A 144,179-nucleotide genomic window follows, 5' to 3' on the forward strand; every position below is an offset into this window, starting at 1 on the left:
CAATTGTTTAACTCGTAACATCCCTGTGTAGTAATATGGACACAATAAAATGCTGAGTATTTACACACTAGTGTGGTGCTCTCACTTTAAACCTCCTCGGACTTCAGGGAATATAAAAAAGTCAATTAGGCGTAGTAGTCCAGCCGTTTTCGAGATTATCACTTATCAACACAATTGGAAATTCATTTCTATTTATAAGATATAAAAGAAAATATTGAAATTACACTTACGGATTTTAGTAGCATTTAATGTTGAGTGTAAATTGATTGTGAGTGATGGGAAAGAAAAATACCAAATTAACACATCTAAAAATACAGCTGTATTTTTAATTAGTTTTTGAGGAAAGATTTCCTAATTTGTTCGTATTTAGGGGGATTTTTTTTTATCTCGAAACGTAGTGTTACTGATTTTTTGTATCGCTGAATGATGGCAAATGTTCGGAAAAATCCTTTTTCCAGCCGTACATGTCAGTAATACTGAATTATTTAAATAATAATTGTTTGCTAAAAATATAATTGAAAATTTGGGAGGGGGGTTTGGACCCCTATGCTGGCTACGTCCTTGATGAGAAGTAAAGGGTTGATAGGATTTTTTGTTATTACCTAAGCTAAGAAATTTTCCTGGTATTTTTACATATCATAGTAAAATGTTCAATAAAAAAAATATTAATTTCATGAATATGTATGTGTTAATAAAGTCTATTGAGATTTTTCTAACTACCTTCTAGGATTTTCTCAAATCTTTTCATATTTCATTGGTTGTTTATTTAGGATGCATGTAAACAAACACCTACATGGATTGTACTACAGCCTACCGTATTTTTAAAAATTTTGTGCCCACAAAGACAATGTTAAATTTATAAAATTTCATATTGATTTATTTTAAATCAATTACACTAAAGAAAATGTTTTTAAATTAAATGTCATAATTTATATTTATTACTATAGTTAAATATTCTTTCATTTTTATCTAAAAAAAACTTCATGAGGTTTATTTCTGAGTGATTAATGCTGACATTATTCAGAAAATGAAATTCCAAATAAATATTTCAGCAACAATCAAACAATTTTATTACTATAGTAATACACATTTAAAAATTCATTCTAAATTCAAAAATTGAGGCTATGAACACCACTACATTTTGTGTTCTCCTTTAAGCTGAAATTAGGAAAACCAGCCAAGCTTTATTGTTTTACACATTGTATGGAAGGATGGTCAGCTACAGAAGACAGTATAGACGAGCAGAACAGTTTTTCCCCACCTGTTGGCTTAGAAGATTTGCCACCTCTAGTTCCTAGTGAGCAGAAGCGATATTATGGTACCTTGATTGAAGAACGAGTATAATGATGGTATAATAATGCCGGTTGGAAATAATGCAAAATAAATGGTCACCATACATCATAATTTTAACAGCAAGGTAAGAAATACATCCAAAATCTTGATAATTATGTCTGGACACCTTGAAAACCCAGCCGAGGTTCAGTATGTGTCACACATTGTATGGAAGGATGGTCAGCTACAGAGACGGTATAGACGAGAGGAACAGTTTTTCCCCACCTGTGGGCTTAGAAGATTTGCCACCTCTACTTCCTAGTGAGCAGAAGCGATATTATGGTACCTTGATTGAAGAACGAGTATAATGATGGTATAATAATGCCGGCTAGAAATAATGCAAAATCAATGGTCACCATAAATCACAATTCCTTGCACATCAAGCAAAAAAAAACACCCAGTCTTAAAATTCATGTCTAGACACCTTGAAAACCCAGCCGAGGTTCAATATATGTTACACATTGTATGGAAGGATAGTCAGCTACAGAGACGGTATAGATGAGAACAGTTTTTTCCCTACCTGTGGGCTTAGAAGATTTGCCACCTCTAGTTCCTTGTGAGCAGAGGTGATATTATGGTACCATGTTTGAAGAACGAGTTTAATGATGGTATAATAATTCCGGCTGGAAATAATACAAAATCATGGGTCACCATAAATCACATTCCTTGCACATCAAGCAAAGAAATACACCCAGTCTTAAAATTCATGTCTAGACACCTTGAAAAACCAGCCAAGCCTTATTTTGTTACACTTTGAATGGAATGATGGACAGTAACAGAGAAGATATAGACAAGTTGAAAAGTTTTTCCCCACCTATGTGCTTAGAAGATTTGCCATCTCTAGTTCCTAGTGAGCAGAGGTGATATTATGGTACCTTGCTTGAAGAGCGAGTATAATGATGGTATAATAATGCCAGCTGGAATACTCATATACTCAACCTCCAAAAGTCTCCATTTAATTATGATTTAATGTACGGCTAGCTGCTTCAAAATTATCAGTCTACAAGCTGTCTCTATCTTGCATGTGACACAATACTGAGGGGTGGTGGGGTGTTCATTTTCTTCTTTACATTGTAAAACTATGTATGTATTGTAATACATGAGTAATAAAACGAATAGTATTTTTGTAATTGTTATGTTCTCAAACTAGGATCATTAATCTTAAAAACTTTGTTAAATTTACAGTATTGGTTTATTTGGGACCAAATATTTTTAATGAATTGAACAGAAAGACCCTTTAAACTATGCTTGATTTTGTTTTGTTACAGGAATAACTCATAGATTTGTATTAAACATTTTTCACAAGATATTCAGTATAAGACAACACTAAACAAACTGATTAAAAGTTATTAGTTCTCGTACAAGTATCATAGTTCATAAAGTATATTTGTGTTTCGTACATTGTATTAGAGGGTCATAATTCTGAAAAAGGGAATAACAAAGAGGACTTTCAAACAAAAAACAGCACAAAAATCTAGAACCTACATTTTTGCTGATACCCCATAATCAAAGTACACTTCAATCAGTTCCGAAAAGGACCTTTCCTGCATAGTTTCATTGCAACATCCCCCACCCCCCCTTTATTGCAATCCCTGTAACCTTATTCTCTGTTTCAGGCAATGGTTGCATATTTAAGATGACTGGACTAGGATCTAATTAGAGCAGTGGATGAGAAAATTAAATAGAAGAGACGATTCACAATGTCAATAATTTGAGATGATTTTCTTCGTTTCGAAGGCAATGTTCATGAGCTTGTAACTGCAGACATTCGAGAGATACTAATCAAAATACTCCTAGTTTTTGATAGCATGAATTGAGAGTATTCAGTTCAAAAGGTATACTCATAGTCTTTTTTTGAGGAATTAGAATGCACTCTCTATTTTTGACAGGCTTAAATTTGCCACAATATTAGCAAACACACTGGTCTAGTATTAATGTTAAACACAAATAAGAAACATTAACTCTTGTGTCAGTGTTAGTAGAAGTGTTATTTATTTGAGAAAGTAAATACTTGAGTTGTGTTTTCCACTGAGATTGTCAATGTGTAGGACACAAGAGAGGTTGTTATCTTCTGCAATGCCGAGACACTTACTTTATTTCACTGTCTTAAGGGCAAGTCCCCGACCTCCATAAGAACATAATGTTAACTTGGGAACCTATAACTCTGTAATGGTTATAGATAGAGTCCTGATTTTTTATTTTACTTATTAAATAGCTTATAATCTAGGTCTTATCATGAGGTTTTTTAAATTTGAAAAAAAAATTAAAAAGTTATAATTTTTTTATAATTTATTGTTTTTAACTAACTTTTTTATAAGTAAAAATGTTTACTGTGCCTCATTGACAAGAGATATTTATAAATTCCCATGAGGGGAACTAGGCAATAGTAAGTAGAATACTGTATATAAAAATTTGACTGGGGTAGGCCTAGTAGTTTTTGAGTTATAGGGCCCCAAAGTTAAAAAATAACAAGTTTTTTTCGGCAAATCAAGAAAAAGCAAGAAGGTAGCATATTTTGGACTCATACCTTGGTTTAATGATGGCCTGCACTGTAGGAAGGGTTTGTCTGGCGATCCTCTGCTTCTTGATACAGATCCTCCAGCTTCCATTTTGGCTAAAGTCCTTTGATTGCCTGATTTTTTTTTTAATGTCGGTAGCCCGCTTTATCTGCTTTGCGAATCCGCTGGGTGTCGAGACGTTTTAAAGCTAACCGCATATTCAGTCCTGGTTCTAGCCCAATGTGCTCTAAAACTTTCACTTTGGAGCTGTACCCATCATTGAATGATAGGACTGCCTCATAGACACCTAGCCTAAGAGCACCTAGTGTAACAAAGGTGCGTTTAGGGAGCCGAGCCCAAATGACATTATTCATAGACTCATTAGGATTTTGAGATTTTCCTTTGAGACATTTTCTGAGTAGTTCTAGGCTGCACAAAGATTTAAAAATAGGTTTGATTGCTTTCATTAGAACAGGTGAGAGGTGAAAATGCTGGCTGTGGTCATATTTAGTTTTTTCTTTGGCGGCTTTGTTATACTTACACCATGTTCTTCGGTGTCTGGGCATAAAATATGTAAAGGCGTATCGTTAGGTAGACTGAACATGACAGTACAACGCCCAAACCTGCTCGCCTCATGGCTTCCACGCTGTGTGGTATTCCTACGGATGGCTAGTCCATAGTAATATTTGGATTTGTGGATCGCCTTCCCTGTTTAGCCTACCTTTCCCAGAAAGAGATTTCCGTCAGAAAAGCTTCAAGCCTTTATTTTTCATGATAAAGTCCCTTATTCTTATCTTGTCCCCATCCTCTTCTGGACGTGTCCTACACATTCCAACTTCTGAATGGACAACATCTGGGCCATATGGTGCTTCTGCCACAACTGCTGCATAGCCATTGGAGTCACCATCTCCAAGGTACTCCACATAGCGAACACCGTATTTAGTCTCGGATCTTTTGAACATTGCAGTCGCACCTTCAGCTTCCATACCTCCACTGCTACCTACATAATTTGCCTTGCAATATTTCTAAAGTGTTGGTTTGCTTGTTCTCTGAGGGCAGTTTACAGTATTTTGACATTGAATAAATATCTATTACTTTACCCGTATCTGCTGAAGTAATTGGTGACAACGCCATTTAGCGAGGTGTGGGCCCCTCGCTTTTTGCCAGCTTCCGTCAACCGCAACACATAAGTCATTAGAATTCCATTTTCAATAACTGCTTCTGTCACTGCTCTCTTCATAGAGTTTTCACATCACACTTTCTACATGGCTGGACAAAAACTGTTCATGTTGATTGAACTTGCTGGGCGGAGCGGGTAAATTCATCATGCCGCAAAGAGTTTTGGGCAGCAGTATAGCCCTTTCCTATTACACGCAAGCCGTATACTAACCTTAGGTTTCAAGTCATAGTAGCATTGTGAACTTTTGCTTGGTGCCTCAATAGGCCTAGGCCCTAATATCTGTTGCTTTGGGACAGTTGTCAAAAGCTTTTGTCATGCCACAGCTACAGGAGAACGGAAATTTTGTACTGCGAGCCCTGCTAATGGTTTTCGACTAAATGATAGGTTGCCATGACAAAACCCTACACACTGCAACATCTTTCAAAACTGATTCTAGCTGTACAATGTTTACTATGTCATACTGTAAGGTATCAGTTGAATTATCATAGCAGGCTAGGTTAGGGCTCAATTTCTCATTGGATGTGGAAACAACTTTGGGTGTTTCTAGGCCTATCCTCTTCATTACCTGAAGTTACTACTGTTTTCTTGCTACGAACAACAGTCTTCTTCTTGTAACATAGTTTTCTTAGTTTCCTACTCTCTTCTTATTACCCATTTTTAATCTACATTCAATTACAATAAACTCCTTTACAAATAAAAACAACAGGGAAACTTGCAAATCACAAAACACAGTATTTCAAAACTTCACAATAAACCTCCAACATAAAATAATAACAACAGATGACATCTGTCATATTGCTGACAGTGTGTGATATCACTAAAACCAGACTAAAAGCAAAACAGTACCAACATAACAAAACCAATTAATATCTATTTTATAGATTGTTTGTTTACTATAAGGAGTGGTGCTCAACGCCAAACAACAGTTGCAAGCCTTTATATATATATTTTTTATATAAGGTTTAATATTATAGTAATAAGGTATATTATATACCATTTTAAAGAGAAAATTCTAAAGAATATTAATAAATAAAAAACCAAAATTCCCCCAAAAAAAAATTTTTTTTTTTCATGTCAGACTGCCCTTAAATTAATGTAATCTTGAACTGAATCACAAAAATATGAATATTATTTATAATTAGTTATTTTTAAATCTGATTTTACCAAGTATTTTTCTTTATTTCAACTATTTTTCAGGAAAAAGTATGTTTTGGTTTGGTTAAAAACGTGTTGGTTTTCATTTAGTTTATATAACATACATTAAAATAAAAATGTATATAACAATTTTGGCCAACCATTCTTACACTAAATAATTTTTTATGCTTGGAAAAGTTTCACATTTAGTATAATATACATTTTCAAATTGCAATAATGGTTATGACAATACAAGACAAAAATCTTTTGTCGACACCATCATACAATAAAAAGTATAAATAAATGTAGTAATTAGATATTATACAAAATTTTATAAAAGACTCATGCTCATATGTTAGAATGTATTTATACCAAATTCAAAAGAGTAAAAGAATAGTCTACATGTAGACTATTTAATAGTGTTACTCAGCCTTTCAATCGTTTGGGGATAAATAATTAAGATGGTACATGGTATTTAATTTAATTTTTATTTATAAGCATAAACAATTTTTAAAGAACATTTAAATGAATAAAATTGTATAAATAAAAATATAAAAAGCAAACTTTCCCTTGGTAGTAAATACTGTGTGCCTTTTAACTTAACTAATTCCTGTAATACTTAGGATGCTATCATCAATAATAATTATTGTCATTGTACGCTAACTTATTTGTTGCCTTTTTCCAAATTGTTCACACGGCTCTTATTTCTCTTAATGGCTTCTTGGTGTCTTTTGATCTGTTCTTCATGAAAAGTTATTTCATCATTCAAATCCTCCTTCAATTTCACCAGTTGTTCTCGTTGCTGAAATATAAAAATACGTTTACATTCCTGTATAAACAAACATTTGAAATGATACAATATCATAATTTTATAACCATATAGATAAAAATCTCACTTGATCATACACAAAATGTAAAACTACTTTTTACATTTTTATTAAATTGATGTTTAAGATTTATTTTTTTCCATTCTTGTAAAAAATGTTGACATTAATCAGAACAGCAATCTTATTAAATTACGTATAATGTTGGTACACTCCAGTAAAGATTCACTAACATGGAACTATCTGTTTTAAATTACATGAAATTAAAATTCAATAAATATTTGTTTTTATTTGAATATTCTTTCTAAGAAGTGGTAAGAAATAGAACCACTGAGGGATATGGAATACTTCCTAAAAGAAATGGGCATCCAAGAGCACCAACAATTTGAAAATTAACAGTCTCATAACAGTGTTCTTAAGCATTGTTGAGGTGCAGGGGAAAGTATTTTTATTTAAAATTCAGAATTGTAAGGAATGCCTTAAATTAATGTGTGATACAATATCTTAATGAGTTTTAAACTCACTTGTTTATAAAAGAACTCTTCTTCATTAGCTGCTTCCATTTTACCAAAGGCTCCACCAGCTTCCCTTATAGATCCGCCACCACCACCTCCTTTGCCTGCACCACTTCCAAGATCTCCAACTTGACTTGAATTCATTCTAAGTTGACTGAAACATTAAAGTTGCAGATATTAAAACTAAATTGAATAGTTTTTAAAAAGTAAAAAAATATTTAGTAGGTCTACTGTGATTTCAAGTCTCAAGCTATTCAATGCCGATATTTTATCTCTATGAACCGACTGTAGTAAAATACCCTTGAGTTTAAACCATAAGAACCATGTTAAATTGCATATACTTTTACACACATTTTTTGTTGAAGAATTATGACAATGGTTTCATTTTGTAAATGCAAACGCTTTTTAATTTTTTTGTAGTATGTATACATACTTTTTTAATATTAAACAAGTATAAAAATGCCAAATATTTTCTGAATGAACAATAAAAATATCTAAAACTTTTGATACCTATTAATAATTTTTTTTAAACGAGACATTACCACAATTCTACTTAAATAAAAATAAGGTTGTAAAAATCTTTCATGTTCAACATTTATTATACAGCTAAAATCAAGAGGATTGTCAGTACAACCGGGCATTAATGTCAATTTATGGTTTTATTAGGAAAATCGAACGTAGGCCTTTATCAAAGCTACATAACAAACTTAATTTTTTTGATAGTGCTTTCTCAAAGCCTCTGAATATATCAGAGCATGGCCCTAAAAAGATAACAATCTCAACAGTGCAATACAAATATGATGAAAACCGACCACTCTACACAAAATGTGAATAGCGATTTCAAACTGTAATAAGTGTTTTGTAGTTGTATTAACATTATTTTAAAATAACCAACCAATAATCAGTTAGCATAAATATGTATGTGTAACACGACCAGTAACAATGAGATTTCCTGCCACACAGCTCCACCAAGCTAATATCTAATACAATCAAGTCACCTCATAGGTGTTCAATAAACCATAGGTAGGCATTCACCTTATCTTTTCCCATTATATTTAACCGTATTGTACGTCACCTACCAATTCTCGATTACTAATATATCTGTGTATTTAAATCATGCCACTTTCTCTACCCCAATCACTAATGCAGAAACCTGCTACACCAAAATGTCTGATGGTGATTGTGTTTTTTTGCTGCTTTGTCTTTAACACTCACATCTCCATCACCCTATGGAGCCTCTTTACACAAAAATTAACTGTTCCAAGAAAAGACCGCACAGAAATGAATCTGGACGTTGCTCTCTAGCCCCTTCTCCTTGACTATGGCTTCAAACAACTAATGAGTGATAGGTACAAATTAAAACATTATGTGTAAATAACTGTACTAAAAAAAAAATCTGTATACCCTTTTTTCTTAATAAATAAATAAAACAACCTCTTTTTTACTGAAAGAGCCTTAGTCTCTGCACTTAGTTCTGAAAGAAACGGACCTGTTGTTACTATGGTTCTCAAAGTGGCAGGTTCTCAGTTTACAGACTGCTAATAATCTTAGTTAAATCTCACCCTCATTGCATCTCTTTTTCTTACTAATCATAATTTACGATCAGTAAGATAAATACCAAACCAAATATGTTATTTATTGATCATTTTCATTTTATTCAGTTAATAAGTGAATTTCCATGTCTTGTACATTTTGTATCATAGTTTTGAATTTTTCTAAGTTGGAAAATTTATAAAAAATTTCCTTATTAACATTTTGATAATCAGGTTACAAATCTGAAATCTAAATTGGATGAAATAATGAATTTAGTACTTAGTAATTTATATGAGTTAAGGTATATTGTTCACTCATGTTAGCATGTTTTGTGACTGAATGAGACATCTAACAAACTTATTTCATTTGTACTAAATAAGATGCACTAATGGTTTAGGAGTTCCCAAATAAATACATATCTGAGTTGTAATATAGATTTTTATATTACTTATTATAAAAAGAATATTTTTTTCTTAAGCTATGACCTCTTATTTAATTCTAACACTCCTATATTTGTTGCTCAATTTTAAAATTAAAAAAAATAATACAATATAAAATTTCTTGAAAATAATTTTTATTTTATTTTAAAATTAGATATTTCAGGTTTCAACAGATAAATTAAGTACATTTTCGGGCACTCATATTTTATTTTTTTATTCTTTTTTTTTAATTCATACACTTTACATTACCCAACATGCTGTTTATAGTTAAATTGCTTTAAAATATTATAATAAGAGATTTTTGTTTCTGACAGTCAACGTTACAGTTCCTACTATGAGTTTTTGTTCCTGTACATTTTGCACTTTAAAGAATACAATTTCTTTTTAAGATTATACAATTGAAGAGAAACATAAAAATAATCTTAAGTACACCCTCACACTTTTTAATATTTTTTTAATCTGAAAATTAACCATACTAAAAACCTACTATTAGACAACTTAGATCACTGTTATGAAAAATTTAGAAAATGAGATTAACTATTTTGAGATTCAAATCAGTTGTTATTTTTTCAACATTCTTATTGAACTCATCCTGCTGAATAATATGTAAATTTTAAAGTGGGGAAGATAATAACAAAAAGGCGAGTTGTTTTCCTCATGCAGAGCAAAAATCTGCTTTTCTCTGCACTACTCGTACAAAACTATTATGAGCAGCCTACACCAAAACAGTCTAATGAGACTTGAGGCGATGTTGCCATACACTGCTGACCACCAGCTGTTTCTGCTATGGCGTGGCTATGGTCATATATAGTCATGCTTTATTAACATGAGTTATTCTCTATAATTACTGTACCTACATCAATTTTATTAGTATTGAAATATGTTACGAACTGAAAGTTTGAGATGAAAACAGGTGTTGGAAAGATGAAATGACCTAAAAGTAGTAACTCAAATGATCAAATGTCAAATAAAGCAAAAATGTAATTCTCTGTTCCTGTTTATTTTGTATTGTGTGATATATCAACTTCAATTAATTAACTTTTTCTGTTTTATTTTTGTTTAAAAAAACAGAGATGTCAATCACTTTTTAATCCTTAATTTGCCCATCCTCATGGGCCACTAATCTCATCTATTCACATAAGTTATTGATAAAACGTGCTAGTCACAAACAGGATTGGAACCTGCACGATATCTAACTTAGATACAGAGTCTAATGTTTTAAACCGCACGGCAATCACTACAAGCCGAAAGGCTAGTATTTATATTACTATTGAAGCATACTACAAAATAAAAAGAGATTATTTACGTAATCGACTAAAATTAATTATTAAAAATATTGAATTTAGTTAACATGGTAATTCTCTGTCCCTGTCTACTATTTGTTATCGCATGATATAGGTAGATTCTTACATAAATTTAATATTTAGAGAACTTGAGTGTTCTGAGTTTGAACTTGGGTCACCGTATAGTAAGTGGCCACCACATCAATCATATAAGGATACCAAATTAACCATTAGAAATATCTAAACTATTGAATACAAAAACATTCTAATTAATTATAGTTCATTTACAGTTAATCATTGGCAGCTCTTTTTAACGCTATTATGACTGCCCAGCACGTTTTCTTCTACAGTAGATCAGCTGCATCAAATCTGGTGTTTATTAAGATATCCTCTCAGCTTACCAAAGAGGCTACCAAGTCGACAGTGTATACATAGGCTGGAAAGCCTTTGACAGGATAAGCCACGAGCACCTACTGGCTAAAATGTGTGCTCTGGGTGTTGATGGTGTCCAATGCTGGAATGGTTTCGTAGCTATGTAAGTAATTGCTATCTAATCAGATATAACGGAAGTGAATCTGCAGCCTTTCCTATACCATCTGGAATTCCCCCAGGGTTCTGGGTCCTATGTTGTATCATGTTTATAAATTATTTGGTTCTTGTCATCAAACACTCCCAAGATTAAATACTTCTTTAAGATGACTCTAAAATTTATGATGAAGTGACTTTTAAAATTGATTGCAGAGATCTACAATCCGACCTGAACAATTTTCTTACATTGTGCTTCGATAATAAAATGGAGCTTTATGTGTTTAAATGTACAGTGCTTTTTGCACCCGACAAGCTGGCATGATAAATTTAAACTACTCACTTGGAAGCAAACCACTCAGAGGGTTTTCAGTGGTTAAAGACCTTAGAATGATATCATTGACATTGACTCCTGATAGTCACCTGAATGCTATCAGCCGTAGGTCAAATTCAGCTCTTTTTTTTTATAAGCAGAAAATCTAAACATAGTTTTTCTCTCGGAGCCAACTATTTTATACTCTCTTGGAGTACTGTTCTCTGTTCTGGTCGCCCTTTTAATTGGGTGAGATTGATTAACTTGAGGGATTTTAAAGGAGGTTCCTCCACTGGCATGCAGCTTTGCTTCTAGTATGCTGATTTGCCTGTGGACAACATTGGCCAACTCTTTGGACTTCATCCTTAAAAGTGCCTTGACGCAGCTGAAGAGGTTGTTACTGCCTGAGTGAACTTACCTAAATTATTGGGGAGAATTGAGTTTCGGTACCTTCAGCTTTCCAGAACGTAGTTAAGTTTTTACATAGGAAATTCGGTTCAACATTTTTGTTTAAGTAGTTTAGATGATCATGAATATCAATGATTTGATTGTAGTGGTAACCATTTACTATCTTGAGGAATGTTTTTCTTATGCACTAGTAAATTAGTGTAGAGCATTAAATTTTAAATAGAAAATAATCATTAAAAGCAAATGAATCACTTCAGTAACTTTATCAAAATTTAATGTGATGGAGAGAAGACATTCAGTGATACTAGGCTATGTAAAATGATGCATAATATCAACAATTAGTAAAATATTTACACTTATAATATATTTCAAGCAGTTGCATACTGAATCAATGAATTATGCAATTTTACTCTACTTGCAATTCCCCGAAAGTTTTCGTGTTGCAGCTTAACATGCTTGTGCAACTGGATTATGACCTCCTAACAATCAATTGACCTTGTAATTGGAGATAAGCCACTTATTAATTTCATTATACCTAAGAAAATCTGATTTTCTTCTCATAATACCAAATAGTATTCAGTCGAAAAGAACTCTCGAATTTAGTGTACAAATATTTAGCTTTTAAATCAAAAATAGACCATTATGCAATCGAGTAAACAATCAAAATTTGCCGTGTCATGAGCAGAACTTTTAAATAGAACACTTACGAAAAGACAAATCCTCGTGCTAAATTAGGTCTTAACAGTCGAGTACACAGTGACATTATGATCTTAAATGTTTCTATTTCGCTTAGTGCACAGTTGGTTATAAAATTTACTTTGACGACCGGCCAATCTGACTTCACAACCTCAGCTACCTACAATACAGTTTTGATACACTTTTACAGCACGCAATACTCGTTATTACTATTGCACCTCCACAACTGAAAATTTAATAAAATCAGCTGTGCAGTGCTCATCTGAGACGCACTCTGCTGCATAGAATAATTATGTCATATGTTTACTACTCCACAGCCAACCAACTCTTTTCTATATAAAACATATCTTCAAATTAAAATAGAATACTTTCTCTAAATGTAAATATATAGCAGCTGCTTCTATATTAAAATTAGATACTCTGTACATATCGGTTAAACCTTTTTACATAAAGGTTATAGACTAAATAACGTCTGAATCGATACATGTAAATAAAAGTTTTAATGTCTAAAAGACCAAGTTTTTGTTTGATTTTCATTATAAATCTGGTACTAACTTCCTACAAAACGCTGAAATAAATAAGTCAAGTCCCGTTATTTTAGCTCAACTAGTTAGTTTGTAATTAACGTTCAAACCAGGGTATCTATACTTTTTGATGTAAGACTAGGATTATACTTGCTAATGGATATGAATATAGCGACCTAGTGCAATTGAAGCCGTGTGAGAGTTTGTATTATCCTGGATTATGTAACCATTCTAGGAAAGTTCTATAAACAAGAGTATAATAGTTAAGAAACAGATTGAAATACTCACTAATGTAGCATAAAATTCGTTTTCTAATAAACGTTCTATACTGAAAGTTCGAAGTTCGTATACCATTTTTTTATACATTAAGTCACCTTTAATTAAGCCGTTGATCCCCAGGTTAAGTGTTATCGAGGACTTCTTAGTCCTTAACTTCGCTTGGTAAAATAAGGCATTTTTACTTTACTATGCTTTTAGAAGAGGTTCAAGTTTAAATGTGACCTTTATCTAAAAATATATGTTCGCGTTTAGAATTCTGTCTTGTGTGAGTTGCATGAATACAAACATTTTATCAAGCATAATTTCATACGATAAGAAAAAATCAACATTTAAAGTGAATAAGAATGTTGAGTTTATCTCCAGTATGCCTAACTAAATTTAGCGCTACATTCTCTCGTTGAATCAAACCTTCCACCATAGCTACGTCATATTTAACAAAACAAATTTAATGGAATTAGTAACCGATTATATTAATATATAAAATATTATTGTTGTGTTATTTCAGATATTGTTAATCACTGTTATATAATTACAGTTTGAGTTATTCGTATATATGCATGAATATATATATATGGAAATGTTTGCAGTTATTTAAATATTGTTTTATTTATTTTGTGTTAGTGATATAAATGTATTATTTCAATAAATTATTCATTATTATCTATTTAATACTTTTAACATTTGTTTCACTGTTACCTATTTTTGAGTGCCATGAAACCCTATTTTTGTTAGTAGTAAATATTTTAAATAGTTATTTTTTTAAATTGATTGTTATTTAGTAATTTTAGTTCTTTGTGTTTTAAAATGCTCTAAAGCTAAGCATTGAGTCAAAGTAAAGTATTATATAAGCAACTGCCAAAAAATAATTATTGAATGATAAAACAATTATAATAGACTATTAATTTCTTATTAATAAACTAAAGAAATAGATAGCACAGATGACACCGCACGCACGTTACGGTGTATGGGTCGTGTTGCAGTTTTGTTGTTAACTTTCTATAAATAAAGGCATCCGACTTTCTTTTATACTCCATGTTTTCTGACTTTTAAAGCATTTTGTTAATGGTATTAAAACGATACATTGCCTATAATATATTATAGCTAAGGTCTTGTATCTCGATACTGAAAATGTAATTGGTTTGATGGAAACTGTCAGTTTGATGAAAAAAAAGTTAAAATGTCCTCGTCCTCTTTTAAGAAGAGATGAATTTCGAGTTTTTCACTTCCTAGGTCTAAGTCGATCTGTACTCAGACCTAGTTCAAACTGACCAGAGTAGAAAAATATTAAAAAAACCAAACTGTCAGTTTGATGGAAAAAATTAAAATGTCCTCGTCCTGTTCTCAGAGATGGATTCAAGTTTTTCACTTCCAAGTCGGTTCGGTTTTAGTAGGTGAATTTGACCATTGTTGTAGTGCGTAAAATTATTGATGATTGTTGGATTGTAATATGTTTTAATAATTTTAATGTCTCTTTAGAATGTTTAAGGGTTCTTGATAAGGTAAGCTAAAATTTTAGTAGTTTATGATTGCTTTATTTGTGATATTAGTAATTATCTTTCATATTGGTTTATTAACTAAATTGAGGTTATACTTTCTAACCTGACGGTGATATATTTAGCCTATATGTCAGATTATATTTTGTTAAAATTATTTTAAAATTAAGTTTCATGTAACTACTTCAGTTTATTATCAGTTATTGACTGCCTACTCTGTTACATTAGAGTTCTGAAAATAATTTTGTAAATCTATCTACAATGTATGTAGGGTGGAATTGAGTTAAATTGAATGCAGTACATTTCTACTCCAGTATCAACATTTGAAAACTATGCTAAGCTTATTGAATTGTAATAGTTTAAAGTTATAAGCAGTACTAAATGTCCATACCTGTCCATCAAAATTTAGCCAAAGAATGTTTTATTGTCTAGCCTATTACAGCTTTATAATAGTTTCCTATTATCAGCTGTGGTAGTTAACAAGTTAATTATAATTATGTTACCTTTGGTAATGGCGAGCTTAATGATCGGAGTGGCAAAAGATGAGTTTCATGTTATTAACCTATTACTATTATCCTCTTAACAAAACAGAAGGGTTTCAAGATGTTCTAATATAAAATAACAAAGTTATAGAACATTAAAAATGAAACTTCTTTTCTCGCACAGAGTAATTTTCATAGTTCTACTGACCTCACGTGATCTTGTTACGATTGTGAGTCAACCTTGTATTGGTTGGTGCTGATGTTGCCGTTACTCAATGTTTGGATACATAAAATACAATAATTCTGTAATCAGAGAATGTGAACCAAATAAAAGATAAAAGTTCATATCACCCTGACACAAGTGCCTTCGGCCATCAGCACAGGACTCAACGCTGATGACAATATATGAAAAACATCCGTCAAATTCTGGACGGTCTGATCACAAATACCTATGGCCATTTCTGCTAGCTAAGAAACGCGGTATCCATGGGGTTAATGGCTGACTTAGCAAATCACAATATTCACGTTATTAACGTTTTCTGCTCATCATGAGTGAGATTATAAGTTCGATGTGTAATTGCGTGTTATATTTTAATTAACCTAAGAAAATCTATTTTTATGTGATCGTTAGTTTCCACATGTAAGTACATATTACGTATATGCAAAGTTATGGTTATGTTAGTTTTGCTTATTTATTAAACTTATGTTTGTTTTGTACACAATTTATTGGTTTGTTGAAAGTTTGATTTGTATAGATTATTTTTTAAATTTATTTTTACAACACTGGAAACAAGATTAATTTGCGTTATTAACCTATTGTTGTGCTTCTGAAAAAAACAATTATATGGTGTTTTAGGATATTAAAAATATGAATTTTTGAAAATTCAAAGAGGAGCTACTTTTCTTGCAAGATAGTAGGAAGTTATTTATGTGAATTTACAATATTTTTGTGTTTTTGAAGATGCATGTCTTATAAAGCAGTAATGGCCGGAGGCATTTGTGATTAGAATTTTATTTTTTACTGATGGGTCAATCCATTTCAAATCACCCAGTCAGTGTTGCTCAAAGTTTTTAATTACCCCGATTCTTATATAATAGATTCTCTATGAGTAGACATAGACAAAACTCCAACTAAAAAAATTTACAAGCCATATTTTTGAGTGATGAGGTCAATTTAATAAAAATCGTTTGCAGGAAATTTATTTGCAAAGTTATTTTTAAAGAAATCAGAATAATTTAAAAACTAATGTGTTCAGCATGAAATGACTTTCAAAAAAACATAAGTTTAATTTTCCTATCATGCAAGAAAGTCAGTCAAACGTTTTCTCTAAAAACTCGGAAAATTATTGATGTAACAATAATTTGTTTGGTACTTTGGGATTATACCGACCACACTAGTATGAAGAACACAAAAATAGAAATTTATAGAAACAAACATGATAGAACGAAAAAACAACTCTTCAATTACAAAATTACAAACTTACAAGCATTTCCAGGTATTGTGATCGTTATTGTTGTCGCTGTTATCTTATCTTTCTCGAGAATCCTGATTACGGCAGACCGCGCGGCATCACGTGATTTGCACGGTACATAATTGCCTTTCCATTACAATTCAATTTATATTTCTGATTAGCCCCTCTAGAATTTGATATTTTACTGATAGGTACTATCTCGAGGGATGTTTTTCTTTCGTCGACATCAGCGCGGGGCAGCACCGAAGGTGCTGCCAAAGCCCGCGCTGATGATGGCCGGAGGCACTCGCATTTTGGGTGGCGGAATGTGATCAAGAATAAAAACAAGTTTTTAGTGTTTTTTTAATAAAGAGTTTAGTTTGGTAAATGTTTGTTTTTGTTGAATTTTTGTGTTTGGAGAAATGTAGAGGTAAAACACAAGTAAGTAAAACAACAACAAAGCGATGCACCAGCTGAACGGGCGGCGAGACTCTGCAATCACGTTATCTACTAGACGCTCGACTTTGACCTCTGTCTGAGGATGGGGAGGGGTTTGCGATAAGACAATTCCTGTTTTATATTGACGAAATATTGTTCTACGCTAATCTAGTAATCAGTAGAAACGAAATGTGAAATAACGATTCATGTCTGGGTGTGGTCGGTATAATCCCAAAGTACCATTTGTTTTAAGGAAAAAATCATATTTTATTGAAGGAAAAGAGACTCACTAATATCATTTTATTTCTGTGTTGAGTACTCATAATACTGTCAACAGCATAAGTTTTAGTCTTGAGAATAAACTCTTTTCTTGCACGGCCTTCCAAAACTAGCCAAAAGCATGTAAATACCAATTTTTATAGGTCAATATCTGAAAATGGACTTAAAGAAAACAAGTGATAATTTTATAAAATGTTCTTTATACTAATAAGAATACCCCACACAAAAATTATGACAGACACAACTATGTTTTGAGTCACAGAGCTGTGATTTCAATAAAAACACTACAGTATATTTTTAATACACTCGTGCAATGCTAACTAAATTAGAAACTATTAGCTTAAAATGATCTTAACTGACAAAGTTAATTGATGTGTAAATCTATAAATTATTATTTAGAGTTTAAAAAATAATTAATTTAGACTATATTTAAATACAATACTTGAGTTAAAAAAATTATGGTTGCCTGTAAAGTCGGTTTTATGGGCGAAGATTTTACGTGACAACGTCTTTTTCTCGGTAGAATATTTATTGATATGAATATTATTAAATTGCACAATAGGAACAAGGAATTGAATGAAAATAAGAATTGCACAAATTTTAACTATAGAAATATATTTTGTTTACTAAAACATTGTACATAATTTGAAATTAATTAAAATTTGTTATTGTAAATGGTAAAGTTGAATAAAACATTTACTAAAATTGGAATTTGAAATTCTTGCTAAACACAGTTAAATTCTAACTCCGCGCGTGGTGATTGGTCGGTTTAGTTCGTTTGTTTGGTCGCACTGTTATGACAGGTTAGAGGTTATAATTTGTTATTTTAAATGTTTGACTAGCAATACGCGCTGTTTCTTCTCAATCGACTGAATTACGATTGATTGCAGAGTGATTTAAACTAATAATTTACTTAACACTATCAACATTTGTCAATAGTATGACATAACCTATAAACTCAGTTTCTCAACTTTTGTGTCAATCTAACAATTAATCAATCAATCATAGTTTACGATAATGAAATATCAGTGTACAATTATTTACCTTTATTGTTGTAGTTGTTGTAAATGACGAATCTAAGCACTCCACATTTTCACGAATAAACATAGTTATCTGCTTTATCCCGTGCGGCGGACCCACATACCTGATGCTGATTAATCCAAGGTTAAGTCCACTAGTGCAATGGAGTTTATCTTGGTTAGTTCTATTTTTATTTTCCATATACGCAACATTGTACGAATAAAATTGGCTGACCGATCGTCTCAGTTTGTTTTGTGAACGATTTCTCCTCATCACTGTCCGATTGGCCGTCAGATTACATAGGTTAAAACCAAGAAAGTTGTTTTAATATTTTGGTCTCAACCAAACTTCATCTGAACTAATATTGTCATTAGTCTGCAGACGATCAGTGGCCGAATTTCCCACACACATCAGTTTTCGTTGTCTGTGCGGCATTGGTTGGACAGCGACTGGTAGAGATCTCTCTATTTCTTTTATCAACTAATCATCGAACGACTTCCCCACAAACGTGATGATCGATCTGACAATTCTAACTGTTCAAACTAAATTTTATGTGAGGGGCCTTACGTTGTCTTGTTTCATAGTCTCCATAACTACAATCCAACATACATGTTGTAACTTGAACCACAGCCTTTCATGTAATATATTTCTGTTGTAGATGTGTTTCCGTAATGACATGATTCTATCCTTGTATTATCTAACACAAAACATTTAAGAACCAATAATTGATTATGTTAATTATGCCTGTTCCTGGGACAACTGTGGAAGGTACTGCTCAATACAGGTGTCTAATTATTCTACAGATAGCGAATAAATCGCACTTCGACGGTAACTTCCATTGCAGATAACTTTCGGATTCTACGATACTTTCGCAGGACTGTAACTATAGCTTCCACCTACAATGAAAACATGGAAAAGCTTGGATTATGCGTGAATTTTATAAGCTCCATGGAATCTATACTAGGGATGGATCAATTACAATACAATACAATTAGGGATGGTATCGATACTCAATATCACAGCACTGAATTTCAAATCCAAACCAGTCTTCGCAGACGACAGCCGTTAGTACGCAAATTCTGATTGCTACCATGTGTTATTGTAGTACTTTCTATATACAATGATTTAGTTACACAAACAAATTACTGTAGTTAAAAAAAAAAAATAGTATTTTGGTTATAACTTATACATTCTAAAATTTTTTGGCACATCATTGCTAGTTTCCTGCATCAAAAAATTCATGGTAAAACTTACACCTATGGTTAGAGTTTAGGTGTAAGTTTCTTTAGTTTATTTTTTGTTTGTACGGCCTTGTGTACCGGCAAACTTGTCTATTATACTGAAAGTTTGTGCACCGCAGACATTTCCTACAAATATAGCTTGCGACGAGAAACCGTTACCCATGCACTCGGCGCAAGGGTTAAATACGGTATTACAGTTGTCTGTATTTGGTTTGAAAATTGACTAGAGAATTCAAAATTTGGACCGGGATTAAAAAAAAATTTAGTAGCCACCCTGTAATTAATCCTTTTTCCTAATAAAATCATATGTAGTTTAACAAATAATGTACCAGCATTATAATATTTTATTAAATTCTAAATTGCATTTGATACCAATTCGTTAACAAATAATGATTATTGTTTCAGATTGTAATGGCTGCAAAAATGCCTGAACTAAACTACTCGTGTGAGATCTGCGGAGCCGATGGGTTGAGTGATGAGGAGATGAGAGTTCACATAGTGATGTGTCATCTAAAAGGTGCAGCATCCTGTCCCTTTTGTGACCTAGAAGACGTTACCGCAGAAGAAATGCTCACTCATGTGAACACAGCTCATCTTGATTATTTAACACCTGAACAGGAACTTTTGACATTCATTGATGACGATGAGGATTCGGAGAGACATGAGGAGATGTTGAATTGGAGTATGACTGTGAAACCTCATAATGGTCTACCTAATAACATCAATAACAATAACAATTCTTATTGTAATTTGAAGTCACTAGATGATGAAGGGGCGTCTGGTTGGTCGCCCAGAAGGTCCCAGCTAGCATTAAATCTCTCGAGCAGTTCGACTGCGTCATTGATGACTCCGGGACTACAGAAGTGCCCGATGTGTACATATAGTAATGAAAATACATCTCAGTTAGAAGAGCATATCAATAGACAACATTTTGATCTTACTAGTCCGTCTTTTCCTGTGGAAACACCTTCTGGATTTTATAGTTGTCCGCTTTGTGCACAGAATTTCTTCAATGCATCCGATCTTGAGCTTCATGTTAATATAGAGCATAAAGATATTTTAAGCCCTGGGAAGGTAAGATATATCATACCAAATTTAGCTATCTAAAAGGTAAGATAGACAAATTGAATATGAAAATTTGTTGTATCTTCAATGGATTTTAAAATATAAATAACAATGTAATCCAAAACGGCAATTAATAATTATTTTATTAGTAAACATTTTAAAATTATACTATTAGCCATAGTGAAACATTATAAAGTAGACTGTAATTTTTCTTATTATGGTTGTAAAATTTTAGACTTCTTATTAACATAAAAGTAAATGTAAGAATAAAGCCTGTAATGATGTCCTGAAGTCGTAAATAGATTGTATTTTCTGTTACAGCATTTTAATAATATTTTGAATGAATTACAGTTTAATATGTTTTATTAAAGACATTAAGTGTACAGTACTACTAACAGTAGAGTCAGCGACTAAGTTTATTTTTCCAAAAATTATTTTATAGTGTGCATTTTGTTTTGGGTGAAGAAAAACAATTTCTACATCTAAAACTGTATCTTTATGTATTCTTTAAGACGCCACTTCTCTACCAGAATATATATATATATATATATATTTTTATTTCATGTTAATGTGTTTTGAATGCATACTTTATATTCAATTTTAATACACTACTCTAAATTTATAATTGTTTAAGACTTAATTAATAAAATAAAATTAAAATACATTACTGGAACAATGTTTTGATGTTATGTAATTAGTACATTACTATTCCATATCACATATCCAGTGTAAATGGCTCTCAAATATTTTAAAGAATTGACTAATACTAGGGCGGAATGAAAAGTTTTAGGCCTAAAGTAGAAAATAATACAGTTTTGACCAAAGTATAACTTATTTTCCTACAAAATCTCCCTTCAAGGTTATGTGCTTATTCTACAATATTCCAATACTCACATCCCTTTTTTGTTGAAGTTTTCGCCCAAGCCTGAAAGTATTTGGTCCTTCAATTACCTCAGCATCTAACCAATATGTTTTTTCTACTGTGGAATTTTTTTAAGGTTTTGAAGATATGGAAATTTAAAGGGATAAAATCAGGAGAATAGGGTTCATGCAGCACGAATTTTTGTCATCGCTAAGATAGCCTTGTGGTTGGGGGCATTGTCTTGGGAAAAGAGTTATTTCTTCTTGCTATGTCCAAAGACTTGACATGGGCGTGGTAATTTTAAATCAATATCAAATGCTATGTTTGTTTTTGTTCCTGACAAATATTGCATGTTTTGTGAGCATCGAAATACAAGTGAGTGGTTATATCTTCCATTCGCTTCTTAGTTCATTAGTTGTAAATGGCGATGAGAATTCATTGATTGAGATTTTTTTACATCAATAATAGCTTGCTTTGAAAACCAAAACAAGCTAACGATTCAGATTTTGTTGAAACAAAGAAAGGTGGATTGTAAACCTTCAACATCAATTCCTCATTTTGAAAAATTCACATCAACAGATAAGTGGAATTCTTACTGTCTTCGTTTGGAACATTTCATTGCAGTGCTTGTAATGTTGAGACTGAAGATACAAAAAATGTGCTTTCTTTTTGTCTTGTTGGTTCTCAAATATTCAATTCACTTCAGAACCTCTTTGATGTTATGGATTTGGTAACCATTGGTTTGAGGACGCAGCTAAGAAACTACTATAAATCATGTGTTCATGTTCTGGCCTCAAGGAACAAAGTCATCTATGAAGCATGGTTAAAGATATTTGGATGTGTAAACAATCAGAGATGTATAGTTTTGCTTAAAATTTACACATTACAATTGACAAACCTATTGTTGCAAGAGTTACTGACTATTGATATGAATTGTGAGACTACACAAGCCGCTAGGCAGATTATTGTGGTTGATGATGTTGAATTCTTGATTCTAAAAAGGTTCATAATAATATCTAGAAGAATGAAAATCATTTCTCTTGCAAGAAATCCTTTGTAACCTGGCTAGCTCAAATAATACTCGGCACACATCTGCTTATCAACATGCTTTATGGACCAATAGTGACCTACTTCAAACCCTTTTGTCAAGCCAAATAAACAGGTTTTGTATAAAATTTTGGAAAAAATCCATCGTGTTACAAAGTTGACCTTAGAGAGACTTTCATTTCTTTAATGGCAAGCTGCTGCTCATGGTTAAAGTTTCCTGTTTACTTTCTTTTTACTTTCCTTTACTTACTTAATCTTGGAATTAAATGTGTATTATGACATAGCACTTCTTTGTACAACCTGGTGGTTTCCTTTGATTTTCTACTGCGAACTATCTACAAGTTGTGTAGTATTCAGCATTTATGGTCATGCCCTTTCAAAATGATCCACCAGTAGATGCCTTTGGCATCCCAGACAACTGTGGCTAATACTGTTTCTTGGGTTTCTCACTTGCCTGTCCACTGTTTCGATTCTTGTTTTATTACAGAAGTGGTGAATCCAGGTTTCATCAACTATGATAAACCGGTGCAAAAATTCTGTTGTATTTGAATTATAAAGCATCAAGTAATGTGATGATGAAACATACTCCAGTCAGCTAACTTGGTACCCACATTACTGACCAATTTCCCATTCCCAACATAAGATCCCCCAATTACATAAGATTCCCAATCAGTTAAGATGTGATGCAGTATCTCTTTTTACATGCCAGCAATCTATGCTATTTGATTCAATTTCAACTTGCGGCCGTTATTGATGATTTTATGAACTTTGTTTAATAAACTTTTTCCATTAGTTGATGCAAAAATGATCTGGTCTTCCTAAACATTCAGCACCTTCAATGTTTGTATAACTACATTTGAAATCCGCAATCCTGGTTTTTATAGTCCTGAAGAAAGAGGCAGAATGACCTACTTCAGTAGTAGATGCCTCTTGATGCAAACATCACTGCTATTACTTGAGTTTTTACCATATTTTAAAGAAATCGAACTTGAAATAAAAAATAATCAAAGAATTAGAATAACAAAGTCAGCTGTCTCTAACAGTCAGAAAATATTAGACAAAGATCAGATAGAAAGCTTACATGACCGGATTGGTGACAACAGTGGTGGAACATCATGTCAAGGCCTGAAACCTTTCATCCCACCCATATATAATTTGTTTTGTATACTAAAACAATTCAAATTCTGATTTGGCATAAAATAATGAACAGTTTGAAAATAAAACAAATGTCATAAAGTTTTCATACTTTTGATTTTTTATTATTTTTTATCAATATTTAGACAATCCTTAAAATTAGGTTTTAGGTATTAGTAATGCAAGTTTTTATTGTAGTCTAGTGCTTACCTTAATCCTGAATTTTGTTATTCATCATTATAACATGCACTAAGTTTAGTTAATACTGAACTTACAAAAAATTTACTTAAAACTCAACACAAGAAACTTTTTTATCAGTTGTGTAATATTTAGCTTAACCTATATTGAATGGAAGGTATATTGTTTGACTTTGTGAAAAAAAATTGATAAAACAGCCTTTGTTCATTAAATAAAAGATTAGGCTTGACCCTTTCCACTCTGACTTTGTGGGACATGTTTACTTTGTGAAAAGTATTCATTTAATTTTGAGGGTTGATTCTGTTTCTTATATAAAGAAGAGATTGGCATAAAATGAATAAAAATAATTGTGCTATTAGTCAAGAAGCTGAGGGCCAATTTGAATTACATACACACAACCTAGTCTTTATATAAAATTAATAGAGACATTTCTTGTTAGAAAGAAATTGGTAAATTAGCTGTGCTAATTTTGGTGGCAGTAGATTTTGAAGGGCATCAAAAGGGTTAAAAATTAATAACTTTTATCATGAATTGTATATTTTTAGTGCTACATACCTTAAACAACCATCATACATCATATGATATATATATATATATATATATATATATATATATATATATATTTATCACTTGCCATTTTCAATAAAATAATTTGTTTTTACATAGTCTATCATCGATGATTTATAATTTACCCATGTTACTAACGTTTTTAACTGTGCCAACTGAAAAACATGATTTGTGAAAAATATTGTTTAGTATTTTTAATTTTTCCAATGCGCTTCCATTTTGGCCTCCACCAAAACTAGCATGGCTAACAATCAATTTTCTTTCTTAAGAGAAATTAAGATGTGTGTATTACAAGTAAGAATACAAATCTTTTCTCTTTGTATAAACAACATTAAGTAGTTTACAAAACTTTAAGGAACAATTACATATTTATTGAAAAATTCTTTTATTAGTTCTGATACCAACTCATTGATAACAGAATTAAATACTGGATTTCTGTTGTTTAGTATCAGCATATTTGTGTTAGAACTGACGGGAAATTATCAAGAACAGAGAGCTGATTAAGTTGACAGGGTTTACTCAAGTAGTCAGACAATGTACTTTGATTAGATTTAGTTATATTTATTTAGTAATAAAACCATGTTCAAGTGCTTCTTAAACAATCTAGTTTATTGAGTTGTGAGAAAGGGTCTAATTAGTCATTAGACTTCATTTGTCTGATGTGAATAGTACAACCTCAGCTCCTGAGTGGAAAGGGTTAAGAATTTGAAAACATAACAGAACAATAAAACTGTAAGTGTAAAAAGTAAATTACTTTTTTTTCTATATGTCAAATATTTACAGAGAGAATATCATTATTTTTATAAAATGTAACTTTCCTTTATTTTAAATATAGTAGTTATTGATTTAAACATTTTCTTAATTTTTTATCTTAGAGTGTTAAGAAATTAATTCTTATTTTAATATTTCAAGAATTCTAAAAACAAGTGATCTCTTAATTGTATCAGTATTATTTATAGATAAAATTTATAAAAGTGACATGATTAGTGATCCAAGCTCAGACCTTAACGTCTTTGGGTAGCTTCTTGTAAGATCATTCCCAGCTTTAGATGCATCTAGATGTTCAATAATGGTTCAGAAAACTATCAAAATGTGAATTTTATAGTGAAAATTGAAATTGAAATCCGTATTACTAATTATCTAACTGAGATTTGAGATCAATTACTATTGGATTATAAAACTAAATCCATTGCCTGTGTTTAACCAATCTTGTGTACGAGGGCTGTTTTTAACGTCCGATCTAACTCCATGACGGCCAACACGTGGTAGGTTTACAGTGTGCACTGTAGGATCAATTGAGGGAATTTCAAAGCTAAAGCCATTCGGCGATTTTAATACTTCTGGAAATTCCTAAGCACTTTGTCAGTATTTTCAACAAGACTGTAGCGACAGACTTGAGTCCTTGACCTCCTTCATCATGCACATCAATTCAGCCATTTTTAAACTTTCTATATCGTTCATGTGCAACACCATCACTCATAGGCATATTCTCCAATGGATTTCTGGTACATTATTCCTTTCTGTTTGCAAGAAACGAATAGCATTGTTCAATTCAAGTTTGGTAGGAGAATCAATAGAAGCGGGCATGTTTATGTAACTAACTATAGCTCAGTGCAAAATAGCTAGCTACTTGAACTTGGCAATGACAGGAAAAATGCGCAATCAATTACTATGCACATTGTGGACCTGACACATTTCTGGCCATCATGGCGTGAGATCAGAGCGTGAAAAAAAAACTTCTATTGTATTTAACTTGTTTGGATTTCAAGCACAAATCTTCCAGCGCGGTAAAGTCACTGTGCACTGCTTGTTGTTGTGATTGCAGCAAAAACTATTGGGTAATTTAATTTATTTACAAAATGTACACCAACATACCCTTAAATCTATTTTAAAAGTGTGTTGAAAAATATGGTGTTTTAAATTTTATTAATGTTAAAAAACTTTAAGGACTAATAATTTAACAAGTGCAAAATAGTTTTTTTTGAGGAGTGTTGCCTATTTAGATGAACTTTACAGGTGAACTCTGACATTTCTGTTGAAAAGGCAACTGAAATGTGCCCCATTTGTTGTATGACGAATTTCAAATCTACAGAAGATTTAGGGGCACATATTGAAGACCACTTTAACCAAAAAGGTACTTCCAAGTATTTCATCCTCGTTCAAATTTTAAATTATAGTAGAGGGCAAAGCACTGTTAACATTTTATTTTCCTGTAGCAGGTTACCTGGTTTGCTCCTTTTTCATTTGTATGCACTGAAATGTGTTGTCCAATTTTAATGTTACGTTTGCTGTCTTCATGTTTGCTTTTTATCTTTTACCATTTCAAAATATATTTTAACATTCACCTTATACCTTCTTCAGAAATCTTGTTAACTAAATTAGTGTACATAATAAAAGTGAGTTATACGTGTTTCAAATATTCTGAGAGAAATGGTATGAGTAAAATATATATGGCAGGAGAAAATAAAATAGTGTTACTAAAAGTTTTATGCAAACAATTTGTTTATTCCATTTACACGCTAACTACTATTGAAAGTAATAATTTAAATAAAGTTTGGTTTGTGCGTGTTTTCTTTTCTAAATTTAAACACATAATATACAAAAAATACATTAACATGCTTGAATGTAGACATTTTTAAGCCCTAACAGAATAATATGGACATCTTCAAACAACCTAAGTATTACAGATTATTTAGGAATATTATTTTTTACTACATTTGTTTATGTAAGCCTCCTTGAAGAACAAATTTTACATTTACAAGATTTAATGTAAAATGGTTTTCAATTTAAAATTTACATTTACGCAAAACCACAACTTGTAGAATGTAAGTTATTAGTAATGAGTTAGCCTTATTGTCCACGCTATTCTTAAAAATAAAATGAACCAAGATTGGCTTATTGTTGTATGGATAATTAAACAAATACTTATATAAAAAACAGTCCTAGATAATTGGAAATTAAGTAATTACCATAGATTACAAACTAGGGTTTCAACAGTGATAATTTGATATATTCTTTATTGGTGTGTAAAAATACAAAAAATTAAAACCCTTTAAAAATTCTGCGTATATTATTTTTAAACTCGCATCCTTTGTGTAAGGTTTACAGATAAATACTACCATTAAGTTCAAGTTACATGATAATGTATACAATTACAACCACATAAATATTTTCAAAACATTTTCATTTTCTTTATATGTTGTATTATAAAGAGAGGTACAGAAATGAGCAAGGATATTTGTACTCAATTTCATTAAATAAATTAAAGATAAAATTTTAATTTAACTCTGAGGACAAACATGGTTTAAAGTGATTTTTTGACAATATCAAAAATATTTATTGTCCTATAAAAAGGGATATGCAAAAAATACCACTGCAAAACTAGCTGTTTTGCAGACAGTTTTAAAAACCATAACTAGGTTATATTTATCTCAGTTCTTTGTTTTTTCACTTACATGTCAGGAAATAAACATACTATATGGCAAAAAATACTGATGGGCATACTAGTTTTTGTTTTAAACAAGTAAAGAAAGTTTTAAAATACTGATATAGTTTGAAAGTTTCTTAGATGTAAACAAAAAATAATTTAGCACTGAAAAACCCGGTTATTTGGTTTACAATTTTGTTTTGGACAAAATACAAATTTTAATTACATTAGATTCATAAATAAAAAAGCTATGATAGTGAAAATGTTACACACACACTGGGGAAATAGTAAGTAAAGATAAAGTAAGGGAATTACAGGAAATTTTTATACAAAGAAAGTAAATAATTTTAAAAAAAGTTATTTACACACAAAACAGTACAGTGACATAATTACTTATGAGTACATTTTCTTTTATTAAAGTTGGAAATTTTTTGTGATCCATGACAACATCAACCTAAGCGGGTGGTTTGAAGTACGAAAATAAACAAGCAATGCAAGTTGACAGATGTTGCTTTGTAAACCAGCTGATGTAATACATTTTAGTGGAAAAAAAGTTACTAACGATACAATAAACATCAAATTACGTTATACGTGGTTACAATGTAAAATTAGTGATTGCATAATATGCTAAAATTAAAGCATAGATTTCATACAATATAGTGATCTGCAGTCTTTGGGAATTTTGGCATTCCGTAAAATTAGATACGTGATTCGCATCCTTCAGAAATTTCTGTGTTTTGTAATAATATAGAACAGACTTGTGATTTTTTTAAGTTTAAACGGCCGCCATATAGAAACAAAACTGCATACCAAGCTGGTCAAGGAACTTAGTCAAGACATTCATAAGATCGATGGGATAGTTATCATTTCCTCAAGCCGCGTTTGTCGCATAGAAATGATATAACACGGATGGTAGTTTAGGGTTCTTGGAGTCATGTTCGGTGAAGTTATGTAGAAACTTTCCTTAAGTTCTACCAAGAAGGTGATTGAATAGACTGATTTTGTAAACAAAATCTGCCTTAAAATATTAATCTTGGATGGTGGTAGGAATAATCTTTTTACAAGTGGGATTTTCTGATAATGATTTTTTAGCTACTGTTGTTAAGTTACATTTTTTAAAGCTCATTTACGTAAAACACATCACACTTTTGTTACGAATCCTTAGTTATATAAAGTCTGTCTAGAAAGTACCCTTCATTCGGTTGAAAAATAGATTTATTTTAACTTGTTGGTATAAAAGTTTAAGATAAAGATAAATAAAAGATAGAACCTGATAAAGATAAATCAGTACAAAGGAATAATCCTCCTTTATCTGTGTTTGATCAACAAAGAGTTTGGTGGTTTAATAATGATCTTAGTTAATTGCGTACAAACCGTTACGTACAAATTTGTATTGTATTTTTAAACATTATAAATAACAGTAAACAATAAAAAACATAATAAACCAAAAATGGCTGTTGTAATATTTGTTCAGTCTAGAAAGTGATGGATCAAACAAGGGCCTAATATAATTTATATGTATATTGTTATAATAAAAAGTATATATGATTAATATTAGGTTAAAAGAAATCCTACCCAACTTGCATAAAAGCCTAGCTTAAACTATTTGATTTTGATACTGATCAATTGATTTTATGATTATCAAATAGTTTAAACTATTCTCATAAAAAGACTGTGTTTCATGGTATTTGAGAATCAATATATTTATTACCGCATTAGCTCTCGATGTTTTGGTCATTTAACATCTTGTATTTTAAAAGTCTAGTTAAAAAATTACAAAAAAGGTTTTAGAAAAAAATGGAGAGTTTTACTATACTAAATTATTTATTAAAAACCATAAATAACAAAAGATAACTATTGTTAGTATAATATGTCTGAACGCTTCAAATGGTGTCTCCATTAATTCAATTCATTCCTGTTGTGAACTATAAGAAAAGAAAGAGTTAGCACTTGTTTTCTTGGATAACCATCAATTACCACAAAGGGAAATAAAAGTGATTATTAAATAATGGTTGGAAAATCTAAAATAAGACATACTTAATGGAATTCAATTATATTTAGTAAAAATATCTACATTTTTGAGGAATGATAAATTACTCTTTTAGTACATGATTTATAATCTACCTTTCTCAAAATGTCAACGAAAGAAAGTGCAACAAATGACATTTGTTTATTGGACAGTAAATCATTGACTCGTGGTATCTACCAACTTCTGCAGTATTCAGTGGCATATCTATTCTGTAATTCAGTTTCATGATCCCCTTTAATTGTTTCATGTAAGTGAGTAAACTATATATTTCATTAATATTGAAATAATTTTGAAGAAAAGTGATTTTTCTGAACATTTGCCTTCGTTCAGTGATACAAGAAATCAGTAACACTGTGGTTTGAGATCTGCAATCTGATCTCTTCCTTAGGTGCATAACTAACCTACAACACACACACTCACACACACATAATCACAATCTATGTTGTGACGCTTTATAAATCAGGAATCACAACAAACCAGTTGTGTATCTATTCTACCCCCTAAAACATGTACTTAATAAAAATAAAACACTAATTATTATTGAAACCGAACTGAAGAATACGAGTTTTGATTGGTCAGCACAGACTGACCAAACACTGAGAACTTCTTGTTTTTTTCACAATCATTCCATTGTTATAAACAAACTTTAATTAAATAATTATGTTTAAAATTTTATTAGCAACATTGTATTTTAGAGGATAACAGAATTTTGAACATTTCTCATTGTTATATAATTATTATAAATATTTTGTGACTTATAACAATGGCAAATATCTAAAATCCCGTTATCCTTTCATTCTTGAATCATTTTTCAAATTAAAGATAATGTACTTAATCTGAAAATGCATTTAAGTGTGAACAAGCCAAAAAAAGGTGATATTAAGAATCCTTGTTATCTATCGCTATTGATAAAAAAATTTAAAAAATTCACAATATTTAAAAGATATGCTATAAATATATGGTAATGTGGTATACATTTAAAGATAGTTTCTAAATGTGGAAATCTTTTTTAAATATACTAAAAATAATAAATAAAGTAAAAATACGTAACTAATATCAGTAGTAAGATGGTATCCTGCTTTCATAAACTCAATTCATATAACATAATAACACTAGTAATAAATAACATATTATATATACTGTTCTGCCTTAACCAAGCTCATATTTATAGTGATGCCTGCAAGATTATATTCGCATGTTCTCATACAATTTTGTGCTAGCAGCTTTTTTATTCATGTTACTTTATTCCTGTATCCTTTTACTTTTCTGTTTCTATGTTGCTTCAAAAAGGAATAGTTCAAAAATGGAAAATATGTGGGTTTTTTAAAGATAAGATTTAAACTAACAATATTGTTGTGTATTTTTTTTAATGTAGTATAATTATTAAATAAAACTAAATACATTTTATCAATTTATTCTAATTAATAAACAATTGTAACAGTTTTATAATTAATTTTACTGGTTATGATGACCATTAAAACTAAGTTAGTTGATTGTACATATTATTATTTGTTTGTATCTACATCAATTGTTAGTTATATTATTTTATTATCAAACCACAATTCAGATGTTGAATGGCAATAAAATATTTTTATGTAGTGGACAGTACTTTATCAGAATGGAGACTGTGATGTTTTCAGTGATGTCGCCAATGAGTCCAGATGTTTCTTGTGACCGCCTGCTGGCTCGGGAGATGGAGAAGAGAGACAAAGAGATGCGCAGACTCCGGGAACAGCATGAGTTCGAACTACTTAGAGTACGTGTTTTTTTGTTGTTTAAAGTTTTTTATTGATGATGGAGAATTTGAAAGGATAACAGGACTTAGGACATTTGCCGTTGTCATTATGTGTTACAAATAGAATACTACAATGAGAGGATTAAAATCCATCCTCTTCAATGTAACAACATTTTCAGTAATTTATTACTATTTTTTTAACCTGAAGAAGGGGATGATTCCAGTCCTTGAAACGTTTTCTATTTTTGTAACATACAATGAAGTCATTTGGTCTTGACAACTGAAATAATAGATTATAACTGTAACAAATCTGTTAATATTTTGAAGCATATTTGAACATATTTGAGATTTACTTAATTTTCTTAAGAATATTGGTCAACCTCCTCACAGTAGTGGGTGATCCAAAACCAATGCTTCTCTTTTTAGTTAAAGATTAATTTATTATAATTAATTCATCTTAAACTAACATGATATGCAGCTTACATCGTGGAGATATAACTACAGGCATTAATAAGTTATTAATTAGTAACCAACAGTAATAATTAAAAGTATGTTGTTTTATATTCCAGCATTAATTTAGTAAGAGAAAAGATTTGGTAAAGTGTCTTTGGAATGTATCTATTTTTATCAGGTACTGTCTTGGGTACTTGCAGTTGAATGGAGCTCATATCACACAGGTGATCTACCGAATCTGTGAGTCAGTAAACTATTTGAGCCAAATTTGGGGTCTCTGATACACGCTACTTATTGTATTCCATGCTCACTTAACCCTCTTAGTGATAGAAGCCGCTCTAGCGACGTTCATGTGTTTAATATGAATGATAGAGGTCGATGCGTCGACGTTCAAACATGCCTTCGAATTCGTCATCGCTGCCCGGCTATCTTCGGTTAAATTCGGCCGTTATTTACTGCATTGTGTACAGAAACGTCTCCTCTTTCCTCTAGATCTGTCTCCAGATGAATTGTTAAAAGAATTAACAAATAGCTGGTATTTGTTACGACGTTGTGTTTTACTCGCGGCCGCTAACCTATGAGTTGTGTCGGCGTGTTTTATCGGTGTTATTTCGTAATACGTTCGAAATGGCGGATATTTACGTTCACAAGATATTAGAAATGTTTTAGAAGAACAAATGAGTGATGTGAGTGACAGTGATATCAGTGCAGACAATTTTCCCGATGATTATAATTCAAATCCTGGTGCAGGCCATTCCCTCCAACGCTTACCAGGAAGACAAGAGCGGCTATGTATTGTATGTGGCCACACAAAAAAGGGGAAGATCACGATTCTAGTGTCCAGGATGCAATTCTGGTGTTCATAGAGAGTGTTTCTATAAATTGGATCATTTTTGGAGACCAAAGTATCAAGGGAGGAAGAGAAAGCATGATAGTAGTTGTGCCTAAGAGTGAATGGAAGGGTTTCTTCCATGTACATACTGTATATATTTCCATAATAACAGGTTTTTCAAGTAAAATATTGTACGAAAACTGTATATATTATTTATCTTCATGAAATTTAGAAAAAATTGGCTATCTTCGAATTTTTGTCTAGTAAGTTTTATACTATGTGGTTTTTGTAGTAAAAAATTTTTTTTTTCAAAAAACAGTTTTTTTTTAATTTTTGAGCAAGATTTAAGGGATATGTACAAAGGTAAGTAGTTTTATTTATTGCAAAATCGTTCTTTATGTTTTTATGAATATTTTGGTATATAATATGTTGTATTTTCAATAAAATTAATAATTTTTATTATTTTTTAAGAAACCCCCAGCGAAACACTCCAAATGCACCTATCATTCATAATAAACATATTCATCACTAGGAGGGTTAATAAGTCTATCAGCTTCGCCATAGCCATTTTGCTTTTACTCCCCACTCTGAGGAATTATCAATATTAGCCATAGGCCATGTCAGATTCCACAATTTTCACTCCTTCTAAAAAACCACAATTTTATACAATATTTTTATTTTGAATTTGGTGTTGTCCTGTTATGTGAAAATTTCAAAAATATAACTTAATATAAAACTAATTTCGACAATGTTTCAGGCTCAGTATGGTATGGATAATGAAGGTAATTTCCGAGAACAAAGCTTAACCAACATGCAGAGAGCGGTTTACTCTGGTGAACTCTCAGTTGCCGACTACTACGAGCGTCAGATTGAACTCCGAATGGCTGAAAGCAGCGGAGTCGACGATGGCAGCTCGTGTACTAAAGGTTGGTCTATTCACTCTTTAAAATTTATTTAATTAACTTCAACTTTGGCATTTATTGCATAGCTCAGTGTTCAATAAAATAGTAATTATACCAGTACCTAAATATTTTAATCTATTTATTATTTATCTAAGATAGTGACAATATATAATTGATTTTTTTATAAAACTTTTTCACAATTTTGTTATAACAATTCCCTTCAGTTCTTTTATCTCTGACGAGTCTTATCATACAGGTATAATGTCTCATTATTTTGTTCTTACAGATCCACATACAAACTAAAGGCATGTAAAATGTAGTGTAAATTTTAAATTATTGTTTGATAAATTAATGGAAATATTATTATTGTAAAATAATAATAATAAGATATATATATATATATATATATATATACTAGCTGTTTCCCGCGGCTTCGCACGCTTTTCGTAAGTTTTGCCCGCGTATGAGCATTTCTGGTTGAAGTAAATTATATTTCCAACCCCGATGTAGATTTTACCTTGATGTCACGATCAAGAAAATATGTCAAAAATGTATTGTACATGCATAATGTATTTTATTACAAAGTGGTCTACCACTCAACCTTTAAGTTCAACCAAAAATTTAGTTTAGACAATTATACATCATAACTTAGCGCCTTCAAATAGTGTTTCACTGTTTAATATACGTATCTATCTCGTAATTGCAGGTTATAATGTGCAGGCGCTTTGAAAACTTTTCTTCATTTTATTCGTTTATATTCACGACATAAGCGAATAATTCAGATAATAACTATCCTATCTTCTAAGTTAGACTAAATTACGGATACATGTGAAATTTGATTGAAATTGGTTCAGTCGTTTTGGAGTTTATTGGCAACATACATCGTGACTCAAGATTTTTATATATATAAGATATATATATATATATATATATATATATATATATACGGTATATATATTATTCTTTATATATATATACATTAATTAAATTTGTATAAATGGCAATAGCCGAATTTAATTTATTTCAATAAACATTGAATCGCAAAAAGTACTTGCTCCGCCGGGACTCGAACCCGGATCTCTCACTTGCCGGGTGAATGTGCTACCATTACACCACAGAGCCCTCACTTTTTACGATTCAATTATTTTGTATTTGGCCATTTCTTTCACATATGTGTTTAAATAACCAAACTAACATATGATCGGAAGACCAAATACCTGTCAAATGACTTTTATTTACTTATATATTTATTTATGTTATATATATATATATTATTATTATTATTATTAAATTTGTATAAATGGCAATAGCCGAATTTATTGTTAAAATCTTTTATAAATGGTCTGTTATAATTTTTGCATAAATTTAAGTAAAAACATACAAAATACTTTTTTGTCATTTATGTAACCATAAGTTCTTGCTCACGATTTTAAAATGTTCAATTCAACTTTCAGTGAAAGTATTGAATATTGCTTGTAATTATAATTTTTAATGTACTTTGTAGATTTTAGGAAACCGCCATTTATAAAATAAAAATGTTAAGCTATGCTATTAAGTTATATACCAAATTTTAACCTATTACAACAAGCCATTCTCAAATTTAATTTTGAATTTTTTTCTGGTATTTAAAATAATAAGACTTTAAAACATGTTTTTTTGATGCTTCTTTGAATATTTTATATTTCAAAATATTTTATTTTTAGTTGTTATATAAATATAGTTTTTCCAAACTGTTTTAAATTATTAGCAGCAGTGCCAACGTGGCTCAGACACTCATGCGTACCACTCACTGTTTACTGGTAGTAGGATAATGAAAGTTTGTATATTGGGCAGATAGTGTACTCAGTGAGTAGCAGTAGTACCAACATGGCTCAGGCACTCATGTGTACCACTCATTGTTCACTGGTAGTAGGATAATGAAAGTTTGTATATTGGCAGATAGTGTACTCAGTGAGTAGCAGCAGTGCCAACATGGCTCAGACACACTGATGTGTACCACTCATTGTTCACTCGTCGTAGTAGGATAATGAAAGTTTGTATATTGGCAGATAGTATACTCAGTGAGTAGCAGCAGTACCAACATGGCTCAGACACTCATGTGTACCACTCACTGTTCACTGGTAGTAAGATAATGAATGTTTGTATATTGACAGATATTGTACCTCAAGTGTACTCAGTGAGTAGCAGCAGTGCCAACATGGCTGACACTGATGTGTACCACTCACTGTTCACTGGTAGTAGGATAATGAAAGTTTGTATATTGGCAGATAGTGTACTCAGTGAGTAGCAGCAGTACCAACATCGCTCAGACAATCATGTGTACCACTCACTGTTCACTGGTAGTAAGATAATGAAAGTTTGTATATTGACAGATATTGTACCTCAAGTGTACTCAGTGAGTAGCAGCAGTGCCAACGTGGCTCAGACACTCATGTGTACAACTGTTGACCACTATGCCTCCACTTACGGTGACAAGGGGTGGGGATGTGGCTACAGGTAATATTATAGGACATATAACGTATTTTAACTTTAGATATGAAAATAATTTGATGCATAAAAATACAACTTATATGACTATTGTAATTAATTGTTTGAAGCTCCAAAGCTGGTTTAATTTAACATGTGTATTATCTAATATGCTGTACAAACTAGAAAGTCAGTAGTAAATTTTACATTAATTAGTGGATTTATAAATGATCAAATTAAGTACACTTTTAACGTTGAGATAAATGTTCAATCCGAATTGTTAGATTTTTCTGAGCAGTATGATGGAGTTTAGTGAATTTGTTTGAAGTGACATATAAATTTGAGGAATAACAAGTATCAAAAGTTGATATATTACAACCATACCTAATATCACCCACATAGAATATAATGCTTCATTATATCTTATCATTGTTCATACTCAGAATGTTTTTCTCATTTTTCAGTACAATCTTAATTTCAGGTTTTTGGAAAGGCTTTACCAAGTTCTTGTTTGCTGCAGTTTTTCATAAACTAGGCTGAAATTTTATTTTATAACTTTTTGTATAATATATAAGTGTTGTAGTGTGTAACTCTCACTACCCATGTACAGAAACATGCAGATGATGTTGTCGTCACTGTTACAACACACTGGCTACAACGAGCAGCTGTACAAGCAGTGGGCGGTGGGAGTACGTGGGGAGACTCCCAGCCGCAGTGCAATGCCGTCTATCTCTCGCCTGCAACACCACATAGAGTGGGCGTGGCACCAGGGCTTTGACCTTCAGGGTTGTGACCAACTGGGTGGCAAGCTTTCCAACACTCGCAAGTGGATTGGAGCCACCGAGGTTGTCACTGTTCTCTCGTCACTTCGGATCAGGTTAGACCTGAATCTCCAATCATAATACTCAGATACGTGTGCTCACTACACTCTTGTTGCAAATAAGATAATGTATTCATTCATGAAATTAGCCCAAAACATAAATATCCGTCACTAACACAACAATTTGAAAAATAATGTTGTACCTTACTCTTTACTTGGCAGTGTATATTGAGTGTATCACACCACTGAAATAATACACAGTCAGGGTGATGTAGCTAAATGGATACTTGCTATGCATAGGGTTCAAACTCACAAAAATAGGTGATTCTTTACGACTTTTCATGAAGATGTAAATTTTATAATGAAACAATAACCATTCATTTTGCAGTTTATAATCATGCAAACATAATACATTTATTATAGTTTAAACAGTGGAAATGGATTTATTGATTGGCTTAGAAAAACTATATCCTAGATATAAATGATATCTCAGTCATAGTCACAGCATACTTTATCATTTGTTTACCTAATCAATATTAAGTAAAACAAATTATTATTAAGTACTGTATTGCCTATAGTTTTATTTTATATTGATTCTCTATAAGATAATTTAATCCAAATACACTCATGGTTTGTCAGTTATTGTACAGTGTAACACGTTTTTTTATCCTAAATTATAAGGTAACCAAACTTTTTATGATGTTAATAAATAACTTATGTGTGTATTTGCATACATAAAACAATCCACTGAATAGAGGACCCCAAAAAGAACATTTAAGACACTATTAATGAATAAAATTTCATATTGAACCTTGGTGGACATTGTTTTAAAATTCTATAGTTTTAAATTTATCAAGCTTATAAGTATATCAATTACATAAATTATACCATAATTTTTAGATATGATTAAATAAACACTACTTACAACAAACCTTATACAAAAGGTAAACCAATCTAAATCTTTGGAATTTGAAAAATTGATAGATTAAATGACTTTTAGAAACGCAACAAATAATTTCTGTTTGGTGTTTGAAAGAACATTAAGTGTCTCATATTAAAGTCATGTTATTTTTATAAATAATCTTTTTTAGGACTGTGATAAATAAGAAACCTTTATAGCCTTAAGTCATAGTAAAAAATACTCTTTATTTGTAATTTCTTTGAGAAACACAATAGCATCATTTCTAAGAGCTATATGAAACAATGATATATGAATTCAAAAGGTATGCTCTAATTTTTCTTACATTAAAACTGCCAAAATTTGTCATGTATAAACTCTTTCAGGCTGCTGTAGAAGGGCAGCTGATCAGCCAGCCATTCAGTGTCTTTTTGAGTTGTGCTCCTTTCGGACTTGGTGGAAGAAGGTTGAAAAGTTTCCTGCCTGTGTATGATGGCTTCTTTGTATATAGTGAGAGGTGATGAGCCATGCAAGTTAAACCTGCGGCAAGTCTTTTCCTGTATGTTCTTTGCTGATCCATACAGGATGGTTTCCTTTATGTCGAGGCCAATTACAGTCATTATTTTAGGGCTTTGAAAGCATCCTGGCAGCTGTCTCTAGGTCTATTCTGTTCAATGCCCTAACTGTCTTATCAGAATTCGCTATAGGTTTCCTGCATTTTTACAACCCCAGATGACTATACTGTATTTTAGATGAGATTCAAAGAGTAAGTAGTATAGAATGGAATCTTGACACTTAAAACTATACATGTATTATCTCTGAATTATACTTTGTTTTGTCACAGTTGTAATTCTCTAAGAATGTACAAATAAAGCTTATTGTCTATATTGGCTATATGTGGTCATTGCTGTGGACAAATCGCTGATGTGCCTAATTCTCTTGATAACATGTAGATTAGTGTTCAATTTCTTGAAAAGAGTGTCAATGTGGTTAGTCTATTAAATCTTGTTAATTACTGCCATGCCTAAAGATTTTTCTTGCAATGTTAATTCAATAACATGTAGTGTTGGGATCTCTTCTTTTTTTCTGCCAAACATTGGATGCTTTGTTTCTGTCACATTGACGGCTCATTTGCATAGCAGAGAACTGATAAGCCATATTGAAAACAATATATAAGTTTATTGCCATGCTGTCAGTTGTGTGTCTAGCTGTGAGAAGTGTGGTATCGTCCACATACATAATTGTAAAGCAATGTTCATTTAAATATTTTGGTAGGTCATTTATGAATAAAACTGGGCTTAAAACTGACCCTTGAGACTCTCCTCTTGTGATGAGTAGAGATTTGATCTTATTACATGTACTGTTTTATTGGTTGTTTGTCTAATCTTGGCCAGCTCACTCCTATCTTCTAGATAGCTTTTGAACCATTTACAAGCTGTTCCTTTTACTCCAAGATGTTGCAGTTTAGTAATGACCAAGTAGTGTCCCAGGCAATCAAAAATTTTGGTGAAGTCAAGCCTAAATTATGTTATTATTTAGAGGCTGTGTATTACCTCTCTTCTTGTGTGCTTAACCAGCTTCTTTATTCAATATTTGACTTTTACTTATATTTACTGAGAAATACAAGTCTATTATAAACATTGAAGCTGCCAATAGAATAATTTATAGAGCTTAGGAAACAAATTTACTTTCTGCACTGTTATAAATTTATAGGAGAGCCTTAAAATTTTGAAAACCATACAAATGAGATGCTTGAATGCCAACCTTGAAATCAGTAGAATCTGTGTCAAAATAAATTGTTCCTGTGATCAATTTTTCAGATAAATTTTAAAAGTAGCAATAAATAAAAATTTACAATGGACGAAATACATTTTTACAATACTTGTCAATTGTGTTATTATAGGTGTCAACTCGTTGATTTCCATCGACCAACAAGTGCAAACGGAAGTCATCCTGAACTCTTTAATTGGGTTCGGCAGTATTTCGAGGCTCATGATGATTTCAAACCTCCATTATACTTGCAACATCAAGGTAATGTACGACTATTTCTAATCGATTTATATTTAAATCTTTTCAATTGGTTATCATTATTATTAACAGAAACTAAAAGTAAATCTGTAATGTAAATTGTTAGGTTACATTAATTCTGACATGCAAAAGAGTACAAAAAGGTATTTATTTTGAATGTTTATTTTAGCTCCATTTCACCTTCCACTTAATGCACCATCTGAAATCTTACACTCACAGAATTTACTACTCAAGTGTGCACGTGATGAGACAGTGAGAACATCTCTTCATCTGGATTACACTGAATGGCTGATGGGAAACTGGACTCTTTTGTAGCCCAGGTGTCTTTGATGTAGAATTAATGCAGTGTTCATTTTTTAATGTCTTGGTCACCAACTTTATTAGTACCTCTCCTGAGACGTGGACTCCAAATTGTAGGAGTCAAGTCTATAACAGTGCCAGATTTCAGACGTTGTACTAATGAAATGGAGCTAAACTGGTGAAATGGAGCTAAACTTATCATTCACATTTAATCAACCTCTCACAACATAGCAAGTGGAGATGTTCAAGCTCTTAAGATAGAGGCAATAGTGATAGTTTCAAAAACAAAAGTGTAATTCTGTCTGTAAGTAAATGTGTGATCAGGTCACAGCAGAACAATCATCGGAGTGGAGGTGTTAAGAGACGAGAGTGTGATCCTGCTGGTCCTGGACCCGAGTCACACTCCCGGGCAGATGGCCGAATTGCGGGGGACAAACACTGCCATTTCCACCATGAGACTCATCCGCAAGTCCCTCATGGCGATGAAAGCTAGACACTACCAAGTTGTAGCCGTGTGCGGTATCATGGACACGGATGCTGAATATCAGGTAACCATTTCGGACACTATCATGAACAAGTTTGTTATACATCTTGTCTGGCCCGGCCCTACCATGAAAACATACATATATTTCACCGATAGCTACCTTTCAGATCATCTTTTATGGGAAGTACTAGCTGCTACCCGCGGCTTCGCACGCAATCTTAGAACCAAAGTCCTTATATTACTTAGTAAAAACAATTATGATGTAATATGATGGGAGTCCTATAAAAATTTTAAAACGTAAGTAGGCATACATCAGGTAGATATTATTTAAGCTCTTGGTAAATAATATCAGAGTTTAACCCTTTCCACTCGGATATTTTTCACTAGTCTGCCCCCTCAGCTCGTATTTATTTTAGCATATTTTCAGTTTAAAAACCCATTTTTAGCAAACTGGAAGTCAATAAAGTGTTTACATTATTATATTGTATAATAATTTTATTTTATTTCTAATTTATATTATAGAGATATATAAAATTTGATACTTACACTAATAAGTTTTATATTTTATCATGGTATGGTATCGTTCAAAACACTCTGCAGGATGAAGACCAGGATTTTTTTAACACGTTTTACAATAGTAAAGTGTTTCCTTTCTTCCTCCTGGCAACCTTTCTATTGCTACAAACAGCACAGTCTTTAGTTTTTTTTTGTTGGATGAGCTGCAAGAAAGTGAGGTTGTTTGTTTAGTCTTTCTTCTTTTTCTACTGATGAAGGACGACCCCGCTTCAAACTCATAGGGTTACGGACATGCCCTACAAGTTCAGTGATGAGGATTTCTCTGAAATTCCTGTGTTGAATTGTTTTTTTCTCCATGGTTTTGCTTATTCATGTTGAACAAGAGAAAGCTATTTACTATTGCCCACTTCCAACATCCAGAAAAATAGCTTTCTCCACCACTTCAGAGATTTACGGGAAAATTTGTAGGAAGCAATATAGTGGTCTGCTTGGTCCACGCCACCCATATATTTGTTATTACTGACAGATAACTGTTGGCTTTTGTATGTTTATTTGATGATCCTTGCCTCTTCTTGAGATGGTTTCAGTATCATTGTTGTAGAAATTACTCAACATTACTACATCACGCTTATCCCGCCAAGCTAAAACTAAAGTGTTGTTTGTATGACGATAGGTCTTAGTTTCATATTTTTTCAATTTTAGTTTGCCTTCTTTTTTATGCTGTTTGGGCAAGCCCTTTCGATTAGTCATCACTGTTCCAGTTAAATGAATTATTCATTTTTTTTTAATTCCTCCGAATAGTTGTAAGCTTGTGTAGTATCGATCTGTAAATATATGAAAAACCAGATCCTGTATTGTCACCCGATACTAATTTTTCTGCCAAATGCAATACAATTCTAGAAGTGAATGGTAGATCTGGGCGAACTAATGATGCAGTTGTAAATGAACCGTAATAAGGTTCAAAACTATGAACATATCCCGATCTTGAATCACTGAGTACAAAAAACTTTTTCAAACCCCATTTTGTTGGTTTTTGTGGATTATAACATTTGAATTCCACTCTACCCTTGAAAGCCACGGTGCTTTCATCTACACTACATTCATAAAGTGGAACAAAATATTCTCTGAAGCGTGCTTGTAAATAGGTTACAAATTCCTTTAATCAGCCTTGGTTCTATTGTTGTATCAGGATTTGGAGGAGATACATGAAAGCACCAAATATTTGTTAAAACACCTTTCCCTTGAGAAAACATTCACAAAAAACGGCTGGTAAAATACCCACTCAGAAGAAAAATAGTCTTGGATTGACGGCTTTGGATTCAGTGCCATATTTAGAGTGACTTCTAAAAAAGCCTTTATTTCTTCCAGAGAGAAACATTTTTCCAAGTGTTCCAGATAGATCTAGCTATACTTTTAGGGGTCTCAGCTTGTTTATTTTCACTTGTGCGTAACGATTTGTTTCAGCAACAATGTCATTCAAAAGTTCGATAGTAAACATCAAGTGAAAAAAGTCTGAAATATTCACAGGTTTATTTACATTTGGCTCCTTATATCCACCTAACAAAGTGTTAAGGAAAATGAGGAAAATCAGGTCCTTGATAAACAGACCAACCGTTGTCCAATCCCATCATCACCACCACCATTATTTGCTGTTGGGCCTAGGTCTAGGCTATTGTCACTGTCACTATCAGTTATGTTTTCCAGTGTTGGAAGAACTTCATCACAATTACTTTGCATATCTTCGTCAGAACTTGAATCATTGTCATTTTGTAAATTCAGCAATAACTTCTGAATCAGAAAGAAAAGATGTACTTGGTAACGACATATCGAGTCACTAATGCGAACGCGTCTGAAAATTGGTTAAGGAAACGTGACTACAATGACAAAGCAAAATAAAAATCAGCAGCCGACCAATCGTAGTTCAGCTGTCATTTATTAGTTCCTGAGAATGCCGTGCGATCGCAGCACCAATCGGAAACATCGTAGGGCGGCTAAAAATAAAGTAAAGCTGACGTCACTGCAATGTTGGATGGCGTCCGACATACGAGCGGAACGGCAAAATAGCAATGTCGGACAACGTCCGACATACGAGTGGAAAGGGTTAACTTAATTATTATATCATGTTTGGCACGTGTAGGAGCATTTCTGGTTCTAATTAATTATATACATAACGTCACAGCTGAATCTGCCTTGTCATCCCGATCAAGAAAACACAAATCTCAGATCTCGGAAACTTACTTCGGTCAAAAAGCGTATATTTCCAGTCCTTGTCATATTTTTCAGGTCTAAGATATTTCCAGTACTATAGTAGAGTTTGCCTTGTTGTTCTGACAAAGAAGAAATATATATATATATATATATATATATATATATATATATACCTACGTAGGTCCGAGATGCCTACTTAAGACCATTTAAATTCACTTACCTACTATATCACAGTTTAGCTTGCCATATTGCCTCGATCAAATTTTATATACGTTAAATTATCTAGTTCTCGGAAATCTACTTTGGTCAAAATCGTATTGACATAGTTGAGTTTACCTTGTCCTGATGAAGAAAATACACACATAAGTAGGACTGAAAAGCCTATTACGACCTAGGGGAGAGTCCTACCTACTTACTATGTACTTTCGGTATAAGAGGGAAATTCTTATTAAGGTTTTGCAACTTTCCAAAATAATCGTTATTAAAGTTTTGCGTTACACTTGTTTTTTGGACTGTAACCAGGGAAAGAATGAACCGTTGAGGCATGTTAGTATTCATTTCTCTGTTTTTCCATTAGCCATTGTTAAAATGTAATATCATAATGTCAAGGAAGCCCACCAGTTTAAAGTAACTTATGTGAAAGCATTCATAACTTTGTTCATTAAGGTTAGTTTTATAACAGTATTTAATGCATTAGATGATTTTAATTCGTCACTGGCGCAATCTGGAGTAAAATTTATATATTAATGTTTTATTTACTAGCTGCATAACACTACCGATCAAGCACTGTTTACTTATTATTGATAAAATTCAAATGTAAACAGATGTTTCAGAAAGTTTGTCGAACTATAGCTGTCAAAATACGTTTCGTTCTTACGATAACATTCAAATGTAAACAAACTAATTTTTCAATTTGAATTCAACTTTATTTGGTGTAATGAATGTGTTATGGGTGGTAAAAAGCACTCTAAATGTTCAGACCAAAAGCTATACCTGTTCCAAATTTCAGCACAATCCGTATAGCAGTTTCAGCGTGATTTGAGGACAAACCTAGAAACATCCAAATATCCAAACTTTTGCATTTATAATATTAGTGGGATAACAGTTAGTGACATCATGTGTATGAAAGTTTTATACATAAAAGTATAAAGCTAGTAGAAAAGTTTAATACAGACTTCCATATACTGATGTTAAGTTTTAAAATTGTCTATTGTAATCTACAATAGAAAAAAATCTTAACATTTGTTATCTTTAAATAACATAAAGGGACAAATTAAATAAATTTTATCTTCAACTTATAATATCAGCACATATGTTTCATGCTTTATTATAGTAACTCACCTTAGCTTTGTATCAATAAATGTAATGGTAAACTTTGGTTCAGTCCTTGGTCTCTTAATTTATATTAAATTCAAGTTCACTTTAAACATAAACATTTGTTTTTTGTTTTTTTTTAAGTAGAGGCTTGATTGCTTTTTAGGCTTTTTCTATCTATTCTCATGGGCCTTTTGTATGTGCTTAAGTCAAAGTCAAAATCTATTTACAATTTTCGTAGAGAAATGTATTGGATTTTATCAAACAGAATAAATAAGGGGTCGTTACAGTACAAGGTTGTTAGTTAAATAATGCTACAGTCACAGACAGGATTTTATCTTGCACTATTTCTCAAATTAAAAATCAAATTTCTTATTTGTATCTTATAATGTGGTCACCGATATCCTCTAAATAAAGATTATACAGCATAAATATAATTTTTGTGTTGTCATTCATATTTATTTCATCTATATATATAAAAATGAATGTTTGTATGTTTGTCCTTTATGGAATCGTGAACTATTGGACCGATCATGATGAAAATTTGTACGTATATGTATTTTTCCACGGAGAAGGTTTATAAGCTATGCCCATCCCTTTCCCGATTCAGGATTCCGCCCCACTGGTTACAGAAATACCCATAAGAAATGCATTGCAGCAAACATATGTTAACGTCTTTTCAAATTTTTAATCAGCTGTTCTTTGTAAACATATATTACACTTATAGTTTTAAAGCATAGAGTAAGCTTAAGAGAAACGACAAATTTTGTTTAAACTGTTTTTGCAATCACTGTTAAACATAGACTTTACTATCCAGATAATACAATTCAAATTTGACGTAAAAATTCACCTTTAACTGCAATATTTATTTAATATAAACCATGCTCATGCTTGATCAGAAGAGTAATGCAGATATCATAATTACTATCTTACGTTGGCTACAAATATAAAGAATGTTATAAAATCAACCTTAGTTGTTTTTTTTTGACAGAAGTATGGTTCTCAAAACTCCGTGTGTACATATTCTCTCGATCGAGACAACAAAGCAAGCTCAATCGTGGCATCGGAGATATAACTAATTTAATCTAAAATTTATTATAGTAAAAAAAAAAATTTACTAAGTAATATAAGGACTTCGGTTCTTAAGATTTGCGTGCGAAGCCGTGGGTAACAGCTAGATAGAGGCAGGAATATGGTACATACCTTCATAATACGCCCAAGAGGCTCACGATGGAACGACTATCAATTATCTCAGCAATGTTTAGAATGTGATAGAAAAAGAATAAGTGAATATAGTGTACTGTTTTCAACGGGAAATTGCGTGCGAAGCCGCGGGCAACTTTTGCAAAAAATTATTGAAATGCGCAGCAAAGCGCGCCGGGCCCGCTAGTATAATATAAGATCTTTCCTTTACGAACACATGTTCACATTGTTTTAAATCTGTTCGTATCATAACGTCAAACAAAACTTTTCATATTTTGTCTAGACATATTCAAATTAATTCTTTAGTCAGTATTGCGATTGAAAACTACATTTAGAATTCCAAGTCGCGTACAAAAAAAATCTTCATTATTAATAACAAAACTCTGTAATGTTGGTGTATAATAGTAACACACAAAAACTCACACATATAACAATTCACTACACCTTTAAGAATTAAGTAATGTCTTTGTGATTAACACTATTAGCAACTTGAGAGCTTGTTTTATCTCATCACATACATTTCTTCATGTGATAGTCTTTTCCTACTTTGTTTTATAATAATTAAAACTGTATAGTCCCTTTTACTCAGTTTGGTAATATTCCCTTAGGTAAAAAATTAATCCAAACTTATAAGGGTTTTTTTATTGTATCAAACTTTATTTTTAATTTTGTTGTATTATTAAAAACATTTTATTTTGAAGTATAAAGAAATCTTTTATAGACACGCTTAAAAAAAGGACACATGGGCATTTGCGCATGTGCGATCTATACATGATGTAAATTTTATGTCAAATTGTACAATACTTGTAATGTGTTTTTAAACAAAATTTGTATGCAGATTATTTAAATTATTATTTTGTAGAATTTTACATGCAAATAATTTAAATTCGTATATTCTTAGAGACAATTATTCAAACTAATCACAGTTTGGGAAAATCCACATTGAAATCCTTTGAGAAAATTTCCCATTGACGGAAAGAAAATACAAGTAATAAGAATGTAAATGTGAGAAAATTGCCTTGCATAACTTCTTAACCCAATAAGTGAGTGTAATCTGAATAAGTGCTTGTCAGAATTGATTCAAGATATTTGTATGTATTAACCTGATTTTCTTTCATTGAATTTAGAAACTTGTACTGTTTTGTTTCAGCAAAGTAAAGTACTTAGGTCAATGAGAGTACCACAAGAACGATGATGACACCAACAATACATTGTCACTACCTCAGACTTGCAGGTCTTCTAGGTATCGGAGGAAGATGTGATCAGAAAGAGATTATCAGTGCTTGACCTCGCTCAGGGATTGGTCCCTCGTTTTAGAAATGCTTACTATGCAAGCAGCTTACTAGTCACAACATCATGTCTTAAGTATGTTTGCATCAGATTTAACATTTTTGCACCTTTGTTCATTACATTGTGAGTTATATCGCAGGTGTGTTTTGTTTATTATTACACCCAACCTTTTAACCTTTTTATTACTCTTAAGTTATACAATGATGATACAACTGAATGGCTGATTCAAATATCATTTGCCTTCACTACAAAAAGAAAATTAAACGACATATAATCACTTACTTTTTAGTATGATTAATCCTTTGAATGTTAACATTGATCTATTAGTTATATTTCTTAGTGAGAAAAGGCTGATCAATGTCTGATCCATCGGAAATTTAAAAACCTTACCATAATTCTCCAATTAAACAATGTAATTTATTGAAATTCAATGTTTTGTCCATCAAGTTGTTAAAATTATGTTTGTTACATTTCCATATCAATAGTTTTCATAGAGGATATAGTAAAAGTTTCATCAGCTAAAATTATAGTAAATATGAAGTATCAAAAACGTTAAAGAATTTTTGTCTGTTTATAAAATCTTTCTCTTTCAAATAAGACATCCTTCATATAATTCTACAATTACAAATATGAGTGTGAACAAGTTTGAAATTTAACAGAGGTCTTATGTAGGCATGGGTAAAAAACCGGAAATCCTCCGCAACAGTTATATACATCGACAGTACCATTCAGCCTCCAACTGCAACTATCAACATCATACAATGTTGACCCGAAACCGTCGTTTGAGCGCAACCATTCCAAAACCACTGTTTTGCAGTATTTTGCCCATCACTATTCTCATGCGACTAAAATCAAGATGGCCACCAGTACACCCTCTTAATAATAATGTTTTGAGATGTGTTCTTGGTATGATATATAAATTCCAATACGAGGTGGAAATTTTTCGTACTACTCAGATAAAATACAGAATGCTATAGTGTGGTTTCTAATGATGGCCATATGTAGACCACAATGGCCAAAGTGAACAAAAAGAAGTGAATAGTTACTTCCATCCATCACTCTACTTTTGTGGACTCCTGGCTTTTTCCCCAAGCCACAAGATAAGCACACGGAGACTACCTATTGCTCAATGATGCACAACGCTTAAATAACGTTATGACAATTTTGTCCATTAACATATTCACTATGGGTGACGAGCATGCTCGTCATGCGAAAGTGGCGTGCCGGGCGAGCTCGGCATACGGCAGCTGCTTTCATATTGCTTCAGTGTGAGCTGAGCAGTTGCCTGGGAAGGCTGTAACACTCACAGCGAGGTGTGTCTGTTTCGGTGAGTCAGTTGGTGCGATTCGTCATTTTTCATCTGATGAAGACAATGAGTCGAGTTCAAACAGTTCTAGGGACGGTGAAGGCGGCATCCCCCACCCCTAGTGGGCCGGCACAACCAGCGACATGGCTGGTTTACGTGACCTGCCGTTCACTGGTCAACCTGGCTTGCTCGTTCCCATTCCAGGTGACAATAAACCAATTGACTGGTTCAATCTCCTTCTTGACAGCGTGTTTTTAGAGAATATGAGCAATGAAACCCAAACAGAGGCACTCTCACACTGCACCCCTCGGACCACAACCTGCTCCTCAAACTTACTAGTTGAAATTGGTCAACTGAAGTCAAAACAGGACAGCCTGGAGAGCGCAGTTAAGGATCTGACATCACGGTTTCAGAGTATACGCACGGAAATACCTACTAACTCAGAAAACCAAGGCACAGTTATAACACAGAGTCATAACTCAATCACAAAACAATATGCAGGTTAAATCAAACAGAAACTTCATCTGGGAGAGAGGAACCAAAAACTGTTTCAGCGTCGCACTACAAGTGGCCAAACATCATTGTAGAACCATACAAGGCCTGGGACCTATGACAAGCAATAAGCCAATAAAGACCAACGTCACTGAAGAGGAAGCTGAAGTTGGCAATGAGAACTGTCCTCTAACGGCCCAAACTACAAACACTGAGAGGCACCATGAAGCCTCCAGTTTTCTGCTAAACTCCTAGCACCCAATGAAACATACTTGGACTTCTTCAATAAAAATGCAGAACACTACAGGGCAACACCAAGAGCTGCAGCGGAGGCTAAAGAAAATGCAAGAGAAAATTTCTAAATCTCAGCCAGCTGATAATGGCTTAGTTACTGACACGTTACTAGCAGCACCTACGTCAGGACAGAGCCCGCCTTTTTTAGACAGAAGCTTCAAAAACAAAAAGCCCGCTACAAATCACGGCTTATCCTAAATTCAATGCTGAAGGAGCACATAAAACAACTAACAGTATTTCACCAGAAATGTGGACAGGATGACAAATAAAAGTAGAAAGAAACCATGAACACTTAATGTATTATACCATAAGCACCAGGAGACAATGGAGGTGTCTTAATAGTCCTCACCTCGCCTAATTGAATATGTTTTTTTAACGTTGATTCAATAGTACAGTCTAGAAAAAGACATCGTCATCACTCACTGAGCACGGGGGACTGTCTAGAAAACTACCGGGGTTCCCTCGTCAGCAACTTTTGCAGAGTCAGCCACCAAAAAGGAGGAGTTGCCATTTACAAAAGTAACGAACTGGGAAATGATATAACAAGCCTTAATATTGAAAAACCGCAGTATTGAACTCACATGCGAGATCACATGCATAAGTCTTAGAGTAACAAAATCTAATTATCTCTATATTCTTGGAATCTATAGGACAAGTAGCCATCTAGACACCACTCTGGAAATCCTAACAGACCTGCTGGATGACCTCCTAACGCAGAACAACCCAATACTGATCATGGGTGACATCAATATTGACTCCATCAAAGAACATACCCAGAAAACCAAATTTAATGAACTCCTCGCCACTTACAATCTGCACAGACTGACACTCCCAGCGACAAGGATTACCCACACAACACTGCAACCTCAATTGACTGTGTCTGCACAAACATGGCACAGCATGACATTTGACGTGGAGGTTGTCCACACAGGCCTCTCAGACCATACTGGGCAATACTGCAGCATGGCAATACCAACACTGGCAAAAAAGACACTAATCTCAAATCGCAGACACTTCAACAACAGAAATCTTGAGAACCTTAGGCAGCTTCTATCGGTTCAGGACTGGACAAGTGTGACCTCAGCGAGCGGTATGGAGGAAACCTATACCAACTTCTACAACATTATGACTTCTGCCCTAGATATAACATGTCCATACAAAAGATCTCGGGCAAGGCACAGTACCCAAAGAGGAATAGTAAATGACACAGAGGCCCAGACCTTAAAAAAGAACTTCCAAATTGCTTGGCAAAAGTACATTCAAAACCAGCAGAGATGAAGACAAAAGGGATGCTGTAAAAATTTTAAAAAAAATATGACTTGAAGCTCAGAACCCTCCGACACCTGGCTAGCGAAGAACATATACATCAAGCCAATAACAAGAGTAAAGCTCTGTGGGACATTGTTAATGGCGAGAGAAAACCAAAAGGTGAACAGAACATCAAACCTGCAATTGCGAATCAGAGGGAGATTAGTAGATGACCCCTAAAATAATAGCTGACCACATTAACACCTACTTTGTTAATGTTGCTAGTGAGACCCTTAAGCAGAATGACAGTGTAACTCCAAATGCCCCTAGACATGAATGACGTCCCAAGCTTACAAACCATGTCATTACATTCAACTACGCTCAAGGAGGTCCCAGAAGATCATTGACTCACTAAAACCCAGAACCTCAGCTGGAAATGATGAAGTGTCAGCGAAACTATTAAAATACTGCAAAAATGAACTATCTCCCATTCTTGTTCATATAGTCAACAAATCTTTCGGCCCAAGGAATCTTCCCTTCTGGCTTTAAAAAATTCCAGAGTATATATGCCAAACACAAGCAAGGTGACAAGCTAGAACTTTCAAACTACAGGCCAATCTCACTGCTCTCAACCTTCTCTAAAGTAATTGAGAAGGTTGCCCTCACCAGACTACTGGGAACATCTAAAGTGGAAATCGACTATTAACAGACAGGCAGCATGGCTTTATCAGTGGCATATCAACAGCGACAGCCCTCATTGATTTAATTGAGCGCACTGGTAGACCACCTGGAAGCTGGGGACACTGTTATAAGCCTATTACTGGACTTTAGCAAAGCCTTCGACTGCCTGGACCATGACTTGATAATAAAAAAACTGAATGCCCTTGGAATACATGGAGTGGAGGCTAAATGGTTTAAAAACTACCTCAATGGAAGAAGTCAGCTGGTAGAAGTAGAACACACCCTGAAGAACACTATCACCTCAGTCAGATCAGACACTGCTTCCAATCCAAAGAGGAGTCCCACAGGGCTCGGTGCGTAGGACAATACGTTTGTCCTATTCACAAATGACTTACCACAGTACCTCCAAGACTATGCGTACAGTGTAATGTATGCTGACGACACAGTGCTTGCTAACAGGAAAGAAAAACACAGAAGACCTGGAAATTGACTCATATATTGCACTGAATGTGGCTGCTGAAATACTGCATAAAAAATGACCTTGTACTTAATGAGTCTAAGACAAAGCAGATTGTTCTGGGAAGAAACAGAGAGAAAGTCTCGGAACTCCCCAACATCACAGTGACCAGCGAAGTGAAGCATCTGGGGATCATCATAGATGAAAAGCTATCCTGGAATGGACACCTGGATAGGCTTTGTCAAAGACTGAGCTCAGCCCATCTTTGTAATAAGGAGGAATTAAGACCATCAGCAACTCAAGCAGCCAGCAAAAATCGCATACTATGCACTGTTTGAGTCACACCTAAGGTACGGCATTGTGGTCTGGGGAGGCTCAACAGCAAGAAATATACAGCGTGTACTGATCCTACAAAAAGAAAGCCATAAGAACAATATCTGGGCTAGGCACAAGAGACAGCTGTAGTAGACAGGCTTTAAGGACTTAGGGATCCTCCACAGCACCCTCCCTTTATATCCTAGAGACAATACTTCATGCCTCTTCTTCTCGAAAACCTTCCAAGACACTATGATAGGCATGCCCAAACTAGAAATGCCACAAACTATACATTACCTCTACACAGGTCAGCACTCTATGAATCAAAGCCTTACATAACGCTGGAGCAAAATTTTTTTAACAACCTCCCAGAAGCACTGAAGAGTATCCAGCCGCAATCTGCTTAAGAAGATACTGACAACCTGGTTGCTGGACCAATCATTCTACAGCCTGGAGGAGTTCCTGAATTGGAGAGAACATTAACCACAACTGCCTAACCTGGAAACTATTATTGACAAATTGTAAAATGCTTATACTGTTTGACACCAATTCAGATCTTGATGATCTTGTATTAAGTTCTATCAATAAATCATTAGACAAACCAACCTGTATGCCCTGGAACTATTTTGTGGCCCCACCACTACTCCCGCGTCTCGCATAACCAAATGGAAGGACTTAGTGATGGCCGAACTAAGAACATTCTTAGGCCTTCTACTGTTGACTGGTAACGTCAGACTGAATCGATTGAACGACTACTGAAAAACTCATCGGTTGTTGAACTTTCCTATGTACAAGGAGTACATGTCTCGAGATCGATTTCTTGGCATTTTGAGATATCTGCATTATTCAATAGTTGATACCCCTGATCACCCCGAACCTGCTAACAACCGGTCTTTTAAAATTCAAAATATTGTTCATTATTTCAACAATAAGATGCGACAGATCTATTATCCTGACCGTGAACTGACAATCGACAAAGAGATGGTACTGTGGCGTGGCAGACTGGTCTTCCCCCAGTACGTAAAGGTCAAGCGCCACAAATATGGAATCAAAATTTATTCCCTGAATGAACCCGAGGGACTCACGCTGCACTTTCATGTTTACACGGGGAGCCATGACTCTTGTAGTGGCAAAGGTCATACCGTCAAAGTCGTCGTGAAGCTGATGAGTGACTTCCTGGGGCCATTCCCTGTCCATGGATAATTTTTATAATAGTTTTGTCTTATCATCCAAACTTCTACGTCACTCGACCTACAATACCGGCACCCTACGCATCGACAGACTCCATACACCTCCAGCAGTGAAGGCAAAGGCATTGGGCAACGATTGGAAAATGGAGGGATAAGCGGACGGTGACCTACATCTCGATACAATATGACAACGAGATGGTCCAAACCACCAACAGGAGAAACCAAAAACGAACGCTGCCAAAACCAATCATGTACTACAACTCTCACATGAAGGGGACTGACCGCTTGGACCAAATGGTATCTTATTACCCCTGTGAGCGCAAGACCCTGCGATGGCACAAGAAAATTTTTGTGCACTTTCTCCAGGTTGTAGTAAATTCTTTTTACCTGTACAACTCAGACTTTCCCTGTATGGTTTCCGAGTTCGTGTTCTTGAAGACCTGCTCCCTCCAAAGGAAGCCCCACTGCTCATCACACCGACCTGCAACAGCATGCATCGTCTCTCCAAACTAACGAAGCGCAAAGGAAACGGCAAGTCAGACCCGGAGGTGCCGTATTTGCTACCAAGAAGGCAAGCGTAAGGAAACAGTGTACTATTGTGCAGTTTGCCCTGACGAACCAGCTCTGTGTGAACTCAGTTGCTTTGATAAGTATCACGAGGACAAATAAGTAGCTTTTAGTCTTAGGCGGTGGGTGGGGATGTATATAGTTTTTTTCTAATTTTTACTCGGGGAGGGGGGAGTGTTAACTGTTGTGTAATATATCCGTGTAATTGATGTACTATCTACGTGTCATTCATGTACTATATACGTGTAATTCGCAAGTGTTTGTGCCGAAACCTAGTGCGCTGCGAGCACATACAACACGGTGACCGGCACCCGGTGCAGATGACGAGCAGACTCGGCACGGACATGACGTCACCCGTTGCGGCCAACGAAGCTTCCGGGATACCTTGGACAACCCTTTCGGCTATCCTGACTCCATTTTGGGTAAGTAAAAAACAAAAACAATTCCCGCATTTTCTGTCGCAGTAATTTTGTCATCTGCAGTGAATGTGTCAATGAAGCTTCTTTTTGTGTCCTATTGCTTTCAGGCAGAAACTTGGTAGTTAAAATCGATACACTCTTCCTCAAGACAAAAGTTGTTTGTCAGTGACGCCAAATCTCACAATACAACTCACGTTCATAAATATTGCCCTGATGCCAGTTGAACTGAAACGAAATCTGACACTATGCCAGGCTCCACAAATACGAAGAAGTTACTGTTGTAGTTAACTTTTATTCACATGAATCTGGAGCAAATACATAGAATAAAGCCAATGGCTTAGAATCCCTAGGAGAGATGGTATAAAATGAGGTGATGGGTATTTAATAACACAAAGGAGAACTAACAGATCCACATTTATTTTTGTAACAATTATATATATATTATAATCTATATACACGTATAACTGATGTTCCAAAAGAAACAAAGTACGGTTTATAAATAAACGTGTTTTTATTCAGATGGCAGTAGTTTTAAAGCTAACAAATGCTCGTTATCCACTATGGAGTAAAAAATAAAAACAAATTCCTTAAAGCACATGTATGGAGGAAGATATTTACAATAATGTGGAGGTAACTAGAGAAGCATGGTCTCGGGCTGTTCGAGGAGAGATCGGAAGGCCGCCAGCCACTGTGCCCCGACAGCGCCGTCCACCACACGGTGGTCACAACTCAGTGTCACTGCCATGAAGTCTGCAGCTTTTCTGCAACAACCAAAACATACAGTTATGACCCGCAACACTTACATAATTTCTCAGGAACAAATTCGATTTGTAATCAAATGCAGAAGAAACTTTTTAAGTGTCATACCATTTTCTGTATTTTTTGTGTGTTCATAGAAAAAATATACAATTCTGTGGAAAAAATCCATATCATGAAACCCTATAGGGAGAATATTTTATATTTCAAGAATTTATATTAGCAAAGTTTTGACATATTAAAATTTAAACACTTAAATGTAAATAATAATAATTTTAGTTTACAAATCATTATTTTAAAGTAATATTTATATAAACTTATGGGCATCCACTCAATTTGCTCCAAATAAAATTTAAGATATCTAAAATCATCCAGTTACTTATGACTGATTTATCTAAGGCGCAACACACACTCTATTTTGCTTACCAAAGGTCATAAATAAATACATTTACACATTCCTAAATATTCATGGCACTTTCCTAAACTGTTATGTCCACAATAATGAAAAATTAGACAATAGAATTCCACGTTTTCGATGGTATGGATATATCCATAAGTCATGCATTAGCATTAATGTCTTGTAAGACACGTTAAACTCTAATAAAAAACTGGATAGGACAATCAGATAATGTTATAAATAATAATGATCAATTCTTATAGTGATCAATAAAATACCCTGTAGGTGATGTTTTATCCGGAATAATCCTCTTCTGAACAGAGCCTACTGCAAGAATACAGGCTTGTGGAGGGTTGATGATTGCAGAGAAGTTCTTCACTCCAAACATACCCAGGTTAGAGACAGATATTGTACCACCCTGTACATACATTTAGCATTGGTATATATCTGTGCAGAGTTTTGTAACAATCACTAAGTACAGTACATTGATTGACCAGCTGACCCTTAGCCCATTAACTCCAATTGCCTGCTGCAAATATTGAGACATTTCTTTAATAATTTACTGTATTCTGATTTCAAGCACAATAATCTTAAGCTTAATAATAACATAAGTTACATGGTTGTTTTTCTGCTTTCTTTTACATTATAATGTTCTTTAAGCTCATATCTATATCTTGGGACAAAATAAAATTGTTTGACTTACAAATCTATCAGTTAAAAGTATACATCATAATCATGACATTTTCCCCTAATGTGTTTTAAGACTGTTACAATTGTAATCTATCTACTTATACGAGGCATGGTTTTTAAGTGCCCGTTTTGTTTTAGACAGTAGTAGTTCGCATGCATACCGCAAAAAGCGAATGCTGTCCTGAACCTCCAAACAGAGGAATATAAAAATCAAAGATTTGAGTGTGCAATGAAGTTCTTGACTCGTTATCATGAAGAAGATGATGGTTTCTTTAGTCAGATCGTAACTGGAGACGAAACATGGGTTTCTAATATCACGCCCGAATCGAAGCAAGAGATCATGGAATGGGGAGCAAAATCATGGCATCTGTGTTTTGGGATAGGCATGGTGTTTTATTGGTCGATGTCATGCAACGAGGAACCACTATCAATGCAGAAGCATACTGCCAAACCCCGAGAAAGCTACACAGAGTGATTCAAAACAAAAGACATGACGTGCTGACAAAGGATATTGTCCTTCTCCATGACAATGCAAGACCTCACACTGCACGTCAGACCTGCTATTTATTGGAAAGTTTTTGACCACCCACACTACAGTCCTGATTTTGCACCAAGCGATTACCATCTATTACTCCACCTCAAACAACACCTCAGTGGCAACCGTTACAATGATAATGACGACGTGAAAACAGCAGTAAACTCTTTGCTATTGGAGCAGGCAGCAAGTTTTTATGAAGAGGATATTTTAAAATTGGTTGAGAGGTATGATAAGTGTTTGAACAAACTTGGCAACTGTGTTGAAAAATAGAGTGATCCAACTAACTAATTTGTTTTAACGCATTTACCACCCTATTGTCTATTTCTTTGAAACAGTATTAATCATTAAATAGTACTAATCCAAAATAGTAAATGAGAAACTAGTTGAATAAGTGAATGCAAACTTTTAACTTCTTCCCACAAATACGATGTTAAAGAGTATATCCAATAGTCCTTCCTAAATTTACAGCATATGTATTTCCGTAGTAATTTTCAGTACCGTAAGTAAATAACTTTGTTTGTGATAGCAGTCCCCTAATAGAAAACAAAACTTAGGTAGATATGAAACAGGATAATAAAACATTTCAATCCTAATGAGAAATTACGAAAAATGTGCTAAGATTGTCAGTTAATCTATCTTTTCTGATGATAAAGCTAACACTCATCTCATTTAGAGGTGTACACCACACATCACACTACAAGAATAAGTTTAACATCTTTACTGGGAGAGCATAATCAATTGGTATTGGAAAATATAGAAAAGAGGTTTTCTATACAAAAACATACAAGTTTTATAGTTTATGACAAAAAAGTTTTTTTCATAAAAAAATGAAATGTAAAATGTATGAATGTCCTCTCAGACCCAGTTATTTGTACGAAGCCGGAAAGTATGCTTCAAAACTGTTACTGTATTCAAAGAAATATATACAAGACGGTATAATAAAGTTACATAGGTGGACAAGTTACAGTCTTTGACGATGTAGGTTGAGATGTGACGCAACGTTTCAACTCCGTATGTAAAATCTACAGTAGTACCTGAATGTACTTCATATGTTTTAGACCATTTAGAACATTTTCAATATATTTTTTTAATGAAAATTTAGACAAAGGAAATGATAACATAATTGTCATGAACATGTTAAGGTGTTAAAAAAACAATAACACACCCCTTCGAGAAATTGCTCTCTTCTTCTGGCTTGGAATTCTAAAATTAAGGGACATGCGTGCATTACAATTAATTATCAACTTAACAACAATGGGACTATAAATGCAAGGAAACCAACCATAAGTCACTAAAGTACATTTGTGTATTACCCTGACTAGAGTGTTAAGAATTCTTGATTTGCTAATTTTTATAAATGCTCACAATAAAAGAAGAAAGCCATTTTTTTGCAGTATCAAACAATGTTTGATGCTAAAGATGTGTTGACTTTTGTTTATAACGAACATGTTATTCTTTTAAAATAATCCATCACCAATAAAAAAAAACCTACAAATAAAATGGGTTTAACCCATTGCGGATCGTATTGTTTTGGCGCGAGGGCACCAGTGGGCGCGAATTAATTCATGGTCAGCGGCCGCACGAACAGCAATGATGTGCCACATCGTATCGCTCGCTATTGTATACTAGAAAATTCAGCTGCGAAGGTATTCGTTCAGATGGAACATGGGCCTGCTGGGGTATCCGTGATGTAGGAACGATAACACGCGAGCAAGGTTACGGCGTGGCAGGGATGATGTCTGAATCATAGTCTAAATAAAGCGGCTCGGGCGAATCGATTGCAACATCCGGGCCATTGTCTAGACTAAACCCACCAACATGTACGTCTGCGTCGTTTAGTTGTGTCATTAACCTCAAAAGTATTATAATACCAACTGAGGAAAACACCCAATCAGAAGCGCTAAAAAGCAAAGAATAAACTCATATGAATGATTTTTCAACTTCGACATACAACTGCGATCTGTAGGATATTTATAAAACTTTTGAAAATTCTAAACGTAGACCGTTGTTAAACACTCTTAGTAGACAAGTGAAGACGATCGCCCGATCTATCAGACATTAACAGAACTATTTAGAGGGAAATTTAAAAGCAGACCGCTTTTGCGACCTGAGCTCGTCACCGTGCCGTTAGGCCCGGCCGCTGCGTGACGAACCCAGCTCGTCAGTGATCCGCAATGGATTAAATGTCAGAGGTAACTGGAAAGTCAATTCATCAAGTATGTTTGAAATTTTTAATAAATTCAAGGTATTTTATTGGGCAAAACTAATAAGTTTCAACTCATTCAAAAAAAAAAAATATTAACTCAATTAAAAAAAAAAATTAAATGTAAATTAGAATACTTGTATTTAATATATTAGATGCATAAATTTAATTGCCTACGGCGTTTTCGGGTTAGGCAGTTATCACAAGATAACCAAATCGAGCACGGCTGCCGCTTGGATAGATGACTGCTGAGCGATCCTGTTCTTACAAGCAGCCTGCCTATCCGGCCACTGGTGGTGGTTCAGTTGTCACCTTTAAGTCATTGGTCCTTGGTTAAGTGTTAGAGAAGCTTCTTACCCCTAACCTCTCCTGGTAAAATAAGATATTCTTTACTTTTAAATATTAATTAACACCTTTGGTACAAGACATTACTACATTTAGTGAAAATTTGATATGAACACTTTCAGTCCCAGCAATCTACATTACAGTAGAACCCCTCATATCCGGCCACCACGGGACCGAGCCCCTGGCCGGATAACGATTCGGCCGGATAAACCAACCTACAGTACACAGCACTTGACGAAACAAAACAATTGTACTGTACTGTACTAACCGCACTGGAAATAATCAACGAACTGTTTACAGGTTAAACCTATTAGCTCAACTGAAGTCAACACAGGAAAATGTAAACAAATAGATACACCAAAATAACGCAAGAGTCGTGGGAGACTAGTGCGTGCAACTGCGCGTCTGCAAGCCGTGGTAAATAAATTTCGATATTGGCTTGCGGGAAGTGGCCGGATAAACCGAGGTGCGGTAAAACCGAGGCCGGATATGAGGGGTTCTACTGTAATCTGCAACAAGTGATACATTACTCATTAACCCTGACACAACATACTCATTTAGGGCTGAGATTGTTGAACTACATTTATGTGCTGCAGACTTATATACCTAGACTTAAAAAGTTTGATAAAAATCCTTTCAATCTATGATGCTGCAGAAATACAGCATGCAACAATTTAACTAACAATTAACTCATACCATCGTAGCTCCCTCCCAAGTGCTATCTATATCACTTTAAAGAGCTGACCAACTTTTAAGCGCATCACATAGTTTTTTTTTTTTTTTTTTTTTTTTTTTTTTTTTTTTTTTTTTTTTTTTTTTTTTTTTTTAATTATGTTTTAGATACAAAAATGCTTTAAAATATCATTTATAAACAAATTTTTTCTTAGAAGAAAAGTGCTTGTTGACTGGCAGAGTAAAAATACAATTAATTTTTTAATTCATATTTTCTTATGTAGTATTAAAAATTACAAAATATACAAATTTTATTCTAAATAAGATAATTGTTGCAGCAAAGCTTTTTGAACAGGAAACAAATCTGACAAGACAACTGACTTGTATTTCTCATACTTCTCATAATCTTCTGAATTAGTACTTTCCTTTCCTTTAATGAATAGAAGAATTTTTCCTACGTTTTACTTTACAAAGAATGCAAATATTGAATAGACTGTTCGTTTGTATCATGACAAAACGAAAATATATCACAGTGTGAGGCTAGCACTTTAAAATGGTCCATGACATTGCTTAGTGCAACAATAGCACTTTGAGTGTTAAATACACTGGATAATGATACAATTATACAGTAACAATATGATATAATATTATTGTATACTTATTGTTATAAATTGAACACACTAAGTTGTTCTTACTGGCGCTTGTACATTTTGAAAATTGTTTGTAAAGTTGTAAAGTTACAAACTAACTTAATCTATGAATTAATTGTACCTGGAATTCTTGTGGAGTTAACTTCCCTTCTCTAGCTTTAGCTGCCAACCTCTTCACATCACTGCTTATTTCTACAAGCCCTTTCTTGTCAGCGTCGAAAACAATGGGTGTAATCAAGCCCTTATCAGTGCTCACAGCAACACTGACGTCGACCGAATGAAATCTGAAAGCAAAATAGAACTATTCACATACACATACATAGATTTTATGATTATTTGAAAACATTACTAACACAAATAGATCTTGAACTAATCCAGCTAATGACAATTTTTTAGCTGAGGAACAGACAGATTCTTTGTCATTAGCTTCATGAAAATAATATATACTCTAGATAGGATTCTGCATCTTTGATTATGTACCACTTTGCTTATATGTCTGAAAACTAATCAGTTTGGGACAAAAAACAATCAATGCCTCAATCCTATTTTACAAAAATAGCTTTTCATCAATTATGTTCCCTTTTATCGAAATTACTAAGTCATTGAGGGTTTATGTATTCAATCATTTGATTTGTCACACAGCAACAATGATGTGAGATTGTAGTATGTTATTGATCAACCATTTTCATAATTGTTGTGAATATATTTTCCATAACTATTGTTTACTAAAGACAAACTAATTTGTAGGAACATTACACTTTCACCATATACACACGTGATAATGAAATTTAATGGCATATACGTTCTTCAAAGTAAAAAATTGAACTACATACATCAGATTTATGTGAAAAATAAGATTCTTAAAATTCAGTGTATTTTAATGTATACATATAACCACTGTAACTGAATAATAGTGGACTAAAAATAAAATGTCTGGACAAAAAAATTCTTGATTCCCTCTCACTCTTCCTTCATCTCACCTTTCAACTTTCTTCTCTCTCTATTTTGTACATGTGTTTTAAAAAAAAACAGCCGTTTCCCTCTGGAGTCCTGTAGTTTGTGCGATTGAGTAATGAGCAAGCATGCCATATATAACTCCTGGGGCAGATGGAGTTTTCCCAGCCCTTCTTCAAGAGGGGCTGGACATAATATAAAATACTCTTTGCATTCTGTTTAGAAGCAGTTTCGCCTTAGGATACATACCAAAGAACTGGAGGACAGCATTAGTGGTGTTGTGCGGAAAAAAGACAGGGATCCGACTGAACCCAACTCGTACAGATCCGTAAGCCTAACCTCCTTCATGGTGAAAACTATGGAAAAAATAATAAACAGACACATAAGGGACGTAATATTACCAGATCACCCACTTAGTCCCACACAACACGCTTACATAGAAGGTAAATCAACTACCACCGCCCTCCACAGCTTAGTGGGAGAGGTGGAGAACACCTTTGAAAAAAGGAAGCCCTAGTCAGTGTCTTTATGGACATTGAAGGAGCTTTCGACCGAGTAGCATATCAATCCATGGAAACTGCGATGGAACGTTTTGGAGTTCCCCCAGATGTAGTCAAATGGATAGTAGCCCTCCTAAAAAGCAGACAAGTAAAAGCAAAGTATGGAGACGAATCTGCCGCAATTACGGCCCAGAAAGGCTGCCCCCAGGGGGAGTTTTGTCTCCTCTCCTGTGGGCGATGGTGGTGGATGATCTCCTAAGCAAAGCAGAGAAGAGGGGAACTAGGCTACTATGTTATGCGGACGACCTAGTGCTTATGATCAAAGGAAAAAACAAAGGCATGCTGGAACGCCTCATACAAAAAGAACTAAACCTCATAAGCAACTGGTGTCATGGGGAAGGTCTACGGATCAACCCATCTAAAACAAATATGATTACCTTTACCAGGAAAAGAAAGTTCCAGCTAACACAACCTGTTCTGGAGGGAATCAGCATCAACCAAACAACAGTGAAATTCCTGGATGAAAAGCTCACTTGGAACTCCTATATTGAAAATAGGATATCCAAAGCAACAATGGCCCTTGGGGCCTGTAAAAGACTTTTTGGATTTAAATGGGAACTTAAACCCAAAATGATATATTGGATTTACGAAACCATAATAAAACCAATGGACACATATGCTGCCTTAGTGTGGTGGCCGAAAGTAGAACAAACAACAGCTGCTAAAAGGCTACAGTCTTCAAAGGCTAGCTTGCTTAAGCACCACGGGAGCGATGAGCTCCTGCCCAACACTAGCAATTGAAGTGGTCCTGGGATACACTCCTCTGGGGCAGGAGGTGGTGAGAACAGCCGCTCTAAGTGCAATGAAGCTTCTAAGAACAAAGGTAATAAATGCTACCTCCTTAGAAGGCTACATGAAGATATTGCAAAATTTTCCTGAGGCTGAAATGCTAACCAAAGTGTCAGACGCAATGGTCAAGAAATACTCCTTTGACAAATTATATATGGTTTCTATCGGAAGTAGGGAGAAATGGCTTAAAAAGGAGGCTTACCCTACAAAAGAAGTCCTGAAGTTTTACACAGATGGTTCATGCCTTGACTCTAGGGCAGGATACGGAATACACGGACCTGGAGTTGGCATGGCTGTGCCCCTTGGAAGACATGCCACGGTTTTTCAGGCGGAGGTCATGGCAACAGACTCATGTTCCAGAAGAATCATACAAATGAGGACAAAAGGATTAACATACCTAATACTTTCTGATAGTTAGGCTGCACTGAAGGCACTTTTTAGTTTGATTCGAAAGCGGTCTGGGAATGTAAGAATGCTCTAGCAGAGCTGGCAATGAATAACAGAGTAACACTCGATTGGGTACCGGGTCATGAAGGCATTCATGGAAATGAAAAAGCATACATCCTCACCAAAAAGGGAGTGGAATCCACAATGGTGGGGCCTGAGCCAGGTTGTGGGATAGCCTTCTCCAACATTAAAGCTCTGGTCAAAGATTGGGAAAAGAAGATAAGACACAATAATTGGAGTAGAGCCATAGGATTAAGACTATCCAAATTGTTTATCTCTCCTTACGTTAAAGGGTGGACAGCTCTCTTAGACCAGAATAAGGAGGATATAAGACTGATATTAGGAATGTTGACAGGACATGGCCCTCTAAGAAAGCACCTTACGAAGGTAGGCCTTAGCCAGAGTAACGAGTGTAGACTCTGTGGAGAGGAGGAGGAGTCAGCAGAGCACATTTGGTTAGACTGTCCTGCCATCGTAGAAACTCGGAAAAGATACCTGGGAGCATATCTCCTCAACCCCAAGGATATCAGAGAACAGGAGCCCTCAAATCTGATTGGTTTTTGCAAAAGCCTCGGACTTTGAGGACACAAAATTAAAGTAAGGGAGGCGCAAAGGTCCTTTTAGGACTAAGCGCGGGGACAAACTGTCCTTTTCCCTCAGGAAGGAAAAAAAAGAAAAAAAGCACGCCATATCCCGGCATTCCTTGCAAACACATACATAACACTTACAGCTAATCTATAAGTGTCAGTGTGCGTATTAACCATGTTTAAGATTATTAAATCGCCCACCGCCTGTGAAATTTGCTAAGTGATATGTTTTTTGATAGCAAGAAAGATGTTGGCTGCTGACATTAATCGTCAGCTTTGTGAAGTCTATGAAGATATCACACTGACTGAAGGTAACAATCGGAAATGGGTAAGAAAATTTAAATGGGGAAGAAAGTTCAAGTCGACCATCCGTGGTTACAACAAAAGACATGGTGCCAGCAATTGACTCAAAAATTCATGAGGATAGGCTACTGACAATAACTACTCTTTCCATGTAAATTTCTTTAATGTCTCATTCTGTAATTTACAGTTTTGAAAACCTAGACTTCAGGAAATTGTGCTTCCAATGGGTAACCAAACCTCAAAAAAAACATAAAATCTAGAAATTGAACAATTCATTACCATTTCTTACTCGTGAAGAAGATGAAATGTTGAGTAAATTGTAATAGGAGATAAAACATGGGTATCCCATACAACCCCTGGATCAAAGCTTCAGTCAGTGGAATGGCAACACACATCCTTTCCTGTCAAGGTCAAGACCTAACATAGTCACAGCGAAAGATCATAGCAACAGCTTTTTGAGTAGGCAGGGTGTTTTGCTGGTAGCATGAGGAACAACAATCATTGCAGAAAGTCTACAGCGCAACCCTAACCAAGCTTCAGCGAACTAAACAAAACAAAACATGCAGCAAGCTGACAAAGGAAATTTTACTCCTCCACAATAATGCCAAGCCTCACACTGCTGTTCAGACCAAAATTATTGTATCTTTTGGATTGAAAGTTTTGGATCATCCACTATATAGTCCTATCTTTGTCCCAAATGATCTTCACCTTTTTTGTCACTTGAAGTATCAGGTTAGCTTAAATAAACAAGGTAACTATGGGGAAAATTATTTTAAATCGAAAGAAATTAATAGATTTGTAAAAAAAAAAAACTGATAGAGTTTATATATATATATATATATATATATATATATATATATATTAAACTGTTCTTCTCACTCTAACATCACTCGTATTCTTTGTATTTTCTCAAAATAAATTTATAAAAGCTTTCAAATTCATGACTTAGTTTAATATGACTACCTCTAACAGTTCTTACTCTCTGATAACAGAGTCCATCCAGTAAGAGTTAGCCTCAGGAACTTTCTTTGATGCCAAAGCAACAGCTTTAATGACGAAATCATTAAAGCTAAGCTTGACACCTTGCTTCTCCAGCATGGTGTTCATCTTAGTCCTAAGTCGCGTGACTTCATCAATGTTGATGTCTACGGACAAATAGTAATGAGGTATTGTCTGGAACAAACAATTATATATTAATCTTTTACTGATTAGGTTGTATAATAAAGTATCAAATTTCATTTCTATTGAACTTATTAACCCTTCTCACGGTCATTACAGGAAATCCAGTACAGTAAAGATGACTCCCACATGCATATGACAGCATATCTCGCTATTCAAGTTTTTGTCCTCAATCGTAAATTGAAGTTTGTAAAACTGGTGATAAAATGAGTGAAAATGTTAACTGACCATCGGACAACAGGTGTGCTCTATTCGTAATTCTTGCCCTTATGATATCGATCCTAAACTAGGTATTATAGCAACCAAACGCCATTTCCCACTGTAAGCTGGTGCGTTTGACAACTTTTTCTGCGTGAGGAAGATTGCAGTGCAGCTCTTGAGATCAGTGCACAAGCTCTGTTTCTATGTCGAATTGCACGCTATATGTTCCATCTGAACATTGTTTACAGCAACTGTAGGATGACTTTAATTGCGATTTCAATTTTGTGTTTCTTTTATTATGATTGTATTTTTCTGTCTTCAGTGAATTGGAAAATTTCATGTGTTGTTTTCTACACATTAGTTTATTTGTAAAAAAAATACTTTTTAAGCCTTAAAAAATAGTTTTAATTTTTTTTTACTTTCAAAAATAACTTTACAAATCTTAATTCAAATAGAATTCTTAGCAAATTAACATTAATGTTTTAAAAGCTAATTGCACACTAAGGAGAAATATAGAAATTTATGAACAGCGCTATAAGTGTTAAAAAAAGTATTTAGTTATATATGTTTAAATCTTGTTATAATTAAACGATTTATATAAATATGCACTGCATGCATCTTCCCTGTTCCCTTTCAACACACATATACCTAAGAAATCCCCACTAGGTTCACAACTGAAAGCATAAATAGGCATCTCTCTAACTGAAACTCTCATAGGCAGGTACTGGTTGCTGCACAAATGCCAAGTACCTAATGACCACCTAAGTGGTTGTCCCTAAACCTCTGAATGTCTCTCTTCTTCTAAATTTTATAATTAAAGGTAATACAACATTAAAAAATGCACCAAACAGTTTCAAAGTTCAATTGAATTGACTCTGCTCCTGAAAGGAACCTTTCTAGTGTTCGAGCATTTCACTGCTATTAAATGTAATTTCCCTGACAGTAATTACAGGTATGAAACTTTCCGTAGACCTTTAGTTATCAATATGTATGTATATATATATATATATATATATACATACACAGGATGTTCAACTTAAAAAAGGCCTGACTGCTATTAGATTGTACAAAATTAATTTTTGATGGGAAATGCGTATATTTGTGCAAAACGGGTTAAATACTGTTTCTAATGTTGGTATGACTGGAGCTGGAGTGGGGATGGCTTTTTATTCCCTGCATATTGCAGTTGAACCAGTGAAGGTCAAGCATTGAAATTTGAACAAAGTAGGTTGCATATTAGTGTATTGATGTTAAAATGCTCTTAACTATTGAAGAATGTGTATTCGTGATTGAAACTTATTTAGTAGGGAAATCTCCTGCTGTGTGTCGGCAATGATTCATGGACAAATTTGAAAAAAGAAGCACTAGTTAAAAGTATAATACAGAAGTTTTGCTAAAAAGTTTCATGAAACAGGGTCAGTGTTAGACAAGCGTCGTGAGAGGCAGTGGTCCGTTTTAACTCCACAGGTCATTCAGGATATAAAAAAATCAGTTACGAGACCTCCACATAAATCTTTGCAAAGACTAAGCCGGGAAAGGATCATTTCAACTCACACTGCTGTAAGAATACTTAATTGTTATCCATAGCAAATGTAAGTTTTCCATGACACTACTGCCAATGGTTCAAGACATTAATTAGCGGCAAACATTGACATTTTAGATAAAGTGTTCTTTTCAGATGAAATTTGCTTCCATCTAGGAGGTTATGTTAATAGCCAAAATTATCGGAACTGACAACCCGCACATTTTCATCGAAACTCCCCTACAACTCAAAAAATAGGCGTAGGTTGTGCGGTTTCAAGGCGGAGAATAATAGGACCTTTGTTTTTTGAAACAACTGTGAATGCTGCCCTCTACTAAGACATTATCCAACAGTTCATAGGCTTATTGCAACTGGATGAGCGTTAGTTACTGCTGTCTGTAACAGGATGGTGCCACTTGCCATGCAGCTCGCTCTAGTATGGTGATGCTACAGGATTTTTTTGATGGAAGAATAATTTCAACAGGCCATCACGATCACCTGATCTGTCTAGTATTGGCATCTTTTTGTAGGGCTACTTAAACCAAATTGTTTACAGTAGCAATCCTCATATCCTATTGGAACTGAGGACAAACATTACCAATGCAATTAATGAGATAATCAGCTAAGAAGGGTGGCCAGGAACATGGGCTTACCATGTTGACAAGTGTATGAAAATGGATGGACAACATTTTTAACATTTGTTGTAATTCAGAACAATGTGTTTGTCAATAAATAAATTGTTATTTACACAGATTTGGGTCCTCTTTTTAGTTGAACACCCTGTATAATAATCTAATTAGAATTAAAGTGTAAAGAGACTGTATTTAAGCACTAATAACAAAATTGTGTAATAATTAAAACATGATTAAAGTTCTTTTCACAATATTTTACCTGTTTGGACTGCAATAACCTCTTGGCAATGACAGCACGTATGTTGGAAACTTGCTTGTCCACGTAAACAGCCCCCTTAGCCAAAGTCGCAGCTGCTGAAGACACAACTTCAGCTGTGGCTTTACCCAGATCTTGAACTTTGATTGAGCCAAACAGTCCAGAGCCACTTTTGATGCTCTAAAATCAATAAATTGGTATTTAAATGGTCAAATCGAATACAAATATAATACAAACGGTATTAACAGTGTACAATATCCTTAATGCTGAAGGTATGTAATTTGAATTTATCATTTTCCACGAATTTCTAATTATTGCATTGGGTAAATATGATCTCCTACAAATCCTTTATCCCTGCAATTTGAAAAAACATGATAACAGGTGATTTAGTCATATTCTAGTGGCAACGTTCAATATCGGGTCTTTAAGCACGGCGTACGTTTTTTGTTATTATGTCTTTAAAATATGCTCAAAACATATTAGTATCGATAATAATGAAAGAAAGAGGTTCAATTTACTTAAATAATAAACTTTTTGATAATTTTCTTGTTCTGTTACATATCTATTATGCTTTGCAATATCCTAACTGTTTTACGTCTTGTATATTGTACAAACAGCATGCTACAATGAATCAGCTAGTTTAAAAAGCTGTTTTTATTCTACCAAACAGATGTTTAAAAGTATTACAAATAGTAATTGTATGTTTTGATGTTGTTGTGAACATGTGTTTTGGTGAGCTATTACAGTTTATTACATTCCTGAATAAGATGGTATAGCATATAAAATAATTATTTAATATTAAACATATGATAATAAAAAATATAAGGCAAGTCCGAGGTACAGGAAACAATCAGCCACTGAAAGGAATTTGATCATGAGTTCTAGGGTTAAGAATCTTGCCGAAAACTGAGTTATAAATCATTCTCAAATTAGTCATTTTTATTTGCAAATAATCTCAATCTTAAAATTCAACATAATATAATGTAACTGTACAATCCTTTCGTATTAATGACAGCAAATTTACTGATTTGTATTTGAATTATTACCTCTAAACTGAGACCCTTTTCAGCAGCAATTTTCTTGGCTAAGGGGCTAGCATACACACGAGAGGTTGACGCTGGAGCAGCAGCTACTACAGGAGGTGCATAGGTAGGAGTAGGAGGGGGAGGGGTGGCTGGGATGGGGGTGGGTGCAGGAGCAGCTGGGGTTGGGGAAGGTTTTGCTGCAGCTGGAGCAGATGAACCATCATCTTTGTAGTCTTTAAACGCTTCGACATCGCTTTCATTTTCCACAATAATACACACAAGCTGTAACAGAAAAATATTTATTTATTACTTTACATACCAATAATTTAGTAGAACAGAAAATAACAGTAGCATATAGATGGTATTCACCTTTTAATTCAAGAGACTTGTTTAGAATAGAAAATACAATTTAAATATATATTTTTTAGTACACATATGAAAATCCAGCATAATAAATGCTAGGTTAGTGGAAAAATTACACTAACACCCTATTAGACCACCCGGCACATCTTGACGATGAAAGAAATATTTTTAGTTTTGAAGGGAATCATAAAGAATTTGAGAGATGGGTATTTGTGTATTAGTCCTTGGGGGAAGAGTGCCCTATATTCAAACAAACCTTTGATTGTACTTTATGACTTGATTTTGAAGTTATTTATCTCCGTGATGGCATGCACTGTGGCCATTTGATGTTTTGTTAAATAATTTGCTCACACCTTGTTAGATTGTCTCATACCCTCATAGTATAAATTCTTTTAATATAACAATATTTTTGAGTATTATTTGGTAAGTTATATTAATAAATGGGTTGATATACTTCAGTAGTATTCACTAAATATTATTTTATCACAACATCATGCTAAATAGTAGTTTCATTTAGCTTTGCTGCGGCACGTACCATAAGGAAATTGCCATGTCTCTGAATTTTTACTATTTGACCTTCTGCACCAAATCTTTGGTGATCATTCAGGATCATCCACTCTGTTTCTCAGTATGAACATTCTTATGGCCATCTTTAAAGATTGTACCCATTTGAATGTTATTCCATCACTTAAAATGTTTTGTCTATACACTTCACAATAATGACTGAATTTCAACTGCTTTCACACTTTTAGCACCAAGAAAAAAAAACATCAAGTACTTCACAGTCGACAGTATTCTCAATTGACGGGGGTATTTGAAATATGCATTAACAGATTTAAAAACGATCAAATTATGCTATAATTACATCTGCAGCCTGTTAACAGATAAAGGCAGACAGTGCGCAAGTGCAGGAAACCGATCGCAGGGCTGCAACACCAGAATTTCAAAACAGTACTTACTTACAAAAACATGCTTCATATTATGTCTACACCATTTTTATGTGCACCAACATATTAATGAATTACATAATTCATCTCATAACTATTAATAATTTATTGTTGGACTTCCAAAGAAAAAGTTAAAACATTACATTTGAGTTTGCCTTTCATTATTATGAAATAAAAAAATCTTATTTAACCACTTGTATAACCATATTAAAAAGCAAATATACTCACTTCAAGTGATTTTCTTTTTAAATTTTTATTACATTACAGAAGTATTATGATGGCAAAAAAATATAATTTTTGTGTCCAATTCTGATGACTCATAAATTTGCTTTTTTCTATCTGAATATGTGTGCACAAGCATAGACTGTGACTAATTGAATGAAACGATGTATACTGGATTTTTATAAATAATTACTAGACACCCATTTTTTAGAATTTTTGAATGATGATCATGTTTTGGGTAAAAAAAATTGAGAATGTTTTATAAAATAATTGTTTAAGTACACATTAGTGTTTAACAGCCATAATATTTGCATCAATGTTTAATTATTCATATCAAATTATATAGTTACCAAAACAATACAGTACACATATCTGTAAAAATACGTGATCAAATATATAAAAAAACTTAATTTTTACTCTGGTTAAAATAAAATAAATGTAAAACATGGTAGAGACTACACAGTGTCTGATTCTTATAGAATTCATCATATAAATCTAATTTAATAAATATCTTCAGCAAACCTTTATCACATTTTACAACGTTGAACATGTTTCTACCCAGTAAATCATGATTTGAACTTGATGATGTAATGTTTTTTTGTAAAAGCAATATTTTTGTATTGGTGATTTTAATTATACTTTTATAGTGTATAGCTCATTGAATGGTTTAAAATGACATAAACCAAATCTTTTATTAACTTTATTATTAAGATTTAATATTGATTTTGAAGAAAAATACAATTTAAAACATGAAGTCCAAAGTATTAAATCACAATTATGTAGTATGGAAATTTTAAGTAAAGGAAGAACATATAAATTCTATTTATGAAACCAAAGTATTCAAACAGTGTAAAATTTGTACAGTTATGGTTATTTTAGTATTGGTGTGAAAAGGGTGTGTTTCATTAATTTTCAAACAAAAGTTTGTGAAATCTTTTGAAATTATACAGATTAAAAATAATTTCCAAAATATTTTTTTCCATAACTGTAGAATATAAATAAACTAGATGTGACCATGGGTGAAATAACTTATGAGAAGAATATACTTTTTAATACTTTTAATACTCAAACTACTTACCTTACCAATTGGTACATCTTTAGTGCCAGCCTTTACCAATATTTTTGCTAAATAACCTTCTTCAGGAGTTTCAAAACCCATTGTTGCTTTGTCAGTTTCAATTTCGGCTAATAGGTCGCCTTCATTTAATTTATCACCTAAAAATTTTAAATAGATTATTTAAAAAGTTGTGTATATTAGGACACAGTAACTTATAAAAAAAACCATACATAACAACTTCATTTAGTTGTGTTACCTATAAGGCATTCTTTTATTTAAAAATCAGTAATTGTTAACACTTCACTTGAGAAAAATTAAAATAATATAAAACAGTATTGTAACAGATGAATAAGAGTATGAATGTGATCTTTTTACCAGTATTTTGGAAAAAAATTCCATTCATTACTTAGATGACAGCAAATAAAACCTCATTGGGCTACAATATATTAGAAACATGGCTTCTAGTTATATGGCATAGCTCTTCGGGAAAGCTCATTTGGAGTTACACAAGTTTTTATATTGCAAAAGACAGCAATATTAGATAGTACTGGAATTAGAGATACTCAGTATGCCTTATTTCATTAGTCTTAGTATTTTAACGTTACCTTACATGTAATTTATATCATACCTCTTGTTAGTGTATGTTAGACTGCACTATGTAGATTTTAATTTAAGGAATAGTAACCACATGTTCAAATCTAGAAATAAAAATCTTATGCTTTTACATTTCAGTAACACCAATAGCAGCTTCATGCATTTTGGCATAAAACTTTATATCAAATTCCCTATAAATATAAATGCAATATCTGTAAATAGATCTTAAAAAGTGTTTTTTTTATAGTTTTGATGGATTTTATAGTACTACGTTGGATGAGACAACAATAATAATACTTACATAATCATAAGGGCCCATTTTATTTATATTAACTTAAGTATTAATACTGTGTATATACACAAGGCCTATCGACAATATATACGCAAACTGAGGCCATAAAAACTTGATTTTGCATAATTTAGCCTATATTGATTTTGTCCCATTCAAAGTACACTTCATCCATTGCTATACACTTATTCAATCTGTTTTTCCACTGTTTATGCACCCTTAAAAGTCCTTGGAAGTTAGGCTTTTTAGTTTCCTCATTGCTGCTTGCTTCATTGTATCCAAATCTTACCAGTAATGTCCCTTCATCACATTTTTGCATTTTGGGAATAGGGAAATGTTGCAGGAGGTAAGATTTGATGAATAAGGAGGACGATCAAGGATTGAGATTACATTTATTTAAAGAAACTTGCTTTGTGATTTTAGTTTAATGTCATACTTGTAAAAACCATGATTTGTTACCAGTGATTACCCTATTGAGAAATCCAGCCTTGTTTTCAAGTGAATTTTTTTACACATTTTCAAGTCGGTGACATATTCACCTCTTTTCAACTTTTGATCTGGCGTCAGCAGCTTTAACACGATTTTTTCTTATATTTCTTTTGACTCAAATATTCGGTTAAAATAGTGTGCACTGTTGATTTTCTTATATTCAGTTCATCAGCTATCGTTCGGACAATTTTTTGACGATCGGTGAGGACAACGGACCGCACGTGATCAATGTTATCTTCAACACAGGTAGTTGAAGGTCGCCCCACCCATGTATCACCCGTGGCGTCTTGTCGGCCATCTTTAAAATGCTTAATGACTTAAAAACAGACGTTCTCTTCAGAGCATTATCACTGTAAACAGCTGTCAACTATCAATAATTTCTTTATAACTTTTATCACACTTCACCAAAAACTATATTGATTTGTTGTTCCTTGATTTCCATTGTTCATGTCCATTTTTGACAAACAGTAAAAACAAGGACTACAGAAACTAACATAACTATCAACACACGCACAGTTCGACGATCTGCCAAGCACTGACGACTCATTGGGTCTCAAGCAATTATAATCCTTGTCATGGCCAAGTTCGTGTATTTATTGGACAGTCCTTGTATATTTCTCAGTAATACACCATAAGCTACATTGAATTTTTAAAATTTTATATTATTTACTTTATTTAGTTAAACATTTTCTATGCAACTGATTTATTTGACAACGCCTACTGTGATATGCATTATTTCAAGGCAACATAGAAATTTGAATTTGAATTCAACAATTGGTGGGAGGAAGCACCGATCCGATCTAAAACAATCAATGTTTTTTTACTCCTTAAACCTTTCAACTTATTCAATAAACTGTTATCTAAAGGACATCTGAAAATAGAGAGAGTTAAGGCCTCAGAATATGACTTGATAAGGTTGAACTCCTCTGAGTGAAAAAAGAGCAGGACAAAAATTGGATGAGAATTCCAGTTTATTGAATTTTAATTTGCAGATGCAAAATTAGTGTTTAAAAAATAACTAACTCAGATGAAGTAAAATTATTTGCCCTCTTTACAAGAGCTGCCAGAAATTCTCGGTGTTATATATTCAGAGAACCATACTTAATAATATGGTATAGATAACTACTGTATGCATGTTCAGTCTGATGATACTTGCAGAACAACCAATAGTCCTCATACTGCTCCATGTGACTACTCTTTCTACTAGTATTCAACATCCTCACCTTCCTTTTTCGCCCAGGATACAATTGTACCCATCTCCATAGTGGGAGAGAGGGCTGGCAGTAGTACTTTGTTATGGTTTGGATAGGCATCGGACGAATAGTACCTATACTGGTATAGATTCTGTTCATGCAGTAACCCTCTCGACTGAGAGCAGGCAGACAACGTTACACTGAAACAGAGATAAATATGACATATTATTTTGCCACTGATAATCTCCTACTTTTGTATAATCTTGAGGACCCAACCCACACTCAAGGGCTACGCTGTATTAACCTTCAAAGTGCTCTATAGTCCAGGCAGTTTCCTGGTACAGACTGGATGCAGGGACTCTTGTATGATCATGACGCCTATCTGTATCTCTTACTTTGCGGGATTGGTAACTACATTAAACCCCTAAGAGGGTTGGGATTAAGTTTGAATGTCCTAATTGCAAATCACTTTTACGTTACTTTGTATGGTTAATGAAAATAACGGTACTTTGGGATTATACCGACCACACCAGTATGAAGAACACAAAAATAGAAATTTATAGAAACAAACATGATAGAACGAAAAAAACAACTCTTCAATTACAAAATTACAAACTTACAAGCATTTCCAGGTATTGTGATCGGTATTGTTGTCGCTGTTATCTTATCTTTCTCGAGAATCCTGATTACGGCAGGCCGCGCGGCATCACGTGATTTGCACGGTACATCATTGCCTTTCCATTACAATTCAATTTATATTTCTGATTAGCCCCTCTAGAATTTGATATTTTACTGATAGGTACTATCTCGAGGGATGTTTTTCTTTCGTCGACATCAGCGCGGGGCAGCACCGAAGGTGCTGTCGAAGCCCGCGCTGATGGCCGGAGGCACTCGCATTTTGGGTGGCGGAATGTGATCAAGAATAAAAACAAGTTTTGAGTGTTTTTTTAATAAAAAGTTTAGTTTGGTGAATGTTTGTTTTTGTTGAATTTTTGTGTTTGGAGAAATGTAGAGGTAAAACACGGAAGTACAACAAAGCGATGCACCAGCTGAACGGGCGGCGAGACTCTGCAATCACGTTATCTACTAGACGCTCGACTTTGACCTCTGTCTGAGGATGGGGAGGTGTTTGCGATAAGACAATTCCTGTTTTATATTGACGAAATATTGTTCTACGCTAATCTAGTAATCAGTAGAAACGAAATGTGAAATAACGATTCATGTCTGGGTGTAGTCAGTATAATCCCAAAGTACCAAAATAACATTTATATAACACTGTGAATAATGAGATTTGTGTATATGAAACTCATTTGTTAATATGTACTGTTGAAGAGTTACATTTGATTCAAGATTGAAGATCTGATGATGAGGAAGGAAGGGATTACTCTAAAGGAAGGTGTTGAGTTCATAATCACTTGTTAATGATATAACTCTTATTATATTATTGAAAAAGTTTGAGCAAGAATACCTAGTTGTCACAAAGCCCTCATTGAGGTAGTGGCTCAGTCCTGAGCTTATAGGTTACTGTTTAACCAGTAGCTATCTACAATTGGCACACATGTATCTTGTCAACTAGATAAAGAATTTGTGAGTTTAATTGTTTGATGAGGAGGGGCACAGCAGACTAACCTCAGCATATTTTCCCCTTTAGTTCATGCTGTCAAATTGGAAAAGGATACATTGCTAGTGTCTTATATGATATTACTTCTTATAAGAAATTGCAAATTTCATGACTAATTCCAAACGCAATAAAGAAAAGATTTGTGTTAATCTGTGAGTGAGGTACTCTATTAGAATGATCAAATATATGGAACCTTTTCCTTCTACAGGCTGTCTTAAAGCATTCCCAAACCAGACAAAGTAAATTCTGTAGAGTTAAGAGGCATAAGATCGGCCTGACTATCAGATACTATCAATATCCATTGATCGACAAAGTTCTCAGTTAAACCAATCTATACCTAAAATAGTTACAGATTTCGGCCTGTGCAGTCTTCATAACATAACATAATTGGTACTTATGCCAAATTAAACTTAAGAATAAATCTCTGACAACTATGACTAAGAATAAATATACAAAATAACAAAGTTGTACAGCATTAAAACTGGAAATCTTTTTCTCATCGTTCTACATATATGCTGTGTGTCATATGATCTTGAGTCAACCTCATATTATTTTGTCATTGCTGATATCAGCCGTAAAACCACCTTTGGATACATAAAATAACAATAAGTGAATGTAGGGGTTTTGATCTGAAAGAACATTTTCATTAATGTAGACTTTCTGAGAATAGTTCCTATAAGGATAACAAAATTATCAGATTGTTTCCAGGCATCAGTGTGGGCTGTGACAAAATAACATTAGAGAGTAAATAAATACAGTAAATTTACATAACCAGAACTTCCTACTATCTTACTTAGCCTAAGACCCATCAGTGACAATAAATGCGAATGTATAAATAAGGCAAATGGACAACCATAACATTCGACAAATGTAATAAAGAAAATAAACAAACATAAACCAGCCAGAAGTGATCCCTGCTGGGTAATCAACTATCGATTATAAATATCTAAAATATTGAAAATATAAAAACACCTATAGATGTTCATAATTAATAATTGCTAGCTGCCTTTATTTTACAGAAAAACAATATTATTTAATAAAATCTTAAAACTCTAAAACGTAATTCAGTTTGACATTACTGTTTCAAATTAAGTCAAACAAAGTAGAATCATAATACATGGCCACAAACACAATCGAATCATGGTTATCGAATTATATTGAGACATCGATATTCATGATCATCTAATATTACTGAAAACATGTCAGACCAAATAACATAGTTGATATTTCAAAGAACATATAGTTTTGCTGGTTTTTAAGCTTAAAAATTAATAAATTAACAATAAATAAAAAATCTATCTATACTATCAATATTTATAAAATGTTACAAGCAATACAATAACATTTATTTACCTTTTATTAATTTCAAGAATAAACACAATTTAAATTTGAATTCATTTTGTATAATAATATTGAAGTAAATTAATAATTAGGCTTTTAAATTGTATAATAGAGAAGCTATACTTTTATATTGAAAAGAAATGTATTTATTTAAAATTATATTGAATAACTATACTTTATTTATATGGCTTTTGAATAAGTAGTACTTACAATCACTTTACAGGGTAAACATGTGTGATAGCTTTATCAAATGCTCAAATGAATTACCACCACAGTTGATTGGCAATGTATTCACTCCTGAGATCAGTTTTAAAGGATTTCTTTGCAGTTCTCAAATTAGCTATTATTGTCTGAGTGTTAGTAGAAGTTCTTGCATCGAAGAAGTTTGTACTGTGGTAAATTGTCATAACCTTTTGTTTTTTTTTTTTTTAATAAAAGAGGCTTACCATAAATCCATAACAAACATTGTTTCTTGTTTTACATGTTAAGATTCTGGGGAAAATTTCCGAACAGAATCTAACATCTCTTTGCTTCTTTTTGGAAATGTATACATTAGTGTTTACCTCTAATGTAACAAGTTCTTTGTTGCACATGTTTAAAAATACATTTTGTGTTAATATCTGCATGTTCATCACCATTGTTCTTGCCGATGTTATTAGCCTACTCACTACATACATGAAATAACAACAGTGGCAATGACATCACTAACTTACTCAGTACATAAATGAATAAACAAAGCTAGCTATGATTAATTAAGAATTTTTATAAGTAAAATGTTGTATTTGATAGTATCGATATCTATAATCAATTATTATGATTCGATTGTCATGGTGGCCACTTATTATACTTACAGCCAAATCATGTGTACTTGGTTTTTAGAATAACTGCTGGCGCCCGCAAGTATAATGCCAATGTAAATTTGTTATTTATGGCACAATGTGTCAGACACGTTTATCCTTTAGTAGTATAACATAACAAAATGTTACACTGTTTTAATTTTACATTTTATAAATATACATAGTCTAGATAGTTTTAATTCATTATTAAATAACTACTTTTTAAGATACAAAACAGCCAAACTATACTATAATTTGTAGTATCCAAAACATAATTGGGTTTCAGTAATTAACCTATATCAAGGATTGGTTACTCATGAATATCAATAATTTAATAATCTTAAGTATCGATGATTCGATTGCTGTGGTGGCCGATAATATACTGCAGCTGACACAATTATGTAGGCCTAAAAGAAATTGATTTTTCAATACCAACTACGAATCTTTCCTAGAAAAGCTATGGATAGATAACATTGAAAACACAAATAACCTGAAACAGTGTGAAAATAGAACAAAAAGAAATTTGTATTTTCCATAATAAAAACCACTATTTATAATTCTCACTCACTAAAACTGGTTTCGTTTAGGAGAATAAAATGTATTCGGTAGGGTACGATAAGCGGACCCGGTTTTTTATATCGAAGAATGTAATCATCGATACATAATATTCACATCTCAAACCCTAGACTTTCAATCGATATAAAAGTATCTATAGTCCTCAATAACAATCATATGTATCAAATTAAAATATGAATTAATAATTTCCAATGATGAAACAAATTATTATAAGAAAAATTAGGAAAACTGAAGACGACCATATTTGCTACTCTCACAGTTACAGTTGTTTCTTTCCCACAAATTTCATATAACGGATTTTTCGGTACGAGTCCAACATGTTGAAGTCACGTAGAACATGTCTTATCATCTTTCAAAGCAATGTCGTGTAGTTTTCTAAAATTGACCACTGCCATTTTTAATAATCAAATGTTACTTATATGTAAAGTTGAAATTACCTTACGAGTATTATTTGAAAGTGTTTACAGCTGTTGATATGGATTATTTCAGTTATTTGATTAAATTAATTAATCAGTATCGATTGATTATATCGATGGTTATGATTAAATAATATCGTTTGCCAATTTCGATATAAAAAACCGGGTCCGTTTATCGTACCCTACCCAATGTATTAATAGCATTGAAATTATGATTGGCAACCTCAGCCAATATTTTCACTTAAACCAAAACAAAGAATGTAGATCTACCATACAACTATATGCTTTGATATAGTAGCCTACAAAGAGAAAAATTACATTTTATATCCTGACTTATAAAGCAATGTTTTATATATTTCCACATTTTAAGACTTAAATATAACAAGTTTTAATTTATAATGTTACTTTAATATTATGAATATATTAGTTCTGAAGCTTTGACTTTTACAACCTTCTCCTAAATAACTAAAATTTACTAAAATTACCAAGATTTGGAGGAACAATTAATTTATTTTATCACGTGATCTACAAACTAGTGCCTTTTGAGCTTTCTCTTAATAGACTAGATTTTTGTTAGGCTATTACAATAAAACATTGAAAGTATTGATTATTCTTTCAATGTGAATCATAGCTCTGACAAACTAAGCTACTAGAATATGCAAAAGATTTATTGCAAAAATGGTTGCTGGCTTTAAAATAACTAATCTATCAGCAACGTTATCTTAAAAATTACCATAACCTTCATTTGCGACCTTCATAACCTACCCTTACAATACTCATTACAATATGTTTGTATATCAAAATAACTTACAACCGCTGGGCCTGGAAATATAACGCTCGTTGAAGCTGAAATGTCTTCGGTATTTGTATTTGATTCCTGTGAATTAATTTACGTACAACAAAATTCCTCCACATTTTATTAAAATTATGAAACTTTACAACATTAAAAACAAAACACAAAGTCCAATTAGAAAGGATAGAAGATTGAGACAGACGGACAGACAGGGGCAGACGATATTGTAAGATATCAAACTCAAGCACAAATGGAGAGAAACAGTGCCTTTTTCCATCTGTCTAGAGTACTTCAATAGAATATACATGTTATAATATTATGATAATCTATCAAATACTTCTGCACCCTGATGAGCTGAGAGTGACAATCAAATCAAATCCTTCATTGCCACTATCCAAAACAGAGAATATGCATTGTCAAACACGTACATATCTTTCTCACGCTCTCGTTTTATAAACCTCTACTCTTTTTTTTATTTATTTATTTCTTCCAACGGTACATAACCATTTAGCCTATGACTAAAAAAATGACTTATTTATCTAGGTGTGGCGTGACGACCACACGTAGTTTAATTTTAAATGTTCTCGGGTTCTAACTCGGACACGGTGATGGAAACTAGCCCAGGTTGCTGCAATAAAAATGCTCTCCTCGGTTGCCCAAATAAAACAATTTAATTTATTGCGAAAACAATTTGAATTTTATTGTATAACTTAATATCAGTTCAACAATTACAAATTTAGAACGGGAGAGAGAGCAATTTCACGCGAGTTTGACGCGTTCAAAACCCCGACACGACTGCGACTCAGAACAACGAACTCCAGGGAGCAGCGTTGTTCCAGACGCTACCTCAGCAAATTCCTGCTTGTTAACCACCCAGTAACTGCGCAGCTGCTCTGAGTATGGAAAGTTACCAGGCTTACTGCTGACAGACCTGGACTTACAATTCATGTGCTGAATTAAAATATATATCTTCTCCACCTGCACTGCTTAACCTAATAAGTCTGGCTGCATATATTCACTACTCGTTACTACAATTAGATGTTATGCTGAATGAAAATAAAATATATTACTGATAATTTATTATTTAAAATAGGCTGATTAAGACCGCATGCGATGTTACCGGTCTGGTCTTAGAACTATATGCTGGGGGTCGTCACATAGGTATAAGAACAACTTAAAACTATGTTTACATACAACATGCAATCAAAACTTCCAGTTTACCAAGACAATCTTAACAAGACTACATTGCAATAAATTGTAACAATGAAAATGGTATTAACAGAACAATCGAATATCAACATGCATAATATCAACAAAACAATAAGATAACAATACAGTAACAAACATAACAAAGACTAGTAACAAAATAAATAATTTTAACAAGACAAGAGAATAACAATAACAAGTTACATCACAACAAAGTTACTGAGTATTAGGACCTATAATTAGTTAACAATTTGCTTTATTTTTTTCTTTGAAAGGCGAAAGAGACCCCAGGAAGAAATCCACCTGCCCGGACCACACACCACCATGCCTCAGAATTCTTGCAACGCCACTGTTGCATGCGTAGTTCGTGGGCAGGAATTTGCGGCAGAAAACAGTCCGTGATCTCGTTCCCCTAGGGACGCTCAAATCAAACATTTCCAGGAGAGCAGGGCAGTCCACCAGTCCGTTGATCAGCTTGAACAAGAAGAGAAGATCGAAGATGATGCGCCGATGGTACAGTGACTGCAGATTAAAACGCTGTTCCAGTTGGAGAACAGGCGTTTCCATATAGGCGTAGCCCAGACGAGCTCCCAGCATCCTCAAAAAACGTGTCTGCACCCTCTTCAAGTCTTCTACGTGGGCCAGTTGGTAAAGGGGACCAGATCACAATTCGATATTCAAACACTGGTCGCACTATGGATTTATACAAAACCAGCATTGAGTCGTGTGACTTGAAGCCCCTTGTCGATCTTCCAATAAAGCCAAGGAGAGCATATGCCTTAGAAGTGATGGACGCAATATGATCAGAAGGACTTAGTGAACTGGTCAAAATAACTCCAAGGTCCCTCAGACGATCAACTCTGTGAAGGGGCACACCATCTATATGGTAGTTAAAGTTGAAAGTTAACGTAGCGCGAGTGAACGAGATAACTTGGGACTTGGAGATATTAAGGTGAATAGAATTTGCCACACACCACTCAACAATGCTGGAAAGGGATTTCTGTAGATTCTCCTGGTCATCTGAAGAGAGGATTCTAGCATAAATCTTCATGTCATCCGCGAACAAAAGAAAGGAGGCTGAGACCACTCTGAAGATGTCGTTGATAAACAAGATGAACAACGAGGGCCCAAGGTGAGATCCCTGAGGGACCCCAGATAATACCGGGAAGGGTGCCGAGATGGATCCACTGCACTTCACAACTAGAGAACGGTCCATAAGGTAGCTCCGAAGCCAATCCAGAAGTTTACCACCAACGCCATAACCCTCAAGTTTTGCAATCAGTAGGTCGTGATGAACCCTATCGAACGCATTAGAGTAATCCAGGTATATGCAGTCAACTTTACATGCACTGACGAAGGAGGACATCACAAATTCCTGGAACAGCAGGAGATTCGATATCGCGGAGCGACCAGGAAGAAATCCATGTTGACTCTCGTGTATAAAGGGTTTTAAATAGAATTGGAGTTGTTCAAGAACGAGGGCCTCAAACACCTTAGCTAAGGATGATTGAATCACTATAGGTCTATAGTTACTTATTTCTGTTCTGTCGCCCTTCTTAAAAATTGGAACGACAAATCCAGTCTTCAAGCACGATGGGAAGATCCCAGCACCTAGAAGTGAGTTGAACAGCAAGGACAAATGTAATGCAAGTATAGGCGCGCAGTACTTCAATATCGCAGGAGGGATTTCGTCTGGGCCTGCACCCTTGTTGTGATCAAGATCTTCAAGTGCCCTCTGGACATCAGTGGCAGATAAAGTGATCCGGGAAAGGGTACTGTTCCAACCAAAGTCAAAGGAAGGGATATCAATTGCTGGGTTCGAGAAAACTGAAGAGAAGTGCTGAGCAAAAAGGTTACATATACTTGAGGAGTCACTAACCACAGATCCATTCAACCCCATTTCAAGTGGCATAGAGGAGTTACATTTCAAGTTGTTTACATGCGCCCAAAATGATTTAATGTTGTGTGGAATGCTTTCCTCAATCTTTGAAATGTAGTTCCTGTGGCAGTCTGAGGCCAAGTACTTGCATCTCCGGCGAAGCCTTAAAATATTTCATGATCCAAAAAGTTTCCAGAAGTTTTAAATCTCTTGTGTGCAGCCTTCTTCTCGATTATCAGGTATATAAGTCTTCTTGATAACCATTTAGGAAAATGAGTCTCTGCAATCCTCTTCAAGGGAGTACTCCGTTCAATGATGAACGAGAGATATTGACAAAACAACGAAAATTTAGGTTTCCACTTCATCCGAGTTGTCAATATAGGGGAGACTAAGAGCCTGTAACCGACTGAAGACCATGTTGAAATCACACTTCCTAAAATCAGGTATGTACCTAGTGCACGGACGTGTCGTACGCAAGTCCTGGAGAGCGCAATATCCAGAGCAGGGTGATGTCTGTCTTCTGTAAGAAGAACGTCCACAGCATGCGTGACTTCCGTGGCAGCAACTGACGAGAATACCAGATCCAAAGTGACTCCACGTTGATTTGCTATGCCATTGCATTGTTTAAGGTCATGGAAAGCAGCAATATTCATTATGTGACGAGAAGAAATATCAAAGTAACTGGAATCGTCGAGCCAATCAGTGTGAGGTAAATTGAAGTCGCCAACAATGAGCAAACTATCAGACCCCCGGCCACAGCCAACAGCCTCATCAACAGACTTGCAGAAATTCAAGTACGTAGAAGCTTTATGATTTGGTGGAATATAGGCACAGCCAATTGTTGTATGAGGCACCTTACAAATACACTTTCAGTAATGTGATTGCCAGATGAAATCATGTGGCATTGCAAAGAGTTGTGAACCGCAATAAGCGCTCTTAACCATTATATCGTCTTTGAAGTCCCTGCAAGTCTTATATTGTTGGAATCTCGTCGTTATTTGGAACCTCACCGTGAAATCATATGATATATTACAACATATAGATTATTATTGTATCTCATTTAAGCGTCAGATATGCAGGCTTCGAAGTGCAATGGTTTTTTTTTCTTAAAGTACAAAGTGTATGATTGGACCTCCCCGGGATTTGAACCCGTGATCTCTCGGTTAGAGAGCCAAGACTATAAGCATAAATCTACGGAGGAGGACATATAGATTATTCATGCGGTAAAAAAATTATAATTTAGTAAAAGTCGTTTTTAAGGACTGTGCAAGATCTCATTGCTGCGCACTCTTGCGTTGTGGTACCCTCTCTACAATAACGAAACTTTTATTTTAAAACACTACTATTAAACTTAACTCAATGAACATAAATGTGAACATATCATGTGGCGAGATATCTGGAGGAGGATCCTGTACAAACTTTAGATTTAGTATGAAACTTAATTTCTACATGTACAAGAACGAGTTTCATGAAGGTGCATGTCCAACCATGAAATTTGGAAGAGCGTCATTGAAACGTATTACTCAGTAGAATGACACAATATCTTTAGTCCACTAGGGTATGTAATATTTATTTCTTTATAGCTGCCTGTGTATCTATCCGCAGGACATTACGAGAACTCAAGAATACAATAAATTATAGGCTTGAAATTTTGGATGTAACCTTACGTGGCGTACACCTACCTTGTTTTATAATATATATTTTCTCTCTGTATTTTTTCAAACTCAAAAACACAGTGATTCAGATGTCGGCTCAGATTCCAGTAATATTTCAAAAAATGGGATCAGAAGAAAGATGGTTTGTAAAAAATGTGCTAAGGGGTTTTCTCATAATTCATGCAGGCCAGTATGTTCTGAGTGCGGTGAAAAATTACCATTTTAAATGTACTTCAATTTCTAAGCAAGACTATGAAAAGAATCAGCCATGGTTATGTCCTGTTTGTGCGGGGAGAAAGCGAACTCAACTTATCAGTATCGACGCAGGAGGCAGCCGTGATAAGATAAAGTCTACTGATATACTCGATTTAATGAATGAAATGAGAGATTTTCGCCGAGAAATGAAAGAAATAAACATTGACTTCAAAAATAACATGGAAAAAATACTCTGAATGGATAATAGATAACGGTAACAAAATTGAGGAAGTAGGGAAACAGGTGAGAGGAATCAAGGAGGACATATCTCACCTGTATCAAGAAAACATAAATTTGAGGAAAAACTGTACAGGAACTCACCAACAAAACCAATTTCCTGGAGCAGGCGTCAAAGGAAAATGTGATCGAGATCAATGGGATTCCAGCAAGGATAAAGAAGATCTTCTGGATCTGATATCCAGAGTGGCAGCTGCAATCGGATTTGAATTTCAAGTAAATATGATAGATAACTGTTACCGCTACAGGACGACAGCGGGTGCAGATTGGGAGGCCGGGAGGCATCGTGGTCCGTTTCGTCCGTAAGCTGGACCTTGAACAATTTATACAGAAGAGGAAAGATAAGAGAAATCTCAATACCAGGGACATCGGGTTCATGGGAGGGACAGTCAAATCCGATTTTATGTCAACAACAGTCTCACCCAGGCGAACAGGAAGCTACTCAACAAAGCGCGAGAGGTCAAGCGGGGGAGAAACAGTACACGTATCTTTGGGTCAGAAATGGAAGGATCTTCATGCGCAAGAATCCTGGAGATCGCTTTGTGGTGATTGACTCAATGGAAGTGTTTAGTAAGTTGTGAAAATTATTACGCTACAATGTATTGATTTGTTACATGATAAAAATGTGTATTTGCTATAGTTTGTTTGCAGTGTTATCTGATCTATTTGAGGATCTTTCAGTTGGTATTAACAGTTTCAAATGTGTTTGTTTTAATGTGTTTATTTTTCTTGGGGTTTTTTATTTTAGGATTTTACAAAGGGATCTATATTTTAATGTATTCTCAATTACAAATAAATTTTAATGAGCGTTAGTGTAAATAATCAGGGACCATTTGTTTCATTAAAAGATAAATATATAAAGTCTAAAAATTGTTTAAAGATAGGTCATACCAATGTAGAGAATTTGATGGTCAGAAGAGAAAACTGTCTTTAGTCTGTTTAACGAAAATGTTTTTGATGTTATTGTGTTATCTGAAAACATTTTTAAAGCCTATTATACCTTCTACTCCATATCTTTTGGATAACTATGAATTGATACGCCATGATAGGGAGGGGCAAGGAGGGAGGGGGTTTTTAGCCGTCTATTTGAGGAAGTGTTTCAGTTATAGGGTGATAGCATCTTCACAGGCAATGTATTGTATGAAACCTGAATTCTTAATCATAGAACTATCGCATTGTAATTGGAAGTTATTGTTGTGTGCAGTATATCGACCTCTAAACTAGGGTATATTTCAGAATTTTTCGATGTTTTAGCCAATTTACTTCCAGTGTATAAATATGTCTTAGTAATAGGAGACTTTAACATAGATTTAAGTACTGATCGTGTGTTTTTCGAAAAAAACGTATTTATTGGATACTGTTAAAAATTTGAATATGTCTATATTACCATTAAACCCAACATACCACAGACCAGAATCTGAAACTTGGCTAGATATCATGTTTACAAACGATTTGAGTAGAGTGAACGATTATGGGCAGATTTCTATATCTGGGCTTTCTTATCATGATTTCATTTATACAGAGATAAATTTAAAAAACTAAATTGTATGTAAATAAAAATATAAGTGTAGTAAGAGATTTTAAAAATGTCCAGGTTGATGAACTTAAACAGGAGTGTGTTGGGTTATTATGGGATAATTTGTATACCTGTAATACTATTGATGATAAGGTAAAAGTTCTGTCAGAGACATTGTCAAGTCTGTATAACAAATATATTCATCTAAGAAATGTAAGTAATAAAAGAAAATGTATGTCCGTGGGTCAATGAAGATATCAAAAAATTAATTGTAAATAGAGATAAGTTGTATAAATGTTACGTTAGATCCAAAGATAGAGAAATATGGGAAGAATATAGGGTAATGAGAAATAGAGTTAAGAGAATTGTTAGGGGACGAGAGGAATAAATATTTTTAAAAATTATTTAAGTGAGGAGAGATCAAGTCGAGATATGTGGAAACTCATTAGAGATCAGGGAGCTGGTAAACAATCGAAACAGCTAGGTGATCCGGTTGTTCAGTTGGATTGTCTCAATGATTATTTCTGTTGGCATAAATAATGAAATAGACAGGGATTTGATAGAATATTATAAAAATAAGAGATGTTTGGAAACAAATAATTTTAACTTCACGCAAATAACTGTTGAAGCTGTTTACAAAGCAATTATGGATATATCATCTAACGCTGTGGGTAATGACGATATACATATAAAGTTTATTAGATTGATTTTTCATGAAATACGAGATGTGTTGTTACACGTTTTTAATTTTTCTTTGTTATATAGTAGCTATCCAAGTCAATGGAAAAATGCATTAATTCTTCCGTTACCTAAAGTTAAGAGTCCTATAGAAAACTAAAGATTATAGACCTATTAATATATTGTGTGTTTTGGGTAAAATAATGGATAAGTTGGTGTATCAACAATTATCTATATAGTTAATGAGTGTAATATTTTATGTAAATACCAATCTGGATATAGACCAATGTATAGTACTCAGACGGCTCTGATTAGGATTACGGACGATATAAGGTTGTCAATGGATAAAAGGGAAATAGTAGTCTTAACACTTCTAGATTTCAGTCGTGCTTACGACTGTGTAAATCATGAGTTGTTATTAGCAGTTTTGGAGTCTTATAATATCAGTGACAATGTAGTTCAATGGTTCAGATCATATCTATTGAATAGAAATCAACGAGTAAAAACTAGTGGTGGAATGTTATCCAATTGGAAGATTAATCCTGTAGGAGTTCCCCAGGGATCAACATTGTCAGCCTTACTTTCTCACTTTATATAAATAGAATATATGAAATTATTATGTTTAGCAAATTTATGTGTTATGCTGATGATATGCAGCTGTACATAAGTTTGTAATATAAATAAGGTAAATGAAGCTGTTGATGCAATGAACGCCGATTTATGTAATATTTTCTAGCTGGTGTAAAAGGCATGGGTTAAATTTGAATGCTTTTTAAAAATGTAAGTCTATGATATTGGGAACCTCCCGAACCTTAGCAAATATAGATTATGAAAATGTATTACCGATCGTGATTGAAGGAACAGTACTGAAATATGAAAAATAGTTTTGTAAATTTAGGTCTTAATATGTCAAAACACTTTATCTTGGGCCGAGCAGGTGGATAGTATAGTTAAGAAAGTTTATCAATGTTTATACCAGTTTAAAAGACTTAGTTTTAATCCATTCAGTACATGTAAAGAAACTAATGATTCAGACATTGGTGTTCCCATTTTTTGATTACGCTCAAGCAGCATATTGTGATTTAAATAACTCACTAATGAATAAATTTACAGGTAGCACAGAATGCGTGTATAAGATATATTTATAACCTAAAACTTGATGATCATGTAACTATTTATTATTGGAATTTAAGATGGTTAAAAATTAGAGAAAGATTAGAATATTCTGTGTTAACAATGTTGTTTAAGATATTGAAATATGAAAAACACGGATTATCTGTTTGAGCGTTACTTTAATATGTGTAATGTTCATCAAAGAAAACACTCGTTTTGGAAGCACAACTTTGCTCTTTCCTATTCACAGACGGTGATTTATACAAATTCTTTTCATGTAAAAATCTATTAGACTAATGAGTGTTTTAGACAATAATATAAAAAATGTTCCTTCAGAACAAACTTTTAAAAAAATTATTGAAGGACAAGTTAGTAAAAAGATATGAGTAATGTGTTAATGTACGTCATCCGTAAGCAGGAAAAATTAATTCTTATCTTGTGATGTATGATTTTATTGTAATACACGTTTTATTTGAGAATCGATTTGTTAGCTTTAAAGGGTAGTCTAAAGTTGAAAATTTAAGCATTGTAGAATAAACTGATTAAAATCATATAGATTTATAATAATTGTCTAGAGTAACTCCACTTATGTTTGTTGTTGTTAATTTGATTAAGTAATAGTTTATTATATTTAAAACAGTAAAAAATGTGTTTTCATGTGTGCAATATAAAAAGTAGAAAAACATATGCGCATTTAAGTTTTAGTAAATAAATTAAATAGATTAATAAAAATTGTGTAAACGTTTTCCATAGAAAATAATTGTAGCTAGTGTTTTCTAAATCGACCAAAATTATAAAGTAAAATAATTTTAGTAAAATAATATATTATAATTAACAATTCAATTTAAAGTTTAGATAAAGTTAAGTAAGATTATTATGATTTAAATAATACTCAATGTTTCATGTGTGTTAGTATAAAATTGTGTGCCACAACTCTGTAAAAAAAAAAACAATGTAATTGTACAAATTTTGAGCCTGTCCGGTGTAAGAGTGGACCTCTGGTCCAAACCGGGGCAGGGTAAATAAAGAAAGTATCAAAGTATCTCTCTCTCTCTCTCTCTCTCTCTCTCGTTTCAGCTAAGGAGTTGATTTCTAGGCAGAAGACTCTAAAAGTTTTTTTTCTTGATTTGGTAAGTATGAAAACTCACCTTAAGCTCAGTTAAATAATGAATAAAAAAATGTCATCGGTCATCAATGGTCACAATGTTAACTTTTTCCTTGTCCTTAGTTCTCTTCTTGTACGAGCTAGTTAACAGAATCATCGATTCCCCAGACCTGCTACAGAAAATAAATTTCCAATTTCCCACTGGCACAAGATCTAGAGTCATTTTTTCAAGAACTTCTGTGACAACTTCCTATGCAGCCAACAGCCTGTGATTAGGATGCAGAGACTTGGATGCTTGCTACCAGAACACATTGACTTTTTCTGCGCTTCCTTCAAGAGAGCTCTATGTGCTTCTCGGTGCTTGACCACTCAACTATGAATTTCAAAACACACACGCGGACGCGGACGCGCACGCACATCTGTGCTCGTGTTTGGTTTTTGATGGTGCCTTTAGGGGGCCATACCCATAAGTGCCTTATTGCCTGGCAGTGGGCATTTTTGTTTTGTTATTGTTATTTACTTATTTATGTTGTTGTTAGTATATCCAATTTATCATTTTTATATTGCTCATATAGTTTATCTGTTTCTGTTTGTTGTTTTTATTAGTATTTACTGCTGTTCCTTGTTGCCTTTTGTGGATATTTATTATTGTTGCCTTATTTGTTTTTTAGCTTTGTATTAGTCATTGTTGCTAACTTATTACTATAATTAATTATTATAAATTATTATGCTCGCTTTTGTAGTGGTTGATCTGTTGGAAATAAAATTTTTTAAAAATAAATAAATAAAAATACATTTGTACGAATAAGAGTTTCTCGTTATTGCTTTTTCATTACTTGCAATCATATCCTTTATATTAGGGATAATTATAGGACGAGGTCTTACCTTTGTAGACCTACGTTCTTCCTGTTCGGAATTTAATTAAGCATGTACAGCTTGTTTAATAATGTAGTACATAAAAACTATTTTGAAAGTTTATAACATGTCTTTTCAAACCTTGGACAATATTTTTAACAATCTCTTCATCATCTGAAAGGAAAGGTCTCTTATTTCTAGTTGGATCAAGTTTGGTTTTGGTCGTCGTTTTCATTTCATTTATTCTAAAGGGTTAACGTATGAGGTATCCATTTTGTTACACTTAAGTTCAGGTAAATAGTTTTCGTAACAGAATGCACTAACTAGGCATTTTACTACATACTTTCATTTTTTTTTCAAGCTGTAAGAAAGAAAGTATTCATTATTAGAGAAGAATTGAAAAATATCACCAGCAAAAGAATATTGAACTGTGCTGTCAGCTGTATGACTGAAAAAAAGCAAAGGTGGTTAGTGTCACTGCGTACTTGCAAATAAGCAGACGACAGTTAGTTCAAGATTACTGTCTGTTGTATTGTCTGTATCATTGTTTTTCGTATATTTTGTACAGTGTTAAAACTTGGTGTAATAGTAAAAAAAACAGCTTTGAATCTTTTATTGCATCAGGTCTTAGTTGTCATTGGAACAGAAAACGGTGTACTTAAGGAACTATTAAAATACTGAAAGTTAAACTTGAATAATGTTTTCAATGAATATGATTGCTTCTGCAGAAGCACAAACCATTTTAAGTGGTAGCCGTCCAACAGAGAAGAAAAAACTCAAGCCCTGTTGTGTTTGTAAAGAAACGAAGAAAGCAAGGGATTTATGGTAAGATAGATTACAACAATCAAAATTATAGGTAGGATATTTAGGCTGTTTTAGAAATGATTTCAGCATGGTAGAAATTAGAATAGGCCTGTAAAATGTATGCTGTAATACTTTATACCTATACCTATTATGATTAGAGCTTAAGACATATGTTATTCCATAGCATTACCTTATTGCACTGGGTTACCTGATCAAAAAGTATAAAGGTTTAAAGGGCTGGAGAAAAAAAATAAAGAAGTTTTACTTGCACATTCCAAGTAAAAATACATTTCTTGCATAGAGCAACTTTTTGCTTTACTACATTTGCATTGCGTCATGATATTCTGGTCATGAGGCAGCATTGTATTGGTAATGTCTTATATTAGCCACCGTCTGTGATCATGTGAAATTAAAATAATATGAATGCAGGAGGGCATTTGTAGTTTAGATCTTATGAAAAAATTAGTTCTTAACTATTTTAGGCTCAAGATAGGTCAGTGGTGAAACCCCAATAGCCTATATATAGACTTTGCAAGGTCGGACGTCAAGTGCCAAGAGCCTTTATTTAGGTTCTCAATGTTTTCATACAGCACATATCCATTTATTGATTTAATATCAATACAATTAGTACTATTTTATGCAGAACTATATTTACTTCTAAAATATAACAAAATTTGTTATTTTTATGCAGTTTTTATAATAGTTTTAATGTTTTATAAAGTTGCATTATTCATAAAGCAACTGGTGTAAGTAAGTAAGTAAGTACCTCCAAGTAGGCCTAGACGAGCGACCCTTCAAGTAAGCGTAGATACACGCATCATCTGTTACTTTCAAATAATTAATTGTTGTTCTTTTAGTTTTTGTTTTCATTGATTGCTGTGGATTTGATTAATTTATAATTTCATTCATGAATAGCTATTTCAACTCTTACCTCCAACTGTACAGGTAAGTTTTTTATTGGCAGAATACCTGTAGTGATCAGGAGTATAGGCGACTGGTGGTGGTGATGCATTCAACTCAATTATCGCCGACATTGTTTCCTTTTGGAAGGAAGAATATGATAACCATTCATCATAATGACTTGTAAATTTAAAAATAGTTCAAATAAAGTCTGACCTTTTTAGTACTGTAATTTATTTTGATCTGATAAGGAAAACTCATCCAAAAATAGTAGCCTCCGGATAATACCAAAGTACTGAAATACCTATAAAATAATTAGGTTTGAAATTTTGGTTTTGGTAGTTTAGACAATCATGAATATCGATGATTTAATTGTGTGGGTGGCTGCTTATTATACCGCAACCCTACAGTCTTTCTTTTATTTAAGAAAAAATACTTAGGTGTTTTCTCCTACCTAAGTTAAACATTTTATAATAAAATTATCTTGATCAATGAAAAAAGTTAAGTTTATTTTCTGATTTTATATAAAATGTACAAATAGCAAGTAGCATTGGTATTGACATTCATATTATATGAAAAACAAAATAATATACACTAGAATGTTTTATCTAACAACATTTGCATTTTCATAGTAGTATTCAGTTTTGTACTTTGTTTACTAATAAATATATACATCTGTAAATTGTTAGTATTATTTTACCAATTTTATACAGATCCTTCTCAGTTAAATTTATTACAATGTGATACAGAGGTTTGTCTAGTAAAATTTTTTCAGGTATTTGTAGAGCTCCAAATTTACAAAATGAAAGCAACATCTAGCAACATCTTTTAGGATCCACATTTAATAAATTCGGTAAATCTTAAGCTCAGCGACTACCGCTTCGATCGCCGTAATTTTTTGCATTCTAACACAGGTTAACGTAATTTCACCGAAAAAAATAGTCCCGATTATCGCCGTAGCCGTTTACTCCCCCCCCCCCAAAAAAAAATTTTTGGAAAAAATAAAATTAAAAAAACCTGACTGACAGTGCATTTATTCGTTTTTTTTGGTGTTATTAGTTCGTAGGGCACGTAATTTCACCGAAAAAAGTAGTCCCGATTATCGCCATAGCCGTTTACTCCCCCCCCAAAAAAAATTTTGGAAAAAATAAAATTTGAAAAACCTGACTGACAATGCATTTATTCGTTTTTTTGGTGTTATTAGTTTATAGGGTAGTAGTCCATATACTAATTCTAGTATAAACTCGTCTTATCTTATCAGTAATAAACGCGCGCCGCTTATCTTTTGCCTGTAATGAAACCTGCGTTAGTTCTGTCTGAGTGTTGTGTGTGTAAGCAGTCATGCGTGATCTAGGCTTGGACTTTGCAAGCTCGAGTTAATTTTTTTTCTAAAAGAGCAAGCAGCGCGAAGCGCTGCGCAGCGGGCAAGCATCGCGTGATCTGAATTTTGAATAGGCAAGGTAGGGTCTTTTTAGCGTGTGACAAGAACCATCGCAAGCCATGTCAATAACTTCACTAATTATTCCTTGTCCATATGGGTTTGTTTGTGTACGTCTGGCGGTCAATCGAAGCCGTCCTATAGGTCACGTGACCCGTCCGGCCAATCGGAAATCTTCCTGTTTGTCACGTGGCTACTGTCAATTCATCAAAACGTCCATGGTCGGCCATTGTTTTTAGTTTGATAGTCGAAAATCTTGTTATTTATGTGTTTTGTATTGCCAACATTGTACTGCCGTAAAACTTGTTTTTATATGTTAGCGATAATCGGGACTATTTTTTTTCGGTGAAATTACGTTAACCTGTGTTAGTACGAAAAACCTTACGGCGATCGGAGCGGTAGTCGCTGATCTTAATATTTACCATAAATTCTACTATATATCATCGTTCTCCTATTAACAACTAAAAAGATGAGACCAAAATCATTATTTTATCAGAACAGTGTGCGATATGAGAACAATTTATGTCGTATGTGTTTCATAATTTGTAAAAACTACTCCAGCACTACTGCGATTATTGTAATTACATTGTATGTATCACAAATTATTATATTGTAGTATAGTTCAGCTATGTTTAATAGTTAATACGTAAAAAAGTAATAATTTAATGATTAGTTCCATTACTCAAATACCACATGAATGAGTTTACTTTGTTTGATTTATTAATTTTAAACAATATTGTTATTTAATACAATAGAAAAGGCTGGTAATAACTAATATTGTAAATAACTATAATTAGAATGTTTTCATATTCAATGGTTTAGGTATTTCTTATCGATAGTTTAGTAATTTTAGTTATTATACCAAGAGGGGCAGTGTGTGGATGTGAACGTACACACACCACAGAGTGCTCCTATGGCCAAACAGAGAACAGTCTATAAAAAATGGAAAAGGAAAATTAATCTGGATTATTAATCTGGAAAATTAATCTAGATTGGAATTGTTGATCTAATGTGAATTTAAAGTTTAGCTCCAGTTCACCTTCTTCTTAGGAAAGCGTTTGAAATCTTTGAGCTACTTCATCACTAACTGTTTTCTGGACCTCTTTAGACGAACATGACTCCAGATTCCAAGAGTCTAGTCTGTGATCTTTGCTTATAAATTTATTTATGTTTGTTCCAGTGTATTGGAGAATGGGGAGATCAACTGTAGCAGCTACATTGAAGCTCACAAAGCTTGCATGAGGAGTATGGGGTTCAATATCTAATCTTTCCCCCCACAATTGTGATCTGGCTTTTATTTCTGTAAAAATTATTTAATATTAGCTAAATTTGAAGTGTATTATTTTGATTTAAGTTTAATAATGTATACAAAGTTAACTCTTAGTTTGCTGAAAATTGTTACTCTAAGGTTCAACATTACTGTGTTAAATAGATGTAAATAGATTGTGTGTTAAGTCCTTACAGTTATTTAATTACAGTTGATGTAGTAAAAATGTGTTCTCCTTAGTTAATATACCCTAATATTTGATTATCCAATAACTTGAATGCCTCACAAAAGCCTTTGTGATGGACTTTACATTGTACGTTTCTGAATATCTCTTGGAAAGAGATTACCAAGTAAGATGTTTAACTACTTTTAGATACTAGGTGATGTGAGTAAAAAGAAAAAGAACATGATTTTTTATTCTATACACGATACCAAGCATATACAGGACGTAGTTAAATAATCAGCTTTATTGTATTGTTTATGATAATTTATCATCAGTAATGATCAAACTAGGTTGTAAATCTTGTGTTATCTCACAATAAATTTTAGCTGTACCATGGAAATCATAATTCCTCTTTACAACATTTAATACACATCTTTGAATCCGACAGATGAAATCCAACGTGGAATAACTCATTTTACATTTCTCAAATTATAACCACGACATAATAATGACTAATTACAATTAAGTTGCTAAAATATTTATTTATGCCATGAAGAATTAGCTCATTTCTAAAATAAATAATCCTTGTTTACAATTTTTAATCAAAATACTTTTAAAATTTTCTAATAAAATCAAAAGAAGCAATCACAAATCATTCAATGTACAGAAAGCTCAGAATTTGTTAGCTTAGCAGTAACACGATTTCTTGTTTGTTTTTAATACAAGTATACAAGTTTGTTTAATCTTCCCCCCAGTATTAAAACTAATATTAATAAAAAATGAGCCAAAAACTGTTTTTATTTACTTCAACAGAACATCAACATTTTTCTACTTCTTCCTAAGGAAAATTGTTGAGCAATGACACTTTTTGTCACTATCCAAAATATTACACTTTTTCCATTTCCAAATATATATTTAATTTTATATAAAAAACAAAAACAACTAAATTTATCTATATACACCAATTACATACTGTAATATAAAGCACTATTCACAAATTTGTAATGGAAAATTCCTTGCCCACGTGAATCAAATTAATATTATAATACTAACTTTTCATAAAGTGATTTTAGAGGCATTTGTAACAAGATGTGTTAGTAAGAATCCGATTAAGTCTGAAGCACTGTTTTTAAATTGTGTCATTGTCTGTATGTTCGTGCAGTTAACTTGTTAGAAAGGTCCTACCTACATGTGTAAAACGTGATACACATGTTCCTATTGTTCCAAGGAAGAACTCTATTGATTTTGGGATTTGAAAAGGTTGAAATTAATGGTAAAATAAAATTCATACATTGGTCTTGTGGATATTAATGATCGCAGTGAGAAAATCACAGAATAAACAAATTTCTCAACTAAGTGAGTACTGTAATATGACATTTTATCATGTCATATAATAACACGGTGCTGAAGTTATTTTGTTGGATTGATCGGTAGATATTTGTTATGGTCTGTTGAGTCCTTGGATACTCTATTGTATCAGTTTATTAAGATATTGTTCAAAAAATCAGGAAATTAATAAAATAGAAGCGAATAAACATTGGTCTTTCCGAAATGTAAATCTAGAAACAAGTTATGATTTTAACAGAATTATTATTTAAAGCTTAAGCATATACATTTGTAAGACGTCTACGACCATATTAACTTACCATAGCTATCAGTCTTATTATTAATAAGAATGTCCGTTAGTTGACCGGAAGTGTAAAAGTTGTCTGTTGTCAAACAGTACCTTTCCCCAACAAGTCGTTGCACAGAGTTAGAACTACTTGTGTAGATTTTGGTAGTTTCTTGAAATCAGCAGTAGTCGTACCTGCAAGTCCCTGTGCGTGGCAACTTTCATGCCCTTTACCAGTGTAAATTGAAAGATCACACACGTTTACTTTTTGCCTCACATAGCATATATATCTCTTTATACCAAAGCAAGCTCGCTTTAGTGGTATGAACTGTTTCCATGGCAAACGACCTTTGAATAACAATAAACTCACATCAACTGTGATATCACTTTCAATTTGTACAAAATCGGCCAAATTTTTTGTTTAACTTGGGGTTTGGGTGGGTTCTGTGATTGTACTTGTTATTTGTAAAATGCAGATACTGTTTTATTTGCTTGAATCTATGATAAGGTGTAGTTTGTAAAAATAATGGAGTTGCTATCAAGGATGTTTTACCAATATTGCTCCATTTCAGGTTTTATCACGATCCCCTGTAGCACAACTAGAGCTAAAAATACTCTTGAGTTACGGGCAGCTCAAAAAAAGTTCGGCTCTTTGATTTGTCTGAGCATATTCACCTCTATACCAGTTGGTTTCGTTACTTATCAGCTGACAAGAGTTCGTCTGGTACATAGTTTTCGAAGAATTCAAGCACATCAGTGTCTTCATCAAAAGGTCCAACATTTATGCTTGGTATAGCTGTAAAAACAAATCGTGGAGGAGCTGCAGGAGGGCTAGTTGTACTTATTTCTGTTCACACTCGTGCATTGCTCAAGTCCACAGACGAATCGGAATCAGTTTCTGTTTCTGTCTTTGAACTACTACTCTCACTGCCACTTTTAACTGTTAATTTTCAGAATCACGATCATCGTCACTGTTCTTCTCAAAATTGTTATGATAGAACAATATAGGATATACACTTATAATGGCGCACAAGTACCTTATGTTTACAGCTTTGTGCTAGTCACAGAGTCATGCAGGCGAGCCAATGGTGTGCTGTGCAGTCGAGGTATAATCAACAAAATGCAGTGCGCCCGGGAAGTGCTGCAGTCTCGCGAGAATTCGGTAAACTACATTTGCAAAATCGTGCAAGAGTCTGTTCGCGTTATTCCAATTTTTATTAACAATTGAAGTGGGGCCAAGTTCACTTGGGGTAGTCCTTTCTGTACAAATACTGTAAACAAGTACAGTCAGGTTAATCCGTTGAGTGGTTAACAATTTAAAACACAATCAACTCTCAAACATCTTGCTATTGATACAAAATGGTTCCAGTTTTTTAAATTGTTTATTATACAATAGAAATTTGTAGTACATAGGAGTCAGTAGTGTATAAAGATTTCGAAGGGGGCTCACACATAGGGTGGTTTAGGACGTATGAAATACTGTCTAAAAACGGGCTCAGCAATCTTTCCAAATGAAGTTGTTGAATTTAAGACCTTTACCTTAAAACAAACTACAGGGTACAATTTTAATGTACGTCTTTCACAATTTCAGGGGGCTTGAGCTCCCCCAATTTCTTTATAATACACCCATGGTAAGAGTGGTATGGAGTTTTTGTGATTCTACAAAAATTAACTCTGTCTAGAGACAATCATGGTGTCACTGAAAATTACATAGATTATGTATTACACATAGTAGAATTGAAAACAAATATCTCATAAATAAATCACTGTGGTTTGTAAACATAATATTTTATTGATATCAAATAGTCACAATGTAATAAACTAATATATTCTACTTATCCATTCAAGGATATAACTCTCGAGGAGAAGGTCCCCCAAATATGTATTTCCATGAAGGAGGTTGAGAAAATGTCTTTGTCTCCTCCTTCCCACTTGGAACCTGTTAAAATAAATACAAAAGTCTTTTATTCCAAATTTACTGAAATCATTCATATGCTAAAATTACTACTATGATAATTTGTTATCTATACATATAAAACAACACACATTTTTTTTTATTGAGTGTCATGAAACGTACTAGGTACTTTAAAATATCTGTAAAGGAGAAAGTAGTGGATGCAATAAGTACATAAACATACACCAAATCATAAACAGGAATTAGTAGTTGGGGAGATGGTGGGCATGGTCCAAGATGTTGAACTTTGGATCTGGGCTAAAGATTGTGCACTGTCTGCAATACACTGTACTTTTCATCAGCACTGTGCTTGACTTACATTTATTCTGTTTGATAAGATTGTCATACTGCCCAAGATTGGGCTTTAATTGCCCAAAAGTTCTCTATATTATTATTTTTTCTCAACCATGAGTCAGGTTGAAATGTCTTTCAGCAGCATTTGAAGGTGTGTTATCAACCATGGTAAAATACTTCATCTTGTGACACCTAACAAGCAAGTATTTCCATCAAAATGATAAAATACTCCTCATATGTTACTTTGTCTTCATATTCTGGCATCATTGATGCTGTAAGGCCACTCAGCACTTACACTCATAAAATACAATTGGCGTCACATGTAGTCTGCAAATTGATGCTGGAGTATCTCTTACTATTATCTATTCATCAATGACACAGTGTAGCGGGTACAGTGGTTATTGTAAAATAACCGAATCAGCTTGGATGGGTGACAGCTGAACAATCCTGTTTTTTCAAGCAGCAAGCTTGCCCAGCCATTGTGGTGGTTCGGAAGTCACTTTTAAGCCATTGGTCTAAAGGCTTAGGTGTCAAAAAAGACATAGCTCTGACTTCAGCTGGTGTGTTCTAACTTTACTCATCATCAAAATCTTGTAGTTATTTATCTCAACATGACTGCAGTCTAAGACAGCATTGTTGAACCATGTTTGCCGCTATAGCGTAGTATAATTGATTTCTTCACTGTTTATGAAAAATTTATCTAATCATAGTCTTTGTATAAAGTGTTGTCCAGGACATAGCCAGTGTTAACACTAGTACTCAGGAACTCCACACTGAAATACTGCATCTTCTATGTGAAGTAAAGTCTCCATCTGTTGCCTGGAGTTGGGACATATCCACATGTTTTTTAAGTTAATGGAAAAATTTCATTGATTAAAAAGATTTCAGTCTTGTAATTTAAACGCAACAATGTTTTATAACTGCTAACTGCTCTTTTATTGTAAATTGCCTGCTGTCACAAAATAGCCATGTAGGCAGGTGTATGTTCTCTGGCAGAAGGCTATTATGATTGGTAGAAACTGAATGGCACACTGACAGTCATGCGACTCGTCTCGCCTCCCATTGTTTCAACGCAGCCGTTGCAAGTGATGAGTCAAAATTGTCATGATTAAATGTATATAATATTTATAGACAATGTTTTATAACTTGTTATACATAATTTGATTGTATTTATTGACAGTTAAGTTAAATAACTCCTCATTTTAAATCTTTAACAAGTTTAGCATGCTCCTGTATCAATCAATCATTTTTGATAAATAAACAACAAAAAAATAACTACTTACCGGTACTACATTGAGCCACCCATCTACCAATCTTGCTAGATCGAGAGCTTCAGGAGTGTTATCTCCATCAGAACAGAATTTCATAAATGATACACAGGGAATTTTCCTTTCAATGCTGAAAAAAAAAATTAGATTACACACTATTAAGTTTGGAACCATATTGCCATTTTTTACGTATAGTGTCCTAATATAATTCAAAATAACTGGAGCTGACAATACTTCAAACTGTAGAAGACTTGGATTAGATATAAATATTCACAAAAATTATCAGTATAACAGTAACTTCTGTGGATTAAAGTTTTGTGTTAAGACACAATATAACATAATGTAAGTAGGCAATCATGACAGATGAATTTATGAAGAAAACAACATGAATGTAATGTGCAAGGCAACTAATATATACTGCACAAAAAATAGTCTGATGACATTTAAGCTGGTGTGACATGGTGATGGTAAATTAAAATGTTGACTTGGCTATGAAACAGATACATGAAATCAAATGTACTTGTATTTGTTTACAGGAAGAGCTGATGATGTTTGTTTATAGTATTGCAACAGACGTTGTGATCAGTAATTGTAAAACTGGCAACAGTGTATAGAGAGGGGATTAAGGCACATTAGCCACCATCGAACTATTTTCGTGCGGGTTGCTTTATTACAACCATTGCTTTGTATAGTTGTTTGAATACTATAAAATGTTTTTTTTTCCAAAGCCACCTCAAAATACGCAAAATCTGTAACCACCAAAACTCAAATTATCACATAATTGTAAATGTTTAGAAAGATCAATTTATTTTGTTACACTTTATAAATAATGAACTGATTTTATAAAATTACCATAAAAAACTTCAATTTCTGATAAAACAGTTGCAGGGCAAAAATTCCTGGTTTAAACCTTATTTATAGATATGAGAACAGATGACAAACCACTTGAGATGAAGATTCTGTGTGAATCCTGCTCCTGGCAAGTACATGGATGGAGACATAATACCTGTCTTATCTGCATCATCTTTTACTTCCATGTATCTACAGTTTAATGACCTATAAAACAAAAGCGTTCATTAATCTAATAAGTCATGTCAAATCTAAGTAGTTTCTTATAAAACAATACATAATTCATGAAAAGATTGTTTAGAAAATAGAATGTAAGATGAATATTAAATAAACTAGTCACATGAAACAGCATTCATTACTATATTTACTATTCACACCATTAGATACTATTCTTTTCTAGATATAGAATATTGTGTGAGTATCGTAGAATTACATGACATAGTGACAGAACTGGTTTTTGCGTAAAACACTGACAGCTGTAGATGATAGCTTCACTGCTATCTCATGATGAATAAAATTTCTTGAAATGTGATACCACCAAACAAAACGGAATAGACATACATTTTAAGACACATTTTTAATCTTAACTTGAATGTACATATTAGAATGTTTATAAGCAAGCTCTACAGGTATGACAGTTTAAATATAAACTTTAGTATGACAGAGGTAGTTTCGCAGCTGGACCATAACTGATGAAAACAAGGAACAAGTTTCTGAAAATATTAGCAAAAGGATGATTGCAATTGAAGATAAGAAACTGTCCAACAGGCAGCCAAACCAAAATATAATGCAGTTATGTTTAGTTGCGGAGTTGTGCTTCTTGATTGTATAGCTCTGCCATTAAGTTAATACTATACATCATATTTGGAATAATATATATGACTAATATTCCAAAGGAGATGAATACAATTCAGCACCTTTGGAAATCCGGCATGCCTTTAGGAAAAGGAATATTTGTAAATGCAAAAAAATCTTATTGTCTTATTGACTTTGGGTGATCTAGATTCACATGACTAACTATGACCGTCGGCTGTCAGTCTGTGTAATCAGTTGCGCTTTTATATTTTCGAATCAATTCAATTGAGTCTAGTAATGGTAGGGCAATTTCACAGTTAATGTGCTCAGCACAGGTTTCCGATAGAAGAACGACTCTAAACAACTGCCATAAGTAAGCAAGCAGTGTCTAAAGAGGCTGGCAGTGGAGTATAGTACTGGACTGAGATGAACTGTGATGAACATGCCCTCGACCTTGACTGTGTTCAGCCCAATTGTTGTGATGTGTAGACTTCACACTGTAACTAGACCGTTAAAAAAATAGTTCTTATATATCCACATATAACGAGGACTACCCGAAGTTTATATTTAAATAATAAAAACGTGTTTTACTATAATCACTTGTTTATTTATTATTATTTCTTTGATTTATATCCAATAATCAGGCATATTTGATGCCTCAAGTCCTGACCGTGCCTGATTTACGGAAGTTATCTTTACTGATGCCACCATTCCATGAAATATTTATAGAAGACTTCACCTCACACTATAATAAATACTGGATACATTAAAATATATCCATTACTGATATGTACCTTACTGAGATGGATATATTACACTGAAAAGAATATGAAACTAACTGTGGCTCTATACTACGTGATGTTTAGTACTTCCATTAGCCAACACGCACTATAGTGTCAGCTGCAGTCAACGTGTTAACCTACATTTAAAATAGCAATCAATATCTATTGTTTACCGACACTCTTTTGTTCACTATAGAGATGTGGAGAAATATTATGTTTATAAAGATATATTGTTAAAACTAGATGTTATTGAATCTGAATTTTGTGAGAAAAGCAGTTCATCTATACTCTTTGTTTGAAGGTTACTTATTTCTTGTTTCACTGAACGATGGCAAATGTCCGGAAAAATCCTGTTTCCTTCATCTATACCAGCGGTTCCCAAACTGGGGGGCGCGCCCCCTGGGGGAGCGTGGAGAAAGTCCAGGGGGGGCGTGACACCCAAATGAAATAAATAAAAAAAAAATTACAAAAATAATTTCCTCATAATAATACTCCCCTCCCGCCATCCATGACCCCCACCACCCGTTACCTCCATTTGGCCTTGGCGTGAGTGCGAGTGTCCCTCCACCCCTACCACGCCCGCCTACCACTACCCCCACCGCATCTTCAATCCAATGTCAATAACCTTGCACTTTGTTCAGTGCTTGCGTTGTAACTAGTCCGTTCGCCAGTCCGTTGTGCCAGCAGTGCTTTCCGTGAATTATCGTCAGCGTGTTTGCTGTATTGTGGGTGTTCTGTAATTGCTGCGACGTTTGAATTGGAGTAATTGTTTTTGTGTTGTGTGAGTTCTGTGTGAAGCTGAATCAGAGAAGATGAACACGGCAAAGAAACGCAAGTATATTGACGATTATATTCAATATGGGTTTGTTTCCTTGCTTAAAGATAATGTTGATCACCCTCAGTGTGTTATTTGCTATGAGGTATTAAGCAATGACGCGATGAGGCCTAATCGTCTTCTGAGACATTTGTCAACCAAACATGCCTCTTTAAAGGACAAACCTAAAGAGTTTTTCGCTGCAAAATCTAAGAATTTAAAGCGCATGAAGTTAGATAGCACTGGATCTGCTGCTCAGTCATTTCTAAAAGTGCTTGAAGCTTCATATGAATTATCTCTTATTATTGCTAAGGAAAAGAAAAGTCACACTATTGGTGAAACGCTTGTTAAACCGTGCATTTTAAAAGCAGCCGATGTTGTCCTTGGAACTGATAGTAGGCAAAAGCTATCACAAATACCACTTTCAGACAACACCGTAAAACGCCGCATTGATGATATGGCCAAGGACATTAAAAACCAGGTGGTTGATGCAATAAAAAAATCACAGTTTTTTGCTATCCAGCTTGACGAGAGTACAGACATAGCACAATGCTCTCATTTGCTTGTATATGTTCGTTACATTGAAAATGAAAGAATGAAGGATGAACTGATGTTTTCTACTGAGCTGTTGACCACTACTAAAGCTGTAGATGTGATGGAAGCAGTATCAGACTTTTTTAAGAAACACGAACTTTCTTGGCAAAAACTTATTGGTGTATGCACAGATGGTGCTCCTTCAATGCTGGGTTCTCGTTCGGGCTTTGTGCAGTTGGTCAAAGAGAAGAATGCTGATGTGGTTGGGATTCATTGTTTTATTCACCGCCAAGCCTTGGCAGCAAAAACTCTTCCTAACGAACTCAATGCTGTTTTAAAGCTTTGTATTAAAGTAGTCAACTACGTTAAGAACAGTGCATTAAATACTCGACTGTTTAAAATTCTGTGTGAAGATTTAGGAAGTGATCACAAAACGCTGCTATTTCATACAGAAATACGATGGCTATCAAAAGGCAATATGTTGGGAAGACTATTTGAACTCCGTGATAAAGTGATAACGTTTTTGGCACAGCAGAAACAAAACGAGCTTAGTGCAGAGTTCAAAAAACCCTGGAACCAAGTGATTTTGGCCTATTTATCAGACTTTTTTGACACGTTAAATAACCTAAACTTGAGACTGCAAGGTGCAGACTCAAATATAGTAACACATCGGGATGCCATCAAGATGTACGTTGAGAAACTACAACTTTGGATACGTAAAGTGTCAATGAACCCCAGCAACTATTCAAGTTTCAGCAAAGTAGTGTCAGTCTCAGAAGAAGTATGTTTTGAGGACGTTTTTGAAGGACCGCTTTTGAAAAACTTGATAATTGACCATTTGAAGAACCTCAAGGAGGAGTTCAGCAGGTACTTTCCTAACTTGTCAGAGGAGTTGTACAAACTATCAACTGACCCGTTCAACATGGACATACAGTTGCTGCCAGAAGAGTTGCAAGAGGAGGGAATAGAAATAAAAAATGACTCTGCTGCAAGATACGATTTTGACAAAATGGACAAGCCCTCATTTTGGTTAAAGTACTTAAAAGTTTACCCCAGTGTTTCAGGGAAAGCTGTTCGGATGTACTTGCCTTTTTCAACAACATGCATGTGCGAAAAAGCGTTTTCAACTCTTGTGGCGATCAAAACCAAGTACCGCAACAAACTTGATGTCGAAAGTGACCTACGCTGTGCTTTGTCTGAAACTCAACCCAGGATCTGTCAGCTTATCCAGAACATGCAAGCGCACCCATCTCACTCAATTACATTTTATGTTTTGTTTTTGTAAGTAGGTAGGCCTATTGTTTCACCTTCCTTAAATTGAAAATGTATCTGTGTTACAATGTTAAATTTTGTATCAGTTATTATATTCGTTTTTCATGTAATACTTGTTTAAATTTTCACCATACGTACAATTATTGATATGTGTAGGGGGGCGTGGGGGGGTCTCCAAATAACCAGAGGGGGCGTGGTACAAAAAAGTTTGGGAACCCCTGATCTATACTGTTATTCTGCATAGAGTACTATCAAAAAATCTTACAATTAAATAAATGTGTCAAAATACCAAGAAAAGTTCTGTGAAAGAGTGAACATTGTGCACTATATCTAGTACTTATGTGTCAACCACACAACCACTCCACTTCCATGTTATAACAATCTCCAGTCAGACGGAGGACGATACATTGACAGTTAAAATTTGTTTTTCAAATGATATGAAATTTTTTACACATCTTTCTACATTTTATCCAGTTACATATAGTGCTCGATAACTAGAACCAGAGGTGTTTGTACAATAACTTCCTGTGCGCCTGGGTTTTATGAATGAATAATTCTTTATTTGTACATGAGTACAGAGGCGAAATTGGGCCATATGGCACTTTCTTATATTTAACCTTGTATCGACTGCTAAAGCTTAAGCATAGTCAACAAATAAATAAATGTAGATTTCGCTAATGTTTTAAGCAATTTAAATAAAATTATAACATTAAATCTAAGAAAAGGTTTTCAGTGCTGAATTGAACCCAACTTTAAACTTCTTTAATGCAGTCTGGAAGGGAATTCCACATGTGGTAAAATTGAAGTATTTATTAAATATTACTTTCCTATGACATGGAATCCGTTGCATAGACAATCCTATTCCTTGCGCTTCCATTGTTACAAATAAATTTAAAATCGTTGACAAAATATTGGGGAAACCCAATTAACAACTCTTTCTTGTGGGTTTATGAAATACATCTCAGAAGAAATGGGACTGGGAGTTCGTGATCTGGAAAATTGGGAAAATACAAGGTCTCAAAACACTATACATTTCTCAGGTACAGGGGAAAGTTTCCTATGCAAACCAAAAGTACTAAATTTTACAGAAATAACTGCTGGAACATTGTTTCAGTGTGTTCCACCTCGAATCGAGCAATGGTCATATAATCCCCGGACCTCTACAATGCAGTTCATCTCATATACTTTACTATAACCTGGGACTTAAACTAAATCTACCATGATCCTGTATTAAAAAAAAAACAATAATTAATTTAAATAACTCCTAAGTAAACAAAATTACATGACAATTTTTATGAAAATAAAAGGTTAATAAGGAATAAATTTCATTACCTGAAAACTGATTGGTATAACGACTGAGTGAGGGGACACACGCAACAACGGACATGGGGCTCTACAATCTGATTGTCATTGCGCTCATAGTCATACAAACTGGACAATATTATGACTTTATCCGCTTCTAGCTGTTCAAACCATTTCACTAAATGGTTTAAAAACTCTTCTTCCTTGCTCTGAAAAATACAGTACATAATTCATACTAATGTTCAAACATTCATTGTGACAACAGAAAATACTTCACAAGACCTATAATACTGACCTTGTGGGCCAAGCTGAGAGTCCAAATTATCAGTTATACTTATAATAATGTATTTGCGCTCTAGATTGCACCTTTAAAATAGTTGAACTTTGTGATAAAAGTTCTAAGAAGACTTGGAGTTTTTTTTAATGCTCTTGACAAACTTATAGTACATTTAACATAGTTCTGAAATTGTAGTAAATTTTAATAATTTGAATAAACCTAACAGAGATATAGTAAATGTTTATCACATAACTGAACATCATTGTTCAATAGATTTTAGTTAATAAGATTTCAAAGTTGACAAAATAACAGATTTTGTACTAGTCTTTATTATAACCATTCTAGTATCTTGATATGAATTAAGTAGAAAATAATGGGAATTTAGTAAAGTTTTGTTGTAATAAACTTTGAGGGGAACAGTTTTAATATATTTAAAGAACTTGTAAATAATGAACACAGTGTCTTATTTAAGAACATTGCATTTACGTTTTGAGCTATTTAGTAAATTATTATCAAGACCTAAACAAAATAAATAAATAATAGGAATTTAGTAAAGTTTTGTTGTAATCAATTTTGAGGGGAACAGTTTTAATATATTTAAAGAACTTGTAAATAATGAACACAGTATCTTATTTAAGAACATTGCATTTACGTTTTGAGCTATTTAGTAAATTATTATCAAGACCTAAACAAATTTAACGGGCACTAACAACACTCATTTTGAAATGAATGAGGCAAATTTATATTTAATTTGAAAGGAAGATAAAACATTGAATACATTTTATAAATAAGGAACATTTAGAACAAATTAAAGAAATAATTGATCATCAATAAATTACAGAAATATCCAGAGAAATTTGAAATAATTTCAAATTAAAAGTTGTATGGTGTTGTAAATTTTAATCACTGCTGCAAAATTTATTTTAATCAACACTGAATATGGGGGTTAAAATTATAATGATTGTAACTTTTATAATTTTAATGGGGTAATAAAATAATAATTGAGATTGTACCATTGAAATTAAAGTTGTAAAGATTTATAAAACAGTACATGATAACTATAAATAACTGAACATGTTCAAATACTGCCATCTATCAAAAATCAAGAATTTGTACTAACTTGAAATCAAAATTATACAATAGACAAACTATGTTAGGGAATTAAATATAAAGAGTTTATTAAAACAGGAAAGTTAAAACTTGATTATTGGACAACTTCAGATTAGATTGGAGAAGGATGTATTCTCCAAAATGCTGGGGAAAAAAATTTGCACTGTTCATATCAAATAGATGACACTCCTCTAAGAGGCCTATTGTACATGGCGGACCCATGATACAAAACAGAATGTCCCATTTTGCAAGTCACTTATAACTTGTTGCAGCCAGAAATGGTATTTTCATTCCTTACTTAAGTGATAATAGACATTTTGGTGTTTGGATAAAAATTGGATAATACCTATTGTAAAGGAGCCAGACAAGAGTTGTTTCCAGGGAGTTTTCCCAATGGTCATGACTTATCTCAGTAAAGGGAATGTTTTTAACATTTGGGTCTTGAGTGATGCCACTATAGAAGTTACACGTGAAATATAATGCAAGTATGTCTTAGAGCCCACTGCTTGTTCTGGACAGAACACATTTTTAGGGATTGAGAATTGAAATGATGACTATTATTTGCTCCTGAGATGCTAAGGAACATTTATCTATTGTGCTCCTAAAAGTGTTTTAATTACTTGAAATAATAAGATAGACCCTTTTGTAGAGCTATAATGTTCTACAAAACACCATCACATAATTAAGGGATGCTGGGAAACATTTACTGTCCCCAGGAGATCTTGGAAAATTTGTCATAGACCAATTTGACAGAATAGAATGCAAAAACTGAGATTTTAAAATTACCATGACTGAGTTTAGATATGCAAACCTTTTTAGTGATGAAACTGTTGGATGTTTCATGGAACCTGTTGTTATGCAGCCAGAGTGCACTGTTGTTATGGAACATCAAACTATTATCTTCCATTACAATTTTGATATTGATTAACAACAGACATGTTCTTGGAGTTGACCATTCATCTTAGCCAGCTTTTGAGATACAATGTGTTTAATATTAATCACACAATTACACTAAGAAGTCTAATGTAAGATTTAATTAATTTAAATTATCAAAAACTACAAGCATTAATCAAGTCTTATGTTGTACAACTTACCACCCACAGAGGAGAACGAAACTGAAGAAATAGGACTTTATGCTGGGTCAGCTGATAAACTGAAAAAGAAAATATTAAAAATTAAATATAATACAATTATATCAACTCAACTTCCTAATTCATTAAAATTCTTAATCCTCTCTCTTTCTCCCACTCCCTCGCCCTTACTTAAGTACTAGAAATGAATATACGAAAAAACCAAAAATATTGATAAAGCAGCAAAGCGTATTAATTCCATTGTGGATAAAATGTATGTTCTTCATTAGAAGAACGTTAATTTTCAAAAACCGATAATGAGTTAAATATGAAGATCAACTCATTAGCTCAGTTTGCTAAACAGAAAGGTGGAAATAAGTGGCATCCACTGTGCTGATAAGGAAGAGCTGAGGAATGCATTTTTATGCAGAAAACTCAAGGGTATCGATACATTATTGTGAATTATCCTGAGGATCTCAATAAATTAGCGTGGGAACCAAGTCACCTTACGCTGATTGCGAGCATAAAAATATTATTACTGTGTGTAAAGAAGTTAAATATATTTGTAATATAAAATCTTTTAGATTTAAGAAACAATATCTATTAAAAGTGTATTTTGATTATCTAAGTGAACGGATGACCATTATAAGCATATTGTAGTACTGTATGAAGTTTATATTTCAAATCATAAATAATAGATAATCAAACAATATATGATAAGAGCTAGCTGGATCAAATATTTGTTAATAAATCTTTAGGGTCAAATAATTACGAAGGCCATCCGGAAAGTAGTACCCGTTTCCGCCGTGTGAGGCGTTGACGACGCGAGTAGCCGCCGGTCAAGGTCAGATCGCTTCAGTGGCTTGTCTGCCTTCTCTGTTACAAGTTCCGTGACGCTAGCATTGCCTGTGTTGTTTCTGTGGCAGTTCATAATGTTTAAAAAAATTGAAAACGCCGCCAGTTGTGAAGTGAGGGCTGTAATAAAATTTCTCAACGCAAGAAACGTTCGACCTTGTGATATTCATCGCCAATTAAAGGAAGTGTATGGAGACAATGTGATGGAAGAGTCATCTGTTCGGCGCTGGTGTCGTAATTTCAACTTGGGGAGGGGGAACACACACGACGATGAGCGTTCAGGAAGACCATCTGTCATTACAGATCAACTGCTGAGGTCAGTAGACGAATTCGTGAGGAACGATCGGCGCGTCACAATTGATGACATCTGTGAACATTTCCCTAATGTTTCTCGAACAATTGTCCATGAAATTGTCAAAGACCATCTGCATTATTCAAAAATTTGTGCAAGGTGGGTCCTTCGCATGCTTACAGATGAGCACAAAACCAAGCGTATGGCTGCTGCATTCACATTTTTGGAACGTTATTCTGATGAAGCAGACACGTTCTTCAATCGCATAGTTACTGGTGATAAAACGTGGGTTTTTTATGCTTCACCTGAGAGTAAACGACAGTCAATGGAGTGGCATCATACTCATTCACCAAAGAAACCAAAAAATTTCAAGACTGTTCTGTCCACCAGGAAACTTATGGCAACCATTTTCTGGGATCGACGTGGTGTACTGCTTATTGATTTTATGGCCCGTGGAGACACTATTAACGCTAATGCGTATTGTGAAACATTAAAGAAATTACGGCGGGCAATACAAAATCGACGGAGAGGTCTATTGTCTGATGGCGTCATTCTCCTCCATAACAATGCCAGGCCTCATGCAGCGGGGATAACACAACAACTTTTGCAGCAATTCAATTGGGAAATTTTCGACCATCCACCGTATAGCCCGGACTTGGCCCCTTCAGATTTTCATCTCTTTACAAAACTTAAAGAGTTTTTGGCGGGAAAAAGATTTGACAGCGATGAAGAACTTAAAGAAGGCGTGACTACGTATTTCAATCGGCTGGCGGCGGAGGAATATGACGCTGGAATACAAAAACTCGTCACACGTTATGACAAATGCTTAAATTTGCTTGGAGATTATGTGGAGAAGTAGTTTAAGGTACGCTCTTTTCAATAAAAATGTTTATATTTGTTAATATTTACTTCTGTGTCTTTATTTCACAAACGGGTACTACTTTCCGGATGGCCCTCGTACTTAAGAATCATTAATGTTAATGCAGAAAATGTCATTGTACATAGAGAAACTTTTCCAAGTCTTTTTGATAACGAATATTTTTATATAATAGTAGTAACAGAAACATTTTTAAAGCCAGCTGTCTCATATGTGTTGTTTATGATTGATAATTACAATTTAATATGTAATAGAGAGGATAAAGAAGGGGGAGGCCTCGCGATTTATACTAGAAAGGAATTTAATTATAAAATTATTTGTATATCTGATGTACTATATTGTAAAAAACCAGAACATGTTGTTTTGAAAGTTTTTTAAAATGGTAATTGCTATTGTGTGCTGTGTACCGACCACAAAAAGTGGGTTATATAGCCGATTTTTTGATGTAATGGAAAATCTGATACCTGTTTATGATAATTTGGTTTTAATAGGAGATTTTAAAACCGACATTAGTGATAACAGCGTGTTTGCTGATAAGACCCAGTTTTTGAAATTTGTAAACAGTTTAAATTTATGTATACTCCTTTTAAATCCTACATATCATAGGCCAAATCTAATTCTTTGTTAGATTTAATTATTTTTAATAACACAGATAGGGTAAGAGAATTTGACCAAACTCTTGTTTCAGGGTCATCCTATTATGATTTGTTATATGTAGAGTTAAACCTGAAAACCAAACTTGCCAGAGATAAAGAAAAAATATTGATCCAAGACTTTAAAAATGTAGAGAAGGATAGCCTAAAAAATTAATGTGTTAATATATGTTGGGACAATATTTGTTTAAGTAATTGTGTTAACGACAAGGTTGAAATATTAAATGATAGACAATGACAATTATAGAATAAATATACACCTGAGAGAACAATCTCCAAGAAGAAAATCGCTTGTCCTTGGATTAATGATGAAATTAAAAACATGATGAAGGAAAGAGATAGAGTTTATAAGTAGTATGTAAGTCCTAAAAATAATGTTGTATGGTAAAACTGCAGAGTTTTGCGAAATAGAATGAAAAGAATAGTTAGAGATAGTAGGAATCAACATTTTGCATATTTGTTTCAAAATGAAAAATCTAATAAAGATGTGTGAAAAGTCTTTAAGAGTCAGGGAGCTGGCAAAGTGTCAAAAAATTTGATTGATCGTGTAGTGTCTTTAGATCATTTAAATGCCTATTTTTTGTGGTAACAATACTAGAACAAACCCAGACCTTAATGAACATTATAAAAGTTTTGGTGATCCTAATCGTGTAAATAATAGTTTAAAATTTAATGATATTGATTCTGACACTGAGTATAAAGCTTTCGTGAATATTTCGTCAAATGAAACTGGCAATGATAGAATTCTAATTCAATTCTTACAAATAATCTACGAGGAGATAAAACATGTTATGTGATATCTATAATTTTTCTTTAACAAATAGTGTGTATCCAGATAAATGGAAGGTTTTATTTCTTCTGCTGTCAAAGGAGTCGGAACTTTTAGAGTTCAATAAATTTATATAATGGATAAATATTTAATTTTTTTATGGATAAATAATAATTTAACAGAACTGAATGTTTTCAAAGATTAAAACTGTCTGCTTTGAAACTCTCACACAAATACTGACAACTATAAATAAACCTCCTCATCTTTCTCGCACATGTTCGGAAGTGACTTATATAAAGTTGCTTCTTTCTCAAAGAGTTAATAATAAATCATATACTAATACTATATACTTATATATGGAATTTTTTAATTATATAAATAATTATTTGCTTTTTCATGGTCATTTTAGGATTTTGAATAGTACATGTTTGGTTATGTTCTATATAATACCGAAATGGGTTTTTAAAACAACATAAAATTTTATGGTTAGATTTTTACGCTTTGTGGTAGGTTTTACACATAACCTAGATAGTTCACACTGCATCAAAACCTTGCTTAGACAATGAACTTCTTGAAATATTCTGGCCACACTGTAATGAAACTAAGAAAACCTTTTTACAAACTAAGGCTTTAATCAACAAAATTCAACTAGATAACCTTAAATATTCAATGTATAAACTCAATCAGAATGTATAACAATTACTTAATATCTTCTTTAAATTAACATATGATCTAGTTGTTTACATGGAGTAAATTATATAACATTCTCCCCCACTGAATTTAAGAGGTAGTCATTGAAACGTTCAGGGATCCTTCTTATTCTTGATCCTCTTCGAGGAGAAACTATTTTATTTTCTTGATTGAACTGTTCAGATTCAACTTCAGTGTCTTTTGAAAAATCTTTCTTATTTCCTTGTGATGCATCTTCATGTTCATCCTCCACCTCCTGTACTTCCGACCAATTGGATAAGTCTGTCACCATTAGACTTTTATCACCTCGGGGAGCTAAGTGTTTTAGTGAAACAGTAGATTCTCTTCCATTGGGGTAACGAATTAGAGCGTATTGTGGATTTGCTTCTACTAATTCAACTTCATCAACTAGTGGTTCGTATTTGCTGCTTCTTACATTTCGCCTAGTTAGTACTGGACCAGGTTGCAGTAACCATGCTGGTAGTGAAGTACCTTTAGTTGATCGGCGTGGATGTATGAACATTCTCTCGTGTGGAGTGCAGTTTGTTGCTGTGCATAGTAAAGAGCGTATCGAATGTAGAGACTCTGGAAGTACAGACTCCCAGTATCGTTGGTCCAGTCCTTTGGATTTTAGTGACAGTGTAACGGTCTTCCATATAATTCCATTATACCTCTCAATTTGTCCATTTCCTGCAGGATTGTATGGACTGGTTAAACTTGTAGCAATCCCCTTTTGATGAAGATATGCCCTTATTTCATCAGACAAAAATGATTTGCCTCTATCAGAATGGATGTAATTTGGTATCCCATAAACAGAGAACAAGTTTTCCAAACATTCTATCACAGTACTCGAAGTCATCTCTTTGCAGGGGTAAGAGAAGGGGAAGCGAGAGTACTCGTCAATAATATTTAACATATATCGATTTCTACTTGACGATGGTAGTGGTCCTTTAAAATCAATATTGAGTCTTTCAAAAGGTGAAGTGGCCTTTATCAATGTGTTGGTTTGTTTGTGGAATCTAGGTTTGACCTCTGAACAAATAGGACAAGATAAAGTCATTGATTTGATCTCATTCAAAGAATATGGCAAATTCTTGCTGCGTACCCAGTGATAGAAACGCGTTATTCCTGGATGACAAAGAGCCTGGTGCATTTCAAAAAGTTTGTTGTCAGTCGTAGATGCATTACAGATCCGAGAGAGTGCGTCTGCAGAAACGTTTTCTTTACCAGGTCGATATTGAATGTCGTACGAGAAAGGAGAAAGCTCTAGTCGCCAGCGCATGATTTTGTCGTTTTTAATTCTGCTAGAATGTTTTTGGTCAAAAATAAATGACAAAGCTTTTTGATCAGTTAAGAGAATAAATTGTCTCCCTAACAAAAAATGTCTCCATTTCTTAATAGATTCTACGATGGCCTGTGCTTCTCTTTCTACTGTTGAGTGTTGTTTTTCACTTCCAGACAAAGTCCTAGAAAAGAAGGCAACAGGACGTCCATTTTGGCTTAGTGTAGCAGCTATTGCAACTCCTGAAGCATCAGTTTCGACTATCAATTGATTTTCCGGTTCAACAGTCACAAGAAATGATCTTTCTATATCCTTCTTAATGTTTTGAAAATCACTAGCGGCAATGGAGGTTGGTTCAATAGGAAAATTCTTACAGCTTACCAAACTTCTAATTTTGTCAGAAAACCTTGGTATCCATTTGGAGTAGTATGATAACAATCCAAGTGTTCGTTTAAGAGAAGCAGCATCATGAGGCAGAGGCATGTCCAAAAGTGGTTGTAATCTCTCTGGGTCGGGACGTATAGTTCTATTTTTGATTTGATAACCAAGGATAGATATAGTATCTTGAGCAAATTTACATTTCTTCAGGTTCAATGTTAGATTGTATTTCTTAGCCACAGCCATAAACTTTTCTAAATTTTTATCATGATCTTGTTTACCCATTCCTCCTATTGTAACATCATCAATATATGCGAAAGTACCTTCGAGTCCTTCTTCTGAAATAATCTTATTTATAGTCCTTTGGAAAGCGGACACGCCGTTGGTTACTCCAAAAGGAATGCGTTTGAACTGATACAATTGCCCATTAGCTTCAAAAGCGGTAAGTTGTTTTTCATGCTCTGGAATTGGTATCTGATGATAAGCACTAGACAAATCCAATGAACTGAAAGTATCAAATTTAGCAATTTTTAACACAAGTGATTCGATATCGGGCAAAGGATAAGCATCCAATAATGTAAATTTATTTACTGTCTGAGAATAATCTATTACAAGTCGTTTCTTGTGGTTTTCATTTTTGGTAATGAGCACTTGAGCTCGCCATGGAGAAACACTTTCCTCGATAACACCATCTTTCAGAAGAGACTGTATTTCACATTGTATAAATTTTTCATCTTCCCCAAAAAACCGCCTTGTCTTAGTCACAACAGGTCGACAATCTTTAGTCATGTGCTGAAATAATGATGGTGGTTCCACATTAGCACAGGCAACGTTACAAACAGAGAAAGATGATCTTGGTCCCCCAAAGTCTACAGTAACATTTGTATGTAGTTTCATGATATCATGTCCTATCAGTACATCAGTACATAACCTTTCAATTACAAGCATTTTGATTTGTTTGTAAGCATTGTCTTGTACATACAGATCTACCCTAACATACCCTTTAATTGGTGAAACGAGTGACGTAGATGCCATCGACACCTGTTTGACTTCTGGAAATATTTTAAGGTTGTTAGCCTTTACAAAACTACTATCAATAAAACTATCAGAACTTCCAGTATCAACTAAAAACTTAGCAGAAATTCCGTTTACATTTCCGGATACAATTGCTTTAGATAATACTTTGGGTGTTACTGCTGAAGTTATTATGGGACATGTTGTTAAAGAGGCTGAATTTATCTTACCATTTTTAAGATTCTTAGATAAACAAACTCTGAGAAAATGACCAGTTTTCGAGCAACCTTTACAAATAGCATCTTTTGCAGGGCAGTCATCTCTTGAAATATGTCTTGCTCTTCCACAAAAATAACATTTCTGTCGGAGTCTGTGTGCTGATACAGAAGCAGCAGTAGAATTGTCTTCCTGAGTTTTTAGTTTGTCTGAAGGAATCTTTAAATTACTACTCGTATCAACGTAGTGACAATATGATTGAGGTACACCTGAAGTCATGGAATAAGCGTCCGCATGTTTCTGAGCTGACTCTAAGGAACGAGCTATTTCTTCAACTTTTTCCAAGGTTAAAACGTTATGTTCCAGAATACGTTGTCTGATTCGAGAAGAATTTAAACCACTAATAAAGGCATCTCTGATAGACTCATCACTATAGGTTTTAGCATCGACATTTACGAAATCACACTCCTTACTAAGAGATTTAAGCGTTTGCAAATAGTGATTTATTGATTCTCCTTCTTGTTGTTTATGATTAGCAAGCAAGTGTCTAGCAAAAAGTACATTTTTCTTAGGTATGAATAATGTTTCTAAAGTTTGTATAGCATTGTTGTAATCTTTACACTCACTGATAAATTCATAGTTTTCATAGGTTAGAAAGTTCACTAGTACTCCAAGTTTCTTATCTTCTTTAACTTCAGCATTTTCTATGAATGTATTGAACGTTTGAAACCAATGTTTCCATTGTTTAGAAGCATTTGTTGTTTCAGGGCTGCATGCAAATTTCTCAGGTTTCAGTAGTTTTTCCATTACAGAGTATTGAAGTTAGTATAGCAAAAATGTTGATTAAATTGTAATGAAACTAAGAAAACCTTTTTACAAACTAAGGCTTTAATCAACAAAATTCAACTAGATAACCTTAAATATTCAATGTATAAACTCAATCAGAATGTATAACAATTACTTAATATCTTCTTTAAATTAACATATGATCTAGTTGTTTACATGGAGTAAATTATATAACACACACTATGGAGAATCATCTTCAGCCAACAGATATTAAACTGAAACTAACCGAAGATGGTTCAGTTTAACATCTGCTGATTAACTTATTATTAGTCTTATTATGCAGATTATTAATCGATAACACTCTTCACAGTAAGATCGAAATATTTCAAGAAGTTAATTAGTTGTGTAAGCAATTTTTAAGACATTGTGTGAACCAAAAGACTTTAATGTTAGTTATCAAATTTTACATCTAATTGGTATTAATTTGATATATGTTGAAATGGGAAGATCGTGTAAAGATTTGAAACACCAAATGATACATTTTTCATAGGTTACATTTTTTTATTTTACTTGATACACTTAAAATCAACTATCAGAAAGTAGAAAATAGTCAAATGAACATGACTCAACGAGACAAAGTAAGTATTTTTTCTCAGCCTCTTTATCTTATTGGCTGATGCTAATAAATCTGATTTTATATAACATTGACATTGTCATTTACTGCCAATATACCTTCAAATTCAGTACACAGCTCTGTAGAATCATCTTTGTATGGATGAGCACCAACAAGTGGAATAAATGCCTCATGCCAGAGATTACTGACTTTCTCAGCTCCTGATGAGTGTATCAGTAAGTCGACAGCCAACTGGCCCACATTAGATACAGATATAGCAGGCTACAACATAAAATAAAAGTACACGTCTTATTGAACACTAAAAATAATTAAATTGAAATTATTCCAAGGTCTATTCCCATACAAAAATACAGAATTAATGCAAATATAGGTAATGCAAAGAGATATACAAAAAAAAAAATGAGTAAAGAAGGATACAATTTGAAAGTTATAGATTCAGTTTAAAATCTTTTTGTTGATCTAGACATTTTCATACATCCTACGAATTATGTATTTCGGAAACAGTAACTTATGTCAAACAGTTTACACAGCATTAGATGAGAACAGACTTCCATAGGTACTTGTTGAAATACTGTTTTATCGCTTCAATATCAAGACATATAGATTACAAAAGATCCCCATCTGGTTTCTCCAGCAGAAAGCCAGTGTAGTGACATTTTTTTAGGTGTCTCACTGTGGGTTGAAGTAGGGTGAATCTTCTTGTAACATTTTTAAAAGTACCTGGGTTTGCTCTTCTCTTCCAGTTTTTTTCAGTGGAAAGAATTTTTGTGACTGTTGAAGCGTGCGTGAAAGTTAGGAAGAAATAGACTTTTAAGTACACAAAGTTCAGTCTATGCTTTCTATTAAAGTTAATTGTAACCTTTCCTGTGCTGATTTGTATGAAGAAATAAAAGATGACAAGATGTTTCTAAAAAAATTGTATCCTCGGAAAACTATGATTAGTCCAGCACACTACTAAATGCAGGTACTTACGTATTAACGTCACTGCAGCAAAAATTTTATACACAGAATTTGAAGCCAGCACTGATGGCTAGAAACATTTCCGATCGGTACTTTCCCAATCTTAGGTCACGTCCTAAATTTTACAATGTGATCTGACGTCGGAGAAGTTGGCCAATCTGGGATGTGATTTCACGGTCGGGAAAATACTGATCAGAAATGCCCTTGGCCATCAGTGTGGGCTTAGGTGGTGCCTTCGCACTTCAGGCGAAATAAGAAAACATCCCTCGAGATAGTACCCAAATTCAAGCTCAGATCACGTGAGCACTTGGTAAGGTTATCTTTAACTTTTTATATTTATAATATTATGATGTATGTATAGCCTAAAAACAAGTAATAGATAAAGACTTCATAGTGTTCTGATGTTAAAGTGTTTTATTTTATATTTTGTTGTCAAAAATTTAGGTTTAGACTGTCTGCACTTGATAGCCATTACATTTTTGCATGGGTGTTGTTAATATGCATGTACCAATTGATTCACTGCTCTTCATCCTCACAAGTTTAAGTAGTGGTAAAAGTGAAATTCTTTAATATTAAAGTCAACACTTTGGAATGTAAATAAAAATACCAGGTCACAATAATTTTATCGTGCAACAACTTTTATTCTCATTCCATTTTGTTTCAAGCAATAAACGGACACTTTTAGGCTAAATAAGAGAGCATAATTGCATTTAGAATGCGTAAAGTCTTCAATAAAGATTTCAGCTCTTACAATTTTTCAGGTGGACCCCGGATCCCTCATAACTGAGGGGTAGCCCATTCCACACCCCTTCCCCAGTTTTCACCATTCTAGGTGCGTCTGTATTTTGGTTTAAGGAATTAAGGTAACCCTAGATAGGCTTATAATGTCAAAATGTTTGCAGTCAGCCTAATTTCACATTATCAATTTTGAATTATTTTTAATTATTCTGAGCATTTTATGTCAAAGCAAAACCATGTTACTAATACAAATTTCAAAAGTACCAACTATTTCACTACAAAAAATATTCCTACAAAGCTGATTGGAATCTAATTTAGTTTGGTAGCACCTTTTTATTATATTTTATGGCATTGAACATCTTCTACAATAAAAGCTGAATTTTTAACAAAAGTTTCGTGAATTTTATAATGCAATAGACATGCATAAAGGGGACAGAGTAGATAAGCGAACCTGGTTTTAATATCACTTTTACAATAATCGAAACTTTTATATTGAATAAAAGAACTATCAATCGATATCAGCATATATAAAATACTGTTAAAGTCACATATTTCAAATTAATGGAAACGGTTTAAACAATTACCTAATGTCATGAATAATAAAAAAAAACCATAACAACTAATCAAATGAAAAATTGGAAAGACTTTAATAAGTGGCCTTCACTTGTTATTCGATTGCTATTATGGAACAATTCAATATATTATCCAACTTCGATGTATGTAAAAATCGTACAAAATAAGAGTTATAATACATCACTGTAACAACAACAATCTAATACATTACAATTTTAAATACACAAATTTTACAATAATATTACAAACCAACTATGGCCTAGACTTGGATATCAAAGAAACCTTACAATATTTATAACTTTCCCAGCTTGATATCAATGAGTAACTGCTTTTTGTGATATGGGGATATGGAGGAAAGAATTCTCCTCATGTGTTACCAGGAGCCAAACCCACATGTTGAAGCCACTTAAACAAATCTCAACACTTGTGAGAAATATCTAACATATTTTCCGGGTAGGGTACGATAAGCGGACCCGGTTTTTTGTATCGAAGAATGTAGTCTTCGATACCTAATATTCACATCTCAAATCCTAGACTATCAATCGATATAAAAGTATCTATAGTCCTCAATAACAATCGAATATGCTTTAAATTTAAATATGAATTTAATATTTATAGTGATCAAACAAATTATTATAACAAAAATTAGGAAAACTGAAGACGACCTCTCACAGTTACAGTTGTTTTTTTCCCACAAATTTCACATAATGGGGTTTTCAGTACGAGTCTAACATGTTGAAGCCACAAAAAGAATATATTTTATTTGTCTTATCATCTTTCAAAGCAATGCCATGTAGTTTTCTAAAATTGACTCCCATTTTTAATAATTAAAATTACTTATGTAAAATTTAAATATTACCCTACGTGTATTATTTTAAAGTGTTTACAGCTGTTGATATAGAATATTTAAGTTAATAATTCAAAATAATTAATCAGTATCGATTGATTATACCGATGGTTATGATTAAGTAATATCGTTTGCCAATTTTGATATAAAAAACAGGGTCCGCTTATCGTACCCTACCCTATTTTCCTCATATTTATCGCCATTTTCAAATTCTCAAAATATTAGTTACTTCTTATTGTTTAAATTAAAATTACTACAACTAGCCTAATAAGTTTAAATCATATACTGATAAATAAATTGTAATATCAAATTATCCTTCGAATAAAAACAATCAAACCATTCGTTAGTAGCAATCAAATAATGTGTGCAGCCTTATTAAAATCTACCTGAAAAATTAAGAAAGGCGACAGGGAACATTTTTTTTAATGATAAAGAAAACGCAACAACAAACATATTGAAATCGAGAGAGAAACATTGAAACATCTTTTAGTGTTATTTTGTGGATATTTCAAAATTTAACTATCTTTTATTATTTAATAGAAGTTACTTATAGAAAAAATTGTGTTTAGAATATCAAAATATGTGTAGAGTTGGTGCAGATGAGTTAGTTATAGTTCAAATTAACCTTAAAGTAAGTTATACTTACAACAATTAAAGTGTAATTTTTAAAATGATTTAAAGATTCAAACACATCCATTATTTTCTTCCTGTTAAGTAAAATTCGTTTTGTTATTTTACTATTTATGAGTGAGAACTAAAATACCATTAGGACACTTAACTTATTAAGGTTAGTTTTCGTTCGTGACTATTGTTATTTTGACTAGTAAGTAAAGTAAACAGTAGAATGAGTAACTTTTTTTAAGGCTATGAAGTGATCATTTAGCCCAAATGTGTGTTGTTTTTTTTCTTTTATTTATGGATGCCTATTTGTTGTATTTATTGACTTTATTAGATACGAGGATGTACGTTTTAGAGTATTATTAGTCCAGTGGGGAAAAACAAAGAAGCTAATGGTATTGGGAGAGGGAATAATGTTAATTGAAGAGATCTTCTCGTCATGTGTCAATATGGCATTCCTAATACGAAGAGGACCACGGATGAAGAATCCCATGATACGATTACGTATTTATTTTGTATGCGTTTTTTTTTTGTATTGTGTTTAAAAGATTGCAAATTTCTCAATAATAATTTAAGTTCTTTATAACTAAAATTTCTGTTACTAAAGGTATATTATTATGGAATTTTTGTTTGATTTGGATGATATGCTTTCTGGCATAATCGTATTGGGGATAGTCAATAATTATATGGTCTATTGCTTCATCAACTCCCGTGTTGCATTTAAGGCAAAACCAACACCTGTATCAGTCTTTGATGGTCTGTAAATTATATTTGTAAACAATGATCAAAATTTAGGGCTTTTCATTTACTAATTGGTTCAAATATACTGTATTAGTATATATTTTACTTTGTTTTTCATTGTCTAAGGTGGATACACATTTAACTATGTTATCAGTAATAAACAGGGGAAGATCGAAATCCCATTAAATTGTATTATTGTCAATAGAGATAATATTATTGGGAATATTGTGCACTATGTTGTTGAATGAGTTTATATATAGTGGAGATTTTGTGCGTGGCCTGTATGGTGAATGTAGAAAAAGTAGTTTGAGAAACTAATACTGTTGTAGACCGGATGATTTTTTTCAGTGATGTTTTTGTATACGAGTCTATCTGTTAGCAACTGTTGTATTAGACCTAATGGCATGAGAGCAGATTCACTTTGTAATGCAACAATCGGTGTGGTTGAGAAGGCACATAATAAAATCCTCCGGCGAAGTATGCTTTTCCGAACGAGACAACTTCAGATTGAATATATTATTATCCATAATTGACAATGATAACTTAACTGTAGAGATCAAAATGAGGACCATTGTCTATTAGAAGTTTACAGGCAAATTTTGAGCAATCATACAATTTAAACTTTAACGACACAACTAGAAATTGATAGTAAGAAATGTGTTACAAAATGTGTAAATCAAAAGTATTGTCTAGGGCGCAAAAAGGTATTAACCCAAGTCTGGTTGTATTAGTGTATAATAATATTCAAGAACATAATAAGCAACATTCCCCCCCCCCCCCCACCCCCCCCCCCCCCCACCCCCCCCCCCCCCCACCCCCCCCCCCCCCCACCCCCCCCCCCCCCCACCCCCCCCCCCCCCCACCCCATTGTTTTAGTTTTTGTTTTCATTGATTGCTGTGGATTTGATTAATTTATAATTTCATTCATGAATAGCTATTTCAAACTCTTACCTCCAACTGTACAGGTAAGTTTTTTATTGGCAGAATACCTGTAGTGATCAGGAGTATAGGCGACTGGTGGTGGTGATGCATTCAACTCAATTATCGCCGACATTGGTTTCCTTTTGGGAGGAAGAATATGATAACCATTCATCATAATGACTTGTAAATTTAAAAAATAGTTCAAATAAAGTCTGACCTTTTTAATACTGTAGTTTATTTTGATCTGATAAGGAAAACTCATCCAAAAATAGTAGCCTCCGGATAATACCAAAGTACTGAATAATACCTATAAAATAATTAGGTTTGAAATTTTGGTTTTGGTAGTTTGGGGTATGTCCATGTAAAAACAGGACAAAAATATTAAAAAAATATTTTTATGAAATAACCTAGGTTTTGAAAGTTTTCAGATAAAGATTATTCTGAGCAATGTTGGCAGCATTAGCTTTTTTAGAGGAAAAATTTTATTTTTGTTGGTATTTTGTGTTTAGTTAACACCTGTTAGCAGAGTTTCATTGATGGCTGTTTGTTAAGCCTCACATCTCAATTTTATAACTGATTATACATTAATCTAGAAGGTGGCCAGTACCAAGAAGCCATCTTTAGAACAAAAGCTAACTAAAAATATGCTTTTTTACATTTAGGTTAAGAATTGTTCTTTCTATTAGGATATGTTTTAAACCTTACTTCATGTAACGTGAGTTACCAAAAATTACAGATTTTTCAAGTTTACTTATGTAATACACAACCAATAACAATAATAAAACAGATTCTATTTAAGAAAACTATTAAGAGTATGGTACTATTTTTTTTTAATTTTTAAATTTGTTTCATTTGCAGGAATTTTATATAAGTTTTCTGTAACGTGAGTTACTGTAAAGATATTTATTCATAGCACTTTAAACATTGTTTATATATTGGAGTTAATACTTAATACAAAACAAGCTCTTAACATAGTTAACCCCCAAAACAATTAAATAATTATGGTAATATTTATATTTGTATTGGTCAGAATATAATGCCTGTTTTAATTGTTCAAACATACTTCTAAATATAAGTGTAACATGAGTTACCGAAATTTGTTCCAATATTTTGGGTCTGATCTTATGATTTTAATAAATATAAAAACTTGAATTTAACTTAGATAACCTTACCTTATAAGCTTATATAAATCTTTTTATTCAGGAAATTATTATTTGATTTATTAGACCCACTTTAAGTACACACCAAAATGTTGTAACGTGAGTTACCACTTCAACCTAGAAGTGAGTTCTCGAGGTAACCTTTGTCTTTTATTTTGGTTACTAAGTATTCCCAAAAATGTACAGTTCTGGGTAGTTTAGTAGGAGGTAAGATTAATATTAATCCTAAAAAATTAATCTGTAATATTTTAAGATTAAGAAATAATCTTCAAACTTTTCTACTAAGCAAGAAAATATATGAAGTGCCTGTTAATGACCCAATTGTTCCTGTCGACAAGTAGTGGTACAGTAAAGAAAATATTCTATATATAATCTGGTGTACAGTGATGACTCTGACCTTTCTGATGAAGAATCATCCGTTCCGAGTGTTTTCTAGTGAACTAATTAGAAAAGAAAGCATCAAAAGTTGAACTTTCAAGTGAAAAAGACTCTTTGGTTACATTTAATTATGTTTGCTATTTGCCAAAGTGGTAAATTGACAAGTTTGGAGACATTGAAGTAATGTGTTTGAAAAGTGATAAAAACTGTTATACATTCAAACCAATCGAAAATGATGTTACTTTCGTCAAACTTGGACAAATTTTGAGTGTTCTGCCTCTTCCAGAAATTAAAATGAAAGGTGGAAGATATTATTATTATTTTAAAAAACAAAATAAATATCAGACAAAAGTAAAATGTTAGCTACACAGACTGTCTAATAGTTTTAAGCGTTAGTGAATATTCTTTATATATACAAACCATGTAAAAATGTAGTCTATAATTACCATAAAGTTATTTGATCTTATCTTTTTATTCTTTCATAGTTGTGTAATAAGAAAAAATACAAACTGGAAGTTATAGAACAGGCCTAAAGCAAAAAATATGTATGTTTTTAGAAATAATAAAACTTGTTTTTACACTGGTAAAAAAGTTGTATTATTTTTACAATTAAAAACAAATATTTAATTATGCCAAACTAAAATAATTAAGTGTACTGATACTAAAGTAGTTATTGAACACAATTCAATATATAACATTGCATAACAAAAATTTATTTCTACAAATAATAAATGTCCTTAGGAAAGAGACACACCACCATGTAACATGAGTTACTGTAACGTGAGTTACTGTCAATTAGATCAATAGTATATTATTTAAAATTATGTTTTTCAGTTCTTATTGTTGTAGTTGTCACAGTTAAACTACAAACTCTTGAGCCAATCTTAAGTAATTAGATTAAGAAAATTAAAACATTTAGGACAAAAGTTGTTTCATGTTAAAGTTTGCTTTCAAATTATGACGTCCTTTTTGTGTAACATGAGTTTACCGAAACTAGAGAATTATTATTACCTTAATTATTAGTCTCAGGAAGTTGTTGGAAATCTGGCCAATGTGTATTATAATTCTTGCTTAATACTGCAAGATATTTTTGCTTAATATTATGCTTTAAAAAAATAAAATGTTTCAACAAACAACTTAGGACCCATGATGAAATGTAACGTGAGTTACCATGGACATGCCCTTTGGACAATCATGAATATCGATGATTTAATTGTGTGGGTGGCTGCTTATTATACCGCAACCCTACAGTCTTTCTTTTATTTAAGAAAAAATACTTAGGTGTTTTCTCCTACCTAAGTTAAACATTTTATAATAAAATTATCTTGATCAATGAAAAAAGTTAAGTTTATTTTATGATTTTATATAAAATGTACAAATAGCAAGTAGCATTGGTATTGACATTCATATTATATGAAAAACAAAATAATATACACTAGAATGTTTTATCTAACAACATTTGCATTTTCATAGTAGTATTCAGTTTTGTACTTTGTTTACTAATAAATATATACATCTGTAAATTGTTAGTATTATTTTACCAATTTTTATACAGGTCCTTCTCAGTTAAATTTATTACAATGTGATACAGAGGTTTGTCTAGTAAAATTTTTTCAGGTATTTGTAGAGCTCCAAATTTACAAAATGAAAGTCGCATCGGAGTAAACTCTGACTGCAATCCGGACGAGTGACGCCTCCAGGGAATCACTTGACAGTGACACACACACCTATTTTGCGGTTGTTGGATACGGTGTTCCTCGGGAAGGGCTGCACCCCGACCCGGTAATTGCCGCCAACCGCGGTATTGCGCAACATCTTTTAGGATCCACATTTAATAAATTCTACTATATATCATCGTTCTCCTATTAACAACTAAAAAGATGAGACCAAAATCATTATTTTATCAGAACAGTGTGCGATATGAGAACAATTTATGTCGTATGTGTTTCATAACTTGTAAAACTACTCCAGCACTACTGCGATTATTGTAATTACATTGTATGTATCACAAATTATTATATTGTAGTATAGTTCAGCTATGTTTAATAGTTAATACGTAAAAAAAGTAATAATTTAATGATTAGTTCCATTACTCAAATACCACATGAATGAGTTTACTTTGTTTGATTTATTAATTTTAAACAATATTGTTATTTAATACAATAGAAAAGGCTGGTAATAACTAATATTGTAAATAACTATAATTAGAATGTTTTCATATTCAATAGTTTAGGTATTTCTTATCGATAGTTTAGTAATTTTAGTTATTATACCAAGAGGTGCAGTGTGTGGATGTGAACGTACACACACCACAGAGTGCTCCTATGGCCGAACAGAGAACAGTCTATAAAAAATGGAAAAGGAAAATTAATCTGATAGATTGGTATTAATCTGGATTATTAATCTGGAAAATTAATCTGGATGGGAATTGTTGATCTAATGTGAATTTAAAGTTTAGCTCCAGTTCACCTTCTTCTTAGGAAAGCGTTTGAAATCTTTGAGCTACTTCATCACTAACTGTTTTCTGGACCTCTTTAGACGAACATGACTCCAGATTCCAAGAGTCTAGTCTGTGATCTTTGCTTATAAATTTATTTATGTTTGTTCCAGTGTATTGGAGAATGGGGAGATCAACTGTAGCAGCTACATTGAAGCTCACAAAGCTTGCATGAGGAGTATGGGGTTCAATATCTAATCTTTCCCCCCACAATTGTGATCTGGCTTTTATTTCTGTAAAAATTATTTAATATTAGCTAAATTTGAAGTGTATTATTTTGATTTAAGTTTAATAATGTATACAAAGTTAACTCTTAGTTTGCTGAAAATTGTTACTCTGAGGTTCAACATTACTGTGTTAAATAGATGTAAATAGATTGTGTGTTAAGTCCTTACAGTTATTTAATTACAGTTGATGTAGTAAAAATGTGTTCTCCTTAGTTAATATACCCTAATATTTGATTATCCAATAACTTGAATGCCTCACAAAAGCCTTTGTGATGGACTTTACATTGTACGTTTCTGAATATCTCTTGGAAAGAGATTACCAAGTAAGATGTTTAACTACTTTTAGATACTAGGTGATGTGAGTAAAAAGAAAAAGAACATGATTTTTTTATTCTATACACGATACCAAGCATATACAGGACGTAGTTAAATAATCAGCTTTATTGTAATGTTTATGATAATTTATCATCAGTAATGATCAAACTAGGTTGTAAATCTTGTGTTATCTCACAATAAATTTTAGCTGTACCAAGGAAATCATAATTCCTCTTTACAACATTTAATACACATCTTTGAATCCGACAGATGAAATCCAACGTGGAATAACTCATTTTACATTTCTCAAATTATAACCACGACATAATAATGACTAATTACAATTAAGTTGCTAAAATATTTATTTATGCCATGAAGAATTAGCTCATTTCTAAAATAAATAATCCTTGTTTACAATTTTTAATCAAAATACTTTTAAAATTTTCTAATAAAATCAAAAGAAGCAATCACAAATCATTCAATGTACAGAAAGCTCAGAATTTGTTAGCTTAGCAGTAACACGATTTCTTGTTTGTTTTTAATACAAGTATACAAGTTTGTTTAATCTTCCCCCCAGTATTAAAACTAATATTAATAAAAAATGAGCCAAAAACTGTTTTTATTTACTTCAACAGAACATCAACATTTTTCTACTTCTTCCTAAGGAAAATTGTTGAGCAATGACACTTTTTGTCACTATCCAAAATATTACACTTTTTCCATTTCCAAATATATATTTAATTTTATATAAAAAACAAAAACAACTAAATTTATCTATATACACCAATTACATACTGTAATATAAAGCACTATTCACAAATTTGTAATGGAAAATTCCTTGCCCACGTGAATCAAATTAATATTATAATACTAACTTTTCATAAAGTGATTTTAGAGGCATTTGTAACAAGATGTGTTAGTAAGAATCCGATTAAGTCTGAAGCACTGTTTTTAAATTGTGTCATTGTCTGTATGTTCGTGCAGTTAACTTGTTAGAAAGGTCCTACCTACATGTGTAAAACGTGATACACATGTTCCTATTGTTCCAAGGAAAAACTCTATTGATTTTGGGATTTGAAAAGGTTGAAATTAATGGTAAAATAAAATTCATACATTGGTCTTGTGGATATTAATGATCGCAGTGAGAAAATCACAGAATAAACAAATTTCTCAACTAAGTGAGTACTGTAATATGACATTTTATCATGTCATATAATAACACGGTGCTGAAGTTATTTTGTTGGATTGATCGGTAGATATTTGTTATGGTCTGTTGAGTCCTTGGATACTCTATTGTATCAGTTTATTAAGATATTGTTCAAAAAATCAGGAAATTAATAAAATAGAAGCGAATAAACATTGGTCTTTCCGAAATGTAAATCTAAAAACAAGTTATGATTTTAACAGAATTATTATTTAAAGCTTAAGCATATACATTTGTAAGACGTCTACAACCATATTAACTTACCATAGCTATCAGTCTTATTATTAATAAGAATGTCCGTTAGTTGACCGGAAGTGTAAAAGTTGTCTGTTGTCAAACAGTACCTTTCCCCAACAAGTCGTTGCACAGAGTTAGAACTACTTGTGTAGATTTTGGTAGTTTCTTGAAATCAGCAGTAGTCGTACCTGCAAGTCCCTGTGCGTGGCAACCTTCATGCCCTTTACCAGTGTAAATTGAAAGATCACACACGTTTACTTTTTGCCTCACATAGCATATATATCTCTTTATACCAAAGCAAGCTCGCTTTAGTGGTATGAACTGTTTCCATGGCAAACGACCTTTGAATAACAATAAACTCTCATCAACTGTGATATCACTTTCAATTTGTACAAAATCGGCCAAATTTTATGTTTAACTTGGGGTTTGGGTGGGTTCTGTGGTTGTACTTGTTATTTGTAAAATGCAGATACTGTTTTATTTGCTTGAATCTATGATAAGGTGTAGCTTGTAAAAATAATGGAGTTGCTATCAAGGATGTTTTACCAATATTGCTCCATTTCAGGTTTTATCACGATCCCCTGTAGCACAACTAGAGCTAAAAATACTCTTGAGTTACGGGCAGCTCAAAAAAAGTTCGGCTCTTTGATTTGTCTGAGCATATTCACCTCTATACCAGTTGGTTTCGTTACTTATCAGCTGACAAGAGTTCGTCTGGTACATAGTTTTCGAAGAATTCAAGCACATCAGTGTCTTTATCAAAAGGTCCAACATTTATGCTTGGTATAGCTGTAAAAAAAAACAAATCGTGGAGGAGCTGCAGGAGGGCTAGTTGTACTTATTTCTGTTCACACTCGTGCATTGCTCAAGTCCACAGACGAATCGGAATCAGTTTCTGTTTCTGTCTTTGAACTACTACTCTCACTGCCACTTTTAACTGTTAATTTTCAGAATCACGATCATCGTCACTGTTCTTCTCAAAATTGTTATGATAGAACAATATAGGATATACACTTATAATGGCGCACAAGTACCTTAGGTTGTTTACAGCTTTGTGCTAGTCACAGAGTCATGCAGGCGAGCCAATGGTGTGCTGTGCAGTCGAGGGATAATCAACAAAATGCAGTGCGCCCGGGAAGTGCTGCAGTCTCGCGAGAATTCGGTAAACTACATTTGCAAAATCGTGCAAGAGTCTGTTCGCGTTATTCCAATTTTTATTAACAATTGAAGTGGGGCCAAGTTCACTTGGGGTAGTCCTTTCTGTACAAATACTGTAAACAAGTACAGTCAGGTTAATCCGTTGAGTGGTTAACAATTTAAAACACAATCAACTCTCAAACATCTTGCTATTGATACAAAATGGTTCCAGTTTTTTAAATTGTTTATTATACAATAGAAATTTGTAGTACATAGGAGTCAGTAGTGTATAAAGATTTCGAAGGGGGCTCACACATAGGGTGGTTTAGGACGTATGAAATACTGTCTAAAAACGGGCTCAGCAATCTTTCCAAATGAAGTTGTTGAATTTAAGACCTTTACCTTAAAACAAACTACAGGGTACAATTTTAATGTACGTCTTTCACAATTTCAGGGGGCTTGAGCTCCCCCAATTTCTTTATAATACACCCATGGTAAGAGTGGTATGGAGTTTTTGTGATTCTACAAAAATTAACTCTGTCTAGAGACAATCATGGTGTCACTGAAAATTACATAGATTATGTATTACACATAGTAGAATTGAAAACAAATATCTCATAAATAAATCACTGTGGTTTGTAAACATAATATTTTATTGATATCAAATAGTCACAATGTAATAAACTAATATATTCTACTTATCCATTCAAGGATATAACTCTCGAGGAGAAGGTCCCCCAAATATGTATTTCCATGAAGGAGGTTGAGAAAATGTCTTTGTCTCCTCCTTCCCACTTGGAACCTGTTAAAATAAATACAAAAGTCTTTTATTCCAAATTTACTGAAATCATTCATATGCTAAAATTACTACTATGATAATTTGTTATGTATACATATAAAACAACACACATTTTTTTTATTGAGTGTCATGAAACGTACTAGGTACTTTAAAATATCTGTAAAGGAGAAAGTAGTGGATGCAATAAGTACATAAACATACACCAAATCATAAACAGGAATTAGTAGTTGGGGAGATGGTGGGCATGGTCCAAGATGTCGAACTTTGGATCTGGGCTAAAGATTGTGCACTGTCTGCAATACACTGTACTTTTCATCAGCACTGTGCTTGACTTACATTTATTCTGTTTGATAAGATTGTCATACTGCCCAAGATTGGGCTTTAATTGCCCAAAAGTTCTCTATATTATTATTTTTTCTCAACCATGAGTCAGGTTGAAATGTCTTTCAGCAGCATTCGAAGGTGTGTTATCAACCGTGGTAAAATACTTCATCTTGTGACACCTAACAAGCAAGTATTTCCATCAAAATGATAAAATACTCCTCATATGTTACTTTGTCTTCATATTCTGGCATCATTGATGCTGTAAGGCCACTCAGCACTTACACTCATAAAATACAATTGGCGTCACATGTAGTCTGCAAATTGATGCTGGAGTATCTCTTACTATTATCTATTCATCAATGACACAGTGTAGCGGGTACAGTGGTTATTGTAAAATAACCGAATCAGCTTGGATGGGTGACAGCTGAACAATCCTGTTTTTTCAAGCAGCAAGCTTGCCCAGCCATTGTGGTGGTTCGGAAGTCACCTTTAAGCCATTGGTCTAAAGGCTTAGGTGTCAAAAAAGACATAGCTCTGACTTCAGCTGGTGTGTTCTAAACTTTACTCATCATCAAAATCTTGTAGTTATTTATCTCAACATGACTGCAGTCTAAGACAGCATTGTTGAACCATGTTTGCCGCTATAGCGTAGTATAATTGATTTCTTCACTGTTTATGAAAAATTTATCTAATCATAGTCTTTGTATAAAGTGTTGTCCAGGACATAGCCAGTGTTAACACTAGTACTCAGGAACTCCACACTGAAATACTGCATCTTCTATGTGAAGTAAAGTCTCCATCTGTTGCCTGGAGTTGGGACACATCCACATGTTTTTTAAGTTAATGGAAAAATTTCATTGATTAAAAAGATTTCAGTCGTCATTTAAACGCAACAATGTTTTATAACTGCTAACTGCTCTTTTATTGTAAATTGCCTGCTGTCACAAAATAGCCATGTAGGCAGGTGTATGTTCTCTGGCAGAAGGCTATTATGATTGGTAGAAACTGAATGGCACACTGACAGTCATGCGACTCGTCTCGCCTCCCATTGTTTCAATGCAGCCGTTGCAAGTGATGAGTCAAAATTGTCATGATTAAATGTATATAATATTTATAGACAATGTTTTATAACTTGTTATACATAATTTGATTGTATTTATTGACAGTTAAGTTAAATAACTCCTCATTTTAAATCTTTAACAAGTTTAGCATGCTCCTGTATCAATCAATCACTTTTTATAAATAAACAAAAAAAAATAACTACTTACCGGTACTACATTGAGCCACCCATCTACCAATCTTGCTAGATCGAGAGCTTCAGGAGTGTTATCTCCATCAGAACAGAATTTCATAAATGATACACAGGGAATTTTCCTTTCAATGCTGAAAAAAAAATTAGATTACACACTATTAAGTTTGGAACCATATTGCCATTTTTTACGTATAGTGTCCTAATATAATTCAAAATAACTGGAGCTGACAATACTTCAAACTGTAGAAGACTTGGATTAGATATAAATATTCACAAAAATTATCAGTATAACAGTAACTTCTGTGGATTAAAGTTTTGTGTTAAGACACAATATAACATAATGTAAGTAGGCAATCATGACAGATGAATTTATGAAGAAAACAACATGAATGTAATGTGCAAGGCAACTAATATATACTGCACAAAAAATAGTCTGATGACATTTAAGCTGGTGTGACATGGTGATGGTAAATTAAAATGTTGACTTGGCTATGAAACAGATAAATGAAATCAAATGTACTTGTATTTGTTTACAGGAAGAGCTGATGATGTTTGTTTATAGTATTGCAACAGACGTTGAGATCAGTAATTGTAAAACTGGCAACAGTGTATAGAGAGGGGATTAAGGCACACTAGCCACCATCGAACTATTTTCGTGCGGGTTGCTTTATTACAACCATTGCTTTGTATAGTTGTTTGAATACTATAAAATGTTTTTTTTCCAAAGCCACCTCAAAATACGCAAAATCTGTAACCACCAAAACTCAAATTATCACATAATTGTAAATGTTTAGAAAGATCAATTTATTTTGTTACACTTTATAAATAATGAACTGATTTTAATTTTATAAAATTACCACAAAAAACTTCAATTTCTGATAAACAGTTGCAGGGCAAAAATTCCTGGTTTAAACCTTATTTATAGATATGAGAAACAGATGACAAACCACTTGAGATGAAGATTCTGTGTGAATCCTGCTCCTGGCAAGTACATGGATGGAGACATAATACCTGTCTTATCTGCATCATCTTTTACTTCCATGTATCTACAGTTTAATGACCTATAAAACAAAAGCGTTCATTAATCTAATAAGTCATGTCAAATCTAAGTAGTTTCTTATAAAACAATACATAATTCATGAAAAGATTGTTTAGAAAATAGAATGTAAGATGAATATTAAATAAACTAGTCACATGAAACAGCATTCATTACTATATTTACTATTCACACCATTAGATACTATTCTTTTCTAGATATAGAATATTGTGTGAGTATCGTAGAATTACATGACATAGTGACAGAACTGGTTTTTGCGTAAAACACTGACAGCTGCAGATGATAGCTTCACTGCTATCTCATGATGAATAAAATTTCTTGAAATGTGATACCACCAAACAAAACGGAATAGACATACATTTTAAGACACATTTTTAATCTTAACTTGAATGTACATATTAGAATGTTTATAAGCAAGCTCTACAGGTATGACAGTTTAAAATATAAACTTTAGTATGACAGAGGTAGTTTCGCAGCTGGACCATAACTGATGAAAACAAGGAACAAGTTTCTGAAAATATTAGCAAAAGGATGATTGCAATTGAAGATAAGAAACTGTCCAACAGGCAGCCAAACCAAAATATAATGCAGTTATGTTCAGTTGCGGAGTTGTGCTTCTTGATTGTATAGCTCTGTCATTGAGTTAATAGAGTTAATACTATACATCATATTTGGAATAATATATATGACTAATATTCCAAAGGAGATGAATACAATTCAGCACCTTTGGAAATCCGGCATGCCTTTAGGAAAAGGAATATTTGTAAATGCAAAAAAATCTTATTGTCTTATTGACTTTGGGTGATCTAGATTCACATGACTAACTATGACCGTCGGCTGTCAGTCTGTGTAATGAGTTGCGCTTTTATATTTTCGAATCAATTCAATTGAGTCTAGTAATGGTAGGGCAATTTCACAGTTAATGTGCTCAGCACAAGTTTCCGATAGAAGAACGACTCTAAACAACTGCCATAAGTAAGCAAGCAGTGTCTAAAGAGGCTGGCAGTGGAGTATAGTACTGGACTGAGATGAACTGTGATGAACATGCCCTCGACCTTGACTGTGTTCAGCCCAATTGTTGTGATGTGTAGACTTCACACTGTAACTAGACCGTTAAAAAAATAGTTCTTATAGATCCACATATAACGAGGACTACCCGAAGTTTATATTTAAATAATAAAAACGTGTTTTACTATAATCACTTGTTTATTTATTATTATTTCTTTGATTTATATCCAATAATCAGGCATATTTGATGCCTCAAGTCCTGACCGTGCCTGATTTACGGAAGTTATCTTTACTGATGCCACCATTCCATGAAATATTTATAGAAGACTTCACCTCACACTATAATAAATACTGGATACATTAAAATATATCCATTACTGATATGTACCTTACTGAGATGGATATATTACACTGAAAAGAATATGAAACTAACTGTGGCTCTATACTAAGTGATGTTTAGTACTTCCATTAGCCAACACGCACTATAGTGTCAGCTGCAGTCAACGTGTTAACCTACATTTAAAATAGCAATCAAAATCTATTGTTTACCGACACTCTTTTGTTCACTATAGAGATGTGGAGAAATATTATGTTTATAAAGATATATTGTTAAAACTAGATGTTATTGAATCTGAATTTTGTGAGAAAAGCAGTTCATCTATACTCTTTGTTTGAAGGTTACTTATTTCTTGTTTCACTGAACGATGGCAAATGTCCGGAAAAATCCTGTTTCCTTCATCTATACTGTTATTCTGCATAGAGTACTATCAAAAAATCTTACAATTAAATAAATGTGTCAAAATACCAAGAAAAGTTCTGTGAAAGAGTGAACATTGTGCACTATATCTAGTACTTATGTGTCAACCACACAACCACTCCACTTCCATGTTATAACAATCTCCAGTCAGACGGAGGACGATACATTGACAGTTAAAATTTGTTTTTCAAATGATATGAAATTTTTTACACATCTTTCTACATTTTATCCAGTTACATATAGTGCTCGATAACTAGAACCAGAGGTGTTTGTACAATAACTTCCTGTGCGCCTGGGGTTTATGAATGAATAATTCTTTATTTGTACATGAGTACAGAGGCGAAATTGGGCCATATGGCACTTTCTTATATTTAACCTTGTATCGACTGCTAAAGCTTAAGCATAGTCAACAAATAAATAAATGTAGATTTCGCTAATGTTTTAAGCAATTTAAATAAAATTATAACATTAAATCTAAGAAAAGGTTTTCAGTGCTGAATTGAACCCAACTTTAATGCAGTCTTCTTGCACTTCTTTAATGCAGTCTGGAAGGGAATTCCACATGTGGTAAAATTGAAGTATTTATTAAATATTACTTTCCTATGACATGGAATCCGTTGCATAGACAATCCTATTCCTTGCGCTTCCATTGTTACAAATAAATTTGAAATCGTTGACAAAATATTGGGGAAACCCAATTAACAACTCCATCTTTCTTGTGGGTTTATGAAATACATCTCAGAAGAAATGGGACTGGGAGTTCGTGATCTGGAAAATTGGGAAAATACAAGGTCTCAAAACACTATACATTTCTCAGGTACAGGGGAAAGTTTCCTATGCAAACCAAAAGTACTAAATTTTACAGAAATAAGTGCTGGAACATTGTTTCAGTGTGTTCCACCTCAAATCGAGCAATGGTCATATAATCCCCGGACCTCTACAATGCAGTTCATCTCATATACTTTACTATAACCTGGGACTTAAACTAAATCTACCATGATCCTGTATTAAAAAAAAAAACAATAATTAACTTAAATAACTCCTAAGTAAACAAAATTACATGACAATTTTTTTGAAAATAAAAGGTTAATAAGGAATAAATTTCATTACCTGAAAACTGATTGGTATAACGACTGAGTGAGGGGACACACGCAACAACGGACATGGGGCTCTACAATCTGATTGTCATTGCGCTCATAGTCATACAAACTGGACAATATTATGACTTTATCCGCTTCTAGCTGTTCAAACCATTTCACTAAATGGTTTAAAAACTCCTCTTCCTTGCTCTGAAAAATACAGTACATAATTCATACTAATGTTCAAACATTCATTGCGACAACAGAAAATACTTCACAAGACCTATAATACTGACCTTGTGGGCCAAGCTGAGAGTCCAAATTATCAGTTATACTTATAATAATTTATTTGCGCTCTAGATTGCACCTTTAAAATAGTTGAACTTTGTGATAAAAGTTCTAAGAAGACTTGGAGTTTTTTTTTAATGCTCTTGACAAACTTATAGTACATTTAACATAGTTCTGAAATTGTAGTAAATTTTAATAATTTGAATAAACCTAACAGAGATATAGTAAATGTTTATCACATAACTGAACATCATTGTTCAATAGATTTTAGTTAATAAGATTTCAAAGTTGACAAAATAACAGATTTTGTACTAGCCTTTATTATAACCATTCTAGTATCTTGATATGAATTAAGTAGAAAATAATGGGAATTTAGTAAAGTTTTGTTGTAATAAATTTTGAGGGGAACAGTTTTAATATATTTAAAGAACTTGTAAATAATGAACACAGTGTCTTATTTAAGAACATTGCATTTACGTTTTTGAGCTATTTAGTAAATTATTATCAAGACCGAAACAAATTTAATAGGCACTAACAACACTAATTTTGAAATGAATGAGGCAAATTTATATTTAATTCAATAGGAAGATAAAACATTGAATACATTTTATAAATAAGGAACATTTAGAACAATTAAAAAAAAATAATTGATCATCAATAAATTACAAAAATATCCAGAGAAATTTGAAATAATTTCAAATTAAAAGTTGTATGGTGTTGTAAATTTTAATCACTGCTGCAAAAATTATTTTAATCAACATTGAATATGGGGGTTAAAATTATAATGGTCGTAACTTTTATAATTTTAATGGGGTAATAAAATAATAATTGAGCTTGTACCATTGAAATTAAAGTTTTAAAGATTTATAAAACAGTACATGATAAGTATAAATAACTGAACATGTTCAAATACTGCCATCTATCAAAAATCAAGAATTTGTACTAACTTGAAATTAAAATTATACAATAGACAAACTATGTTAGGGAATTAAATATAAAGAGTTTATTAAAACAGGAAAGTTAAAACTTGATTATTGGACAACTTCAGATTAGATTGGAGAAAAGGATTTATTCTCCAAAATGCTGGGGAAAAAAAATTTGCACTGTTCATATCAAATAGATGACACTCCTCTAAGAGGCCTATTGTACATGGCGGACCCATGATACAAAACAGAATGTCCCATTTTGCAAGTCACTTATAACTTGTTGCAGCCAGAAATGGTATTTTCATTCCTTACTTAAGTGATAATAGAAACACATTTTGGTGTTAGAAACATTTTTACGATGATACCTTCTGTTAGAAATTGGATAATACCTATTGTAAAGGAGCCAGACAAGAGTTGTTTCCAGGGAGTTTTCCCAATGGTCATGACTTATCTCAGTAAAGGGAACGTTTTTAACATTTGGGTCTTGAGTGATGCCACTATAGAAGTTACACGTGAAATATAATACAAGTATGTCTTAGAGCCCACTGCTTGTTCTGGACAGAACACATTTTTAGGGATTGAGAATTGAAATGATGACTATTATTTGCTCCTGAGATGCTAAGGAACATTTATCTATTGTGCTCCTAAAAGTGTTTTAATTACTTGAAATAATAAGAGAGACCCTTTTGTAGAGCTATAATGTTCTACAAAACACCATCACATAATTAAGGGATGCTGGGAAACATTTACTGTCCCCAGGAGATCTTGGAAAATTTGTCATAGACCAATTTGACAGAATAGAATGCAAAAACTGAGATTTTAAAATTACCATGACTGAGTTTAGATATGCAAACCTTTTTAGTGATGAAACTGTTGGATGTTTCATGGAACCTGTTGTTATGCAGCCAGAGTGCACTGTTGTTATGGAACATCAAACTATTATCTTCCATTACAATTTTGATATTGATTAACAACAGACATGTTCTTGGAGTTGACCATTCATCTTAGCCAGCTTTTGAGATACAATGTGTTTAATTAATCACACAATTACACTAAGAAGTCTAATGTAAGATTTAATTAATTTAAATTATCAAAAACTACAAGCATTAATCAAGTCTTATGTTGTACAACTTACCACCCACAGAGGAGAACGAAACTGAAGAAATAGGACTTTATGCTGGGTCAGCTGATAAACTGAAAAAGAAAATATTAAAAATTAAATATAATACAATTATATCAACTCAACTTCCTAATTCATTAAAATTCTTAATCCTCTCTCTTTCTCCCACTCCCTCGCCCTTACTTAAGTACTAGAAATGAATATACGAAAAAACCAAAAAGATTGATAAAGCAGCAAAGCGTATTAATTCCATTGTGGATAAAATGTATGTTCTTCATTAGAAGAACGTTAATTTTCAAAAACCGATAATGAGTTAAATATGAAGATCAACTCATTAGCTCAGTTTGCTAAACAGAAAGGTGGAAATAAGTGGCATCCCACTGTGCTGATAAGGAAGAGCTGAGGAATGCATTTTTATGCAGAAAACTCAAGGGTATCGATACATTATTGTGAATTATCCTGAGGATCTCAATAAATTAGCGTGGGAACCAAGTCACCTTACGCTGATTGCGAGCATAAAAATATTATTACTGTGTGTAAAGAAGTTAAATATATTTGTAATATAAAATCTTTTAGATTTAAGAAAAAATATCTATTAAAAGTGTATTTTGCTTATCTAAGTGAACGGATGACCATTATATAAGCATATTGTAGTACTGTATGAAGTTTATATTTCAAATCATAAATAATAGATAATCAAACAATATATGATAAGAGCTAGCTGGATCAAATATTTGTTAATAAATCTTTAGGGTCAAATAATTACTTAAGAATCATTAATGTTAATGCAGAAAATGTCATTGTACATAGAGAAACTTTTCCAAGTCTTTTTGATAACGAATATTTTTATATAATAGTAGTAACAGAAACATTTTTAAAGCCAGCTGTCTCATATGTGTTGTTTATGATTGATAATTACAATTTAATACGTAATAGAGAGGAGAGAGGATAAAGAAGGGGGAGGCCTCGCGATTTATACTAGAAAGGAATTTAATTATAAAATTATTTGTATATATCTGATGTAGTATATTGTAAAAAACCAAAACATGTTGTTTTGAAAGTTTTTTAAAATGGTAATTGCTATTGTGTGCTGTGTACCGACCACAAAAAGTGGGTCATATAGCCGAATTTTTGATGTAATGGAAAATCTGATACCTGTTTATGATAATTTGGTTTTAATAGGAGATTTTAAAACCGACATTAGTGATAACAGCGTGTTTGCTGATAAGACCCAGTTTTTGAAATTTGTAAACAGTTTAAATTTATGTATACTCCTTTTAAATCCTACATATCATAGGCCAAATCCGATTCTTTGTTAGATTTAATTATTTTTAATAACACAGATAGGGTAAGAGAATTTGGCCAAACTCCTGTTTCAGGGTCATCCTATTATGATTTGTTATATGTAGAGTTAAACCTGAAAACCAAACTTGCCAGAGATAAAGAAAAAATATTGATCCAAGACTTTAAAAATGTAGAGAAGGATAGACTAAAAAATTAATGTGTTAATATATGTTGGGACAATATTTGTATAAGTAATTGTGTTAATGACAAGGTTGAAATATTAAATGATAGACTATGACAATTATAGAATAAGTATACACCTGAGAGAACAATCTCCAAGAAGAAAATCGCTTGTCCTTGGATTAATGATGAAATTAAAAACATGATGAAGGAAAGAGATAGACTTTATAAGTAGTATGTAAGTCCTAAAAATAATGCTGTATGGTAAAACTGCAGAGTTTTGCGAAATGGAATGAAAAGAATAGTGTTAGAGATAGTAGGAATCAACATTTTGCATATTTGTTTCAAAATGAAAAATCTAATAAAGATGTGTGAAAAGTCTTTAAGAGTCAGGGAGCTGGCAAAGTGTCAAAAAATTTGATTGATCCTGTAGTGTCTTTAGATTATTTAAATGCCTATTTTTTGTGGTATCAATACTAGAACAAACCCAGACCTTAATGAACATTATAAAAGTTTTGGTGATCCTAATCGTGTAAATAATAGTTTAAAATTTAATTATATTGATTCTGACACTGAGTATAAAGCTTTCATGAATATTTCGTCAAATTAAACTGGCAATGATAAAATTGTAATTCAATTCTTACAAATAATCTATGAGGAGATAAAACAGTCATGTGTTATGTGATATCTATAATTTTTCTTTAACAAATAGTGTGTATCCAGATAAATGGAAGGTTTTATTTCTTCTGCTGTCAAAGGAGTTGGAACTTTTAGAGTTCAATAAATTTATATAATGGATAAATATTTAATTTTTGTATGGATAAATATTTTATAACAACAGAAATAAATGTTTTCAAAGATTTAAAACTGTCTGCTTTGAAACTCTCACACAAATATTGACAACTATAAATAAACCTCCTCATCTTTCTCGCACATGTTCGGAAGCGACTTATATAAAGTTGCTTCTTTCTCAAAGAGTTAATAATAAATCATATACTAATACTATATACTAATATATGGAATTTTTTAATTATATAAAAAATTATTTGCTTTTTCATGGCCATTTTAGGATTTTGAATAGTACATGTTTGGTTCTGTTCTATATAATACCGAAATGAGTTTTTAAAACAACATAAAATTTTATGGTTAGATTTTTACGCTTTGTGGTAGGTTTTACACATAACCTAGACAGTTTACACTGCGTCAAAACCTTGCTTAGACAATGAACTTCTTGAAATATTCTGGCCACACTATGGAGAATCATCTTCAGCCAACAGATGTTAAACTGAAACTAACCGAAGATGGTTCAGTTTAACATCTGCTGATTAACTTATTATTAGTCTTATTATGCAGATTATTAATCGATAACACTCTTCACAGTAAGATCGAAATATTTCAAGAAGTTAATTAGTTGTGTAAGCAATTTTTAAGACATTGTGTGAACCAAAAGACTTTAATGTTAGTTATCAAATTTTACATCTAATTGGTATTAATTTGATATATGTTGAAATGGGAAGATCGTGTAAAGATTTGAAACACCAAATGATACATTTTTCATAGGTTACATTTTTTTATTTTACTTGACACACTTAAAATCAACTATCAGAAAGTAGAAAATAGTCAAATGAACATGACTCAACGAGACACAGGGACAGATTAAGTATTTTTTTCTCAGCCTCTTCATCTTATTGGCTGATGCTAATAAATCTGATTTTATATAACATTGACATTGTCATTTATTGCCAATATACCTTCAAATTCAGTACACAGCTCTGTAGAATCATCTTTGTATGGATGAGCACCAACAAGTGGAATAAATGCCTCATGCCAGAGATTACTGACTTTCTCAGCTCCTGATGAGTGTATCAGTAAGTCCACAGCCAACTGGCCCACATTAGATACAGATATAGCAGGCTACAACATAAAATAAAAGTACACGTCTTATTGAACACTAAAAATAATTAAATTGAAATTGGAATTATTCCAAGGTCTATTCCCATACAAAAATACAGAATTAATGCAAATATAGGTAATGCAAAGAGATATGCAGACATAACCTTAATTTACAAAAAAAAAAAAATGAGTAAAGAAGGATACAATTTGAAAGTTATAGATTCAGTTTAAAATCTTTTTGTTGATCTAGACATTTTCATACATCCTACGAATTATGTATTTCGGAAACAGTAACTTATGTCAAACAGTTTACACAGCATTAGATGAGAACAGACTTCCATAGGTACTTGTTGAAATACTGTTTTATCGCTTCAATATCAAGACATCTAGATTACAAAAGATCCCCATCTGGTTTCTCCAGCAGAAAGCCAGTGTAGTGACATTTTTTTAGGTGTCTCACTGTGGGTTGAAGTAGGGTGAATCTTCTTGTAACATTTTTAAAAGTACCTGGGTTTGCTCTTCTCTTCCAGTTTTTTTCAGTGGAAAGAATTTTTTTGACTGTTGAAGCGTGCGTGAAAGTTAGGAAGAAATAGACTTTTAAGTACACAAAGTTCAGTCTATGCTTTCTATTAAAGTTAATTGTAACCTTTCCTGTGCTGATTTGTATGAAGAAATAAAAGATAACAAGATGTTTCTAAAAAAATTGTATCCTCGGAAAACTATGATTAGTCCAGCACACTACTAAATGCAGGTACTTACGTATTAACGTCACTGCAGCAAAAATTTTATACACAGAATTTGAAGCCAGCACTGATGGCTAGAAACATTTTCGATCGGTACTTTCCCAATCTTAGATCACGTCCTAAATTTTACAATGTGATCTGACGTCGGAGAAGTTGGCCAATCTGGGATGTGATTTCACGGTCGGGAAAATACTGATCAGAAATGCCCTTGGCCATCAGTGTGGGCTTAGGTGGTGCCTCCGCACTTCAGGCGAAATAAGAAAACATCCCTCGAGATAGTACCCAAATTCAAGCTCAGATCACGTGAGCACTTGGTAAGGTTATCTTTAACTTTTTATATTTATAATATTATGATGTATGTATAGCCTAAAAACAAGTAATAGATAAAGACTTCATAGTGTTCTGATGTTAAAGTGTTTTATTTTATATTTTGTTGTCAAAAATTTAGGTTTAGACTGTCTGCACTTGATAGCCATTACATTTTTGCATGGGTGTTGTTAATATGCAAGTACCAATTGATTCACTGCTCTTCATCCTCACAAGTTTAAGTAGTGGTAAAAGTGAAATTCTTTAATATTAAAGTCAACACTTTGGAATGTAAATAAAAATACCAGGTCACAATAATTTTGTTGTGCAACAACTTTTATTCTCATTCCATTTTGTTTCAAGCAATAAACGGACACTTTTAGGCTAAATAAGAGAGCATAATTGCATTTAGAATGCGTAAAGTCTTCAATAAAGATTTCAGCTCTTACAATTTTTCAGGTGGACCCCGGATCCCTCATAACTGAGGGGTAGCCCATTCCACACCCCTTCCCCAGTTTTCACCATTCTAGGTGCGTCTGTATTTTGGTTTAGGTACCTTAAGGTAACCCTAGATAGGCTTATAATGTCAAAATGTTTGCAGTCAGCCTAATTTCACATTATCAATTTTGAATTATTTTTAATTATTCTGAGCATTTTATGTCAAAGCAAAACCATGTTACTAATACAAATTTCAAAAGTACCAACTATTTCACTACAAAAAATATTCCTACAAAGCTGATTGGAATCTAATATAGTTTGGTAGCACCTTTTTATTATATTTTATGGCATTGAACATCTTCTACAATAAAAGCTGAATTTTTAACAAAAGTTTTGTGAATTTTATAATGCAATAGACATGCATAAAGGGGACAGAGTAGATAAGCGAACCTGGTTTTAATATCACTTTTACAATAATCGAAACTTTTATATTGAATAAAAGAACTATCAATCGATATCAGCATATATAAAATACTGTTAAAGTCACATGTTTCAAATTAATGGAAACGGTTTTAAACAATTACCTAATGTCATGAATAATAAAAAAAAACCATAACAACTAATCAAATAAAAAATTGGAAAGA

The 144,179-nt window shown here is 33.2% G+C and overlaps 6 protein-coding genes across 7 annotated transcripts in view; 2 read left to right on the top strand and 4 right to left on the bottom strand.

Moving 5' to 3' along the window:
• Nucleotides 1–1,136: 1,136 nt before the first annotated feature.
• LOC124362139 (zinc finger-containing ubiquitin peptidase 1-like) lies at nt 1,137–47,804 on the top strand. Of its 2 annotated transcripts, XM_046816370.1 has the most exons (11): nt 1,137–1,417; nt 2,949–3,167; nt 20,294–20,962; nt 26,778–26,895; nt 31,858–31,973; nt 33,995–34,163; nt 36,512–36,635; nt 37,216–37,482; nt 40,227–40,354; nt 40,976–41,199; nt 47,527–47,804. In XM_046816370.1, the coding sequence occupies exons 3-11, from the start codon at nt 20,300–20,302 to the stop codon at nt 47,569–47,571; spliced, it is 1,854 nt and encodes a 617-aa protein (XP_046672326.1). In that variant the 5' UTR covers nt 1,137–1,417; nt 2,949–3,167; nt 20,294–20,299; the 3' UTR covers nt 47,572–47,804. The 2 variants fall into 2 exon arrangements, with proteins under 2 accessions (XP_046672326.1, XP_046672325.1); XM_046816369.1 differs by lacking the exons at nt 1,137–1,417; nt 2,949–3,167 and adding an exon at nt 14,673–14,983.
• LOC124362141 (ATPase inhibitor A, mitochondrial-like) lies at nt 6,614–12,920 on the bottom strand. The gene is made up of 3 exons (XM_046816373.1): nt 12,693–12,920; nt 7,493–7,637; nt 6,614–6,946 (listed from the first exon to the last, which is right to left on the bottom strand). Exons 1-3 carry the CDS (start codon nt 12,746–12,748, stop codon nt 6,809–6,811), a joined length of 339 nt encoding a protein of 112 aa, XP_046672329.1. The 5' UTR covers nt 12,749–12,920; the 3' UTR covers nt 6,614–6,808.
• Nucleotides 47,805–55,032: 7,228 nt separating the features above from the next.
• Nucleotides 55,033–80,311, bottom strand: LOC124362142 (dihydrolipoyllysine-residue acetyltransferase component of pyruvate dehydrogenase complex, mitochondrial). Its single transcript, XM_046816374.1, has 9 exons — nt 80,097–80,311; nt 74,526–74,695; nt 71,952–72,088; nt 69,363–69,623; nt 68,320–68,496; nt 65,506–65,699; nt 61,008–61,170; nt 56,067–56,206; nt 55,033–55,396 (listed from the first exon to the last, which is right to left on the bottom strand). Exons 1-9 carry the CDS (start codon nt 80,198–80,200, stop codon nt 55,270–55,272), a joined length of 1,473 nt encoding a protein of 490 aa, XP_046672330.1. The 5' UTR covers nt 80,201–80,311; the 3' UTR covers nt 55,033–55,269.
• Nucleotides 80,312–91,046: 10,735 nt separating this feature from the next.
• Nucleotides 91,047–95,212, top strand: LOC124362144 (cytochrome c oxidase copper chaperone). Its single transcript, XM_046816375.1, has 2 exons — nt 91,047–91,402; nt 94,900–95,212. Exons 1-2 carry the CDS (start codon nt 91,275–91,277, stop codon nt 94,982–94,984), a joined length of 213 nt encoding a protein of 70 aa, XP_046672331.1. The 5' UTR covers nt 91,047–91,274; the 3' UTR covers nt 94,985–95,212.
• A 3,321-nt stretch (nt 95,213–98,533) lies between these two features.
• LOC124362145 (proteasome assembly chaperone 2-like) lies at nt 98,534–121,535 on the bottom strand. Its single transcript, XM_046816376.1, has 7 exons — nt 121,293–121,535; nt 117,627–117,789; nt 109,107–109,165; nt 106,656–106,834; nt 101,220–101,333; nt 100,293–100,407; nt 98,534–98,700 (listed from the first exon to the last, which is right to left on the bottom strand). Exons 1-7 carry the CDS (start codon nt 121,341–121,343, stop codon nt 98,605–98,607), a joined length of 777 nt encoding a protein of 258 aa, XP_046672332.1. The 5' UTR covers nt 121,344–121,535; the 3' UTR covers nt 98,534–98,604.
• A 9,181-nt stretch (nt 121,536–130,716) lies between these two features.
• LOC124362146 (proteasome assembly chaperone 2-like) overlaps nt 130,717–144,179 on the bottom strand; it is a 15,738-nt gene continuing 2,275 nt past the window's right edge. Inside the window, exons 2-7 of the mRNA XM_046816377.1 lie at nt 141,907–142,069; nt 138,707–138,765; nt 136,389–136,567; nt 133,404–133,517; nt 132,473–132,587; nt 130,717–130,883 (exon numbers count right to left, since the gene is read on the bottom strand). Of these exons, the coding sequence (XP_046672333.1) occupies nt 130,788–130,883; nt 132,473–132,587; nt 133,404–133,517; nt 136,389–136,567; nt 138,707–138,765; nt 141,907–142,069 (726 nt within the window). The 3' untranslated portion in view covers nt 130,717–130,787. The remainder of the gene's footprint in view (nt 130,884–132,472; nt 132,588–133,403; nt 133,518–136,388; nt 136,568–138,706; nt 138,766–141,906; nt 142,070–144,179) is intronic.

This window comes from Homalodisca vitripennis, chromosome 5 (genome assembly GCF_021130785.1).
Source record: "Homalodisca vitripennis isolate AUS2020 chromosome 5, UT_GWSS_2.1, whole genome shotgun sequence".
Taxonomy (NCBI): domain Eukaryota; kingdom Metazoa; phylum Arthropoda; class Insecta; order Hemiptera; family Cicadellidae; genus Homalodisca; species Homalodisca vitripennis.

Excerpts from the sequence above, each read along its gene's own strand:
- LOC124362139 (XM_046816370.1), top strand. The coding sequence starts at position 20,300 with ATGGCTGCAAAAATGCCTGAACTAAACTACTCGTGTGAGATCTGCGGA. Across the intron at positions 37,483-40,226 it reads CTCTCGTCACTTCGGATCAG|GTGTCAACTCGTTGATTTCC; the intron begins GTTAGACCTGAA and ends GTGTTATTATAG. Across the intron at positions 40,355-40,975 it reads ATTATACTTGCAACATCAAG|GTCACAGCAGAACAATCATC; the intron begins GTAATGTACGAC and ends ATGTGTGATCAG.
- LOC124362144 (XM_046816375.1), top strand. The coding sequence starts at position 91,275 with ATGTTTTCAATGAATATGATTGCTTCTGCAGAAGCACAAACCATTTTA. Across the intron at positions 91,403-94,899 it reads AAGAAAGCAAGGGATTTATG|TGTATTGGAGAATGGGGAGA; the intron begins GTAAGATAGATT and ends TGTTTGTTCCAG.
- LOC124362145 (XM_046816376.1), bottom strand. The coding sequence starts at position 121,343 with ATGGATGTGTTTGAATCTTTAAATCATTTTAAAAATTACACTTTAATT. Across the intron at positions 109,166-117,626 it reads GCTGTGTACTGAATTTGAAG|TTTATCAGCTGACCCAGCAT; the intron begins GTATATTGGCAG and ends TTTCTTTTTCAG. Across the intron at positions 98,701-100,292 it reads GGTGGCTCAATGTAGTACCG|GTTCCAAGTGGGAAGGAGGA; the intron begins GTAAGTAGTTAT and ends TTATTTTAACAG.
- LOC124362142 (XM_046816374.1), bottom strand. The coding sequence starts at position 80,200 with ATGTGGAGGAATTTTGTTGTACGTAAATTAATTCACAGGAATCAAATA. Across the intron at positions 65,700-68,319 it reads GGTTATTGCAGTCCAAACAG|ACAATACCTCATTACTATTT; the intron begins GTAAAATATTGT and ends TGTTTGTTCCAG. Across the intron at positions 56,207-61,007 it reads TAACTCCACAAGAATTCCAG|GGTGGTACAATATCTGTCTC; the intron begins GTACAATTAATT and ends ATGTATGTACAG.
- LOC124362141 (XM_046816373.1), bottom strand. The coding sequence starts at position 12,748 with ATGTCACTGTGTACTCGACTGTTAAGACCTAATTTAGCACGAGGATTT. Across the intron at positions 7,638-12,692 it reads GCACGAGGATTTGTCTTTTC|TCAACTTAGAATGAATTCAA; the intron begins GTAAGTGTTCTA and ends TTAATGTTTCAG. Across the intron at positions 6,947-7,492 it reads AAGAGTTCTTTTATAAACAA|CAACGAGAACAACTGGTGAA; the intron begins GTGAGTTTAAAA and ends TTTATATTTCAG.